This window comes from Balaenoptera musculus, chromosome 2 (assembly GCF_009873245.2).
Source record: "Balaenoptera musculus isolate JJ_BM4_2016_0621 chromosome 2, mBalMus1.pri.v3, whole genome shotgun sequence".
NCBI lineage: Eukaryota > Metazoa > Chordata > Mammalia > Artiodactyla > Balaenopteridae > Balaenoptera > Balaenoptera musculus.
The window spans coordinates 29,290,210-29,412,105 of record NC_045786.1 but is presented as its reverse complement, the minus strand read 5'-3'; the positions used below and the strand labels follow the sequence as shown (position 1 = coordinate 29,412,105).

Genomic DNA, 121,896 nt, shown 5'->3' with positions numbered 1-121,896 from the left:
TGCACTTGAGCCCTGCCTCCTCCCTGACAGCTCGGCCGCTGGAGAGGAAGCCGCTCCACAGCTTCTGGGAGGGCGACCCATGGCCCCAGCTCCAGGTGCCCTGGGCTCCATTCGGCCTGCAGGGCCAGGCCCAGGAGCTGCAGAGCAGAGAGCTTCCAGGAGATTCTAATGCGTCGTCAGTGAGAAGCCCTGGTCTGAAACCAGCTTTCTGCCTTCAACCTAATTCCAAGGCAGCTGCTGTAAATCTACACCCGGCCAAGGACTCCTTCCCTGAAGCTGGAAAGGCTTGCCCTGTTCTCTGAGGACAAAGCCCAGAGTCCGCAGAGCTCCGCCCTGGGCCAGGCTGCCGGCAGTCCTGCAGAGACGGCTCGCTCTCCTGGGTTATTGATGAGTCAGGTGCAGACCCCCGGCTAAGCCCTCAGCAGCTCCTCTCCAGGGCCTGGCAGGTGGCCAGGGAAACACTCAGGCCATGGCCACCGTTTCCAGGGAGGCTGGAAGCTGGGAGCACTTTGTCCTCGTGGAAGGCGGGTGCCCCATGGAGCCCGCCCCCCCAGCATCCTCGGGCAGACCTGCGGCCGGAGGGTTTCAGAGACGTGCTTCCCCCCCTTCACCGTCCCGCTGATGTTTGTCCTACTTATCCTACAGTGATGGGCCCTTGACATTTGCCAAGTGTGTTGAGAAGACTTGTCAGCTCACCCTCTCGTTGCCTCGATGGGAAAAGGAGGACCGTCTGACGTGAGGCTCTTGAGATGGCTGAAAGGCACAGACTGGATGCCTTGTGGCCGCCTGGGTCCCACCTGCTGGCCAGCATCCCCCTCTGATCACCCGAGACCCAGCCCGGTTTTCCTGGGCTGTAGGAGGGGTTCCTGTGTGGAGGTGGAGGTAATATCCCAGACTCCTCTTCCAGGGACCCCAGGCCTGCCCATGACTGTCCAGAGGCTGGACAAGGCTCCCGGGCTCTGCTGTCTCCCTCCCCGTCTCCCTGACTGGCTCTTCTGTGACCACCTCCCAAATAAACTACGGGCCCCCAAACACCGGCCTCAGCTCTTCTTCAGGGAAGCCCCAGCCCGAGTTACGTGCACACAGGCTCCCAACAGAAGTGGGTTATTTCAAATCCCCCTGGCTCCCCGCCCCGCCCCAGGCCTGGGCAGCAGGGAGGGCCAGCAGCGGGAGAACGGGGCTAATCAGGGATCCACACTTGGGCTGAGGCCTGGGGGAATGGGAGGGCCTTCACCTTAAGTAGACTTTTTCGGGAAGTTGTGAATCTGTTGTCCGAATGCCGTGGGGAGAAAAGACAAGAGAGAAAATGAGAGTCAAACTGGAAACCAGAACCTAAACATGTTTTGTTTTGGGCCCAGGATTTGCCCTCTCTCTGCATCCATCCCGACACATCACAGCCCCTGTGGCCAGGAGCACCTCCTGCAGATGCCGGCCCGCTGTCACCCTCTCTGGGGGAAGGTTGCCTTCTACCTGGGAGAAGTGAAGGGATCCCAACCCTCCTGGGGGCCGGGACACTCTGTTGCACACTCGGATCTGTGGTGGGGTTTCCTCTGCCCTCACCTGGTGGGAACCAGCCCAGACTTGGCATCGGACTCCTGAGTTGGGTCAAAAGACCCTCCCAATCCCCATGCAGGGAGGATGAGTCATTCCTTCCTCCATGGCAAATGCCTCCTAACCACTGAGTCAGTGCTCGGAAATGCCGTTTTTAGAGCCTCACTGAGGGCTCAGTGCCAGTGAATCAGAATTTCCACTATTGAAATAGAATTTGCAGAAGCGCTATTTCCCAGCAGGCAGAGCAGGAAGGGAAGGAGCCCACGCAATGAATGAAGACTCCCACACAGGCCCTGGGACCCAGCCTCTTCCAAGGGGGTCAGGCCCTGCGGCCCTGCAACTAGATCCGGTATATGGAAGGAGGGTCCACATGGGGACGGGACCCAGGTCTCCACGGAGGGTCCACATGGGGACGGGACTCAGGTCTCCACGGAGGGTCCACATGGGGATGAGACTCAGGTCTGCAGAGCCGGTTTGACCTGTGTCTGTGTGCACACTGGTGGGTGACTATTGACCCCAACAACCAAAGTCTGCTGGGTGAGGCCAGGTGAGAACTTGGAGCCAGGCCCTGCTGCCCTGGTCAGCGGGCTGGAGGGGACATGGCATGTCTGCAGCTCACACTGCACTCACACGGCTCAAAGTGACGCCTGGACTTAGAGGGGTGCTCTCCACAGCGTGAGGCTTGATTTCCCAAGAGAAGTGTTACTGAACTTTGACAGGGTCTCGGTGGGAGTCCCCTCCAGGACACACTCAGGACTGGCCGGGTGTCCGAGGCTGGTCGTGGTGGCCTGGTGACTCGGGGCAATCTCTGGACAAAGGCTGGGGCTCCCTCTGTCATCCTGAAGCACTTGGCCTCCTGGGGAAATGCCCCATCATGCAGGGGACGGTCAAGGCTGCCCCTGGGGTAGTTAATCATAGTGGGGCCCTGTGGGCACTGGAGACACACACGCCTTGAAGGGGCTCGTGCCCCTGGATGACCCCGTCTTTGGCCCAGGAGAGCTCAGAGAAGTGCAGAGCCCTCCCGTCCACACCGCCAGGACAAAGCACTGCCACGCACAGGTCACGGGCTTTTGTGAGCGCCTGAGGGAAGCCACGTGCCAGGCCTGCCAGACTGTGGCGGGTGGAGCGGGCTGGCCACAGGCAGCCACTGCCCTGTGTGCCGACCCTGACCACCCCAGTGGATGGACAGCACCCCCTGCCCCGGCTCCGCCCCTCCTGCTAAGGGCAGGTGCACCGCCTGCTCTGTTCTCTGACTGTTGCTTTGCGGGGCTGTGGCCGTGGCTGGGCAGGGAGAGTATTTATCACCATCCTGGGAGTAAGGCCAAGGGTCAAGCCCAGGGTCAGAGTCCAGCTGAACAGGCTGCTCTTGGAAGTTACACTCAGACAAGAACAAACACAGTAATGGTTGCAGTGGCTATCCACGGCTGTGTAACAAATGGGCCTTGCTCAGCAGCTCAAAGGCACTGATGGTTGTAATCTCAGCGTCTGGCTCTGGAGTCCTGGCATGGCTTAGCTGGGCATCAGCCAGGGCTGCGAGGTTGAGGGACACCATCCCTCTGTGACCTGATCTTGGAAGTGACATTCTAGCTCATTTCCCACATTGACTTTCTCCTCAGGATATGGAAGAGTTGTGCTGGGTCCAGCCCATGCCTGGAGCAGGGCCACAGCACAGAACACAGCATCAGAACTACATTCCCCGGCACCAGCACAGTCTCCTCACGATGCTGAGGGGCCTCACTTCCCCACTCAGATGCTTGGCCAGCATCCTGCTGGCAGGGAAGCCCCCAGATTGAGGAGGGCCAGCCGCAGCCTTCCCACCGCAGACAGACAGATGTGCTGAGCCTGGACGGGAGGATGGGCCAACCAGAGTCGGGTGGAGCAGGGCATGTGGGTGGTACCAACTGGGGTCCATGTGGGGCAGGCAGGAGGGCCCAGAGTGCTGGGTGGAGGTGGGAGGTGGGCTCCCCACCATACTAGGAGCAAGACTGCGGCCCCAGGGAGGGAGCCCCATGTCCCCCAGGCTGCAGGGACAGCTGTGGGTCCCCGGGCCAGGTCCTGGCACCATGGCCAGCACAGCATAGGGGCCCCCTTGGGCCCCCCTCCATGGTGGGACAGCACCTTGGGCTGTCACCCTGTCCTACCTGCGCTTGTGCAGTCTCAGGGCTTGCAGAGGACCATGGGCCATCTGCACCTGCTCAGGCAGGAGCATCTCATGAATGCAAGGTAAGAGGTGCCACCGGGCCTCACGCGGGGGCTGGACCCAGGCCAGACTCCCCGCTCAGCACGTTCCTGAGTCTCTCGTCTCTCTCTCTGTCTCTCTCAGAGAATTGGTCTGTGTGGGAGGTGGGTTGAGGCTGATGGGACATGGCGCAGGAAGGGTGGCTGGGCCTGGGGCTAGGTGATCCTGGGGGGGACAGGCGGTCCTCGTGGGTGCAGCTCCCTGTGCTGAGGTGAGGGAGGGGGCTTGCTGCCCCCCATGCAGGGAGGGGGTGAACTGGAGTTCTCCTCGGTCCTGGTCTCAGCATTTTCATGTGATATCCTTCAATCCTCTCCAAAGACCCTGAAGGTCGGTTCTATTTCCCCCATTCGTCAGGTGAGTAAACTGGGGCTCAGAGAGGTTAGGTGACATGCCCAAGGTCACACAGCTATTAAATGATGGAGAACTTGGACCCCGGATGCATCCCCTTGGCCTCCTCGGGCTGCTCGGGAGCTGGCAGGACACCCGTGCCCCAGCACCGGCACTGTCCAGGGCCTCTCCCTTGTAGGAGGGGGGCTGATGCATCCAAAGCTGCGCTGTTCCTGCCTCAGCAGAGAAACGCAGCTCAGGGGAGCGACTCAGCCTGTGGCTGCGAGCCCTCTGCACCTCGGGCTGTCTGGATGGAGAGAGCCCAGGTAGGGGTCTCGCAGAGGGCCCGCAGCACAATGGGGCATTTGGCCTGAACCCACAGAGACAAAGTGGTCTTGCTGCGCAGACGAGCCCCAGAGATCCTCCAGGGAGGGGGACAGGCTCCCCGGGGAGCTGTCATTCCAGTGCCCCCTCCCAAAGCATCTCCACCCAGCGCAGCACCTTCTCCCAAAGCAGCTCCTTGGAGAAATCATTAGACAGTGCAACAAACACGAGTCCCTCACACTTCACCTCCTGTTCTGTCTCACGCACCCAGGCACACATGCACACACACACATACACATACACACTCGTGCACACACACAGCTTTACTTACAAAGAAAACCATTTGTGCCCATAACTTGCCTGTCGCCTGCTCAGGCTTGCTTTTTACTTCCTCCTCGGTTCTTCGCGGGCTGGCCCTGCTCCATTGAAAGCCCAGGTGGCCGCACTGGCCTCTCCCCACCCCACTACCGCAGCCCCGCTCTGGGTGGAGCCACACCTGGCTGTGGCGGGAGGGGCACCTCTGTGAGCTGCCTGACCTGTGGTTTTAGACAATCTCAGGGCCAGCAAGACCAGCGCTGCCCAGGGGTGGCCACTGGCCCTGGGCTGCTGGCTCTTGAGAAAAGGCAGGGCCCGGCGGTTGTCAAACACAACTGCTCCCCAAGGTAAGTGTGAGCCCCCGTGGATAGTGTCTGATACTCACTACCTGTTGAAGTGGTGGTGTTTGGGGCGTACTGAGTAAATAAAATTCATTAAAATCAGCGTAGCCTGGCTCCGAGGCAGTTTATAGCCACACCAATGCCTCGCACTACATTTCTACTGGGGGGCGCGGGCCCAGGCTCCGGAAACAGCTCTCCGACGTGGGATTGGCGGGAGGACTTGCTGCAGCCACTTTGGGTGCGTCTGTGCAGGAAGCGGGGCTCCAGGATGGGGCGGCGTGACGCCCTCTGGCCTCCCTGCCCGCCCCCTGCCCAGATCCACAGTGGGCATCAGTCACGCTCGCTCAGCCTGTCCCTGCTTCTCAGACGAGAATCAGAGCCGATCGTTGAGGCTGAAAAGAACCTTAGCAGCGCCGAGATGCAGGGGCTGGGCGGTGGGCCGACCCTCTCTCGTGCAGAAAGGGGGAGGCGGCCGCTGCTGCCCTCACGGCCCCCGAAAGCGAGCCCACAGCCCTCCTCGGTCGCCAGGCGCCGAGCACAGATGCCTCCAGCGGGAAGCCGCCCTCAGCCAGAGGTGCGCGGAAGGTGCTGAGTCACGGAGTCACCCAGCAGCCCCCTACTCCCGCGACTCCCAAGGCGCCGGTGCTGCAGAGAGAAGGGCTGCGGCCCAAGCGCGCCGGGAGCAGCTCCCGCAGCGAGCGAGGGTCCAGCCCCTCCTGCCCGCCCCACGTGACCTCTACACCGCGGCTCGGCTCCCCTCCCCTCCGGAGCGCTTCGCCTCCGAGCAGCGTTCCTCTGCGCTTCCAGAGCCACTGCTCCTGCATTTTCATTTGTCAGCTTCTGCTGCAGAATCAGGGGCTGAAATCACCTGCCTTCGCATCCTCGCCGCTCTTGTAGCTCCACTCACCTTGCAACGCTGTGTACACAGCTGTGCTGCTTTCCATCTTTTGGAAGCCAATCCTGAATCATTTCAGGTTGGCAGCAAATCGTTTGACTTATGGAACCAGGCTGTTTTCTTCACCCAGAGCTAATGCGGGTGTTCAAAAAGCAGAGAACGCAATTATAACACTGCACCAAAGCAGTTATTTTTTAGTATTTCATTGCTGATCTCCTTTCTCCTTCTATATTATGTACTCAGCTGATTAGCTCTAATGAGCACCAGAGAATAACTGGCAAAACATCAGAGGAATTCATCACCCATAAATGGGGGGATGACGCTGTCTGTGCTTGGAAGCGGTTGCATTCAGGTGGCGCTCGTCCAGGAAATGCACCTGACGCTTCTGAGCGCACGACCCGGTTGAAACCGGATGGAATGTGCAGGCTCCTTATCCTAACAGCCGCTTGTTTCCCGTCAGCTCCTGCTTTCTCCCAATTATAGAAACCAGAACCCCTCCCAGCTCCGCGAGGACCTGCCGTTGCGGCACCTGCTCCAGGGCGTCCTTTCTGCTGTCAGCGTGTCAGCCGAGGCTCCCGAGAGCGGCATTCCCAAGTGCACGGGTAGCTCCGAGCCCAGCCCCACGCCTTCCCGTCGAGAGGAGGGCCGTGTCGTCACCGGTCCCCGCCCGCCCTCCCCCTACACAAGCATCATTTCTGAGTCTCTCCAGAAGGAGGCAGGAGGGTCCCGGTGTGACAGAGCCGCTGGGGGAGTGGGGAGAAGCGGGGAGCCAGCGTGTGCTGCCAGGACGGCCGGCTATGCTGCGTCACAAGCACCCCGGACTCGGCCGCTCTCCCGCTGGCTCACACGGGTCGCGCTCCAGGGCAGCTGAGCTCACCTGTCTTACCTCCGAGGCTGCACGTGCACACATGGGCCAAGGAGGAACGTGAGAATCAGGATACAGCTCTTAGACACCCCCCCTTGGGGAAACGTCGCCCAGCTCCCTCATGCTGGTCAAAGGGCGCCAGGGAGGGGGGGGTCTCCCGGGAGCCGGGTGGGGGCGGGGCTGACCTGGAAGGAGGGCGAGCGGCAGCCACGGGCCCACCACGCGCACTTTGCGGAGCAGGGATGCCGCGGGTCCAGGCCTGGGGACAGCGTGGGAGGAGTATAGAGAGGAGACAGAGGTCAGGGTTTTCCCCACAGAGGACATGCAGAACATCGGGATAGGCTTTGAGTAATCGGGGACACTGTGGGTGCCTTTACAGCAAACGGGCAGTGGATCCTGACCAGGGAAGAGAGCTAATGCCCAGTTCAGAGACACCCATGGAGCCAGAGATGGGGGGACAGAGCTCCCAGCTCCAACCAGGGCCTCGGGGCATCGTGTGGTGTGGTTGAGGTCAGAGGTCGGAGGAACACAGAGGGTGGCACTTAAGAGCTTTTAATTTAAAGCACAGATTAGAATGCTTCAATGTGAAAACTCAGTTCTCAGGCTCTTCCCTGTACAAACTGAGACAGAACATAATTACTTTTCATAGACAAAAAAAATGTGCAGGTGCCAAGGACCCCAGGTAGAGGGGGGGCTCCCTCCCTCCCTGCCCTCCAGCCCCCTCCCCAAAAGCCACCACAGGGCCAGTTTCTGCTGTCCTGCTCCATCTCCCGTGGTGTGGAAGGAAGGAGAGGCTCCCTTTTCTCCCAGCGAGCACAAGACCTTGCTGGGTGCAGAATGTTCTCGTCCACGCAGGCCCTCCGCCTGCACCTGCCTGGGCTGGTCTTTGGCCGGCTTCCATGTCCCTGAGCGACTGCACTGGGACCAGGACTGGGGTGACTCCCCACATGACCTGCTGGATGGTGACACCCCCCCGCCATGTGCACTCTGAGGTCCCACGGGCTGTGTGCTGTCTGCAGTGGGGGACACAGCACAAAGGCACCGTCTTCAGGCTGGGGAGACAGTGGAACAGGAAGCAGCCCAGCCAGCACCGAGGTCTCAGAGTCCAGCCTCCAGAACCGTGAAAAATAAACATCTGTTGTTTAGGCCAGTGTCTGTGGTTGTTGCAGCAGCTGAGCTGCCTGAGACACTTTGGAGCCGTGAAGTGGGTGCTGTGTAGCAAACACCTCAACACAAGGAAGTGACTCTGGCCTGGGTGAGTGTGGAGGCCGGAAGCTTGGGGAGCTCGTTAGGAGAAGCCCAGATGGCAAGAATGGACTGTTGGTGGAAATAATGGTGACTCAGGTGGGAGCTCAGGAGAGCAGAGGAGGGGGAGATGTAGTGTCCGTCACTTAGAGAGCACGTGTCACCACGTGGGGAACGGGACGAGGGAATGCTGGCGGGCGCAGTGGGGAGGCCGCACGGAGCCAGGGACAGTGGTCCTCGTAAGGAAGCGGCAGAGAGCTCCGCTGGGTCCCCCAGAGCTTCGTGGGAGGTGGACCCGCAGAGATGAGACTGGGCATTTCCCCGGGTAGGGGAGGGGCAGACTCTTCTCCTGGTGGTGGTAAAATGTGAGGAGGCTGAACTGAAGGGGCTGCTCAGTAAAAAAGGAATCAGAACTCGGAGATTTGGAAAATTCTCAACCTGTCTGCATTGTGAAAAATGAGAGTGTGTGTTGTGGAGGAAAGCCAGGGTGTGGCTGGACCGTCAGAGATTTTGAGTGTGAACCATGCCTCAGAAGGAGCCAGGATGGGAGCTGAGCGCCCCTCCGCGCAGCAGAGACCCTGACAGGTTTAGCTCCAGGGGACAAAGACAGGACAAGATCAAGGCAGGCTCTCAGATTCTCCAGGACCAGACAGCCACAAACACGCTCCATCCTTCCAGAAGAGAGTGACCCCTGGCGGTTCAGGGACGGGCACCACAGGCCCAGAGTGTTGCACAGGGAGAGGCTGCCTCATCCTTGGTTTCACAGGCCAAGATGCCACTGCCCAGGGCTGAGGGGGCTGGTGTACCCCAGCAGCCTGGAGGGCAGAGCATTCTCCATTTCTGAGATCTGATGGAATTTGCTTTACTTCGCGTGGGACTTGCTTGGCACCTGTCACCCTTCCTTCCTTCCTCTGATCTCTCCCTTCTTGATGAGGACGTCTATTCCATGCCTGGCCCATCGTCCTAATTCAAAAGCACACAGTTCACTGGGTTAAATATATTCACAGCTGGTGGGGAATCTTGTGTCTGGATGAATGGTACCTGGAGTCTCACTCAGACCCGACATGGATGGTGTTTCTGTGAGACTGTGGACTTTAGAGTTGGTGCTGGAACCAGCTAAGATTTAGGAGCTGTTGGGATGGGGTGAACGTATTTTGTATGTGAAAAGGACCTGAGTTTGGGGCGGGGGCAGGATGGAAGAGGAAGGAACATTTCCAAGCTTATTTTACAAGGCCGGCATTACCCTGATACCAAAACCAAACAACAACATAACAAGAAAAGAAAATTACAGGGCAATATCCCAGATGAACATAGATGCAAAAATCCTCAATAAACTATTAGCAAACCAGACTTCCCTGGTGGCGCAGTGGTTAAGAATCCACCTGCCAATGCAGGGGACCCGGGTTCAAGCCCTCATCCGGGAAGATCCCACATGCTGTGGAGCAACTAAGCCCGTGCACCACAACTACTGAGCCCGTGTGCCACAACTACTGAAGCTGTGCGCCTAGAGCCCGTGCTCTGCAACAAGACAAGCCACCACAATGAGAAGCCCACGCAATGCAACAAAGAGTAGCCCCCAATCGCTGCAACTAGAGAAAGCCCGCACACAGTAACAAAGACCCAAAGCAGCCAAAAAAAAAAATATATATATATACACTAGCAAACCAAATTCAACAATACTTTAAAAGGATCATATACCATGATCAAGTGGGATTTATTCCTGGGATGCAAGGATGGCTCAACATCGACAAATCAATCAGTGATACACAATGAATGTGAAAATGAAGGATAAAAATCAATCATCAATCATTTCAATAGATGCAGAAAGCATTTGACAAAGTTCAATATCCATTTATGATAAAAACTTCCAACAGAGTGGGTACAGAGGAAACATACCTCAACATAATAAAGACCATATATGACAAGCCCACAGCTAACATACTCAGTGGTGAAAAGATGAAAGCTCTTCCTCTAAGATCAGGAACAGACAAGGGTGCCCACTCTTATCACTCCTATTCAAGATAGTATTGGAAGTCCCAGGCAGAATGATTAGACAGGAAAAAGACATAAAAGGCATCTAAATCAGAAAAGAAGAAGTAAGACTGTCTCTATTTGCAGATGACATGATTTTATATATAGAAAACCTTAAAGACTCCACCAGAAAAACTGTTAGAACTAATAACCAAATTCAGTAAAGTTTATACAAAATCAATATACAACATCAGGAGTATACTGTATATACTAATAACAAACTATCAGAATGAGAAATTAAGAAAACAATTCACTTACAATTGAGTCAAAAAGACTAAATTACCTAGGAATAAATTTAATCAAGGTGAAAGACCCGTACATTGAAAACTATAAAACATTGATGAAAAAAATTGAAGATGACAGAAATAAATGCAAAGATATTCCGTGTTCATGGATGGAAGAATTAATATTGTTAAAATGTCCATACTATCCAAAGCAATCTACAGATTCAGTGCAATCCCTATTAAAACACCAATAGCATTTTTTACCAAAGTAGAACAAACAATCCTAAAATTTGTACGGAACCACCAAAGACCCCAAATATCCAAAGCAATCTTGAGAAAGAAGAACAAAGTTGGAGACATCATGCTCCCTGATATTACAAAGCTATAGTAATCAAAACAGTATAGTACTGGCATAAAAACAGACATACAGATCAATGACACAGAACAGCCCAGAAATAAACCATGCATACATGGCCAATTAATCTATGACAAAGGAGCCAAGAAAATACAATGGGGAAAGGACAGTCTCTTCAATAAATGGTGTTGGGAAAACTGGACAGCTACATGCAAAAGAATGAAACTTGACCACTTTCTTTTACCATACACAATAATCAACTCAAAATGGATTAAAGACTTGAACATAGGATTTGAAACAATAAAACTCCTAGAAGAAAACATAAGTAGTAAGCTCCTTCACATCAGTCTTGATGATGATTTTATGGATCTGACATCGAAAGTAAGACAAAATCAAACTAAAAAGCTTCTGCACAGAAAAGTAAGCCATCAATAAAATGAAACAGCAACCTACAGAATGGGGGAAAATATTTGCAAATCATATATCTGATAAGAGGTTAATATCCAAAATATAAAGTAACTCATCCAACTCAATAGCAAAAAACCCCAAATAATCCAATTTAAAATTGAGCAAAGAATCTGAATAGACATTTTTCCAAAGAAGACACATAGATGGCCAACAGGTCTAAGAAAAGATGCTCAACATCACTAAGCATTGGGTAAATGCAAATCAAAACCACAGTGAGATATCACCCCACGCCTGCTGGGATGGCCATCATCAAAAAGATAACAAATAACAAGTGCTAGTGAGGATGTGGAGGAAAGGGAAGCCTCATACACTGTTGGTGGGAATGTAAATTGGTGCAATTACTATGGGAAACAAAAAGTTAAAACAGAACTACCATATGATCCAGCAATCCCACTTCTGGGTATTTATCTGAGGAAAATGAAAACACTAACTCGAAAAGATATCTGCACCCCCATGTTCACTGCAGCATTAATTACAGTAGCCAAGATATGGAAGCAACGTAAGTGGCCATTGATGGATAAATAGATAAAGAAATTGGGTGAATGGATAAAGATAATATTATTCAGACATAAAAAAGAATGAAATCTTGCCAATTGAGACAACATGGATGGACCTTGAGGGCATTGTACTAAGTGAAATAAGTCAGTCAGAGAAAGACAAATACCATATGATCTCACTTATATGTGGAATCTAAAAACAAAACAAAACAAAAAAACCAAGTTCATAGATACAATGAACAGATCGGTGGTTGTAAGAGGCGGGGGTGAGGGGTGGGTGAAATGGGTGAAGGAGGTTAAAATAAAATAATTAAGTCCTGGGGATGTAACGTACAGCATGGTGACAATAGTTAACAATACTGTATTGTGTATTTGAAAGCTACTAAGAGAGTAAGTATTACATGTTCTAATCACAAAGGTATACAAGTTGAACCAATATGAGGTGATGGATGTTGACGAGACTTACTGTGATCATTTCACAATACACGCATGTATCTAATCACTATGCTGTAAGCCTGACACTAATATAATGTTAACTGTCAATTACATCTCAATAATTTAAAAATCATTTAGTTCTACCTCTTAGGAAATGTAAACCTCCGGGGAAACACCCGACGTTGGCCGTGGCATCGACATGAGTCAGCAAAGAGGCTGGAGACCAGAGGCCTCGTGCTTCTCCCCGAGAGGCACACAACCTGTCCCCTTCTCACGCGGCAGTCACAAACACGACGCCAGCCCTCTTTACTCCCCATCTTTGGTGTTCTCTTTTCTGACTCTTGGGACCCTCCACCCACTTCTGGGGAGGTGTGATTTCGGGAACCTGGGCTGGGTCTCCTCCAGCTGCCCACGACCTAGGGCATCCTGTCCCCGAGGCCTGCCCACCGTGGGGGCAGAGTGCACAGCTGCCCTGGGGGCCATCTGAGAAGTCCCCACAAGAACCATTTGCCCAAAAATGGCTCCTCACCTGCCAGCATCGTCACTCGGTGGGTGCTGGGAGCTGTGTTCCCGGATGCCCTTCGCTCCTAGGCTCAGGTGTTATGCCCTGAGCAGTCGCCATTTGGCCCGTGGGTCTGGCAGTGGGGGGCTGGCCCTGCAGGTCGCTGGGCCTGCCCACAGGTCCTACCCAGCAGGTCGGGGAACTTGCATTTCTACAGGTTCCAGGGGAGCCAGCCTGGGGTCCCCACTTTGAGAAGGACGTGAGCATTTCACGGTAGGAAGAGAAAGATGAAGGGCTAGGGACAGGCGCGTGCATCCCGACCAGAGCCCTGAGCTCACCTGGTCAGCAGACAGGCACAGACCAAAGAGAAGGTGCGGAGGCAGCCTCACCCATCTGGCCCCACTGAACCAATTAAATCAGGCTCCGCAGGGTGGGGGCGGTGCTTCAAAGTAGTCCCAGGTGCGTCTGAGAATGTTGAGCTGCTTGAAATCAGGCGAAGCTGCTGAGGAGGGCGTTGGAATTCGCGGGTGTGCGTTTGTGTTCATCCCATGTGCACACGTGTGTGTGTGCAGGCTCCACAGCCGTCTCAGGCAAATTCGGTGGGGACACACCCACCGTGGACAATACCTACCACGCTAAACAACAACAAACCTGGATTCCCACGTTTGGTGGAGCCACGGTCTCGGCGCCAGACCTCGGGGGTGAGGCCCAGGAGCCTGTGCTCCAGCAGGTGCTGGCTGACTCCACAAGGCTGGCTGGCTGTGGGCCGGGCTGAGCCTGGCCTCTGCAGCCCTACCCAGGAGGAGGAGACATGCGTGGTCTGGTCCTCAAGCTGGCTGGGCAGGAGCCTGGGGGCGGCCCTTGGAAGGCAGGTGTGGCCCATCCACACCCGGAATATGTATGAAAAAGTAGAAGTATGTTTTACATATTTGAAACTTAATTTTTTTTTTTTTTTTTTTTTTTTTTTTTTTAATAAATTTATTTATTTATTTATTTTTGGTTGTGTTGGGTCTTCGTTTCTGTGCGAGGGCTTTCTCTAGTTGCGGCGAGCGGGGGCCACTCTTCATCGCGGTGCGCGGGCCTCTCACCATCGCGGCCTCTCCTGTTGCGGAGCACAGGCTCCAGACACGCAGGCTCAGTAGTTGTGGCTCACGGGCCCAGTTGCTCCGCGGCATGTGGGATCTTCCCAGACCAGGGCTTGAACCCGTGTCCCCTGCATTGGCAGGCGGATTCTCAACCACTGCACCACCAGGGAAGCCCGAAACTTAATTTTAAAAGTCTAAAAACCTCTCTGTTTCTTTTCATGGTTATTGTTGAGGGAACTGCACCAAAGCCCAGACTCCAGGCCGCTCTGTTGAGCGGGGTCTCTGCACAGTGGTAGCCTGTGTTTTCACGGATTTCTGGTGCGTCAGCGCACTCCAGGGGAACACACAAATGGGATGCGATGGGGCTGGGATGAGGGGGAGATGGTGGGACCCAGGAGTTCAGAAACTGAGCTAAAACTGTGGTTTCTCTTTGGTGTTTCTGCTTGGCCTCACTGGCTCTCATTTGGCTCCACTTTCATTCCCTCAAAGTGGATGAGTCTGAGGGAAAACTGGCGAAAGCCACATTATTCAGACTTCAAACAGTGTTGCTGAATATTTTTAATATTCAAATCCCTGAGCTGGGCTGAGGGGGAGGCTCCTGAGGGATACGGGAGAGGACTGCGGGCAGGCTGCTCACGGCAGGGCGGCGTCCGCAGCTGTGTGTGTGCACAATTTAATCCATCAGTCTCTGGGGACATGGCCATTTTTCAGGGGGCTTATTTGATTCTGTAAAATGGGCAGGGGTGGCCACTTATGTTCAGTTCAAAGACAGATTCATAAGGGCTCAGCGAGATTACATTTGTCCCAAGTGTCAAAATGGGCGACAGGAAGTAGTGGGGCTGGGCTTTGAATCAGCTCTGACAGTTGAAGGAACGTATGTTCAATATATAGAAGCCAGTTGTAGTTTTGTGTGCTATCAACGAACAATAAGAAACTGGAAAAATACCATTTACAATAGCATCAAAATATGAAATATATAGAGAGAAACTTAACAAGAGACGTGTAGGACCTGTGCATCATAGCTACAAAGCATCGCTGAGGAAAGTCAAGAAGAATTCAGTAAAGGGTCAGGAGACCTGACATGGTTGAGATTGACAGCTCCAACAGAATCCCAATCAAAATCCCAGCAGGGCTTTCTGTAGAAAGTGATAAGCTGGTCCTAAAATTTACATGGAGACACAAAGGGCCTCAAATAGCCGAAATAACCTTGGAAATGAAGGATGCCGTTGGAGGACGAACACTACCTGATTCCAAGATGTGTTTCAAAGCTACGGTAAACAAGAGGGCGTGAAGATGGAAATATGGACCCACGGGACGCAAACGGTCCATAACAGATCCACACAGACCCCAACAGCAGACTTTCAACAAAGGTGCCACAGAAACCACGAAAAAGATGTTTTTAAGAACTGATGCTGGTTCCACAGGAGTACCCACTGCACACTCACACCATATGCAAAAAGTAAAAACAGTGGGTCACAGACCTAAAACTGTAGAACTTCCAGGAAAAACATGGAGGAAATCTTTGTCATCTTGGGTTTGGCAAAGTTCTACTCTTAGAGACACAGGATTGAAAAGGCAAATGACAGCCGGAGAAGTATTTGCAGTGGATCCATCCAGCAGAGGGTCGGAACCCAGAACACAGACAGACTCAGGGTCCACAGGATCGAAGGCTGCAGCTCAGGCCTGGGGCTTGCGGTTGTCAACGCCCCCCCCCCATCTGGTGGGGGCCTCTGTCTGGTGTCTAGGCTTACAGGGGCTGCTCCCAGCCCTTCCTCCAGGTGAGGACACAGCAGGAAGACCCCATCTGTGAACCAGGAAGAGGGTCCTCCTCACCAGACACCGAATCCGCCGGCACCTTGATCTTGGACGTCCAGCCTCCAGAACTGGGAGAAATAAATGTTCACATCCACTCCACACACAAACACACAAAAAAACAACACGGGGGCACTCACGTGGCACTTCCACTGGGGCTCTGAGCTGGGCCTATGGAGCTGGTGAAAAGCCTGGGCAGGGTCTGTAGGAAAAAGGCTGAGAGAAGCCGCCTCCCCCTGCCTCTTTCACACACACTCTCACCGACACACACCCACACACACTCCCGGGGCGCAGCCGCGGAGGCGCGAGCACTGCTCCGAGGTGTCCATCCTGGGGGGCGCGGACAGAGGTGCCCAGATCCTGCTCAGGTGCCCCGTCTGCACAAGTGCCCCCACCCCGACCCTGACTCCGGTCTAGGGGCTCTGACCCGAAAGGGGCTTCAAAGGTGCCCTTTGTGTCGAACCTCGAGCGCCCAGCCAGCCGGGCGGAGCCCATTTTGTTTCAGGACCTCGGGTGCCGCCGCAGACAAGGGGCCCAGGAGAAGGAAGGAGGCGACCCGTGCGCGACACTCACGGCACCGGGACCCCCGCTCTTCTCGGGGAGGACTCGCCCCCGCCCCCTCCCCCCGCACACCGCCTGACTCCTCCAGACGCCGACACCGCCTCCGGGAGGGGAGGGCACCTGCCGGCCCCGCCCCAGTCTCTCCCCCACGCCTCCGCACCTGCGCCGCAGCCCGATCCGGACCCGCCGAGAAGCCCCCGCCGACACGCGCGGCGCGGGCTGGGTCCGCAGAGGCCAGCGCCCGGGCTGGTCCACCTTCCGGGGGCGACCCCACAGGCTGGTGTCCGGCCCGAGGAGGTCCCAGGAGGTCAGATCTCCGGGTCCCAGGACTGTGACCTCGGCTCCTGTGCGCAGAGGCCAAGAGCGCCCCCAAAGCTCGTGGCCGCGGGGGGGGCTCCCCCTCCTCCCTCTGCTCAGGATGCTCTGGATGTGCGACTGAAGCGCCCACAAGATTCCTTCCGGGAGACTTGGCGGGAGGGGGTGTCTGGGGGTCCCCGCGGGGCGCGTTCCCACCGCGGTCACCCCTGCGCTCTCCGAAACTCCGACCCCGTCCCAGGTCTGCGGGCTCCGCAGTACAGGACCAAAAAGCAAAAAAGGAGTAAAAATCTGAAATGTAAGCATTGAGGTTTTCACAGAAATGCGAACCGCAGCTGTGCCGCAGAGCTGGCAGTTAGAGGGAGAGGCCTGGGGGGCCCCGTGGGTGACAGTGATTGGGACAAAGCAGGTCTTCTTACGTGGCTGCTGAGTCAACACGTGAGTGGGTTTGTGATCCATCCCTCCAGGACCCGGTGGTGCTCCGGGCCCTGGGGAGACAGAGGTGTAGACGCAGACAAGGTCTGAGGAATTGGGGCCAAAGGCAGGAATAGGAATAAAATAAGAGGGACCAGATAAGAGGGGGCCCCGGGTGGGGCTATCGGAGAGGGTGCTCAGCACAGGCCCTGCAAGGGGTCAAGATCTGAACTGAAACTCGAGTAACGGGAAAAACGAGGAAGAAGAGATTCCCAGCTCAGGAGATGCTGAGTGCGAGCTGGGTGTGCGGAGTGGCCGGTGTGCTCAGATGGGGGGTGGACAGCTCCTGGTGAGGGGCCTGGAGGCCGCACTGGTGCTCGGGCTTTATTCAGTCTCCCGAGAAACAATCACGGGGTTTTGAGCCAGGGAACCACGAAAGGCTCTAGAGCTGGGCATCGGGGGACTAGAGGAGGCCCCCTACGAGGCACTGGTAAGAGAGAACCGTGGCTGGACAGGGCGAGAGAGGGCTGGGGAGCATGTGGAGGCAGGGTCGGCAGCATCGTTGATGGGTTAGATCTGGGAGAGAGAAAAAGGGGGACGGAGGGTGGCTCAGCTTTCTGACTGGAATAAACTGGGTGGATGGTAGTACCAGTTGAGATGGTGTTTTGTGGAGGAAACAAGGGCCCTATTTTGGATCTACTTTGGGCATGTTAAGTCTGAGATACCGACTGAATTCAGATATTGACTCCACGCCACAAGCCTGGAGTCTGAGGGGCAGTGGGGTTGGGGTACATTCCCGTGTCAACAGTGGGTGCAGCTGGCTGCCACCTCGTCTTTCCTAACAGAGTTTGGGTGTGTCCAGGGCCCCACCCCAGAGCCCCAAGGGTGACCTAACTGGTCTGGAAGCCCATTTCCCTTGATACTCACTGGGTCAAGAATAGAAATGGGTCCCAACTCTGGCCAAGATGTGAAATTTACTGGCAGCTCTGACATTATTCCTAAAGGCCACACATCTCCCCGGATGCTAATGGGTCTGCCCACAGCATTCTTGCTCTCTGTCCAAGGAAGACACTGACCCCGATGTGGCAGAACAGGGTGAAGTCAAGGATACGGGTCCTCCAGGCTCCACTCCCCCTTGTGCATCGTCCTCCCGCCAGCTCCCTCATCACTTCCTCAGCCCAGAGCACCCAGAGGAGGAATTTCAGGTTATCACAGGAGTTCCTAGGGTCTCACTCACCTGCACTTGGTCACACGTCCACCCTAGGCCAATCTCCATGGCCAGGGGCGTGGTGTGCCCTCTCTCGTTTAGCCAACAGAGGGACATGCCAGTACTCAGACTTGGGAATCATACCACCCAAGCCTCTGAGAACGGAGGGACAGTTTCTCAAACTCCTGGGCCCTGGCTGCTCAGGGCATGCGTTCAGGTGCAGGGGATGGCACTTTCAATGTTTGCTGTGTCTTCATAACAACCAGAGGAGGTAGGCACTGTGAGAGTCCCACTAAAAAATAAAGATCCAGGCTTAGCAACACTACATAACTCGCCCAAGTTATCTGTAAGGAGAGGATTCCCTGGAGGAGAGACTGACCTCCTGCAGAGCCCACTCTGGCAAACACATCTTCAGGCATAGAATTGTCTTTTTTTAAATAATTCCTGATCTGGGAGTTAAGAATCAGCAAATTATAACTCCCAGGAAGGCAAGAAAAAAAGAAACAGAGGAACAAGAAACACGAGGGAGCAAGTGGAAAATAAACAAACTGGCCGGCGTAGGCGCCAACCCGTCAATAGTTACTTTACGTGTAAATGGTCTGCACACACTAGTAAGCAGACAGAGATTGGCAGAGTGGATTGAAAAACAAGACCCAACTATATGCTGCTTACAAGGGACTCACTCTAAATATGTCGGCAGAGGCAGGTTGAAAGTAAAGATGTGAAAAGGTGCATCTCCAAACATAAAGGAAAAGAATAGCAGGAATGGGTATATTAACGTCAGATACAGGAGAACTTGAGAGCAAAGACAGTTACTGGGGACCAAGAGGGAGACTACTGAGATTAAAGGATACACCCCCAAGAAGACACAGCCATCCTAAGAGTGCAGGCACCCAACACAGCTTCAAAATACAGGAAGCAAAAACTGAGGGGAATGAGAAAGAGTGAAACACAGGAAGACAAATCTGTTACTTTGGTGAGGGACGTGACTGAGAGAACCAGGCAGAATGTCAGCCAGGGTGTGGACTTGACGGCACCTTGCCCCCCAGGATTGGACCCACATTACACACACTCAAGCAAGCTCTGCACCCGGTGCATGTTCTTTTCAAGCACCCGTGGAACAGTCACCAGGGTGACCACATCCAGGGTCACAGACAAGCCCTAACACGTAAGTGGACAGATCACACAGAGCGTGTTGTCTGACCACAGTGGACCCTGGCCTCGCAGGGGATCCAGCCCATGGCTGCGTCCCTGCCCCGTGGCTCCCCTGCCATGACAGCCCTTCCCCTGGTCGGTACCAGACGGCCTCCTCTGTAACACCATCCTGAACCTGGTGGGTCCTGCTGACCATCCTTTCCTTCAGCTTCAGTGGGACCCACAGATGGCAGAGCCCCGACATGGAAGACACGGACCAGGCCCACTGAGCTGGGCACCCACGCTGGCCATGCTCCATGGCGCTCGGGCTCTGAGAACTGTGGGAAGTCTTGTTAAAACCCCCAAACCCTCCTGCAGTGCCATCTTCCTCATATCTCCCCCACCCACCACCCATGGTGGACTGGGAACACAGTATGTAAAGGGGAAGAGCCCCCCACACCCCAATCTAAGTGGCCCAGCACTTCACCCGGATCAGGAAGTGCTAGTGGCCCGTCAGGCCCAGCTGCCTCAGTGCTGGGGGTGCTCCTCCGTCTGCTGGTTTTACCCGGTGATTTAGATAAACAGAGGGCTTTAACGTTAGTAAAAAAAACATGCACGTGCCAAGGAACGGAACACAACGACTGCAACTTCTTGGTGGATGGGGAGGTGCAAACATCTGGGGTCCTTCGGGGCTCAGCTCTGTGCCACTCCACGGCCACAAGAGAACACGCCTCGGCTGGCCCACGGACGACACACATGGCCATGAGCTGTGTGTCCCCGGCCAGGCCCAGAGCGGCTGACGCGCACCTGGGAGCAAGAGGGGTCGAGGGCTGGCAGAGCTGCCAAGCTGGGCCTACATCTGCCAGTCCCGATGTATGACTTGTCATTTCAAGCCACTGAGTTTGCGAAGAGTTATCTGGAAAAGGCAAATCAACACATCACCCCATTTCTCCCCCAATTTCCTAGGCCAGGGCTGTGCATGGAGAACACACAGTCAATAGATACTTCATCAACTTTACAGATATTTATTGAGCATCTACTATGTTGCAGACAGTGTACTGAGACCAGGGGATACAAGGGTGATAGAGATAGGCTTGATTCCCACCTTCAGGGAGCACATCGAATTATTTTTGTGATGAGTCCTACGAAGGAAATTCCTAGGAAGGCAGAATGGTGGGTGAGTGGAATTCCATGGTGTCCGCAGAGAAATGGGCCCAGAGGCACAGACTAGAGGGGCTAGAAAAAGCTGCCTGCGCAGGTGGGAGGGAACACCAAGTAACAAGAGTGGCACACGGATCAGTGGAGGAATAATGAGCTACTCAATAGGCAAGTTTCCACATGGCAAAAAGTAAAACTGGGTTCTCACCTTAGACTACACACACAACACACACACACATAATCAATTCCACATGGGCTGAAGACACATGTATTCATCAAGGGAGATTGTCTTCATGGCTCTGGAGGAGGGAGACTTCATAAACAAGACCAAGACACTCAACCATAAAGGAGAAGATGGGTCAATTTTACTACATAATTAAAAACTGTAAGATAAAAGCTACTCTAAATAGAGTTAAGACAACTGGTAGGGATTGAGGAAATATCTGCAACATGTAACAAAGAATGAACAGCCAGAGACAAAGAAGCCCACATCAACAAGGGAAGGATAACATCAACAAGGGAAGGATAACCCAGTAGAAACACGGGGGAGGGGGTGCGTGGGTCAGTCACCAGCTGGCGGACCAGCCATCACACGTAACACATGCTGGAGGCCCAACCACCGCTGCTGGCGTCACCCCGATTTAGCGTGAAGTCCATCACCGTTCCTGAGGCTCACTTAGGATCTGAACAGGATGGCCGCACCTCCACCCCCGGTGATTTTATGGGGACGTCTCCTGAGACGTGGCCCTTTAACACAAGAAACAAGAGCCTGACACAGGGATACTTATTTCTGTGGTAAACCTCAAATTTAACAAACTGTGCCCTCACGAACACTGGCTTGAGGGCCGACCCTGGAGGCCCACAACTGAGCCGCTGGGCACGGTGCCCCTGCTGTGAGGACTCGGGCTACGATCCAAACACGGGTGGACGGAACCCGCATTTCATTCTCATGACACAGATGGGTTCAAACAAAATACTATTTTTTAAAAAGGTGCATCTTGAAGAAAATTTTAATTAAAAAAAAAAATGAAAAGAAAACCCAAACAGTGCCTAAATCTTTATTTTTCATAACCTACATTTTTTCAAATTAGACAGTTTTACACTGAATGACACAAAGGAAACTTAAATTACCAATAGTTTACACATAAGCTTGATTCCAGTCTTAATGAAAAGAAATAGAACAGAAACAGAAGCCCTGGCGAGGCGTCCGCGTCACTGCCCTCCTGCGAGCTGGTGCCGTGGCCGCTCCTTCAGGCCGATTGTCCGCCGCTCCCCGCGGACGCAGATGCAGACACGGGCCATACCTGTCCCCGAGGGCCGTGAGGCCCCAAACTGGCCTCCACACGGCACCGTGGTGGCCCTGACCACGTGGCAACTTGACAGGTTTCTTGCCACCACTAGTAACAACCAGTGATGCAGTTACAAGAGGGCCTGATCAGAAACATCATGACACGGACTCTTAAAAAGCAACGACTCTTCTTGAATTCATGTCTGGTGAAACGGGGCTGGGTTCTCATTCTTATCTCTCCAAATGACAAGTATCATCACACAATTGTCCAAGTTAAAATGCCATTTGTGATGCTGTGTCTCTGACTCTGTACCTTGAGGTACTGCCAGGGGAAAGGAAAGAGTTACATTTTACACGGACGAAGCCAGACACCGGCTGTGCATGGCGGGGCTGCCCGTGGGCTGGCGCCACAGCTTCCCGCTGTGCACCCCCTGTGCTTTTCTGTGAGTGGAAAACCTCACGAATATCAGAAAGGTGGAGATTGGGGGACATTATATAGCTCTTTGGCGTATCGCCCTTGCTTAATTAAAAAGAATGCTATAAAAATCACATCAGAGTGAAGTCTTAACTCGGCTGCGGGAGCGTAGGCCTCATGTGCCCGGCCGGCCATGTCACCTGGCTGGTCCCGGCTGCTGTCATGGTCACCTTCATCCCAGCTGCACGCACAGCTCCACCCTGGTCACACAAATGGCGGACAGCACGGCTGGCCCCACACACCTGCCTCCAGGGAAAGGATCTGCCACTATTAAAAACCAGTGTCTGGGCTGCACAGGGTTTGGGATTCGGGGATGGTGCTGACAGCATCGCTCCTTCCTCCGGCAGAGACCGCCATTTCATGGGATCCCGGGGGCTCAGAGCTGGCCTTTCCAGCTCTTTCTACAGTACTCATTGGTTTGGGTGTAAGAGGTCAATTATTTCTGATTTTTTCAGTCAGCAATTTCAAAACTACAAAGAAATAAATTCCCCTGTTCCTTTTACAGGCATTTGCAAATATGAGCGCTGTGTGGGTGTCTAGGTATTTGAATAAAGACGCTGCTCTGAAGGAGATGGGCTTGTTTTCCTCTGGCAGGCAGATCATGCCTATTAGCTATTTATAATTTTAAGAAGATTATTTTTTACTTTCACTTGAAGACCCTGCCAGTTTCCACTTTCCAGATTATACCTCAAAAACCCTTTCAACGTTAGCTGTGATTAGTACATACTTACATATGTTTAAGAAGAGCATGAAAATATTCGAACGTTTTAGTAAGACTTTCCATCTCCCTTTCACAGCAGCAAAGAGGCAGAATCAGTTCAGCACACCAGTATAAGAGAAAAAGAAAAAACCTCAACAAATTAAAATAATATTCAAACCACAACATTGAGTTTATCTACATCCAGGTCAATAGCAACATTTATAATATATCAATTTTTATCAGCTTTTTCTCTTTAGGGTACCTTTTTAATATGTTCTGATTATTTACAACTGTACAAGCGAAGCACACACGCCCAAGTGCACATATTTAATACAGTATCGACTATTTGCATTTACAGGATTTTTCAACAGTCTGAAAAAAGATCAACTGTGTAAGATCTTCCAGGTAAATTACAAACATGACTGCTTGCTCTTCCTACAGTGCTTACCCAGTAACACCGTGACAGCAGACCCCACTCACGCCAACACAGGCCGGTCTCAGGAACTCTAAGCTGTCATATACAAAAGTTAAGGCAAAGTCATTTTCAAGTTTAAATAAAATTCAAGTCTTTAAATATTGGATGGAAATAATCTCTTTTTTAAAAAGAAAAAACCTTAGTCTTGTTAAATAACATTTTGTGGAATAAACTGTATGGTTACATTTAGCAGGAAATAGTCTTATTTTAATGTCTGCTGCTTAGAATACTTAAAGAAAAAATTTAGGCATTTTAAAACAAAATAATTTATGTTTATTATCAACTGCTAGCTTTAGTGCATGCGTGTTCTTGGAGAGCAGCACTTAGAGAAGGGATCACAGACCCTGTCTTGGAGGTAAAGAGAGAGGGAACTTGGATCCTCCAACACCAGAGGGCACCACAAACACCTTCTCCCACGATCTGTGTGCTGTGCGCAGAGGTTCGGAAAGGCACCCCGGGAGGGGTAAGGTGGGGCCGACTGGGGCAGACGAGGGAGCCGGGCTCCATGCCCTCCCCACCTGCTCTCGGGAGCAAAACATCAGGGTATAATTTCGTGGTAACATGTCAGTGGGCAACAAAGTTTATATTTCATTTAAGTTCTATTCACAATGTGCTTTGAGTTTATCTTACATAACAGCCACTTGAGACTGGAGTGAGGAGCTGGTTACTTGCTGGCAGGACATCAGGACTCTCGGTGCTCTGCAGGGTTACTCTGCCCAGTGGACCAAAAATGGGCTCTACTTTAAAAATGCTAGAACCACTTCTTAGGCTTCTGAATGAAAGGACAACTCCCAGGCCAGCGTGTGGCGCCATTGGACCCCGTCCCTTCCCCAGGCTACACTCATAGCATCGCCTTGTGCCCTCAATCCCACGGTCCTCAGCCTCACCCGGCGGTCTGGACATCTCAGAGATACACACTTGCTAACCAGTTATTTTAAAAAATGAAGTAGCATAGTTCCGCTTAATTTAGAAAAACTCACTATATATATATATAGCTTGCATTCATAGCCACATGGAGGCTTAATAAAAAATATCAATTTGTTAGGATAAATGCATTTTCTATCCTGAAAAAAATCAGACTTATGCATCACCTCCAGTTAAGCACCAACCTAAAATAAGGTTTATATTAATTAAATCCTGAAAAATAGATTTTTTTCAAGAGGGGGGAAATCCGACTCAGAAGAAAAATAACTTGCAGGCACCTTGTGGGCCTCATCTACACTGCAAGCTCCTAACCAGCGGCTCACTCACACCCCGAGCAGGACAGTGCTTAGTTGTGGCGACCTCAGCTCCTTGAAGCCCTCCCAGACCTCAGCGCTCACTGAGGGGACCTGGGCGGGGGGCTCTGTTCTCTGTGCAGACGCCGCCCCGAGGCTGGGGGAGAGGGCCGGCGGCCTGGCGGTCTCCTCTGGTCTTTGGGTGGTCCTGGGCTGGACTTGGGGGCAGGGGGCTCTCTCTCGGCGAGCTTCTTTTCTTCCTTCCCACAACCAACAGTGTTTGGCTTTTGTTCTTTCTGGGGCTGCAACGGGGAAGATGGCGGCTCTCTATTCGTCCTCTGACAAATCTCTGCGTAGCTGGGTTTTCGCAATTCCTGGGAAACAGACACAGCTCTGGGATTATATGACAACATGCGAAAATAAGGTTCACTCAAGGTAGAGGTAAAAAAAGGTTTCAACTGTAACCATGTTCAAAATTATTTTAAATAAAGAATTCCTACATTTCAACAACTGAGGTTCCCCTGCAGCACAACTTTCCCTCCAAGATACTCTAGAAATATCTTGTAAAAATGGTTAAAACTAGAAAAGGCATGGAGATGAAAAGTGCCGACTGAACTCTTTCCAGCCTCTGGCCCGTAGTCACTTCTGAGCCACATACGAGCCTGAAAGGTGGCAGACAGCAGACACCCTAGAAAAACACAGAAGCAGCATCTGCTCTCCCTGCCAGACAATCTGCCTCGGCACAGAGCAGGCCTCCTGGACCCAGGAAGAGGTTCGACTGTCACTTATGGGTGACCTTCAACAGCTATCTCTGCAAAGCATTTGTACACACTGCGAACTACAGAGAGCTGGAGGTGTGGTTGCAGGAAAGTCAGAGGTAACAACAACAAAAAAGTAGGGTTTTCAGGTAAGTGGAAGCATGAAGGCTAAATGACAGATGAGGACATTTAGAAGTGTGTCACCTCCATCAACCATTTGTAACTTAAAAATAATTTTAACCTATAAAAAAGTTTTCTTTAAAGATTCAACCTAGCAGACAATAAGGGTTTAACTCCCAAATCTAAACTATAAAGGCCCACCCAAGATCAAACTGGGGACAACGCAAATCAGAATTTAAAAAGCTGGACTGAGCGCCCAGGGGAGGAGAGAGGAAGAGGAGCTGTCGGTAGGCCTGCGTGGACCCGGGCGGGGCGCGGGCGGGGTGGGAGGTGGGCGTCCCTCTGACCCGCACTTGGACCACCCTAAGTCCTAGGGGGACAGGAACTGGAAGCTGTGGCTCCTTGGGCGACAGCCTCACTCTACTGACCCTGAACAAGATGACCCATGGCTGCAGGGACGACGAACAGCCAGATCGGTTAGTTACAATCATTAGCAAATGCCCAGGGTACCCTGCACAGAAAGCGTGGTGTGCACACAGGCGGCCACTGCTCCACGGAGCCCCTCCGCATCCTCGCCCCCGACATACCGAGATGGCGCCGTCCACCTGCACCGATTTACTCGCAGTCGTGCTCAGGGTGGGAGGAGGTCTGTCCACACTCGGGGTCTCCTTCTGCTTCTCCACCACCTTGGGATCCCTGGAAAGACGCCAGCAGGCAGACACATGAACATCTGGGCCCCGGGGGCAGCCCCGCAGTGAGCACAGCACGGGGCGCGGGCATCAGGTGCAGGCGGACTTACTCGGGCGGGTGGGCAGGGGAGGGGGCACGCTCGCAGGCTGCGGACACGGCACAGGGCACTGAGGGCTCTCGGGGGGGCACCGCGGGTAGAGTGTTCGTGCTTGCGTCTGCATTCAGGCTCTGAAACCATCAAAAACAGTTTATCACCGCGTAGAGGCACGTCCGTCAGATCTTTCTCAATGATCTTAAACACACAACGATGGTACCGGCTTCGCTGTCCTCCCGGGAGCACGGGTGGGCCAGCCCAGAGCACAGCTGGACACACTGTGGCCGGGAAGCAGCCCCCGGTCTCCCCTTCCTCTTGGCAGACGTCTCACCAATCTGAGGCCTCCCTCTGTGCATGAGCACGATTGCCTGCAAGCCTGCTTTCCCACCTGAACAGGTACTGAAACCTCCACCCATCTGACACCCCAGGGCCCAGCACTGCCTGGCACGTGATCTGTGAATGTAAGTTCCCAGCACAATCCAGTATGGCTCACCCTTTTTTACAGGGAAAACCAATAAGGTTACAGCTCCATCCCAATAAACCTGAGTGCCCTGAGGAGTGCAGGTGCTGACATCAGTTTCCACCTGAATTCACCAGCAGCCCCTGAAAGCAGTGTGTTAACTCTCCTGATTTAACAGGGAAGGAAACTGAGGCTTAGTCTGTTTAGGGCAAACACCTGGAGAATGCCAGCCCCACGGGCAGTAACCACTCACACATGTAGCCTTCTGTTAATTAACAAAAAAAAGGCAGCAAATAAAGAACTGTAAGGGAGACTAACTGCAAACAAGCGTTTTCTCAAAATCTCACTTTTCAAAGCAGATAAAAAGTTTAGAAGTGAGAGGTTCTGGAGGGAGTGAGATGGAAGGAATAGCACTGCCCCCCACCATGGGGCGGGGGTGGTGGTGATGGAGACACGGGGCCCCTGAGAACCATCACCTCTCACGATTTTGTGCTCAAGGCTGGTGGAAACATAGGCATGGAAAACGCCTCCTTCTTGTAAAAGCTCCCTCACGTCCAGAGCACGCCCGAGACCGCCCCCCCTTCCATCCGAGGCCTCCCAGGGCCCCGCAGAGCTGCCAAGCACTCCACCAAGAAGCAGGGACACAGTCTCTTCCACCTGGAATTGGGCTCAGACTTCTTAAAAGTAGCAATTCTCTCTTCAAAATAAATTTTACACAAACTCGCAATGTAAAAATAGTAAAAATTAAAAAAAAAACAGAAACAAAATACTGATTTTGAAATGGGGTGGAGGCCTGCTTGTTCTGCTCCCCTGCCCACCCCCAAGGGGACTAAGGTCAGGGTGAAGCCAGGACTCAGGGTCTCTGAGCTGCAAGGATTCTCTAACATCATTCCATGGGGCACTGATAACTCAGAATTTAAGACTTACAATAACGCACAAGACACGTCACATTTAATAAGTGCTTCTCTGTCCAAAATACAGGGTCTTGGAATCCTCTCAACCTTGAAGGCTAAAAATGGGAGCAGTAACCACACACTAGTATGAAGACAACTAAAGACCTGGCTTCATAAATCCCACCGTGACCCCGCCTGGTACTGAGGGGCTCTGTGGGGGCTCCGCAGGTGAAGACGGTCTGGACACGGTCTGCAGGGCAGTGCCTTCCCCAACCCAGAGGCCAGGGGTTCTGACTCCTTAGGTCTTCGGGCAGTAGGCGGGGTGCTGGTGGGTGGGTTCCCACTGGAGAAAGACACAGGGGTGGCCGTGATGGAGCGCCAGGCTGAGAACTCAGCAGGCGCTGGACGAGGCATTCCGGCCACCTCTGCCCTGGTCTGCTTGTCGACTGCAGCAGGGCCACGGGGAGCCCCTGGGCTCTTGCAGCACTCGCTGATTCCCGGGATGTAATCACTGCAGAGGCGTGAACACCACAGAGCTAGCCGACAGCCACCCGTATTATAGTAAAGTTGCTCTGGGCTTCTGGTTATTCAGGTAGATTATTAAAAACATGTTACTTCTGGTATAATTCAGATTTTTCTTTTTTATTCTGCTGACTTGTAAAATAAAAGCAGGTCGTGAATAGCAAGAATAAAAACGCAACCTGAGTTTCTGGGTGAGGGTCTGTGCAGTACACCAGCACAGGGCTCCACCTCTGACCCTACCGCTCGAAACCTGTATGGCCTCTGCAATCGCTTATCCGCATACTCTTCCGCATGTGAAAAAAGCACACATGAAAAGAGCAGAACGCCAGCGCTGAGTGAGCATCAGGCTTGGGATAGCTTACCCTTTCTTTGGACGATCCTGTGAGCAAGCCAGACAGCCTGTTCTCAAACAAGTCCTCCGTCTTCAAATGCCCCGCCGCCCCAGGCAGTGGGGGGAAGCTGGAGAGGCCTAATTCAAAGCTCGGGGAGGGCGGCCTGGGCGGTGTTGGAGACTGAGTCTGACTCCTCTGAAAGAGAAGAACACCGTGGAGTCGCCCTGGGGTGGCTGGGCAGGAGGGGCTCAGAAATACCGCAGGTGAGTGACGCAAACACTCGCTCCCTAGTCTTCGGAGGTCCACACCTGTCTGGAGAAACGGATGGCCAATCCAACCCCGCCGACTTGGTCACCTATCAAAGGTCATCTGTCAGGCAACTTCAACCATGAGAGCAGAGCTGAAAAGACGAAACCTCAGGGCTGCTCCCGGCCACGGTCAAACACGCCGGTAAGAGCTGCGTGTGTACGACACCCAGACCCCCGGAAGCCGACAGAGACCAGTGGGACACAGCAAAGTGACAGATGCACAAGAGCCCGAGTCTCGACATTAAACTTATTCACCTCCAGACAAGTTTTGTGTTATCGCAGCAGAGTCTGTGATCTAAGTCATAAAGGAGAAAGTAAAAGAAAACAAAAGCCACTCTCTCAACTCTGTACAACTTACGTAAAAAATTTCACAAAGATTTCCATTAAAAAAACAGTTTAACAAAAAAGGGAGGGGGCTTCAGTTATCTGAAAATTAACTTAACTGAAACTCCTTATATTTTTAAAAGGGAGGGGGCTTCAGTTATCTGAAAATTAACTTACTAAAACACCTTATATTTTTAGATCAGTATGTAAAAGCATGGTATTTAATATGAGATTCTTATCACATTCCCTGACTTCAAGAAAGTAAGTAAACTCAGCAAAATAATACCCAAGTAAAACTTATAAGCCAAAGAGAAAGGCAGGAGTCTTAGGAGAAAGGCAGTGATATACTTTTATTGAAACACTCTTAGTCAACCTGCTAGGAGCCATTCTGTAACATCCAGTTCCTTGGCTGAAACAGACAAGGAACAGAAAGGGGAAATGAGTTTGTATTAGGTAGAACACAGGCATTTTTAGTTGAATGGTGGGCTACTTGGACTGGAAGCAATGCTCTCGTGGGGCTCACTTAACTTGAAAGGCCAAGATTTCCCAGAAACTTATACCAACTGGAAGATTATCTCTACAGAAGTAAAATGTAGAGAAGATCTGTTACAGCTCAAGTGAGAGCAGGTTAAGGATGAAATCGGATCCACGCTGAGCACAGCCCACCTCTCCTTTGGGCCTCCTGCTGCATGTCTTCTCCTTGGCGTAGGTGCCTGAGGGCTGCCTACCTCGCTCGCGTGTGTGCCCTCTGAACCTGGCTGCACAGGTAACCGTGTGGCTACAGTGTGCCCTGTAGTTCAGCATGCTCTAGGTTATGCTCATCTCAAAGCAATTTTTAGAGGCTTTATTCTAAACATCTGCATGTTTCTGAGGTGAACCCAGCTTTTCAGAAGAAGAGCATTTCTAGGAAGAAAGACCTGACAAAAAATTGACTAAGTGTCAACTTTCAGGAAGAAAAGAGGCAATGTTTAACGTTTTTAGGGTCTGAATGGCTTTAGGCAAGGCATGAATGCCAACCCCTGGTCCCGTGGGCGTGGCCAGGCCACCTGCTCACACATCTGCGACCTGCCCCCAAGCTTCTCAGGTGTTCAGAACACCCAGTGCAGCAAAGGGCTCACTGTCGAGTACACACACCTGTGCCACGTGCGTGGGCATCTGAGTGGTTCCAGGTATGAACACGCAGATGAGGAACACAAAACAGAATGAAACGGAAATGGCAATAGGAAAACATTTCACCTTTGCAGGTAATGCAGTGACCAGGGGCAATGATTCCTGCAGGGTAACTAGTACCTGAAGAGATAGTCAGATGCCTGTCTTGTTAGTCCAAATGTAACAGGAATTCATGCATTCCAACTGGAACCAACCGATATAAACTGCTTTACCAAAGGGTCACCAAAAACTAGACTGAACTGACCAACATGGTAAAATTAGGGTGTTCATTTACTAACAATTTTCACTTTCTAAGTTCTAGGCAAATACAGTAATGAGAATGTATACACTCAATGGCTTGGGATCCAGACCAAGAACTGTCTCAAGGTCTTTTCCAGGCCCCGAATGTCTACATGCACACCGCCTGCGCTCGCCCCGCATCAGGGCCCTGCAGAGCACCACCCAGAGGGGGCGCTGGTCAATCACCCTAAGCAGACACAACCAGGCCTCCTGTACTTACCACTCACATAAACCCATCACTTATTTTGGGTTTGTCCTGACCGTAAGTTACATGGAGCAAAAAGCAACAATGCTTTCTATACAGTGGGTACAGAGTAAAAATATTTTGAATGAAAAATACTGATGAGCTAATTCCTACGTGAGAGAAGTTTATTCTGCTTGTCCAAACTCGTGATTCCGGTGATTTCAAAGTACACTACCTGGTCACCCACACAGAAAGCACTCATCTGGACAAGTGTAAACAGACCACGTATGTGCATGATGCGCTCCTGGGTGCATCTATGTGCCGCACAGGACACACAGGTGCCAGCAGTTCCTCAGGTAACCAGCCACCACCTTCTCCTCTTTAGAGCATCAAAAAAAGGTCTATTATAACCTAGCGGACACCACATTACGAGAAAATCTTTTGAAAAGTTCCTTCTCACATCTTAATTAAATCTCAGGTTTGTTTAGTGTAAGCTAGGTTTAAACATCTTGTGAAAGTGGCACAGGCCTGATGTACTCACTGTGAACTTCTCCTCCCGTTTCTTCCGGTAACCAAAGGAGTTTTTTCTAGAGGAGAGGAAAGCAGAAGACTGTTATCTTTTCCCACTTGAAACATAATTTCACTGAGCACAGTATGTGCAGACACATTCAGTCTTCATGACTTTGTAATCTTTTATAGATGACTTTTGATTTTAAAATCCCAACCTTAAGAAGTGTAAGCAAAACAAAAAAAAAATTTATAGTAAAGAAGTAAAATTGAGGTCTAGATAGGTAAATAAAAGAAAATATTTATTGAAGGAATTTTCCCATTTAGAATTTTTGTTATGATACGAACATTTGAATATCCATTCAGTTGGAGTGGCAAGATATGTAAAGTGTGACACTGAGCTATAAAGGTGAATTGTTAAAAAATAGTAATGACAATTTATCCAATTTATCATCAAAAGGAAAAGCTCCCAAGTAGCCTGGTCCGCTCCTGCACCCCCGGCCCTCACTCCAGTGAACCACACGGGGTTTCTGAGCCCCAACCACTTCCTCTCCCCATCTGCCAGCCTTCCACTCCACAGTTCCTGAGGCACATTTCCAACGTCTAGAGTCTGATCCGGCAGCACTGGCGCCGTTCCCTGCACGGCAGCTTAAACTGCAGCAACAACCCCACCTACTGAGTGGATGTCACGGCAGGCCCAAGGGCACCAAGACACTTCACTACCCGGATGGGCTTCCGTGGCCTAACAGTTCACACATTAATTCCCATTTATAATTTCATTTTTATTTACTTATTACCCTTTGTCATTTCAGCTGAACGCAAAGACTCCCTAAGGGCCCGTATTATGTAAGTTGAAAAGGAATTTAGAAATAATCTTGACCAATTCCACCCCCGATGGGCCCAGCAAGGCCTGACTGCGAAGACGGAGCCGCATGGGGTCCGTCCCTCCCGCTCCCACCACACCAGGAGCACACGCCCCTGGCCAGAAGGAGCTCCTGGGGTCAGACCCTGTCCCATGTCCTCCGTACACAATACTCAGAAAAGTAGTCTTCACTGACAGGTTTCAAAGTGGGTTTACGACAGGAAAAGCTTACGGAGGCTGAGCCCACGCTACATGTGTGCTGGAGCGCACGTCCTTCCTGACAGGCCGGGGGGGTGGGGCTGTCTGGTCAGCTCTCCACACATAACAACTGGGACCCAAGGCAGCCTGGCCCACCCTCAGTTCCCACTGAACAGTGTCCTGTCACCACAAAGACGGAACCAGTCAAGTCTCTGCTCTAAAAGTAACACCCCTGAGTAATTATATAAAACCTTGGATGGTTACAGCCTTCCATTTGATTTTCTGTGATGGACTTGAAAATAATGATTATAAAACACATCTGAATTAATGGAATCTGACACTACGAATAGTTTCTAAGTACACAGTACCTGTCCAAATGAAATTGTGAACACTCACCTTCCTCTACCTAAGCCCGGAGAGGACTCGAGGCTGCTCTGTTCCACCCGCCCGGGCCCCGCGTCTCTCTTGGCGTAGACTGGAGGGTTCTGTAGCCGAGCTCGAGGCTGACCTGTCTGCCTTGTTTGTGGGCTCCGCACACCGTTCATCAACCGGTCCGCAGTGAAGTTAAATATTGAAGGACTTTCTAACAGCCCGGGCCCTCTCTCTGCACTGGGAATGGCATGGCGCAGATGAGATTTACTAGGATTCCTGTAAATAAAATGTTTGTATACACTCAGTTCTAAAATGATCATGGCATTATGAAAAGAGCGTGCTAATGCAGAAATGGCTAAGCTAAAACTTGCTTTTTAGGAAAAATATTAAAAATGTTACTTAGAATACTTAGCTCATAATATGTCTGATAATGTAAATCTAAATGCAGTATGGACGTTCTGCTTGGCTGTAGCCCAGGCCCAAATTAAAAGCAGGCGCATGCAGATGCAAGCTGTCCCAGAAGACTTTGTCTCACGAGTCTACCCTCTATGTAGGCGCTGCAGCGCGCATTTCAGGGTTTAATGCTCACAGAATGGAATTCCATGCTTCGAGTCGTTTTACTCCTGGTGGACATTGCTGGTGGTCAAATCTACCATTAGCCAGCACAGGACAGCCTCTTCACTTAGTGTGACTCACCCAAATGGTGAGAATGACAGGTTTAACACATTTGCTTTTGATTTGCTTTGAAAGTATACAATGTGGCAGCGACCTCTTGTTACAAACCCTGAGAAAACAGCAGCCTTTCAACCCCTCACGGGACTTGCCTGCTCCTTGGAGGGTACTGTCTGAGTGAAGTCAGAGGAGATGCTGCAGGTTTGAAGGCTGGAGACGTGAACCCATTTATAAATCCAGTATTTGGAAATGGTGTTACCTAGATTCATTAAAAACAAACAGACTTCAGGTTGGTTAACACTGGTCGCTGATGTTCCATGTCATACTTGGAGAGCTCGCCGTGGAGAAGAGCACTGGGTAGACTACTGCTAATGGCCAAGACTTCTTGATCCAGGCTGGGGCCGAGACCGCACAACAGCACCACGAGGAAGCCGCTTCACACATGTGGAGGGAAGCGTCTGCCGCCGCCCCGCCCCGCCCGGTGCTGAGCACAGGCTGAGCACGCGATCCCACACTCTCGTCCCGGTGCCCAGACTGACACCCCCGGTGTGCCAACATCAAGTCAGCCAACTCTTCATTCCTGATGACTTTAATAAAATCCATCAAAGCTCTCAATCTTGGGGGCATTTAGGGACCTATTTCACAATCACAGCCTTTGAGAGTGCCCTTTTAGCCTCACCTGCATGCAAGTCTTGCTGAGTATCACGATATTTTCAGGTCATTAACAATTATGTCCCAAGTCACAATTTATGGTGATATACTTCATAAACATATACTGACATATATGTCAGAAGAAAATTAAACAGGGTCACAGTGCCCTTAAAAGATACAATCCTAAATATAATCTTAAAACATTAAAAAAATTAAGTACAGAATTTTAAATATCAGCCAACTACTAAAAAATCTAGTTACAACAAAAATAAGATAGAACTTAGTGTTGAAATAGTTTTTTAAAAAATCATGAAAAGAGTGATCACTCCTGTTTTCTGGATTCTGAACATGTGGTTTCAAACAATTTCTGTATAAACAACATTCCCTGATGGATTCAAAGGCATTTAACTCCTTGGTGCCATCCAGTTCCCACCTTACATTTTCACTAAACTGAGAGATACAAATAGGCTGCTCCTTGTTTGGGGAAAAGGAAAAGGAAAAGACAAAAAGCCAGCAATTCCTCTTAACTAGAGCTAACCAAAAGCTGTAATAGGATGATTAAAAACAGCTTAGGACCAAAACAAATCATTCCAAATTTTGAAAAAGAAAATGAAAGCAATAAAAGGGAAATGCTGAGGGAGAAAGATGCAGTTAAAACTGTGTTAGGGGACTTCCCTGGTGGTGCAGTGGTTAAGAATCCACCTGCCAATGCAGGGGACACAGGTTTGAGCCCTGGTCCAGGAAGATCTCACATGCCACGGAGCAACTAAGCCCGTGCGCCACAACTACTGAGTCTGTGCTCTAGAGCCCACAAGCCACGACCACTGAGCCCGCGTGCCGCAATTACTGAAGCTCGCATGCCTAGAGCCTGTGCTCCGCAACAAGAGAAGCCACCACAATGAGAAGCCTGAGCACCGCAATGAAGAGTAGCTCCCGCTTGCCGCAACTAGAGAAAGCCCGAGCACAGCAACGAAGACCCAATGCAGCCAAAAATTAATAAGTAAGTAAATAAATAAATAAATTTATTTAAACAAAAACTGTGTTAGGGACTTCCCTGGTGGCACAGTGGTTAAGAATCTGCCTGCCAATGCAGGGGACACGGGTTTGATCCCTGGTCCGGGAAGATCCCACATGCCGCGGAACAACTAAGCCTGTGAGCCGCAATTACTGAAGCCCATGCACCTAGAGCCTGTGCTCAGTAACAAGAGAAGCCACCACAATGAGAAGCCTGCACATGGCAATGAAGAGTAGCCCCTGCTCGCCACAACTAGAGAAAGCCTGCATGCAGCAATGAAGACCCAACGCAGCCAAAAATAAATTAAAAAGCAACAAGAAAAAACCTCCAAAAAACTGTGTTAAGATCTCCAAAGCTCTTCTGAGGAACTACCATATATTCAGAAATAGATCCATCACACCAGAACTAGAGTTTGAAGATTGTAAATCATGATAAGAACAATTGAGACGAATCATTTCGTACCTGTAATTTTACATATAAAACCCTGGTATTTAAGTAATTTTGCTCAAGAGTTTAAAAATAAATTGGTTGCTAATGCAGTAATTTAACACAACTTGCTGAGAATTAATAGGCCTCATCTTGTCACTTCTCAAAATGACGCAGGCTGTTTTACAACAGGCCTCACGCGGCCCAGCCAGATCAAAGGAACCAGCCGCATGGCCAGACTACCGCCCGGGAAGCGAGGGCCCCCACTCGGGATAGGGACAAATACGATTAAGAGAGATCAGAAAAACAAGCACAGCAGTGAGACTCCTTTGGAGGAATCATTCAACCAAGAATTGACGAATGCTATTCCCCTTGAAGATTTCCTTGCTCACAATACATTAACTACATGGCTCTTGGTACACTTCCACGGAACACGGTGAGGATTTCAAAACAGCAGTGTGTTTTCTTACCATAAGGTTTCACTCAACAGAGACAGAGCACTACCTTGTGTGCTCACTGCTCTCGTCCCACGCTGGCCCTGGGCTCCTGAGGGCTGTCCCTTCTCCCCATCCATCCTCCCGGCCCTCATGCCTCAGGACACACTCAAGGCCTGGATGGTCTGGCCCTGACAGATCTTACCAACCTCCCCTCCCAGTCCCTGCTTCAGCTTCTGCTTTAGCTCAGAAATACTCACGAGATTCACACAATTGTCGCCTGTCCGACATGTGTCTTTCCTGGACACGCATCTTGACATTCTGTGCAAAACAGGCACCAGGTACCCAGGTGCACCAACGCTCCCTCCCCCATGCCTGCCCTCTCACCATCAGTGGTCCTGACTCCCCCTGACTTGGCCACAGCCGTACCTTCAGGGTTACTCAGTTCCTGCTCTTTGACCACAACCTTCCCCATGGCCCGCCCTCTGCAGAGCAGCCCTGATTCTCACATCCCGCTCCATCAGACTCTTGCAATTGCCAGACATGGCCCACCAATCACGCTAACATCTACGGCAGCACAGCTGGAGAAAAGTGATGGATCCATTACACATCTATCGATTCTAACCACAGGGCTTAAACAGGCCAAAATCTGTAAAAATCAATCACTCCAGCCAGCTGTAGGGCTGGTGTGAGAAATAAAGCTTATAAGACAGTACAGGCAGACCTCAGAGATACCGTGGGTTCAGTTCCAGCAATAAAGCAAATGTCACAATAAAGCAAGTCACACAAATTTTTTGGTTTCCCAGTGAGCATGAAAATTATGTTTACACTATCCTATTGTCTAAGTGTACAATACCTTAAAAAAACAATGTACACACCTCAATAAAAAAATACTTTATTGCTAAAAACTGCTAATCATCCTCTGAGCCTTCAGTGAGTCTAAGATCACTGATGACAGATCACCATGACAAATATAATAATAATGAAAAAGTTTGAAATACTGTGAGAATTACCAAATGTGACACAGAGACACAAAGTGAGCAAACGCTGTTGGAAAAATGGCACCAAAAGACTTGCTCAATGCAGGGTTGCCACAACCTGCAATTTGTAAAAAAAGAAAACCAAAAAAACGGAGTATCTGCAAAGCGCAATAAAACGAGGCCTGTCTGTATGTCTTCCACTTGTCCTGGATTGTTAGAAGCCTATTAAACACCCTTTTCTCCTTCAAACCATGTCCCGTTGGATTCCCCTCTGTGCTCAGAAGGACTCCGGCTAGCCTACAGCTCGTAATCACATTTTGTGTTTTTCTAGGGATTACACAGCTTAGGAAAGGCAATGCTAGACAGGAGGGGAGGCAAACCAGGCAAAGGATGGGGATCTCATTATTGGAAAGGTCTTTTAAAATTTACACAGTTCCATATTTATCTCCCAATTAAACTGAAAATCCACCAGAGAACTTGAAGGCCTGTTTTACTATGGCAAACGGCATCCGTATTGGTTTCCCCTGTTAGAGGAAGATCTTATTCTCCAAAGCACCCAGTGTCTGTGACAGGGTTGTCTGCCATAGAAGCTCCAGGGAAGCCAGGACTCACCAAGGGCGGATCAAGATAGCTATGTGTCGCTGACCATGTCTGGGGGGCGATCAGGCTGTACAGAGGAAACTGCTGCTGGGGGCTGTAGACCGGAGGTAAGTAAAACGATGCGGTGTAGCGCTGCTGCGTGTACAGGCTCATGTCCAGAGGTCTAAAGCCATTCTTTGGCAAAAATGTGTTTATAGCAATTGCCTTCGCTTTTATCCGTGCCTGTTTGAAAACATGTAAGTTTCTGTTAGAACACTTAGGGACACTGGTTTGCAGATAAAGTATAACCAATGGTCTTGCTTACCTTAATTGGTTTTCCTTGAAAAGTTTTGACTTCTTCTCGCAGATATTTGTAAGCCTGAAGACAAAATCATTCATAACACCATTGTGTTAATCTTATAAATAAGATGAACCTACAATTAATTCAGCACCTCAAATAAGCAATTATATAGTTAAAATATAGTGGACAGGACCTAGCACAGTGATTCTTAACCTTTTTGGGTCACAGATTTCTTAAAAGATCCTGATAAGAGCTATGGAGCCCCTATCCAAAATTCTCATTAATGTAATATTGTAAATTGATTGTATGTCAATAAAAAAGAAAAAAAGGAAAAAAATTCTCATGAACAGTGTTTGTATACAATTTTGTAAGTGTTAACAGAAACCATAAAAGCAACCCACAGATCATAGGCTAAGAATCCTTACCCGGGAAAACAATGGATAACAAGGTCCTAGTAATAACCCCAATATGAACTTGGAATGACAGTTTAGGAAATGAAAGGATTAGGATCGCAATATTCAAAAGTCATTATTTGTGAAGCTCCTGATTCTGCTCCAAATTCTCCTACATAACTCCAAAGGCTCTGACCCATCTGACTCAGCCTCAGGCCATATTCCCCACGCAGGCAAGGGGGGGTTGCACCTGTTCCACAAACATGCCTTTTCTCACCTCCCATCACCTTGCTCCTCCTAGTCCTTCTTTCCCTTCCATCCAATTAAGACCCATCTTTCAGATTCTTGTTTCTCTCTTCTGAACCCACAGCAGCCTCACCATGTTAACGCCTCGTACTCTACTACCATTCCTTTACGCAGGCTAGAGTTTCCCCTGAATATGATACTTCCTTCAAGGGCAGGGAGCCGTCTGAACTCCATGTCTCTCACAGAGCTTCTCAATGCCTTTTCAAGCACCTTGTAATACAAGGTTGCCCAGGGAAAGTTAGAGTTAGGTTCAAATTTCCCAAATACTTTTCCAAATATTAAAACCTTTCTCCGTACAGAGATAAGAAAAGAACCAGTTTTCCTAGGCTGCCTGTCTTACATGTCCTTAGAAAATAACGTCTATGCTTTTCACATCGCTACAAAACTGTCTACACACACACTTATTTAGGTTTCTTCAACCTGATTTCCCTGCACCTTATGTTCACACTCAACACCACATGTGATCGTAATCTCCGTGCCCACGTTTAGTCCCACTATGTACTGACTGCTAAGTACTGGTAAACTCTGTCCTTTGTGGCAGAACAGGGTAGGGGGTAGGGGGAGGAAGAGCTTACCTGTTGTGCATCTGCTTCTGTTTCAAATGTAATAAACCAATTATCATTATAGGCAAATTCACAGTTTATAAATCTCGGTAAGTTATCTCCTTTAAATAGTGCTTCTACTTCCTACAGGAAACAGAGAGGTTAGAAATTAATTCTCAACTATGCCACTGTTTGTCCTCACCAAAGAAACACGACGCCCACTCTTAAGGACAGATGCCTAGAAGACAACCCCAGCACAGCCAGTCAAATTAAACCCAGAAATGCACCAATACTGGCACGTCAGCTCAAATCAAGCCACAGGCCACACTGGTGTTCACTGCATCCTTCTCATAGTGAAAATTTGTTTTGGAAAGTGATTTAACATAAAAATATGTTCTCTGCCTCAACCTGTTGGTTTACTATTCTTATTTTAAAATGAATAAATATTTAAACCTTTTCTCTTTCTAACTTCTAAATACTGAAGTTACCATAAACTCTCACTACTTTTTTCAGCGTGAAATGTGTAATGGAGCCCTGAGACCAAAAAGTTTGAGAACCACTCTTACAAATGAATCACACTGTAACTATCAGAGTGCGTAAATCTTGGGAAAAAAGTGTTACTGTACGTATTTTTGCTTTAAAATACATCTTCCAAAAACCACAGAAACAAACAAAAAACCCACCCAAAAAAGTCCAAGTTTCCTTCAGAGGAGAAATGACTTACTTCTATAGGGGTGGATTCAGGTATTTCACGTAATATTACTATGCAACGATTCTGATTTGGCCTTACTTTTTCTCCCTTCTCATCCACTTGGACTAAAGGTAAAGCTGTATAGAGAAGAGAAATGGATGATACACAAATATTAAAACAAATCAACCATTTGCACTACATCGTGACCTAACATAGATACTCTAGCGGGACGTGTTAGACTACATCGCCAGACGCATTAAAGAAAGCCGTATACGATGGGAAAACTATCAAAAGTCTTGATAGCTTAACACAAGCTATCAAAAGGTTTTAGACCAATCTTGCACATTACAATTAGGGACTCTGGGGAGCCCTGTGGGAGCTTTAACGGAGGTAACACTATGACACAGGTTCTCCACAGCTCAAACAACTCCAAGTAGGTCACAATGCAGGGCTAGAGACTTTTGCTTTCTACAAGTCCTCAAAACAAGACACTTTCCTGTCTCCTTATGACTTAATTTTGAACTCACAGAAGTTGTCAAGCACCCTTCACTCAGCCTTCCCTAACGATGGATCTTACACGACCACAATCCACCATCTAAACAAGGGTCAACACTGCCAGCACGGGGACAGGCCCAACTCAGGTTTCACCAGCTTTTGACTTATCTCCTTTTGTTAGGTTTTGTTTTTTGGTGTCACTCTATGAAATTCTATCACATGCAGACTCAGGTCATAGCACACCAGGATCAAAATCAGGGCTCAGAGCTGTGTACCACCATGAAGACATATATTACCAACATCAGAAATGGAAACATCCCTTAGTACCAAAGCTAACTTTTGGGAAGTAGGATCCATGACAGAAAAGAAAACTCAAGGCCCATGTGGTTTCTGGAGAATCCTACCAAATGTCAAGAAAAAAATAACAATTCTATAGTACAAACTCTTCTGAACTTAAGAAAGTACTTTCCACTTCAACCTATGAAGCCAGCAGTTCTTTGATACCCAAACTAAACAAAGGCATTACAAAACAAGAAAACTATAGACCAATATCTCCCATGAACAATAAAAATTCTTACCAAATTTTGCCAAATTGAATCTAAAAATATATAAAGATGGGAATACATAATGAATGACAAGTGGATTTTTCTCAGTAATGCGAGGTTGGTTTACCAAAAGAGATAAGCAATGTAATTCACCATATTAATGGACTAAAAAACAAAAAAAACCCCACACAACTATCTCATAGATGCAGAAGCATTTGACAAAATCCAACGTTCATTTCTGATAAAAATTCTCAGCTAACTAGGAATAGAAGGGAAACCTCCTCACTTACAAAAATACCAACGTCTAGCATCTTTCTTACTAGAAGATGGGCCAAGGCAAGGATGCTGACTCTCCCCACTTCCATTCAACACAGCACTGGAGGCTTAAGCCAGGGCAATAAGGCAAGAAATAGAAATTACATGCACCCAGACTGGGTGTAAGAAGGTAACCTTTTCATTTACTTTCATTCAAGCTGAGCTCTATGTAGAAAATCTGATACAATTTCCATAAAAAACTAGAATTGTGAGGTTCAAAAGCTTTAAGTATACAAGATTAATATTCAAAAATAAATTGTATTTCTACATACTAGCACCGAACAACTAGAAATTAAAATAAAAATATTTATGCCCAAATACGAAATACTTAGTTATAAATCTGGTAAGATATGAAACACCTGCACCATGAAAACTGCAAAACATTGCCAAGATAAAAATGTTTAAGATTTTTCTAAATGAATGGAGAGATATCCTATGTTCATGAATTGGAAAACCCAATATTGTTAAAATGTCAATACTCCCCAAATTGATTTATAGATTTCATGTAATCCCAGTAAAAATACCAATAGGACCTTTTGAAAAACCAAAATGTCGATTCTAAAATTCACATGGAAATGCCAAGCATTTGGAAGAGCCAAAACAAAGCTGGAGATTTTGCAACTACTCTAAGATGTACTATAAAAGCCAGTACCATCCAGACACTGCAGCAATGGCATCAAAACAGACAAAATAGATCGAGGACAGACATACGACCCAGAGAGAAACCCACACATACAGGGATAAATGATTCTCACAATGGCACAAAGGCAGTGCAGTGGAGAAGCAGAGTGTTTCCAACAAATGCGCTGGAAGAGCAGCACATTCACATGCAAGGGGGTAGAGAGCTCATACCACATACAAAAATCAGCTGACAATAGATCACAGGCCTAAAAATGTAAACCCTAAAACTAAAACTTCTAGGAGAAAATCCTTTTGATCCTGAATTAAGCAAAGATTTCTTAAGCACAATACCAAAAGCAAGATCCATAAAAGAAAAAAATTAATAAACTGGACTATATAAAAAAATTGAAAACTCTGCTTTTCAAAAGACATTATTAGAACAAAAAGAGAAGCCACAGACTGGGAGAATGTATTTGCAAATCACATCTCCAATAAGGACAAATACAGATACATGCATCTCAAATTGCACACAAATATACGCCCCTCAAATCTCACCTGTAATAAAACTAATTAAAAAAAAAAGTGGTGGGGGTGGGGCATCTGAACAGACAGCTCAGAAAGGCAGCACATGAAAAGACTGCCCAGTGTCATCAGGCACTAAAGAAATAGAAATTAAAACTACAATGAGATACCACCACACACCTGCTAGAAAACCTACAATGGCCCATCTGTGACGCCAGGCCGGGTACCTTAGCACGAATGGCTGTGAATCTAAGCATCACACTGGCAAGAAAAATGCTGTCAAGACCACGTACGATGCAGCCTGGGCTGCAGTCTACTTACACCTCAGCACCTCGACAATCAGGTCCATGTCGGTGCTGAGCTTCTTGATGTGGTCCAGGTTAGCTACCGTGGTGATTGGCACGTACTGATCACTGTCCATCTGCGATATAAGGTACATGTCACTAGCAAGGTTCTCCCTGGAGAAAGAAGACAATCTCTCTTAATTCACAACTTCTTTAAAAGGAAGCTTCACAAGAGGCACGAGTGTGGCACGGTACTGCCCTGGAGTGAGAGCTGAGTTCAAACCCCGCCCCTGCGATTTGCCATCTCTCTGACCTTAGGTCGATTTTGTCAAAGACATCTGGGGAGGCAGAGAGAGCAAAAGTAAAAGTGTACTGTACTTTATATGATCAAAATTAATGAACAGGTAAATCTTTTAAAAAATGTATTTATAGCTTATCTTTGTTCTAAAAAGTGTTTGAGTAGCTTTTTAAAAATAGAAACACAACTTCTTAAAGTAAGGAAACCCAGCTAAGAGAATGAAAAAGTAAGAAAAATGTAATAAGGCCAAGAAGGGCTGGTGCCCAGAGTGCCTGCAGTTCAGTTCAGGCTGGAACACTTGTCAGAGGGGCTGTGACTCCAACTCTGGCCTCAACAGCCCTCTGCAGCAGAGGACGGAAAAGCAGTAAAGTGACCAACAGCATGACCCACGACTACAACCTGTGAGGCTGACCACCTATGGCCCCACCATCAGAGTCCAAGTCCATGGGGAGGGGATGGGGGTAGGGGGGATCTCGACTTCCTACAGATGGACGTACAGACACAGATGTTAACAGATACTCCTTCCGTGTAAAGCATGACATCTGTACATAGTAGCAGTGCACAACACCTTAGATATCAGATACTAGAAAAACACTACCATCCTCACCTAGACAAGCAGAATTCCAATGTTTTTTTAAGTACTTCCCGGGGGTCTTCCTGGCTTTCTGGTTGAGATTCATTTCCTCCTACAGAGAAGCAATGGAAAAATGGCTTAAATTTACCAAGCACATGATTCAGTATAGCAATTCTAATGTTTTCAATATACATAGTAATTTATCTACATAATGTATACAGAATATAACAAAAATGATATTTTACAAGGCAATCATAGGCAAAAAAACAAACCAAAAAAACCCCTCTCCCCCAAACAAAAACACAGTTTCAAAAAATAACCTGAGGGCTTCCCTGGTTGCACAGTGGTTAGGAATCCACCTGCCAATGCAGGGGACACGGGTTCGATCCCTGGTAAGGGAAGATCCCACATGCCACGGAGCAACTAAGCCCACGCACCACAACTCTAGAGCCCGTGAGCCACAACTACCGAGCCTGCGAGCCACAAGTACTGAAGTCCAAGCACCTAGAGCCCATGCTCCGCAACAAGAGAAGCCACTGCGATGAGAAGCCCGTGCACTGCAAGGAAGAGTAGCCCCTGCGCGCCGCAACTAGAGAAAGCCCGCATGCAACAACGAAGACCCAACGCAGCCAAAAAAAAAAACAAAAAAACCCCCTGAGGAGTAGGATTTATTAGCAAAGTTTAGCAGGTGCTTTTTATTACAAAATAAGTATAAGCTTATTTAATGCTTTGTCTCAATTCAAAAAGGATTTTCAGGTAACCTAGAAGCACACGAGATACTAAAAATATAATAAAATATACAGGAAATAATCAAAATAACTTAAAAGTTTTTTTGCGCACTACTATATAGATTTGCATGGCATAATGATACATGAAGAACTTTCTAACAAGAGACACTTGTATTTTAAAAGTCAAAGTTAAAGACCATCAAAAAAGCAAAGACAAAGTGGGAACACTGATGACAAATAAGGACAGAGAGCTCATGTGTGTTTTATATAAAGAGCTTTAACAAAATCCATCCCCCACCAGCAAAAAACAAAACAAAACAAACAAAACCAATGGAGCAAATGAGACAAAATCAGCAATGGCCGTTGAAACCACAATCTCATTTCATTCCTTCATCCAGAAAGGCCTCTCCTGAGCACCATTTAAATTCACACTGAACAGATATGTCCTGTCTCTCCTTTAGCTATCTCCTGCATGCCGGGCACTGCTGTAGAACTGCTTATTCATCCTCAGTGAGGCAGTGTCTGCTCTCATTGGGAGGCAATCAATAGTCAAACAAGTCAACAGTAAACAGGTAGAATATGACACAAAGGAGAAAACCACAGGGCACGGGCAGACCTAATTGTGCAGAAGGAAGAATCAGCAAGCTCGAAGACAGGTCACGTGAAATTAGCCAGTTACAGGAACAAAGAGAAAAAAGAATGCAGAACGAGGAAGAAAGCCTACGTGACTTGTGACATACCACCAACTGTATTTCTATACACTAACAACAAACTACCCGAAAAAGAAATTAAGAAAACAATCCCTTTCATAACTGCATCCAAAAGAATTAAATACCTAGGAATAAATCCAACCAAGGAGGAGAAAGATCTGTAAGCTGAAAACTTTAAGATATTGATGAAAGAAATTAAAGACAAATAAATGAAAAGATACCCCATGTTCCTGGATTGGAATAATTAATATTGTGAAAATCTCCATGTAAAAATTTCCAAAGCAATCTACAGATTCAATACAATCAATTCCTATCAAAATTCCAATGGCATTTTTCACATAAATACATCAAACAATCCTAAAATTTGTATGGAACCACAAAGACACTGAATAGCAAAAGCAATCTTGAGAATGAAGAACAAAGGTGGAAGCATCATACTTCCTGATTTCAAACTACTTTAAAAAGCTATAGTAATCAAAAAAGTATGGTACTGGCATAAAAACAGACATATAGACCAATGGAACAGAATTGAGAGCCCAGAAATAAACCCACATATTTATCATCAACTGATTTTCAACAAGGCTGCCAAGAATACTTAAGGGGGAAAGGACAGTCTCTTCAATAAACAGTGTGGGGAAAGCTGATGGCCACATGCAAAAGAATTAAATGGAACCCTTATCTTACATCATATACAAAAACCAACTCAAAATGAATTAAAGACTTAAATGTAAGACCTGAAACCATAAAACTACAGAAAAACATGTAGGAAAAAATGTCGTATACATCGGTCTTGGCAACAATTTTTTTGGATATGACACCAAAAGCACAGGCAAGAAAAGCAAAAATAAACAAGTGGGACACTACATTCCATTCGAAAGCTTTTGTACAGCCAAGGAAAGCATCAACAAAATGAAAAAGCAACCTACTGAACAGGAGAAAATATTTACAAATCATGTACCTGATAAAGGGTTAATATCCGAAACATATAAGGAACTCACACAACTCAGTAGCAAAAAAAACTCTGATTAAAAAATGGGTAAAAGACCTAAATAGACATTTTTCCAAAGAAGACATACAGATGGCCAAGTGGCACATGAGAAGATGTTCAATATCTCTCATCACTAGGGATGTGCAAGTCAAAAACCACAATGAGGATCACCTCACAGCTGTTAGAATTGTTATTATCAAAAAAAGGTAACAAATAACAAGTGTTGGCAAGGATGTGAAGAAAAGGGACCCCCTGTGTATTATTGGTGGGAATGTAAATTGGTGCAGCCAATGGAACACTATGGAAAAGTGTGGAGGTTCCTCATGAACTTAAAAATAGCACTCACTACCACATGATCCAGCAATCCCACCAGTGGGCATATATACAAAGGAAAGGAAATCAGGATCTCAAAGATATGTCTGCACCTCCATGTTCACTCGAGTATTATCTACAATAGCCAAGACGTGGAAACAACCTAGTCTACTGATGGATGAATGGATAAAAAAAAATGTGGTATATATACACACACACACACACAAAATGGAATATTATTCCACAAGAAAGAAGGAAATCCTGCCATTTGCAAAAACATGAATGAATCTGGAGAATATTATGCTAAGTGAAATAAGTCAGACAGAACCCCAAAAAACTACACAATGTCACGTATATGTGGAATCTAAAAAAACTGAACACATGGAACCAGAGGGTAGAACCATGGCTGCCAGGGGCTGGAGGTGGGAAAATGGAAAGATGTTGATCCAAGGGTACAAACTTTCAGTTATAAGATGAATAAGTTCTGGGGATCTAATGTACAGCGTGGTGATTATAATTAATAATACTGTATTGTGTACTTGAAATTTGCTGAGAGTAGATCTTGTGTTCTCAGCATACCAAAAAAAAAAAAAGGTAAGTATGTGAAGTGATGGGTATCAAACCATCATGTTGCTCTATACCTTAAGTATAATTAATTTTTACGTGTCAATTATACCTAAATAAAGCTAGAAAAAACTGTAACCTCCCCTACCATGATTTGTCTTTTTCACTGTGTTTATCACCCTTACATTATATAACACGAACATATTTATTATGTGTATTATGAACAGTCTGTCTCTGCCCGATAAGATGTAAGCACCAGTAGGGCAAAGGCTTTCATCGATCATATTCACTGATGTGTCCTAAGTAAATCTGGCACGTGGTGGGTTTTGAATAAGTATTTTTTTTATTTAAAAAAAATAAAAAAGAATAAGTGAAGCAAGTGTTCCAGATGTAGAGCATCGGCTCCTGAGAGACAGACACACGATGGTTGTGGGCCCGGGCTCAGGAAGCGGGAAGCAGATGGAAGCCAGCGGGCTCAACGAGTTCAGGGTGTGGGACAGAGTGCACTGGGAGGGCGCCCAGAGGCGCGGGGGAACCCCCGGAGGCAGGCGCGTGTTCTATGCACAGCACAGGTATGATGGACTCCCTGAGGCCAGGAAAGAACCACTTGAAAGGAAGAAGGGAGCTCACATATCCTGCTCCACAGTGCCTGCTCCACCAGCTGGCCTGGAAGACCTCATGCTCACAGAGCCCCAAACACACTGGCAAGAGGAGAGAAGGGTCTGGCCTCAGAAGTGGGAAATAATGAGCCCCAGACTGAGCACTGCTCCACTCATGCCTAACAAATCATAAAACAAGATATGAAAGGATCAATTTGTTTCCAAGTAACTTTGTGGCATCCTGGAACAAGAACCAAAATATTTATAGAAATATAAAAATATTAAGTACCTAACAAAGTCAAATCCAGTCCAACCAAAAATTACAGTGAGTGTAAAGAAACCTATCCCGCACAGACGTTAACATTAACTGACAAAGACATTGTAATGGTTATCCTACCTGTACCCCACATGCTCCAAAGGTTAGGTAGAAACATGAAAAATATAAAAAAAGACCCAAATAGAATTTGTACAGATGAAAACTACAATGTCTGATATCAAAAATATAGTTTGTGAAATTAACAACTGATCAGATAGAAGACTAGTGAACTTGAAGATATAAGAGAAACTTTCCAAAATGAAACAGAGAAATAAGATTTTTTTTAAAAAGGACAGAGGATCACTTCGAGGGACTTAATATAGGTATAACCAGAGATCATGTAGGAGAAGAAATGGCAAGGTGGGGGAGGAGCATTTGAAGAAATTACAGCCAAGATATTCCAAGTTTGATGAAAACATTTACAAATCACAGATCAAGAAGCTCAACAAACCCCAACCACAAGAAACAAGAAGATTACCTTTAAGATACATCATAATCAAAATACTCAAAACCACTATAATGAGGAAAATCTTAAAAGCAGCAAGATTTTAAACAGTGGAACAAAGTTAAGGATGATAGCGTTATCAGAAATAATGCAGGTAAAAAGAGAGCACCACAGCATCTTTAAGGCCAAGAGAGGGAGATCAGGATTTACACACAGGAATAAAGAATACCAGAAATGCTAACTGCATGGATAAGTATGGAAGCTTGCTTTCTTATAAAATACCATTTTCCAGTACAAGGAACCAAGGTTCCTTGAAGAAATGGCTGATTCTAGGACCAGAGCAGGGAGAATGAGAAAACAACAACAACAACAACAAACCCTTCACTGATGGGGTAGGTCAGATGGAGGAGCCAACTAGAAGAGCTTCCAATGGCCAAAGGTAGAGCATCTGAGCAATCAAATAAAGCAGTGATGATTTTTACACATGGATACAATAAACACCCATGAGTCCACACTGATACAAGTCAATGGCTGAACAAATAAATAAATGAGGGAGAAGAGACAAATCCCTATGCATAAGAGTTCCAAGTTATTTACGTAGATTCTCTGCCCTTATGAAGGGGTCATTCCTTAAGTGTAGGCTGGGTACAGTCAGTGACTTCCTTCCAAAGAGCACCACATGGAAAGAGGGAGGAAAAAAAGAGTAACTTCACAGTTGAGAAAGCTAATAATAAACCTACTTCAGCCAACTGGTCAAGGTCAACATCAACCGTAATAAATCATGCTGATAGTATGTACCCTTAAAATGATGGGATGAAAACTGCTTTTGACCTCTGTGGTATTCCTTCCCTCAAACCCATCACGATGAGAAAAACATCAAATGAATTCCAGTACCATACAAAATAACTGACCAGTACTGCTCAAAACTATCAAGGTTATCAAAAACAAGTAAAGTCTGAGAAACTGTTACACCCAAGAGGAGCCTAAGAACACATATCAACTAAATGTAACATGGTGTCCTGGGACAGAAAAAGGACATTAGGTAAAACGTACCAACACTGGTTCAGTAATTGTGGCAAATATATCATATAAATGTAAAATGTTAACAGGAGAAAATGAATGCTGCGTCTATGGGAACTCTCTGTACTCAATCTTCTCAATTTTTCTGTAAGTCTAAAGCTATTCTAAAACAAATAGCAAGGTGAGAGACTCAAACCTAACCATGTCAATTACCGCAGTAAACGTTAATGTTCTAAACATTTAAATTAAAGGCAGAGACCATAGGCTCTGACTTATGATCCAAATGAGATGAATAAAATTGACAAATCTCTACCCAGATTGACTAGGGGGTGGAGGGGAGAAAAGACAAATTACCAATAACAGGAATGAGTGATGTGACATGATTACAGATTCTACAGATATTAAAAGTATAAACAGAATATTATGAGCAATTCTATGCAATAACTGAAAATTTAGATGAAATGGACAAAGTACATAAGTAAAGACATAAGTAACCAAAGCTTTCTCAAGAAGAAATATACCTGAGTAGCCCTATATAAAAAAACAAACTGTAGCTGACAACTTTCCCACAATCAATACTCTAGGCTCAGATGGCTTCATTCTTCATTTAAGGAAGAAATAAACTCTTCCCAAAAATTTAATAGGAGGGAAAACATCAAAAATAAAACTATAGAGCAATATTCCTCATGAACACAAGTGTACAAATTCTAAGCAAAATTATAGCCAGTCTAATCCAACAATGTATCAGCAGTGTATTACATCCTGACCCAGTGAGGCTTACCCCAGGAATTTAAGGTTGGTTAAACATTAAAAAAAAAAATCAATGTAATTCATCTTAACACACTAAAAAAGAAAAAAATATTTGATCATTGCCATAGATGAAGAAAAAGTATCACAAATTCCTCTTTAACCATTCCTCTTTAAAACTCTAAGCAAATCATAACAGAAGGGTACCTGTCAACCGATAAAGGTCATATATGCAGAACTACAACTAACATTATACTTAATGGTGAAAGACAATGTTTTCCTCCCTAAGATCAGTCAGGTGTTTGCTCTCACCACATCTGTTCACCTTTGTAAGGAAAGATCTAATTAGTGCAACCAGGCAAGATAAAGGAATAAAAGGCACCAAATTGGATAGGAAATAAAACTGAATTTATTCACAGATAACATGATAGCCTATATAGAACATCCAACAGAATCTACAAAATAGTTTCTAAAACTAATAAGTGAGCTTAACAAGTTTTCAGGGTAGGATATCAATTTATAAAAATTAATTATATTTCTATCTACTGGTAACAAATAGTTGCAGATTGAATTTTTAAAAACCACTTACAATAGCACCAAAAAATATGAGATACTTAAGGATAAATTGGACAAAAGATGTGAAAAGCCAGTAGGTTGAAAACTGAAAAATACAGTCAAGAGAGATTAAAGAAGATCTGAACAAGTGGAGACATACACCATGTCATGAACAGCTAGCCAAGATGTCAATCTTCTCCAGCTGATCTACAGTCAATGAAATCCCAATAAAAATCTCAGCATTCTATAGAAATTGACCGGCTCATTCTAATTTGCATGGAAATGGAAAGGACCTAGAATAGCCAAAATAACTCTGAAAAAGAACAAAACTGGAAGGCTAATACTACCTGTTTTTAAGAATTATTTACAGTAAGCAAAACAGCGTGGTTTTGTTGTCCCAAGAGATGGATGGAGAAGAGACAGTCCAGAGACAAACCGACATACTCAGGGACAAATGATTCTGACAGAGGCACAAAGGCAGTGCAGTGGGGAAAGGAGAGTCTTTCTGACGAATGGTACTGGAACAGTTTCTGACGAATGGTACTGGAACAGTTGCATATCTACATGTGAGAAAAAAACAAAAAAGAACTTTGCTTCACACCTCACACCACATACAAAAATTAACTTAAAATGGGCCACAGACCTAAAAAATGTAAAATTTATGGGCTTCCCTGGTGGCGCAGTGGTTGGGAGTCTGCCTGCCAATGCAGGGAACACGGGTTCGAGCCCTGGTCTGGGAGGATCCCACATGCCGCGGAGCAAATGGGCCCGTGAGCCACAATTGCTGAGCCTGCGCGTCTGGAGCCTGTGCTCCGCAACAAGAGAGGCCGCGATGGTGGGAGGCCCGCGCACCGTGATGAAGCGTGGCCCCCGCTTGCCGCGACTGGAGAGGGCCCTCGCGCAGAGACGAGGATCCAGCACAGCCATAAATAAATAAATAAATAAAGCACACCTAGTATAGTGTAATTTAAAAAAAAAAATGTAAAATTTAAAATCATACAACTTATAGTAGAAAAGCTTTGCAACCTTGAATTAAATAAGGATTTCGCAGGAAAAACACCAAAAGCAAGATCCGTAATTGGACGATATAGAAGATTTTAAACTTTTGCTTTTCAAAAGATACTGTTAGGAGAACAAAAAGACAAGCCACAGACTGGAAGGATGTATTTGCAAGTTACATATCTGGTAAAGACTTGTGTCCAAAGAACTCTCAACTCTATAATAAATCAACCCAGTAAGAAAATGGGCAAAAGACTTGAACAGACTCTTCACCAAAGAAAACATACACACATGAAAAGATGTTTTGCACCGTTAGTCATTAGGAAAATACAAAGTAAAACCACAATAAGATTCCACTGCCTACCTTTTAGAATGGCTAACATTAAAAAGACTGACCGTATCAAGTGCTGGTGAGGACGTGGAGCTGCTGGAGCTCTGATCCACTGCAGGCGGGAGTGCAAAGGGTACAGCTACGGAACACAGCTCTACCATTTCTTAAGAAGATAAACCTATGCCTAACAGATGATGCATCTACTCCATTCCTATGTATTTACCCAAGAGAAATGAAAACATATGTACATACAAACCCCTGTTTATAAATGTCCACAGCAGCCTTATTTGTAAGAGCCTCAAACTGGAAACAATCCAAATATTCATCAGCAGGTGAATAGAAAAACAAACTGTGGTATATGATGGAATGGAATACTATTTGGCAATAAAAAGGAAAGGCCCATAAATGTTATTACATGAATGAATCTCAAAATTAGTAAGTAAAAAAAGCCTGAGGAAAAGAGCACATACTATAAAACTCCGTTTACATAAAATTCTAGAAAACCCCAAACTAATCTACAGTGACAGGAAGCAGATGAGCGGTTGGCAGGGGCAGGGAGCGGGCAGGAGGAAGGGCACAGGTAGCTTCGTTATCTTGACTGGGTCATGGTTTTTCATGTGTACACACACCTCATCAAATTAGGTAGAGAAATCAGTGAGGAAGGGAAGAATCAGCAAGTCAATTCTAGAATGCACTGAATACTGTGCTTTAAACTAAGGAAAATAAAACTTATAGAAAGGCTAGGATATTCCAAACATGTGATGTTTATGGTACATCAATTACGCTTCATTAATGCTCTATACACCAAGGTTGGTAGGTGTGAAACAGCCGTCCAGAAGCTGGGCTGCACAGGGCCACGCAGCCCCACTAGTCCGAGACCGTGAACGGAAAATGAGACCATTCCACACTGCTATAATTTTTTCTTCAGCCACATCTGTCTATCTGCTCAGGAACAGACACAGAGTAGGTAGAGAATTATCTTTAAACAAGTTGGAGGCATTTGCTAAGCAACTGTGAAGAAGTTAGATGCAAGGAAGTAACTGAAATGATGGTCTGTGTAATTCAGGCAGAGTGAGGAGGGAAGCAAGGGTCCAGGCGGGCATGTGACCACAAAGGTCAGTGAGTGCCAACCGAAGCAGCAACCGTGCGGATGAGGCCTTCGTGAGGCCCCTTCAAGGGGAAAACAAACAAATATTTAATGCCAAACACTTACACGGTGCTTATTATGTACCTCTCGTACATAACACCACAGCTGGCGGTGAGAAAGGGAGGGCAGGCTTTCTCAGTCATGTAACCTTCTCTAACCCAAGCGTGTCTCCAGACAGTCACACAGGGGCCTGAACACGCTCCACAGGCAGCTGCTCTGCTCAACTGCTGGCAGCCAATTTGGGGGAGCTATTTCTTTCCACTCAAGCTTTCCCATCCAACTGGCAATAATGAGAGTGTAGCCTACCCCTTAGGTCTGTTGGGGTTTTAAAAATTGTTTGGTCTTTTAGATCAAGGCAGAAACAAAATCAGAGGCGAGCAATTGGTGTCCCATTACCTACAGCCATTTCTATGCTGGCCCACACCCTGGACCCCAAAAGAGAACTGCTCTCTTCCTCTTTTCCTTCTTCTGAAAAGCTTTAAATATCCCTTTTACAGAAAGCCAACTGCTTTCGGGTTTGACTCTCAATTTCGACATTAACGTTCCCTCTCTGTACTTTTATCGACGTTTTGCCCTACAGTCAGTTTTCCGCTTCTCCTATTTAAATCTGATTTGCCTTTCAGGAACTATTCAGGTCTTACATTCCCTGTGAGGCCTCTGGACCAGAACCTCTCACCTCTGCATCAACAGAAGAGTCAGTTTAAAGGAGAATCAAAGGAAGCAGTGAACGGTACACTGTTTAGGGAAAGATTTAACAAGCTGAATTTTTAAAAGCACACAAACCTCTGAACAGGGCGAGGGTGGCCACTGTCAGTACATGTGTGCACAGAGGTATCGGACTGGAAATGGCCTGGGGCTCCGATGGCATGTTGGGACCACCTAGTGTGCACCCCAGCTCGCTCCAGCCCCTCTGGCTCTGGCCTGCTCTCCACTAGGGTGGAGGAACCACTGTGGGGTCAGGGGGTCTGCACACATTTAGAGGGAATGGAACCAGCTCAAACTCAACCCTCAAGGCTTCTGTTCCAGCACCATGGGCCCCCCAAACCACCCTCCCCAGCCATCACAGTTACCTGTTTCACCTAATTTCGTAGAGACAGAGAAAGTTAAACAAAATGAGAAGACAGAGGAATATGTTTCAAATGAAAGAAAAGGAAAAAACCCTGTAAAAACCCCTAATGAAACAGATAAATAATTTACCAGATAAAAAATTCAAAGCATTAGTAATAAGAATGCTAACTGAACTAGGGGAAGGATAGATGAACACAGTGAGAATTTTAACGAGAAACTAGGAAACATAAAAAAGAACCAGTTGGAACTGAAGAATACAATAACTGAAATGCGAAAGACAGTACAGGAAATGAAAGCAGACTAGGCGACACAGAAGAACACATAAGTGATCTAGAAGATAGAATAATGGAAATCATCCAATAAGAACAGCAAAGAGAAAAATAAATTTTTTAAAATGAGGATAGTTTGGGACTTCCTTGGTGGCACAGTGGTTAAGAATCCACCTGCCAATGCAAGGGACATGGGTTCAAGCCCTGGTCCAGGAAGATCCCACATGCTGTGGAGCAACTAAGCCTGTGCATCACAACTACTGAGGCCCACGTGCCTAGAGCCTGTGCTCTGCAACAAGAGAAGCCACCACAATGAGAAGCCCGAGCACCACCACAACGAGTAGCCCCTGCTCGCCGCAGCTAGAGAAAGCCCGCGTGCACCAACAAAGACCCAATACAGCCAAAAAAATAAATAAATGAAATGAAATGAAATGAAATGAGGATAGTTTAAGGGACCTCTGGGATAACATCAAGCATACTAACAATCACATTATAGGGGTTCCAGAAGGAGGAAAGAGAGAGAAGGGGGTAGAAAATGTATCTGATGAAATTATGGCTGGAAACTTCCCAAGGCTGAAGAAGTAAACAGATATCCAGGTACAGGAAGCACACAGGGTCCCAAACAAGATGAACCCAGGGACCCACACCACAACATATCATAATTAAAATGGTAAAGGTTACAGAGAGAATTCTAAAGACAACAAGAGAAAAACAAACAGTCACATACAAGAGAACCCCCATAAGGCTATCAGCTGATTTTCCTGCTGAAATTCTGCAGGCCAGAAGGGAGTGACATGATATAATTAAAGTGCTGAAAGGGAAAAACCTGCAACCTAGGATACTCTATCCAGCAAGATTATCCTTCGGAATTGAAGAAGAGATTAAAGAACGTCTCAGACAAGCAAAAAACTAAAAGAATTCAATACTTAAACCTACACTAAAAGAAACGTTGAAGGGTCTTCTCGAAGTGGAAAAGAACTAAGAATCTATTGGAAAGGGAAAATCCCACTAGGAAAGGCAGACATATAGCAAGGAATGAAGATTACTTAAATAAGTCAGTATGTAGATAAGGATACAAACTGTAAAAGCAACTATAACTACAATGCACAGTTAAGGGAGAAACAAGAATATACAAACAAAATGACATCAAAAACAAAATGTGGGGGAGAGGAGTAAAAAAAGAAGGATCTTTCAGAATGTGTTTGAACTTAAATGACTATCAGTTTAAAACAAGTAGATATAGTTATAGGTTAACATATATGAGGAACCCCATGGTAACCACAAATCAAAAACCTACAATAGATACACAAAAGCTAGAGAGAAAAGAACACAAGCATGACACTAAAGAAATAATCAAACCACAAGGGAAGAAACAAAAAAGAAGAAATGAACAACGAATTAAAAATGCAACATAAAGAAGCCCATACTCTATATGAAAATGAATTTATAAAACAGCTTTACCCGTCTCGCTATTTTCAGGCGGTGATTCATACTCTGAGTGGTCCAGACCCAAAGTGCTCATGGCTGTCTGGTCTGACTCCGGTAAATCTGACAGTGCAGCATTCTCATGACTTTTGTCACCATCACCATTGGTGTCCAATCCTGTAATTAAGAATTTCACCCCAAAAGGCAGGGTTAGAAGAATAGCCTTCTCTTAAAACAAAACAAAAGACTTACACCTGCAGTTACTTGACCTTTTTAACTTGACTGTGAGAAACCTCGTTGCTCTTAAATACTGTCACTAACCATGACACAGATCTTAAACACTTTCCCAAAGATGAACTACAAGGAAACAAAGCCGAGGCCAAGAGGAAAGATGCCCCTCGCCCCCACCCACTCACCCTCCTGGCCACGGTCGGGCGTCGCCTCCCAGGCTGCGCTCACACTGCCATCCGCTGCACTACTTGCTTCCAAGTGTAACACAGGAGTCCCCCATACTTTTGCATTAGGGTTTAGCTCTGAAACCTTGGCCGTTGGTACCTAAGAAAAAATGTGATATATTCATTTGTATCCAAATTTCAATCAAATGCAATTTTACTTACTAATTCAGAGTTAAAACACATCCACCTTAGAGAATTTATGCGAAAAAGGCTGAACCTATTTACACGTACGTTTAGGATGAAATCAAGTGCAAAAGTAATAAAAGTTGATGTACTCAGAACTCAACTCACCAGCAGATTTTAAGTTCTTACTAAGTAGAAGGCTCTCTAGAAACAGGAATGAAAGAGCCCCTGCCTTCATGGAGATATCTGATCAACTGTGTAACTGATAAATAACTGGTGATCCAATTATCATCTCTGTTCCAGATTCCCAACACAATTCACAGATTTAGAAATCTGAATATCGATGGATAAAATGTTAAAATAAAGCTTGAACACTCACAGAAGTAAAGGCTGCAGAAAATGAAAGTCTGTCGGAGAGGTGCCTGGTGCGGCCACTCTCTGTGCTCATTTCCAGTTACTCGGCCTCCTCGCTGTTCTGGACACACCGGGCCCTTCTGCTTGCCCGGCTCCATTTGACCAGAACACTCCCAGACATCCGCACGGCTGGCTCACGCCTTCACACCCCTTGCGGATTGCTGAGGTCTTCCCTGGCACACTCTACTAAACCCACAACCACCCCTGGATTTTTCCTCTCCTGCTTACAAACCTTGAGTGGCTCCCAAAATCTAAAAGAAAGTTGACGTCCCGGGGACAGCTGCCCCCCCAAACTAACTCCAGTTCTACTGCCATGATTCTTGAGCAAAGCCTAGCCAAACGATCTGCCTTTTCCCAGGCACCATAAGCCTTAACACCACTGTGCAGGGGCCAGAGCTTCCAAAGGGAGAGACAAGGTTCCAGGTCCCAGAAGCCCCCAGGTAGTGCCAGGCAGGAGCTCCAAACTGGGAGCAGCCTCACTGCATGACCCCAGAGATGCCGTCTCCAAGGTCAGGGGCACCATGATGAGCCAAGAAGGAAACATGTGGGTTAACATTCCTAAAAAAGAACAAATTCACCCTAGTTGGGGCGATTAAAGTTTGTAGTGAAAAACGAAATGATTTCTGAAATTTGAGTGTAGAGACTGATGTGGATTAAAACTACAAAATATACTCTGTTCATACCTAGGAGGCGCGGGCAATAAACTTCATGCCCACAAAACCAGGCACCTAAGTGAGGGCCTATCTGGAGTCCTTTTAAGTAAAGTACTGGATAGGGCAAAGAATAGGGTCCCCCTTCTCCTTCAAGAATATCATTCTCAAGAAGCACTTACTCTTCAGGCTACTTCCAGCTCATTTCTGGTCTCTGCTTCTGCACATCCACCCATCTCTCCAACAAATACTTCTGAAATTCTCACTAAGTGCCCGGTACAGCACGAGGTGATCAGAGTATCATGGGGAACAGGCAGAAACGACGGCTGCCTTGAGCACAGCAACGCAGAAGACGCTCCGCACCTCACAGACACCACTGCCCTTCTCAGCAGTTACACCTTTTCAATCTGTTCTCTCTTTTTTTAACTCACATCTTTATTTTCTTTCCTATTCTAATACTCGCGTAAATCACCTTTTCTGGTTAGACCCAGTCTTGTTCTACCACATAACACACATCAAGTTTCCCACCCACGGAACATACTCCCCTGACCTCGTGGACATGCTATACATTCTCTAAATTCCTAACACCAACCCACACTGGCCTTTTCCATTTTTAGCACCATCTGCAGTTGGCTACACTGCATCACTGACACACATTTTTTAGCTCACTAACACACACACACACAGAGACACACACACACATGGTCCTGGGAGCGCCCTGCCTGCAAGCAGCATCCCAGGGCCGTGTGCTCCTCCCCCTCTGCTTGCACCGCAAGGACATGTCCTGTCCTCTCTGCGGCCCAAGGGTTCCTGGACGTCCACCCTGGGCACACTTCATGGCTGACACCTGGCAGTCCTGAGCTCAGCATGGAGCTGCCTGAGAAACATGCAGAAGGAATGAATGTTTAATAACGTAATAACAGAAAATTCTACTTTCCACTATTTGACAACTTGTGCAAGGTTTTATGCCACAGCTGAATGGAACCCTATCTGTACACAATTTACTACTTCTAAAGCAGTAAATCAAGTATCAGGGACTTACCAGTTTTGAGCAGTTAACCAGTATTCAAGAGGTACTCTGAGGTGTGACACGGGATGCAAGAACAGAGACATGATTAAGGGGGAACGACATGACAGCTAGCACGAGGGCCTGCTGGGTGACAGGCGCACACCACGCACGTACCTGCGTTTAATCCTAACACCCTAGGAGGCAGTGGTCATCACACCCCATTTCACAAGGAAGAAAACCAAGGCAGAGAAAGGTTAAGTAACTTACCAACAAAAATTATGGTAATTAGAAAACTGTGTTCTAATATCAGGAAAAACAAAACATTTATCAAGAGTTCATTAACTTCATGTAACTCACATGAGAAACAACTTGTACTAAAAATATTTCTTTAAAAATGTAGCTACTCTCTTGCAGTCTTAGGGACCTCCAACTGATTATCAACAACTCAAGTTTCATTTGCACAGCTTTCTAAGCCTTATTTTTCCACTGAAAAAATCACGGCTAAGCAATGGTTATTAGAACCAGCAGTGAGCTGACCTTAATGGCCACATGCTGAAGCCATTCTATACAAATGACCAATGTTACTCTTTGAAGAGTACAGTATCCCCAAATTCTTGACACTCCAAAGAAACTTTCTAACCCTCTAAATGCTACGCTCCATTAACAAAAATAAATAACCTACCAACTCATAAACTTACATTTTCTGGCCAGGAAACAGAATGGTCCCACTGACAAGTTACTGAGTAGGAACTAGAGTAACTAACACCAGAGGAAGGGAAAGGCACATGGAGAACATAAAATAGGTGAGATAATGGAGGAAAAGAAGCACTCGTTTTCTATTTTAAGTTAGCATGGACTATTCCTGGATTTGCCACTAAGTTTAGTAAGGCTTTACAGTCATGAGATCTGTAACTCTGGCTTTTTATTTGTAAAATGGAATAACAGTGGCTACTTAATTTAAGACTAGTTTAAAAAGATGTCTGTACAAGCACTTTGAGAACTGCAGTTCTGAAAAAAGAGCACTCTCATTAAATGTAGTCTGTCAAATCAGAATACTGTTGGGCACATCTCACAATTGAAAAGCTAATTCAGAACAGTGCACACGTACCTCACCCACGTGTGTAAGAGCAGGACCCATGTGCACTCTACTTGAGGTACAGGCGCGGACTCTCACAGCCAGGTGTCAACCACATCCACTGATGGAAATGATTAGGTAGTGTTTTGCCTCCATAACTACTTAAGGAACAAAACTGATTAACTTGAATGTAACTGTTTCTGGTAAAACTCCCAAATGTGGGCACACAAAAGGAAAGAAAGGAGGTTAATGGATAAATTACGGGATTTAATTTCTACTTGTTTATTTCCATATAATAGGCATAACACTGGAGCCACATCTATCTCCTTACTATTACCATTTTTCTTGCCTAATGCAACAAAAATCACTAAAAATAAACTACTGATTGAATGAATGAGATTTTGCTATTACAAGTATGCAGGTCCAAAGGACAGCTTTAAGAGCAAGACTAACTTCCTGTTTGTTGAATGTTTCATTTATTACAGAAATTCTAGGAAGATGCTCAAACTAGCTGCCCGTTGCAGGATCATTTGCGAAGGTTCTTCCAAACCATTGGGACCTGAGCACTGAGGTCCAAAAAGCTCTGCGGTGCTTCTGACTAAAAGAAGACAGAACCAAGATTTTGGAGCCAGTTAAAAGCATCAAGTTCTACCTCCCTTAGATGGTTACCATACAAAAACAGTGGAAAGCACAGATTTTAATGCCGCTATATTCTGCAACTGTAAACTTCTTAGAAGTGACTTGAAACACCCAATGGGCCAAAAGTTTGTTCCGCTCCCACAAGGGGCCGGTGGTGAGGACAGGATGGATGAAGACTGAGGGGAGCAGCCTCTGGGGACACATGCATCTGATGACCAGCATGCAGGGGTTAGTGCTAACGAGAGTTGACACGTAGATTCTGGCTTAAATATACTAACCAGTGAACCAAATTCATGTTCTTCAGTTTGGAAATGGTTAAATTGATGTTATACTAACTTATAGCTTTACAATAACATTCAAACGACTGCCAATTGTTTAGAATAAATCTTTGTTAATCTGAGTTAAAAGCAATCAAAATGAAAGATTAGCACATCACTGCACAATAATAAGAACTGGTACAGCATACTTACTAACTGTCCACCTCTCTCTTGCCATCCCCAAATAACACCATCTTCTGCCACTGGTAGCTGATAAGGGGGCTTTTCCATCCAAAACAAAGAGATCTCTAGGTCCTGTGGCTTACTGTGCAGGTCCTCACTAAATATCTGCTCTTCTAATGTGTCTTTCGCAGCTGTATTAGTCCACGGGCAGCCCACTTGATATCCACAACCATCTGCCAGCCCTTCAGAAAACATCTGTCTTGCCAACTCTGCCACTGGGTAACAGGAAAGTTCATTCAAAAACTGGGAGTACAGTTCCTCTGGGAAGCTCTGCAAATTCCCCTTTGAGGGCTTTTCAGATATGAGTGGTAGAACAGTGTCCTTGCAACCTGGTACTGCTACTTCCTTGCTGTCACCTGGGATGACGGGAATCACCTGCAGACCATCGAGAGGAGCAGCTGAGTATCCGTCCACTTCGGCAGGGTCAACACCAGCCAAGCAGGAGCACCCCGCACGAGCGCCCCCTAACTCCATTCTTCCAAAGATCACCTTTGAACTTCCCACCAAACCCACTTCCCCATGTAACCCAGGTCCCTGAACAGTGGGCCTGGCACCCCTTTGTCTGAAACGGCGTGCATGTCTACTTGTCCCGCGCAGACCCACACAGCTGATGATGCCGGGACCACTGCCGCCTTCCTTCAGACAAAACGTCTCCTCCTCTTCTCCACCAAGCAGCTCTGGTTTTCCCACCCCCAATGCACGTCCACCGGAGGCATCAGAAACTTCTTCAGTTGATTCGGAGAAAACCTGCTTCAGTCGTGGGCTCCCACCATTGTCCACAGAGTTCATCTGCACTACTTCTGACTCCCACGCACCTGGACTCGAACTCTGGTTTAAAGCTGGCACAAGGCTAAGATCTTCATACCTGTCGTCATTCACTCTACAAGTTTCATCATTTTTTTCTACTTGATTTGTAACAAAGTCAGGGTTTTTTGCTACACTAGAACTAACACAAGCCAGCACATCCTGACTGCGCACCGCCTTGCATTTTTGTGCATTTGTTTCCCAGTCAAAGGCTGTTTTAGGGTCTGACTGGACACTTCCTATGTCAATTTTACTGGTTTCTCTGTGACTGGCTCTTAGTGATTCTCGTTCAGCACTTTCTAGTCTGTGAGGGTGACTCTCTGAGCTCTTCACACACGTTTCATCCTCTGTTTCACTTTCCTCTTCAGCGCAGGTTAAAATACACGCAGAGGAAATGAAGTCACTTTTGAGCCACCTGTAGCCATAGAGAGACGCGCCGTTTCGGGGCACTTCCTGTGAGTTTCGGAACACTCCCTCCACGTCTGCTGCCTGCACTGCACACGTTACATCACCGATCTGGGCCTTGCTGGCCCTAATGTCTGCACTCAGATGTACCTGACAGGCAGCTCTCCATTCAAAAGCCCTCGAACCACAACCCTCATCTTCAAAAATGCTAATTTCATCCTCATGTTGATAAGATGAACTATTTTGAGACTGCAAAGACAATTCTGCTTTGTCTGCAAGCTGGCTGCTTCCCACTTCCAAGCTGCAGTCACCCTGGTGCTGCTCCTCAAGCATCACTGGCCCCAGGAGGAGCTCAGTGCCCAGATCACCACAACTGTTAGGGGCTGATTCTTGGAAATTTGCATGAATAGGAAGACACTCATTTCCAAAGCTCAGTGAAGTGATATATCTTTCTGAACTTAAATTGATTCTATCTAGACTTATGGAAAGGAGACTGTCTGATCTGCTAACATCTAAACTGGAACAATCATTGTCTTTTAGTGGTTTTATAGAGTTATTTTCTCCTTCCTTTTCAGAGTTTAAACTCTGATCTACAGTAGCTGTTATAGCACCAGAATCACCGTTTCTTTCAACTTTTGAAGTGCCATTAATTAAATTAACATGCGAATCAGCCACCTGACCTCCCGGTCCTGAACTGCAGCGCTCTCTCCCTTCTGGGACAGTGCACACACACAGTAGCGAGTCAATGTCTGTGCTGATATTTAATGTGGGAAGTGTGACAACATTATGTAATGCACTCCTTTCTGTGTAATCTTCAGGAAACCTGGTGGAAGTCTTTGCCTGCAGGTCACCAATGTTTACTTTACAGGGTGGGTCACCATCACTCAAAAGTTCAGAAATAGGTTCAGTTTTCTTGTTAAAAGCTTCCTTCCTTTCCCCGGGGAGTGGCCTGCCCTGTGGGGATGGCTCTGCCCGCGGTGCCTCTGACTCCCCTGGCCCTTGGGCAGCATTGTCTGGTGGCCAGGCCCCTCCGCAGAACCCCTTGGAGGTGACAGCTGGACGACTCTCTGGAGCCTCAGCTGTTCCACGCACATGAGCACACAGCTCATCTCCAAAGTCCGGGCCGTTAGGGTCAATAACACAAATACTGTAAAACCCGCTCTCTCGTGAATTCCTACATCGTTTGTGGTCACCACAAATAGGATCTCCACCCTCCCTCTCCCCACGATTCAGACCTGCAGATTTAGCAGCGCTGCCAACCTGAACAGTTACCGCTACCTCATTCTCTACTGCAGAGCTTTCCCAGGTGGCTGGGCAACAGCAGGGAGGGTGACTGCCAAGGCCCCGGTCGGAGGGCGCCGGGGCACGTGAGCGGGGTCCCTCGCCCTCAGGGAGGCCCCCGCTCAGAGGGGCGCAGGCACCTTCACCACCCCACCCGACAGCAGTGACGTCGGGGTTCTCGTCAGCCTCACCCACGCTTTCAGACCCAGTTAAGAACCCAGACATGGGAGAGAAGACCAAGTTAAGTGGCCGTCCTGGCGTTGTACCCTGTCTGTGCACCGGCCTCACAAAAACCCCGGCCCATACACCGGCCCTGCGTCCCACGCTGTGAAGTTCCTCACCTCCAAAAGTACCGAATAATGAAGATAAAGTTTTACTTATCTTGTTCTCCGGTTCCTTCTCCTCCACAGATTTTTCTAACAGGCCAGTTTTTTCACTGTCATTGTCACTACTTAATTCTTTACTGAAGCAACAACCCATGTTCGAAAGTTCAAAAGCTCACATAACAATGCTTGTCGCTTTCTGAGCCTCCGCAAGTGCATCTCCCACTAACTTTCTATAGTTTCTGATGAGACGCCGACACCCAGATCCCAAAAATAACCCTCGCACAGCAGTCACATGTCCCCGCCACTCAAGTCCAAAATCCTAATCACAACAGACCCTGTCCAACAGCCATTCTATTCCACATTAAAACCCAAACAGCACACGGAATCCAAAGACTGAGAACACAACAAAAAGATTTTTGTATTATTTTTCTTATTCTCATAAACTCAATAAAAAAATAACTAAAATTATTATCCCAGACAGAAGAAGGAATTTCAGACTTTCGCTTTTTCTACAGTGTTTCAGCATTCTCTGAATTATATTTCATGGAATGGTGGCAACCAAAGGAGTTAACGTGTATATTCCCCAAAGGGAAACAAGTGTAAAAATTTGTTTTTTAAAATTCTTAGGTACTTATAGTTGAATCTAATTTTCTGCCTTTGAGAAATAAAGTCTGTGAGTGTTTGGGAATGATTGTGCTAGGCATGAAACTGGAATGGTGTCTGTTAGAGATGCATGTTGAAATGTTTATGGCAAATGGCACGCTGTTAAATCACACCTGGCCTGAAAATAAAGAAGTAAATACATACAGACGTAACACTTTTTAAAACTGTGTGTGCAGAGGGGAGGAAAAAACAAAATAAAAGCAAAATGTGAGGGTGGGAACTGTTCAAGTCAGAATGGGCACACTGAGGTTCATTTTATTACTCTACTTCTGCAAATGTCTGAAAGTTCTAGTTAAGAAAACAGAAAGAGCAAGAGAAAAAGAGAAAGAAAGAAAATCTACACCTGCCAGTCCAATACAGGAATCCCCTTGAAAGCTCCCAAACGAAGCCCTTCTTCGAGCAGTAGGAGCACCGCCACCCCGCACCCTGTGGTCCAGGACCACTGACACATACAATGGGTCCGAACCTTCTTCAACATCTGTAAGCTTTGTTCTCAGTATAAGAGATTCTTTTTCTTATTATGATTCAGATATGTTATTCTGAAAACAAAATAGTTCTGTTAACTCCTCTGCGAGGAGATTTTTCTACTTTAATCTACAAGTTATGGCTGGTGTACTACTAACATTTTATAAAATGCTGATATCTTTGATGAAAAAAGTTTAGGAGTTCTACTTAAACATGAAGATAACAGGGACACTTCTAAATGTACATAAACTCAAGTACTGAAACCACAGCAGATGATGGTGATGATGATGATGATGATAATGGTAGCACTTATGTGCTACAAGAATCTAAGTACACAAATATTTTCATTTTGTCACACATTTATTTGAATTCACACTCCCAACAACCTGGGGTAGATGTATTAATCCCATTCTACCGATAAGGAGGGCTGTCTCTATCACTATAGAGTTAAGTATCCCTACAAAAAAGGATTCTTCACCCAGGATGACACAAACCCTTCACATCTGTGACATGGAGTTAAATGGAGCAGGAGTTACAGGGGCAAATTCATAAGCTTATCTGCCTAGGTGTGTGTCGGTTAGCTTTTACCATGTGTGTAAGCTTTGGCAAATTATTAGGTCTCTTTTTCTCCGTCTTCTCACTTGTAAAATGAAGCCAATACCAATACCTACTTTAAAGAGTCACTGTGATGCTATTAAGTAAAATACTTAGAATCAAACCCCAACATCACTTCAAACTCCTCATAATCTGACCCCAGTCCACCTCTATAATTGCCTCTCATTCTAAGATGCCATCCTCCTCAGCTCCTCTATTTCATCTAAAAAAAACCCAACTGGGAACTCCCTGGTGGTCCAGTGGTTAGGACTCGGTGCTTTCACTGCTGAGGGCCTGGGTTCAATCCCTGGTTGGGGAACTAAGATATGTTAGTTTGGCAAGCCTCGCAGCACAGCCAAAAAATAAAATAAAAAATAAATAAATAAATAAATAAATAACCCCCAACTGAATAACCCTGGCATATCCTATCTTTGCTCAAACCGTTTATCAGGTCTCCTCCCCCCAATTTCCAAATCTCACCATCCTTTATAAGGCCACCCCTCTCAATTTTGCAAAACGACTCTCTCCTATCCCCACACGCTGCCCACTCTTCATGCCTCTGGGAAAGCATCCTAATAGCAAGTCAGTGTCTGCACCATCAACTCAAAGTGGGGGAATCTACAGGCACTCTAAAAGAATTAAAAGATGCAAACACAAAATTTTAAAGATATGTCCATGTTTGCATGTAACTTTAAGAGTGCAGTGGTGCTATGTGACAACACTTAAATTAACCTAATTTACTGAGAAAAGAACTGGATCTAAAACATCATAAATTCATTCAAGCCCAGTGAAGGCCAGGTGACACCAAGGTGCACCACAGAAACAGATCAACAAAAGCAGTAAGAAGTTATTCACTCGAAATTCTGCAGTTTAGGTTGTGGTAAACTCAAAGAAATTCTGGGTAACTAGTACCACAAGTACTTGGTGAAGGAGCTTTTAGTTTCAGCAAAACATCACCTGCCAGACTAAATGAAAGTCATTAATCTGCATTTTATAGGTTTGAGCAATCAAGTTTTATATTTGTATAAGAATTCTTATTACATGCAATAAGAATTTATCAGTAGTTCAATGTTATTAAAAAGACAATTTAAATCAAAGACAACCTGGAAAAAGTTCTCACGTAAAAAAAGGTTATGAGAAAATGTGGGGAAGGGGAGTAAGAAAATGCAGATCTTTTAGAATGTGTTTGAGCTTATATGACTACCAGTCTAAAGCAAGTAGATATAGCTATGGGTTAACATACTTGAAAACCAGGGTAACCACAAATCAGAAACATACAACAGATTCACAAAAACCAAAAAGAAAGGAACTCGAGCATAATACAAAAGAAAACCAACAAACCACAAAAGGAAAAAGAAGAAATACAAAATTAACTGGAAAACAAGATTTAAAATGGCAATAAATAAATACTAATCAATAATTACTTTAAATGTCAATGGACTAAATGTTTCAATCAAAAGAAAGAGTGGCAGATCGAATAATAAAATAAGGACCTACAATATGCTGCCTACAGGAGACCACTTTAGGGCAAAAGTCACATATGCACTGGAAGTGAGGAGACAGAAAAAGACATTTCATGCAAATGGAAATGACAAGAAAGTGGGGGTAGCAATACTCATATCAGACAAAATAGACTTTAAAACAAAAGCCATACAGAAAGACAAAGCGGGACACTATATAATGATAAAACCATCAACAGAAGGAGTGGATATCATACTTGTTAACATATATGCACCCAATATAGGAGCACATAAATACATTAAAATACAACAGACATAAAGGGAAAATTCAATGGGAATATAATAATAGTAGACTTTAACAATCCACTGACATCAATGGATAGATCTTCCAGATAGAAAATAAATAAGGCAATGAAGATTCTGAGTGACACATCAGAATAGTTAGATTTAGTTGATATTTCCAGGACATAGCATCCAAAAAAACCCCAGAATACACATTCTTTTTAAGTGTGCATAGAACATTCTCTAGGGTACAAAACAAACCTCAACAAATTTAACAGTATAGAAATTACTTCAAGCATCTTTGCTGATCACAACGGCATGAAACTAGAAATTAACCACAGAAAGAGAAACAAGAAAAAACCGATTACAGGGAGACTAAACAACATGCTACTAAGAAACCAATGGGTCAACAATGAAATCAAAGAGAAAATTAAAAAAATACCTCGAGACAAATGACAATGAAAACACAACCATACAAAATCTATGGGATGCAGAAAAAGCAGTTCTAAGAGGGAAGTTCATAGCGATACAGGACTTCCTCAAAAAAAAAAAAAAACAAGAAAAATCTCAAATAAACAACCTAACCTACCACCTAAAGAATTAGAAAAAGAACAAACAGAACCTAATGCTGGCAGGAGGGAGGAAATAAAGAGAGTAAGAAAAAAAAAAAAAACAGAAAAAAATCAATAAAACCAAGAGCTGGTTTTTTGAAAGGATAAACAAAAGCAACAAACCTCTGGCCAAGCTCACCAAGAAGAAAAGAGAAGGGATCCAAATAAACAAAATAAGAAATGAAAGAGGAGAAACAACAAGCAACACCACAGATTTTTATGGTATTTTAACAAAATACCATAAGAAAATATTATGAACAGTTATACGCCAACAAAATGGACAACTCAGAAGAAATGGACAAGTTTCTAGAAACATACAGCCCACCAAAACTGAATCAAGAAGAAACATAATTTGAACAGACCAATCACTAGATGTGAAATAGAATCTGTAAAAAAAAAAAATTCCCTGCAAACAAAAGTCCAGGACTGGATGGCTTCTCTGGGGAATTCTACCAAACGTACAAAGAAGAACTTATACCTATACTTCTCAAACTCTTCCAAAAGACTGAAAAGAAACACTCCCAAAGTCATTTTATGAAGCCACCATCACCCTGATAATAAAACCAAACAACAACCATACCAAAAAAGAAAATTACAGGCCAACATCTTTGATAAATAAAGATGCAAAAATCCTCAACAAGATATTAGCAAACCAAATCCAACAGCACATAAAAAGGATTACACACCATGATCAAGTTGAATTCATTCCAAGGTCACATGGATGGTTCAACATATACAAATCAATCAATGTGATACACCACATCAACAAAAGACAAAAACCACATGATCATCTCAATAGATGCAGGAAAAGCATTTGATAAAATTCAACATCCACTTGTGATAAAAACTCTTCCCAAAGTGGGTACAGAAGGAACATATCTCAACATAATAAAAGCCACTTATGACAAACCCATAGCCAACATAACACTAAACGATGAAAAGCTGAAAGTGGGACTTCCCTTGTGGCACAGTGGTTAGGAATCCACCTGCCAATGCAGGGGACATGGGTTTGAGCCCTGGGCTGGGAAGATCCCACATGCTGCAGAGCAACTAAGCCTGTGCGCCACAACTACTGAGCCTGCGCTCTACAGAGCCCAGGAGCCACAACTACTGAGCCCACGTGCCTAGAGCCCATGCTCCACAACAAGAGAAGCCATGGCAATGAGAAGCCCGTGAACCGCAACGAAGAGTAGCCCCAGCTCACAACTAGAGAAAGCCCGCGTAGCAATGAAGACCCAACGCAGCCAAAAATAAATAAATAAATTAAAAAAAAGAAAGAAAAGCTGAAAGCCTTCCCATTAAATTCTCAAACAAGCCAAGGATGCCCACTATCACCACTTCTATTCTAGTATTGGAAATCCTCACCATAGCAATTAGGCAAAAAAAAATAAAAAGTTTCCAAATCAGAAGGGAAGAGGTAAAATTGTCATTATATGCAGATGACATGATACTCTATATAGAAAACCCTAAAGACTCCACACAAAAACTATTAGAAGTGATCAATGAATTTAGCAAGGTAGCAGGATACAAGATTAATATACAGATATCTGTTGCATTACTTTACACTAACAATGAAATATCAGAAACAGAAAGTAAAAAAGCAATCCCGTTTAAAACTGCATCCAAAAAAAAAAAGAAAAAGAAAAAAACCTAGGAATAAACCTAAACAAGGAGGTGAAAGATTTATACACTGAGAACTATAAAACATTGATAAAGGAAATAAAAAATGATTCGAGGAAAAGGAAAGATATGCCATGCTCTTGGATTGGAAGAATTAATATAGTTAAAATGGCCATACTAACCAAAGCAATCTACAGATTTAATGTGATCCCTATTGAATTACCCATGACATTTTTCACAGAACTAGAACAAATAATCCTAAAATCTATGGGGAACCATGAATAACCCAGAATTGCCAAAGCAATCTGAGGAAAAAGTACAAAGCTGTAGGCATAACCCTTCCAGACTTCACACAATACTACAAAGCTACAGTAATCAAAACAGCATACTATTGGCACAAAAACAGATGTACAGATCAATGTAACAGAACAGAGAGCCCAGAAATAAACCCACACCTATGGACAATTAATCTTCAACAAAGGAGGCAAGAATATACAATGGAGAAAAGACAGTCTCTTCAACAAGTAGTGTTGGGAAAGCTGGACAGCCACACCTAAATTAATGAAGGTAGAACACTCCCTCACACCATACACACAAAAATCTCAAAACGGCTTAAAGACTTAAATGTAAAACATGACAACATAAAACTCCCAGAAGAGAACATAAACAAAATATTCTCTGACATCAATCATAACAGTTTTCTTAGGTTGGTCTTCCAAGGCAAAAGAAATAAAAGCAGGGGGCTTCCCTGGTGGCACAGTGGTTAAGAATCCGCCTGCCAATGCAGGGCACACGAGTTCGAGCCCTGGTCCGGGAAGATCCCACATGCCACGGAGCAACTAAGCCTGTGCGCCCCAACTACTGAGCCTGCGCTCTAGAGCCCGCAAGCTACAACTACTGAGCCTGCGTGCTACAACTACTGAAGCCTGCGCGCCTAGAGCCCGTGCTCTGCAACAAGAGCAGCCCCCGCAATGAGAAGCCCGCGCACTGCAACAAAGAGTATCCCCCGCTCGCCGCAACTAGAGAAAGCCCGCATGCAGCAACGAAGACCCAACGCAGCCAAAAATAAAATAAATAAATAAATTTAAAAAATTAAAAAAAAAAAAAGAAATAAAAGCAAAAACAAACAAATGGGACCTAATCAAACTTAAAAGTTTTTGCACAGCAAAGGAAACCATAAACAAAACAAAAACACAACCTACAGACTGGGAGAAAATATTTGCAAATGATGCAACTGACAAGGGCTTAATTTCCAAAATACAGAAACAGCTCCTACACCTCAGTAACAAAAAAGCAAACAGCCCAATCAAAAAAATGGGCAGAAGATCTAAATAGACATTTCTCCAAAGAAGACATACAGATGGCCAACAGGTACATGCAAAACTACAATGAGGTATCACCTCACACCAGTCAAAATGGCCATCATCAAAAAGCCTACAAATAATAAATGCTGGAGAGGGTGTGGAGAAAAGGGAATGCTCCTACATTGTTGGTGGGAATGTAAATTGGTGCAACCACTGTGGAAAACAGTATGGAGGTTTCTCAAAAAACTAAAAATAGAGTTACCATATGATCCAGTAATCTCACTCCTGGGCATATAACTGGAAAAGATAAAAGCTCTAATTCGAAAAGACACACACACCCCAAGTGCCACTATTTACAATAGCCAAGATATGGAATCAACCTAAATATCTACCGACAGATGAATAGATAAGAAGATGTGGTACATATATATATATATATATATATAATGGACTACTACTCAGCCATAAAAAAGAATGGAATAATGCCATTTGCAGCAACATGGATGGACCTAGAGATTACCATACTAAGTGAAGAAGTCGGAGAGAGACAAATATATCATTTATATGTGGGATCCAAAATATGATACAAATGAACTTATTTTACAAAACAGAAATAGACTCACAGACATAGAAAACAAACTTATGGTTACCAAAGGGGAAAGGTGGGGAGGGATAAATTGGGAGTATGGGATTAACAGATGCATACAGATGGATTACTAGTATTCTAGTAATATCTCGTAATAAACTATAATGGAAAAGGATAGAAAAAAGAATATAGATATATACATACATATGTATAACTGAATCACTTTGCTATACATCTGAAACTAACACAATATTGTAAATCAACTGTACTTCAATAAAATAAGTAAACATAAAAAATGAATTATGCAAGTGTAGGATTGAGAAAAGCAAAACAAAAAGGTTATGAGAGGTCAAGCAAACTGGTGAACTAGGAAGCTCCAGGCTCTCATTCCTTCACAGAAATATCATGAAAAAACTAGAAGTTTCTGAACACACTTTGTAGGAGCTCTGAAAAACAATCACAGTTTACAGCAACTAAGTAAAGAAACAATCAAGAAAAGGCTGTGCTCGACATGGCAGGAACATATTGTGGTGTGGTGTGACCTTGGTCTGGGGTGGCAGCAGCCCAGGTCCCAGATTCCCTCCAGGAGCCAGAGGGAGCAGGGTAAACCTTACTTGCAAATTAGTGTGTCCATCTGTTCTGTCTTAGCTGGAGGCTACCTAAAGGACTGACTTGCCTCTCCTATCTCACATAACTCAGAACACACATGGGAAAAGTGGGGAATTCTCTGGCAGACCAGTGGTTAGGACTCGACGCTTTCACTGCTGGGGCCCAGTTTCGATCCCTGGTCAGGGAACTATGATCCTGCAAACTGCACAGTGCAGCCAAAAAAAAAAAAAAGGCGGGGGGAAAGTGGCAGGCACTGCTCATAAAAGGTATAAGGTGGCTACAAACCCACACATGCCAGGGCAGAAGATGACACGCGGAGACATGCAAGAACCACCTGAAGCCCCTAGAAGAGGCTGGAGTGTAACTCTGGGAAATTAGGACATTCAAAAGCAGCCATGTATATGGGGAATTCAGAAAGCTACACCCAGGCAAGATGTGTGCTCAAAAACATCCTGAGAAGACCTTCAGCTTTCACTTCAGGCTGATCCCTAGTCTCCAAGGAAGTTGAGCTACTCAGTGAGGGACTGTCCCAGCACAAAGCCAGTCTACAAAGACTGGGAGAGGCAGCTCTACTCCCTCTCACTGGGGGGAGGGTTGGAGGGGTGGGGCAGGAGGGGGCCACCAGGCAGGGCAGTGCTGGACTGACTGACTGCTTCAACTCACGACATTCAAGGAAATCTCTGTCAAAATTCAGTTGAACACAAGCAAAAGGAACAGAGACATCACTGAATACACATGACAAGGAATAGTCTTTACAAAAATAGTTTGGAAAAGTCTCAAAACCATGAGACTACTATAGCCTTCAACAACAGTGACAACAAACAGCAAACCCTGGGTAAGAAGCGAATCTGATGTCCAAAGTTACCACATTACAAATGTAATCAAATGCCCAGTTTTCAACAACAACAAAATCACAAGGCATACAAAGAAACAGGAAAACACAGCTCATTCAAAGGAACAAAATCAACTGTCCCTGAGAAAGCTCAGGCATGGGACTTACTAGATGAAGACTTTAAACAATCATCTTAATATGCTCAAAGAGCTAGGGAAAAGACATGAACAAGGAACTAAAGTTAATCAGGAAAACAATACGTGAACAAAATGAGAATATCAACAAAGAGACAGGAACTGTAAAAAAGAACCAAACAAATATTCCGGAGCTGAGAAGTACAATAACTGAATTGAAAATTTCACTAGAGGGGCTCAACAGCAGACTTGGACAGGCAGAAGAAAGAATCAGCAAATCTGAAGACACAACAATTAACGTACGCATTGTGGGAGTCCCAGGATGAGAAGAGAAGAAGGGTAAGAGAGAATATTTGAAGAAATAATGGCCAAAAATTTCCCAAATTTGATGAAATCCATGAATTTACAAATCTCCACAAACTTCAAGTAGGATAAACCCAAAGAGACCTATACCAAGACACATTACGATTAAACTGTCAAAAGACAAAGAAAGAATCTTAAAAACAGCAAGAGAAAAATGACTCATCAAGTACAAGAGATCCTCAATAAGATTATCAACCAATTTATCATTAGAAACCTTGCAGGCTAGAAGGCAGAGAGATGAAGGAAAAGTGCTGAAAGAAAAAAATTGAGAATTCTTTATCCACCAAAACTGTCCTTCAAAAATGAAGGACATTCACTTCATTTTTGACATTCCCTGGAATGTTAAAGGAGGGACATTCCCTGGGAAAGGACATTAGCAGATAAACAAAAGCCAAAGAATTTAAAAGGCAAATGAATAAAAATAAGCATAAATCTATGGTATTGGGCACATAATAATAAGATATAATTTATGACACCAGAAATGGGGGTGGGGGGTTAGAACTTTATAAGAGAAGAGTTTCTGCATGCTACTGAGGTTACTAAGTAGGCAATTTAAATTAGATAATTATAACTTCTGGATGTTATATGTAATCCCCATGGTACCAGAAAGATATACATATGATATACACAAAGATAAGTTTTTAGGATGAATGACTAAATTATCAATTATGCCATGTTGATGTTAACAAAATTTCTTTTCAATTTAAATAAAGTATGACTTGCAGAGAACTATCAATGAGCTACATTACATAGTTCCTGCCCGAATGGGTCTTAAAACTCCCATGACAAAGCATACACATTTGAAACATTTAAAAAATAACACAACATAATTTATTAAATAAATTTTAATCAAATATACATATATGGAAGTAATACAGGTGACTATGAAAAAGATGAATCAGTGAAGCTAACAGTTATAACTGAGAATGCCCTTGAAGGACATAAAACTTCTAAGATGGGCAAAAAAATTACAGAAGGAAAAAAAAGTATTAGAGCTGATTTTATTCTAAATGGCAGCTCAGTTACTTTTTAATTGTAATTTTTAATTTTAGGTAACTCAGTTACCTAATCCACATAAACAATAGTAGCTTTAATATTCTTTTCTGTATAATAAAAACAATAAAAAATCTATTTGTTTATTCCAGATTTACATCTCAGGCCCTAACCTCTCTAATCAGGTCCAACTGGCACTGATGACCCACTTCACTGCTCACTTAAATTTATACCAGGTGGATTTTCCCTCCACAAACCTTTCCTTCTCCAGTTTCTTTCATCTCAAAATAAATGAAACCACCATCCATTAAGTTGCTCAACTATCCTTGATTTACTTTTCCCTCACCCTAACCCCTAAATCCAATCCATAAATGGTGCCATTGAATCCACCTCCAGAGTAAATCTGAAATCCATTCATTCTTCGTCTAAGCCACCATCATTTCTCACCTGGTGCCATTGAATCCACCTCCAGAGTAAATCTGAAATCCATTCATTCTTAGTCTAAGCCACCATCATTTCTCACCTTACTTAACAGCTTTTTAATTTGGTTTCTTTGCTTCTATACTTGGCTCACTACAATACATTCTATTAATACAATGAGGTCAAAATAATCTTCTTAAAATATAAGTCATGCTATTCCCCACCTAAAATCCTCTAGCTCTATCCCAAATTAATTTCAACCACTTAGAGCCAATGCAAATAGTTCCCAAATGGCTGACAAGAGCTAGGTTTTGTCTCTGGTATTACTTTCTACTTGTTGTTTCTCTTTCTAAAGGAAATAACAGATGCCAAAGGGGAAGTTCTCTTCTCGAGCTGGCTCTGAAGCCAGGTTGCCTAGGTTCAAATCCTGGACAGCTGAGCAATCTTGGGGAAATTACTTAAGCCTCTCTGGGTCTCAGTTTCCCTTAGCTAAGGTCACTTTTTGGCACTCACTGATTGGCTAAACTTGTAAATAGTTACTACTCAATAAGGGTAGTATTTTATGGGGGGAGGGAGCAGGGAGCTGTATAACAAACAATTGATATTACCAATGGAAAAATGCAAACCTGCTCCTGAATTATCCAGACATTTATTTTGGGATCACTATGGCCATTTTCCTCCTACTTACACTGCATCCAACTTTGGGGGGAACACTAAACCTTAAAGAGAATGGTTCCTAAATTAGACCACTAAGCACATTCACCTTCCAATCATACAACTGCAGACCACTGAGCATCAGCACTCAGAGCCACCAAACCAACTACGGCATCCACACACTTAGGTGCACCATGATAACGCTGGTTAGAAAAATGTTCAAAGCAATGCCATTTATAATAGCAGGAAAGAGAGAAACAAGTTAAATAAATGTACCCAAAAACCCAACAGCTAAAGAAGTGACAGCAAATCAACATAAAGAAAATACTACAGGGCAAGTACAAGGGGATATATAGATGAAATCTGCTATGGGGGAAAACATGAGGTGAAATATATTTATATTGATTACAACTTCATAAAAATGTATGTACTCTTTAACAAGACTTTTATTTTCTATAAAATGCAAGTTTGTTTTAAAGTTTTAAAAACACACATGTTGTGAGCCCAGACAGTCTCTTATGGTCCCTTCCAGCTCTAGTATTTAATGATCCTATGAAAACCTAAAGTGTGCAATACCTTGAAAAACTGATAAATAGTATATGCACAATTTACAATACCAGGTGTCAGAGATGTGTTCTGCCCAAGAGACTCCAGGGGTACTGGGTTGCAGGACTGGACCAAAAACTAGTCATATAATATTCTATTGTAGTATCTTGACCCTTTAAAATGACAAAGCATGTGTAGGCAGTACTAGTTGCAAATTATTTCGCCACAGAAATGAAATATTGAATTCTGGCTAAAGTGTTACACTTCTTTTCCACATAGGTCTTTCTCAGTAGTTTTCCACAAAGTAATTTTAAAAAGCAAGCAAAGAAACACCAAACCAAAACCCACCCATAGAATCCAAATATCTAGTTTTATGCCCTGAAATATGTTTTAAAGATGTTTGAACATTATAATGGACCGCAAATCAACCAAGAGGGAGATTTGATCTGAAAACAATTATTTTAATCTATCAATGATTTCTGTATAAGTCTTATATTCGGATTTTGAAGTACTTAAAATATTATAAAATTCACTTAAAAAAAAATAAAATTCACTTAAAAAAAAATCAATGTAAAGTACAATATGCAAAAAAATCCTACATACGTAATAGAATAACAACAATGAAACAAAGTAGTTTGGAGGGGGTCCCTCATTTTTTAAAATTCTCCCTTATTAAAAATAGATCAACAGGGACTTCCCTGGTGGCACAGCGGTTAAGAATCTGCCTGCCAATGCAGGGGACACGGGTTTGAGCCCTGGTCCGGGAAGATCTCACATGCCGCGGAGCAACTAAGCCCGTGCACCACAACTACTGAGCCTGTGCTCTAGAACCCGTGAGCCACAACTACTGAGTCCACGTGCCACAACTACTGAAGCCCACGTGCCTGGAGCCCGTGCTCCGCAACAAGAGAAGCCACCGCAGTGAGAAGCCCACTCACCGCAACGAAGAGTAGCCCCTGCTCGCCACAACTAGAGAAAGCCCACGTGCAGCAATGAAGACCCAATGCAGCCAAAAATAAATAAATAAATTAATTAATTATTTTTTTTTAAAAAAAAAGATCAGGGCTTCTCTGGTGGCGCAGTGGTTGAGAATCTGCCTGCTAATGCAGGGGACACGGGTTTGAGCCCTGGTCTGGGAGGATCCCACATGCCGCGGAGCAACTAGGCCCGTGAGCCACAACTGCTGAGCCTGCGCGTCTGGAGCCTGTGCTCCGCAACAAGAGAGGCCACGTTAGTGAAAGGCCCGCACACCGCGATGAAGAGTGGCCCCCTCTTGCCGCAACTAGAGAAAGCCCTAGCACAGAAACGAAGACCCAACATAGCAATCAATCAATCAATAAATCTTCAAAAAAAAAAAAAAAAAAAAGATCAACAATCCAATCCCCACTTTTAATTTCTACATGAGCTGCTTACATTTTCGGGGTGTAGATGAGATTGACTATAAATTTATTAAGATTACTTTTAAAAATTTACTTTTACTTTTAAAAAAAGACTTACTTTTAAAATTTTGTAGGATTTATGAGATCACTTAGAGGACTGCCAAGCTAAATGCACCTGACTCCAAATGCACCTGACATACGCAAATGCAAACGATGTAAAGCAGGATTTAAAAACCAGTGGATCTCCATTTCCTTATTCTTTCATTAATCACAGCTAAAATGTGAAATCAATTTTCTTAGTAAAAGCTTACTATCACTTTTGTGCTTTACGGAACACAGGCTATTAAAATGTAAAGTTAATCATATACATACAATAGATGATCAGTGAACCATTAAAAACACTGTGAGGAATACATGAAATTAAATTAATACACATGGCACACTGTTGTCTGTAGAACTATACACATACACACACACACAAGCCAGAAAAGGATATACAGTACTGACATATAGTGTACCCAGGTGGTGGTTTCCCCCACTCTCTTTTTGGGGAACAGTGACATTTTCTGATTTTTTTACAACTAATATTTGTTGTAAGGCAATATCTGTGAGCCTCAGCTATGATTAATCTCTGAACTGAATTACCTGACTCAAAGCTGGGATGGAGCTTGTCTGAGAAGTGGTTTGAGATATGGGACCATTCATCTGTAAAATCGAAAACACCAAACACACCATCACAACAGTGTAAAGAAACATATTTTCAAACCACAGTAATTTAGCAAAACAAAACCCACTGAGAAAAGCAAATTTTTACATGACAAAGAAATTCAACGAGATATTCAAAATGATGTAGGAGCCTTGAAATTTAAAATATTTTGAAATTTTGACTGAACACCATAAGTAAAATTCCTTGTAGCTTCCACAGGGAAAATTAAGAAAACCTACTTTTCCCAATGTCATTTAGAAACTTTAAATATTATTGCTTGACATGATAAAATCTTACAATAAACAAATGCACTCAAAATTTAAAACTTACGTAATTCTAATTAACTCTTTAAATAAATACCACTACAATCACTATAATGGTATTAAACTATTTACAAATCACTGCATTTTTCTTGGTGATTTTAAATCCAAAGCTTTAAGTATTCAGAGCTATAAATGACATTTGTTTTCTCTATCACTTTGAAACTTCTAATTTCCTCTACTAAGCAACCCCTAAGTTTACTCAGAATATAACACCTATATTTCAGCATAAGATATGCTAGTGTTCCGAGCGTACTGTAGGATCTGTTATCAGAAGAGAAGAGAGGTACACCAGGCCAATGCTGGCCTTGGACGCCCACTCACCAGATGAGCGCTGTCTTTGCCTTCCTGGACTCGCTGGCCCTGAGGTTCAGCCACGACCTTAGCGTCCTGATCAGAAGTCATGAGCTGTTTACTTTGTGGCTCCACTGGGAGAAGTTTAATGCTAGCCGTAGGATGCTGTAAAACAACAGACAGTAAATTGGTAACTTGAGGTGCAGAGTGTAATTAATTCTAAAATGATATTACTAAGCAGTTTTAAAATCTTCAAGTTTTCCAGGACATATGTCTATCCCTCTGGAGTCTAAGTAGTTTAAAGAAATTTGCCCATAATTTCCACCTTACGCACCCAAGAAATAATACTTATTTTTTAATAGGTTTCTTCTTCACACTGATTTGGTAACCATGATAATACCCTAAGACTTAGAAACTAAATGCTAACATATCCAAACCCACTCATGTTCAGAAAGTTATTTTTTAAAAACAGAAAATTACAAAATTAATAGAACTCCAATTTGGGATTGATGAATCCCAAATTTATATATATATATATGATTTTTGACCAGCCCCATTAATTTCATTCTGTTCCAGGAAAACAGCTGTTAGGAGAAATAAACAATAATTCATTTAAAAGGAATCCCTTCACAATTCTGAACCAAAGAAACCAAAAACAATCTAACCAGGGCACAAGTATGCAAAGCAGCCTCTGCAAAGCATTCACTCAGCTCAGAAGCTGGACACTGAACTTCACATACAGTATCTCACTTGATTTTCCCAAATGGCTTATGAAGTAACTCTGGCTCAGAAGGGATAATAGTTTTCATGATTTCATATTATGAGTATCAGAACCAGGATTCTCAGACATCCAGGTGTGGCTTCAGGCGTTCCCTCTTTTCACTGTAAACTACATTGTTTCACAAGATAAAGAAGTTGATTTAACCCAGATTTTTCAGGCTGCTTCTGAAAACACATAGTATCCAAGTGCCAGATAAAGAAATTTAAAAGCTAACTGTTCTTGTCTCACCAGGTAACCATGTAGGTTTTTAGTTTCCATAACGGCACTCCTTATTCTTAATAACCTGCTTATGATAAGTTCTCAAAACCCTTGATAATGAAATAGTCTGATGGTCAAAGGTGATCTCGTCCTATTGTCAAATGTATAATATCATCAACCACAAAAGCACAAAATCACTGAAATGCTATAAGACACGTTTGGAAATGTAAACTACTAACAGGGAAATGCTTGAAACAAATTAAATCAGTTTCACAGAGATCAATGTTTTCCACAATGTAGGATGAATGACAAATATGTTAAACTGTAATCATTTGCAAAGTGTTAAATTGTAAAGTCCAGAAAATATAGATTGGTACCCAGACTGACAGTCACAGAATGGGGTGTAGATGCATTTTACCACTGTTAACTTGATTTTTAATATTACCAAAGGAAAGAAAGTTTGGTTGAAAACAAGATATGATACCCAAAAGATAAAAAAAATCAACTACGAGTCCTTTATTATATATACTACCTATATTTTTTCAGACAGTCAGAAATTATGTCCCTTATAATAGAAACAGCACCATTACCAGATAGGAAGAAGTCTTGAAAAACAAACAACAAACCCAGGACGTGATCTTATTACAAACTTGCAGCAAACACAAGCACAGAGGCATGCCAAGGGGTTCAGCGAAGCTCGCAATTCCTGGACAAGTAGCCTTGGCTTCTTCAACACAAAAGGAGACAAGATACACATACTGGCCAAACTATGGCTTTATTTTGTTTATATGGCTTTATCTGATTCAAATAAACTGAAACCAAAGACAATCAGGGAAGCAACAGTGACGGGATATTTGACAGCATTAAAGAATTCCTGTATTTTCTTAGATGTGATGATATTGTGGTTATGTTTAATAATAATAATAATAAAAGTGAGCCTACCTTTCAGAGCTGCATATTGAAATACTTACAGGGGAAACACCATGATGTGGGGCAGAGACATGGGGGTTCACAACTGTTCTTCCCGGAAGAGGAGAATGAGGGTTCATGATTCGACCCTGTCTACTTTTGTATGTTTGAAATGTTATATAATAAAAGGTTAAAAAGGTAGCCATGGCAGTAGCTTATACAACAGAACAGTGGTCCTGATCTGACCCATGCATCCTATCTATAAACAAGTAATCTTTACATCACACAACTATATCTCTTTATTACTGACCTGACACACGTTTTTTTAAAAAAAAAAAAGTCCAACAACTGGAAAAGTTGCCAACAGAAAAAACCCGTAATTCAAAAAGACACATGCACCCTAATGCTAACTGCAGCACTATTTACAATAGCCAGGTCATGGAAGCAACCTAAATGCCCATCGATAGACGAATGGATAAAGAAGATGTGGTACATATACACAATGGAATATTACTCAGCCATAAAAAGGAACAAAACTGGGTCATTTGTAGAGATGTGGATGGACCTAGAGACGGTCATACAGAGTGAACGAAGAAAGAGAAAAACAAATATCGTATATTAACATATATATGTGGAATCTAGAAAAATGGTACAGATGAACCAGTGTGCAAGGCAGAAGTACAGACACTGATGTAGAGAACAAACATATGGACACCAAGGGGGGGAAAGTGGGGAGTGGTGGTGGGGTGGAGGTGGGATGAATTGGGAGATTAGGATTGACATATATACACTAATATGTATAAAATAGATAACTAATAAGAAAAAAAAAAAGTCCAACAACTGTAAAAGTTGCCAACAGAAGGGGTTACTGATATGCACCTCATTAAGCAAGCTGTACAGAGATACAAAGCATTAAAATTTGCATTAAAATTAACTTTATTATCAAATATCTGAATCTGAAATAAGACTTAAGAGTATGATGAGTATGATTGACAACAGTTCCAATAAATAACAAAATAACTTTTTCATTACTTGTTCAAGAAACCAAAACTATTTTAAGACTTACAACCATACAAACTGTTGTTTCTTGGCATTAAGGTAGGTCTCTAGGTTGTGAAGACAAATAGGCAAGGGGGGAATAGATCTACTGTCAAAGCAAAATATTTCCTGGCATAAGACCTAGTAATGTGACAACCTGATAGTGGTCAGAGGCAGCTTTCACAAAGCTTTAATGAGCTGAACAAAAGGAGTCATTTTCCTGATTTGATTTCATTTTCTCTTTACATGAAAAAACAAAGAGATGAAATCAGAGGGCCCACCTGCCTACTTAGTGGTCTCTCTGCTAGCAGACCTGGTTAATTCCATCTGTCAAAGCACCACCTCAAAAAGTTTTATTAACCTTATTAACTACTTGGGAGAGTATAGTTCTCTTAGTTCTGTTTCTAAACAATTCTTTTCACATATACCCGAAATGTTTGTTTCATAATTAAATATTTATTTAGGTCTTTTGGGACACTCAAAGAAATCCTTAAAAAAATATAAATCAATTTCAAATAAACATAACTGTATATCAAGTTGGTGGCATAAATATCCAGAGAAGAATTATTCTAAGTGATATTAAAAGACAGTATTTGCATACAAAATCCTAAAAATTCACCAAGAAATCTTAAAATGCACTCAGTAGGTTTGTTCTTTCGGGTAAATGTTGGTATTATTTTGAAACTATTTTACATATTATATACACACATATACACACTGTAATACGATAAGGTAAAAAAGAATTACATTAATATTAAGTATTCATTTTAGCATAAAAGGAAATACAAACATAAAATCAAATAAGCTAGGTAAGATCTACATAATCTTTTTTTATTTATTGTAAATGTAACTTTTTAAACTACAGTTGGCCCTTGAACCACGGGGGTTGAGGTGTGTGGGTCCACTTATACGCAGACTTTTTTCAATAAAACGTTACTAGAGGACTACACGATCTGGATCTGTGGTTGGCTGAATCCAAAATGCAGAACCAAGGATACCAGGGTACAAAACTGTGGATATGGAGGGCTGCATGCCAAGTTACATGCTGATTTTCGACTGCATGGGAGTCAGCGCCCCTAACTCCTGCGTTGTTCAAGGGTCAACTGTATAGATTTTCTTTGGCTTTCACTAGTTTTTCTACTAGTATCCTCCTTCTACACCAGAACCCACTCTAGGATCCCACACGGCACTGAGCTGTCACTTCTCTCTGGTCTCCTCCAACCTGTGACAGCCCCTCAGTCTTGCCTCCTCATTCAGCCACACTTTTGCAGAATGTTGCTCAATTTGAGATGAACCTGGGACACCTTATCATGACAGCAAGGAAGTGCTCCAAGACTCCTGTGGTCACATCACAGGAGCAATAGGAAAGGAAGGGAGGGGCTCCAGATGGCCAAAGACAGAGAATGTGAGGGGCACAAAGAAAGAATGGAAACAAACATACAAAAATCCACAACAGTTCAAACCCCACCACTATACTAGTCACTTCTGGAGGCTGTTATGATACCAACTTCTTTTTCTGAAGATTACTCTAGGAAACAAGCATCAGCCTGCCTTTCCTGGATGACTATTTCAGCAAAACCAAAGATCAGGGCACACTGTTCACTATACAGGAACCACAATTAAAAACTAATAGTGAATAACAGAATTAGAAAATCAAAATGTTGCAACATCTAATGAAATGATGGTTGATGTCTGCTAAAACTAGGGGAAGAGCTGATGGGGAACTTATAATGATTGGCTCAGAGGGACTGAAGCTACTTTTCAATCTTATCACTAACGTGCCAACAACTAGGTATCACACTCTTAATGCCAACAACTAGGTATCACACTCTTAATGGGACGAAGAGTATCAGATCTATGAAGTATTCTGCCAAAAAAAAAAGAACCTGTATTCAATCAAACCTCTACATCCAACTCCCAATTTCAAGGAAATTCTGGGAACAGTATGTGTTAAATAACACCAACACAATGCCACTAGCTAAACCCAAAATGTGGGGCATACTACAGACAGATGTCCTCTTTTCTACAGCAAATCTACGACATAAAAAAAAAAAAGGGAGACTTTTATTGCTATAAAATACAAAAGCTTTAACCAAAATAACCTTATGTAATGTGAGAACTGTATCTGGATCCAGATTTGAATAAATTAAGTTAAAATGACATTTTTCACAGGAATAACTGAACATTGCCTAGCTGATAAAAGGTGATTATTAATTTTGTTGAGTGCAATGAAGGTGCTGTGGCTGTTTACTCTTAAATGTCTTATTTTTAAAAGACATAAACTAAAAGACTACAGATGAAATTACACATCTGGAATTTGCTTTGAAATATGCTAATAACTTTTTTGTAAGTTTAAGGAAGAAACAGAAATACAAGAATGCAGCAAGTTGATGGTAGCTGAAACTAGATGATGGGTACAGTACGTGGAGGACTGCTATAATGTCCTCCCTACTTGTGTGGTTAAAATTTCCATAATAAAAAACCAAAAAGAAAACTCTAACTAGGATGTAGTATAAATATATATCCAAAACTTCCCATACTTACTTCTATTTAAAATCTGTACTAATGAAACAATTCAAAAATATGTAAACCATTTTATAAACAATGTTCATGGAAGCTTCAGCCAAAAAAGGGGAAATAAAAACTAACTACAGAAAAGCAAAAAATAAAGTAATATATTACAAGTATTAAAAAATACTCACAAAGATTACATAAAGTAAAAAAAGCAGGATATAAAACTGTGGACAGTATAATTACAACTATGTTTTTAAAATTCACAGAGCTTTGTGAATATTTAAAAATGAAACAAATGAAACTAGAAGGAAGGACACGAGATGACTAACAATGTGTGATTAAGATTAAAACTCAAGGATCATGTTCCACTTTGTTTCATTCCTGTAGGCTCAATTTTTTGGAATAACTTACTATTTATATATCACACATACTTAATAAAACTCACCGGCTGGCTGATTCCACGTTTACCAACCACCCACCTAATACTTAAGGGTTGAGAAAAGTCTCTCCTACAGAAAGAGCAGGTACTGACCCAGCTGTCTGTCAATATGGGTAATAAAACTGTCATTCAGTTATCACGACATTTTCTCATGAAATTATACTATCAGTCTTGTTCTCCAAGACAGGGGGTCTCAAAGTGCGGTCTGGGCTCCATCAGGGGTCCCAAAGGCCCTTTCTGGGGCCACGAGGTTGAAATGAATGCTGACATATTATGTCTTTTTCACTCTCATTCTCTCCTCGCAGAAGCTCAGTGGAGTTCTGGTGTAAGATCAAAGTTCAAGGTTACATGAAAAGACTATTAAAAACTCACCTTCCCAACCACATATTTGTGTGAGGCCAGGTTTTCCCTCTTACAGTTCAACCAAAATAACACATCACTAACAGAGCAAATGCAGAAGCAGATGAGATTACAGCTAAGATTCTATTAAATCAGACATTAAAGAGATTCACAAAAATATAAAATGATGCCACTTTCCTCATTAAATTACTTTTTGTTTTTGGAAAAGACTGCTGTTTTTTCACAGGCAATGTTATTTATATTACATGCAAGGGGTTTGTTATTTTTAAAGAAAAATACATTTTTAAAATTTCAAAGTCTTAATTTTTAATATAAATATAGATAGAAATAAGCCATGTAAACAAAAGCTCTTAGGGACCTTCAATGTTTAAAAGTGTAATGAGGTCCTGAGCCCACAGGTTTGAGAACCACTGATAAAAGACATAACTAGTTCTCATGGACAAGTGCCTGGTGTTCACGGATGGGATGACATGCTACTCTTATGGCCAACACTCCCCAAATCAATCCAGAGTCAATGCAATCCCTATCAAAATCCCACCTGCCTTTTTTGCAGGAACTGATGAACTGATCTTAAAATTCCTATGGAAATGCAAGGGATGCACAATAGCCAAAACAATCTGGTAAACAACAAAGTTGGAGGGACTTCCCTGGTAGCAGGGTGGTTGAGACTCTGTGCTCCCAATGCAGGGGCCCAGGTTCGATCCCTGGTCAGGGAACTAGATCCCACATGCATACCGAAACTGAGAGTTCGCATGCTGCAACTAAGGAGCCAGCGACCTGCAGCTAAGAAACCCACAAGCCGCAACTGAGGAGCCTGACCTGCTGCAACTAAGACCCGGTGCAACCACAAAATTTAAAAAAAAAAAGAACAAAGTTGGAAGACTGATACTTCCTGATTTCAAAAGTTACTACAAAGCTATAAAAATCAAAACAGTGTGGTGCTGGCCAAAAGACAGACATACAGATCAATGGAACAGAATTAAGAATCCAGAAATAAACCCTTATATTTACGGTCAACTAAGTTTCGAAAGAGTGCCAAGACCATTCAATGGGGAAAAAATACTCCTTTCAACAAATGATTCTGGGACAACTGATTGTCCACATGCAAAAGAATGGAGCTGGACCCCTAAACTTACTCTCTATATAAAAATTAACTGAAAATGAAGCAAACACCTGCCTATAAGAGTTAAAACTATAAAACTCAGAAGAAAATAGAATGAAGCTTCATGAGCATGGACTAGGCAATGGCTTCTTAGCTGGGACACCAAAAGCAGAAACAACAAAAGAAAAAATAAACTGGTCTTCATCAAAATTTAAAACTTTTGTGCTTCAAAGCACACCATCAAGAAAGTGAAAAGATAATATGGAGAATGGGAGAAAATATTTGCAAATTATATATCTCATAAGGGACACATATCTAGAATAAAGAATTCCCAAAACTAAGACAAAAATAAGTTAAAAATGGGCAAAGAGTCTGAATTGACATGTCCCCAAAGAAGATATACAAATGGCCAATAAGCAGGTGAAAAGATGCTTAACATCATTAGTCATTAGGGAAGTGCAAACTGAAACATGAGATACCACTCTACACTCACTGGGATGGCTATAATCAAAATGACAAATAATAATAAGCGCTGACAAGGATGTGCAGAAATGAAAATCTTCATACATTGCTGGTGGGAATTTAAAAGGGTACAGCCACTTTGGTAAGCAGCTTCAAAATGTTAAACAAAGAGCTACCATTATGACTCAGCAATTGCATCCCTAGGTATACACCCAAGAGAACTGAAAACATATTTCCCCACCACAACTTGTACATAAATATTCATAGCAACATTATTTATAATAGCCAAAAAGTGGAAACAACCCAAATAGTAAACAATTAGAGGTTAAGAGCCTTATTTTCAAACACATGCTTGGCGCACTTCAATGGGTTTTCAAATAATAAGGACAGAGAATTTGATAATTTCTAAAACAGTCAAAATAAAGATATCATTCTCGGGACTTCCCTGGTGGTGCAGTGGTTAAGAATCCGCCTGCCAATGCAGGGGACACGGGTTCAAGCCCTGGTCTGGGAAGATTCCACATGTCCCAGAGCAACTAAGCCCATGCACCACAACTACTGACCCTGCGCTCTAGAGCCCACGAGCCACAACTACTGAGCCTGCGTGCTGAAACTGCTGAAGCCCGTGCGCCTAGAGCCTGTGCTCAGCAACAAGAGAAGCCACTGTAATCAGAAGCCCGTGCGTCACAACAAAGAGTAGCCCCGGCTCGCCGCAACTAAAGAAAGCCCGTGCAGAGCAACAAAGACCCAACGCAGCCAAAAAAAAAAAAAAAAAAGATATCATTCTCCTAAAACAGCATGAAATTATTTTTCTTAGTACAAAAAGGTAATGTGGAAACATGGATGATTTGTCTCTAGATTAGAATGAGCATCTGGATCTCTGTTGTGCAACGATTATTCCAAGTGCTTTACATGGTACTAAATTAACCTTAATTCTGTTAGTCAGGTCTCACGCCCACCTAGCAGACCGGGAAACTGAGCTCAGAGGACACGCAGTCAAGGCCACAAGGCTAGTAGGTCCAGTGAGCTGGGTCACAGGCACCTGTGCAGGCAGCTCACCCTGTCAGTCCACGCTAACGGGCACACGCCCCACTGTGGCGGGGCCTCAGACGTACCTATAGTTTCCTTAGCTGCTCTTCGTTCCTTCTTCCCTTTTATGGTAATATTCATTTTCTACCAATGTGCAGATTATGATTGTGGCACTTAAAATAAGCGGTTTAAAAAAAAGAAAAAAACATGGTGCCTAAATATAAGCCAAATACTTCATCTTTCTTTACAACAAAAAGTGATCTGATTCAATGTCAGAAAAGGTAGAGTGTGGAGAGACGATACACTGCACCTTCCTGGGGAATTTTCAAGGGTATAGACAATTTTTGCTTTATGAGTTGACCTTAAAAGGTACACATTTCACATAAGACAACTCTCCACTATATGGGTGCCAAATACGAAGCCTCTTTTCTGAATCTAAAAACATTATTCTGAAGTCAGGAAGTCTGGACAGACTGCCCCCCACACTCTGTATTCACTGAACCCTTGAACACTTCCAGACCTTTCTTTGCATTCTGTTCTCCTGGCCTGGAACGCTCCTCCCTCCTTCCTGAAGGCAACCTTAGATTCCCTTTCTCATTCCCTTCCTCACGCACCACAGCCTCTCTGCTCTTTTCAGCAGTGACCATACGTGTGCCTCTCCCCTACCATCCTTAGTTTCTCAAAAGGTATCCACGTGCTTCTTCTTAGTATGTATAGGACACAACAGGAAAATATATCCCACCAGTGATATGCTACAATTTACCCCAAAGAGCTTCATTTTGTCAGTAACACTCAAATACATATGGTTTTACTATCCTGTTGTCTAAATACTCTTTCTGCATTTGCAGCCACATATGCTAAGGTCTCTTCTAACGCCTAATAACTGTGTGTGATCAAGAGCAATGAGTTAAGGAACACAGCACAAGGAGAGGAGATGGACGATACACGACGCTATCACACAGATAAATGTTCTAAGAACTCCAGCCTAACAACTGGAATCATTTTACAAAAAAACAGTAAATAACTATTCAACTAGATAAGTAAACACAGTTTTACCTATATATGAAAAATGGATTATTAATAACTTCAGAGGTTGTCTTAAGTAGTGTGTGACCCCTTTGAGAATCAATTAGAAAAGTTAAAATCTGTTACTTTCAACGTCTAAACATACTTTTTAGAAAGACAGTTTGCCTCCCAGACATCTGAAACTAAATAAGCTCATCAGAAAAGACAAAAATGGTCAAAGAAGCTAAATCAAATCATTAAAGCACAATCCTAGCATTTGGGGACTGTAAGGATGGATGTGTGTTAAGAATTGTAACTTTAAATATTTTATGAACTCAATATGCCCAACTCTAGATAAAGAGGTGTAAGAAAATCAAACACCACAATGGGAATGACAGTTATCATATACTTGTCTCCTACTGCCAGCTGGGCTGTACTGTTTACCTCACAGCTGTCTGCATCACCCTACAGTATCTAAAATGCATATTCCTGTCTCACAGCAGAATAATTCGTATCGGGGCAGATCAGCTTATGCACCTTCCACAGCACCTTCCACAGATTATATCCACAACTGAATCTGTAGGCCTGAACAGTGGGAACATTTACAGAGCAACAGACGGCTGTCTCCAAGAAAGCTGTTACTCTAGCTCTTTTGTTTTTTAAGATTCAATATCTCTATGACAGTCCATTCTTTCCACTGAGTCTTCCTACAGTGATGATGAATGAAAAGAGAGCAATCCAATCTCAGTGGAGTAGTTGTTTAATTACACTTTCAAACTGGCACCCAGTATGGAAATACATATTCCTAAGCAGAGGCTGCCAATAAACTGATATTAATTTTTAGAATTTCCTTTTATACATGCATACCTGTGCTTCTATTGAAAAAGACAGTAGGAGGAAAAGGTAACTCTTTTTCATAGTTTGATCTGGCTCTGCTCCTAGGGAGGGCATAAAATCAAACACAACATGCAAAAACTTATTTCTTAGCCAAACAGGAATGGGAAAGTATCTGCATGAGACATATACCATAAAAATTACATTAAAATTTTTTTCTACTAATTGCTTTCAATTTAGATCTTTACTAGATAATTCCACACAAAAAAATGAAAAAGGTCCCTTGCAGCTTTAAGACTTATAATTGGTTTATGACATATTATCTTGCCCTGGAGAAGACAAATATTTGAGAAGATTATTTTACTAGGTTATAAGGAATCCTAAATAAACTATTATTTGAAACAAGTAAAGCAATATGAAGATTTAAAAATCCTTCTCTTACTTTGCACGTGGTTGTAATGGCTGTTTTGTAAAATTTTGGTAAATGTGAGTGCAAAGGTGAAGCAGAGAATCACATCCTTAGAGATACAGCCTTTCTGCACTCAAAGTATAACTTCTTGCTCTTATCATGAGTTGCTCCTTTTCCAACACAAGAGCATCTCCTGAAACAGTCACATACTTTTTCACCAGTGCAAGCTTTGCTAATTGACACATCTTTCTGGACACGACCAGGAAGTGCCAGGGCCAAACTGGCAGCCTGCACAGGACACAAGGCAGCACGTCCACACCACTCAGCCTAATGTGGAAGGAGTACATATGCCAAGAAATACTTTTATTTTAACAAAGATATTCAATTTCATAGTTCAAAAGCTAATGGTCCTGAGTCCAGCCTGTTTAGAATGTATTCTGACCTCCATTCGTCTGTTTATCAACATTTTTTCAGTAAGAACTACTTCCCAGGTTGAAAGTGAGGGCCCCCCCACGTGCCAGATGCGCAGGGTCTGGCCAGCAGTCTGCCAGGCTGAGAGCCCCCCTATACCTCTCCTGCCTCACTCAGGCCCCCTCACTTCCACCCCCAAGTCCTTCTCACATCAGTCTGCTCACCTGCTGCAAAGGCCCTTCCAGTGTGAGCGCCTGCGCCTCTTATTCACATGTCTCTGTTCTCAGACACACACTAACCTTGCTGATGGAAAGCTGAACGTGTCTACAGTCCGGAGCAGGAAAAAACAATCACTGCTGACCTTTCATGCATAATATCACCCTTTGGACAAAGAGCAGAACTGCTTCATTCAGTGTCTTTCATAATTTATTTTTACCTTAGGGGACTGAGCATATGTAGGTTTTTTTTTTTTTTTTCTAAACTATACAGCTTTGTTACTTTCATTTTGAACATGTGATCACTTTGAGATTATTGAAACTCTCCACAAAAATCACTTTCTCTCATTTACATTTGAAAACAAAAAATGCTGATAGCCAAATATACCATTAGTATACACCTGTACCAAAAGTCAGAATCAATACCACAAAAGTGTCTTTCAAGAGACCCAGAAGCCCTCTTCAAAAATAAACTCTAGACAGTACATTTCTTCAACTCTTTTTACGGGAAAAAGTCTCTATTCACCTCACCCTTTTAATGAAGCTTGCATTTTTTCAAGGACTGCCTATCACGTTCTATTGTGCTTTCCAATTTATAATCACATAACTACAGTTTTTCAGTTGAAAGAGCATAATACTCTTTCACCTGAAGAGGAAGACGGGTGGGGGGTGCTGAGCAAACTTAGAACTCAACATTTTAAAGAATGACAGAACGTCAGAGCTGGAAACATCTTGCAGCTGCTTTAACCCTGTGCTGCTCAAACTGGGACATGCTTGTTATTCCTAGGTGGGCGCCACAAAACCAGAACTAGAGGTGGCACGATTGTTCGAAGTTCTGGAACCATATACAAATTCAGCAATTTAAAAAAACTGTACACCTGATACTGATAGAATATTTTAACTTCTTCATCCTGTAACAGACCAATTTCTTAAAGTACTACCAACATGTAGTTTTCAAGTATGTTAAATTAAAAGAAAAGCTTTGCTGTGGGGAAAAGGTACTTCTGATCTACATTAATCAACTAAGCAATAAATCAAAACAAAGCAAGAACATCTTGAATATGTAATGTTTCTCCAAATGAAGGACAATGAAATTCCCACAGGGTCTGCAGAGCTCCAAAGTGGTAAATAGCTGTATTTGATGCAACAGACGGCCGTAATAAATAGGGCAACCTATCTTCCTCAAGTGCCATCTACAGCCCTATAGGTCTTCCCTAAACTCTTGTTACCCGAACATGTAAATCATCTTCCTTAAAAATTAAAAGCCACTTAACAGCTTTATAAGTAGTGATAAAATATGACTTATTTCAAGATCTACGTTAATGTCCATCTCTCCTTTCCTGAATTTAGTATTCCTAATAGACCTATATTTCTTAGCACTTTGGTGAAAGGGAAATATTCCATAACAACTATAATCTTATATAGCTCTTGAAAACTAGACCTTGAAAGTCAGGGCAAGGAACCCAAATACATACAACCTGCACCTAAGACAACTTTAAAAAACTTCATGAAAATGAATGAGTTTTTCTCTGCAGTTTCTATATCAGAGAAGGTTTAGAGAAAAAACTACCTGTTAATTGTAAGAGTGCTGGTCATTTATCTGTGGTCTGGATCCCATTCCCTCCTCTTTTCCTGTATCTTCAACCTCTTCCTCCTGTCCCTGTCTAAACATGCCCAGCCCGTGCTGTCTCCAAAGACAGAGCGCAAGGGAGGGAGAGTGGAGACAAGAGAAGCAGGACAAAACCAAGTGACTGGGGGGGGTCCTGGACCAGAAGCAGCCTCTCCAAGGACACTGTTCCTTCCAAAACGGCCACTCACCTGCCTGACGATAGATGGACCAGAAGGCGGCCTCTGCAAGCGCTCTCTTCCTCATGTGCCTCCTTTTCTGCTCCTCTCCTCTCTGACCCTCCCTGGATGCTCTCTCATCCTATGTGACAGGAAGTAACTATATATAGTAAGGGAGGTGATTCTGAAACCTGATACATGAATCCTGAGCCACCTGAACCTGTATATACTCATCACTTGGGCCTTTTTCTTAGACTGAGTTAGTCTATTGGACATTCTTTTACTTCTTTCTCACCTAAACCACATCCTAATGAATCACCTAAGACTTTCACTTGTTTCCTTAAAGTACAACTTGGATACTTAAAAAATAATCTGAATGGCGCAATGCTTCTAGAATAATTATTCCCCAATTTTTTATAGTTGTCATATCCATCTACCTAATTTAACAGCAGTTTTGGTGATTTGTTTTTATTGAGACACTCCAAAGTTTTCAAATTAGTTTTCCTATGATAACTGTTTTGTACTATTTTTATCAGTTTATATTAGTTAAATCATGTACTTAATGAGTACAACTGCCCTGAACACACTCGGGGACAAACTGAACTGGCTTTTGTAAGCAAACAACTCAACTGGTAGGAAGAGGAACAGAGAGAAAACAAAGAGCAGCCCACCAGCCCCAGCACTTTGCTGCCCACAGGTAGCTGGTTTCACCAGGAGATCGTCACCTGCAGCTTCTACCTCACTGGGCCTTCTGCTCTCAGCTTTTCCTGATTTCAGTTAACACCATGTGTTAAATTTCAGTGCATCTAAGCAAATATCTGGCGAACATTTTTTGACCTACAGATTCCTCAAATTCAACCGTTTAAAAAAATCCATTCTCACATAAAACAAATAAAAACTGACAATCCCTCAATCTCAAGGAAAGACAGGACATCATCTACCCAGCTGCTCTAACCAGAAACCTGCAAATAAATTTCTAACCCCTTCTCTCACATAAGCTTATACCTCCTCACCTCTACTGTCACTAAACTGTTCCAATAACCATGATCTTTGCACAGAATGACTACCCCAACCTCCTAGGTCTCCCCCGTCCCACCAATCCTTCCGCAGAATGACGCTCTTGAAACAGGAGACCTGCATCCCACCCTCAGCGTACACCCACCACGCAGGCACTCAGACCACTGGGACACCAACCAGCCAGCCCAGCTGGAAATGTCACTCCTCGTGCTTTCCACAAAGCCTGAGTTGCAAACCCTTTACATGCAGCGAGGCAGCCGTCTCTCCAGTACTGGGAGGGCGGGAAAGTATCTACTTTCTTGACCGCTGTATCCTGATACAGTACCCAACAGAGCATAATCTCAGGAAAAGTGTTTAATCATTTCATCTTTCATGCACTAAACATGTGGGAGAAAATTCGTAGTATTTAAAATATAAAGCTCAGAAAATGAGATGACTCAAAGTGAAAGTTTCTGTTGCTGCCTATTCCAAATGATGTGTTAATGTGGGAAAAGACAACATTCTTAGGTCACGGTAAAATTACTTTGAGTTCACTTTCATTTTATTTTAGATACTCCCTAGGTTTTGTATATGTGTGTACATGTGTGTACATACATGTAAGTGTGCACTTGGGATCTGAACATACAGAAGAGTTAAATACAAAATGATGTTGACAGTAAAAAATTATTTAATTATCAAAATGACAACTCATAGAAGAAATTCCTAAGCGGCAAACACACAAAACCTATTATTTGTATTGAAAGTAGAGGTCAGGGCTTCCCTGGCGGCACAGTGGTTAAGAATCCACCTGTCAATGCAGGGGACACAGGTTCGGTCCCTGGCCCAGGAAGATCCCACATGCCGCAGGGCAACTAAGCCCATGCGCCACAACTACTGAGCCTGTGCTCTAGAGTCCGTGAGCCACAACTACTGAGCCCACACACCACAACTACTGAAGCCCGCGCGCCTAGAGCCTGTGCTCCGCAACAAGAGAAGCCACCGCAATGAGAAGCCTGTGCACCTCAAAGAAGAGTAGCCCCCACTCGCTGCAACTAGAGAAAGCCTGCGCGCAGCAAAAAATAAATAAATTAAAAAAAAAAAAAAAAAGAAAGTAGAAGTCAAAGATCCTTCTGAAAATATGCTGAAAGTTATGACTCCTTTCACTGGAAAAATGGACATATACTAGAAATGTTAAACACCAACCCAGGAGCTCAAGGATTCCCTCCCCATCCCAAGTCCACCTATGACATCAGGCTGGGCGTGGGACGAGGACAATAAGAGCAGGGACCCCCACCTAGCAGGTGGTGAGCATTTTTAGGGCCTGTCAGCACAGAGCATGTGCTCAAACAAGTGCCAGCGAACAACCAGGAACCGGCCCCAGGGAGCTATGAAACACAGAGATCTCTCACTTTGCCAAAGTTTGCTTGTACGAAAGGCCTATGCTAACCAAGAGACCTGAAGAGAACTTTTGCTTTTGCGAAAATCAAAAATGGCGGCTTGGCGGCTTTCTGCGTTCGTTTTGCAGCAGTTACAGAGGCGGCGCTCACTGGAGCAGTGAGAGCAGCCCCGCCGAGCTCCTTCCCCCGCCATGCTCAGCATCTCAGCACCCAGCCACCTGGCTGTGAGCTGCGTCTGTGAGCATCTGGGCTTTACCTCCATCTGTTCTGTGCCTCCCTTAACAAGATGTGTCCTAAGGTAACTGCTTCTTTGCTTTACACCATTTTGGCTTATGGAAGGTTCCAGAGGAGTGCTCCACTTCCGAATAGGACAGCAGGGGCACCCGTACCACGTTGTACTCAGAAAGTAACAGCCACTGAGTCCAAGCACAGAACCTAATCACGATCCTCAAAGATTAGGTGTGACAATTGAACACGCTTTCACGTTTTCCAAAATGACTGTGCAAATCAGTTAATATTAAAATATATCAAATACCCCCTAACATGAAGCATTCCTTACAAAAGTGATACCACGTTTGAAGAAAGAATTTATGTTCCACAGTTATAATTCAAAAACATGTACTACTTTGGATAATCTTTCAATTTGATATTCCAACATAATACCATCTCCATTTTGTAAGTAACTGGATCACAAGTCCTAGCCCACTTAGGATTACAGTTCAATAGATGATGAAACTAATAACATCACCATAAAAGTTCCAAGCCAATTATGAGGATCAGAATCAGCTCCAATAATTTTGAATTACTCCTCAGCAAGGTAAATGACCTTCTCTCAGACTTCTGTTGTGGGCTACCCCTGACCTCAACAATCATCACTATAAAACAACTATTAAAACTTTCTAATTAAAGCCAGCATTTCTGATGCTTAGCTATGCTGTGTTTATAGCTCTCAAATCTATCAGGTTACTGGACCTAAGACACCTTTATGCAAGACACCTATGCTTTCTGAGAACTGGGCACTATTTGCAGTGGACTTGGAAACAAGAAGTTAGGCAAATCCCGTTTTCTGCTCTTCTCTCTTGTGTGACATAAGGCACCTGTCTCCAGGCCTCAGTTTCCTAAACAGTAAAACAGATGTTCCTAAACAGTAAAACAGATGTTCCAAAGAACAAATGGGGAAAAAAGCAGCAAGGGCTTTGGGTCACCTGAAATACAAGTCCAATACACTGCGGAGGATGGCAACTGCTGCCACCTGCGCTCAGGTCTCTGTTTAGGAAAGCTGCAGGCTGTGGAGGTCTGAAATCACTGGGCACATGGCAGCAACGAACACAAACAGACAAGGCAGAACTGAAGGCCGGGAGAGGTGCTCAGAGCTCTGGAGCCTGCCCTCCTCTTCACAGAAAGGTGGTGGGTGTGAACACAGGGGCTGCTGCTTCCAAAGCCTGAAGGCAGAGCCCTGCACCGGGGTGCGGATGTTAAGGTCTGAATGCTTTAGGAAGGAAACCACTGAATTTAAATGAATTTTCCTTAGACTATTTCTCAAAGACGAGTCTGAATATATGATACAGACTAGAAGACCTGTTAGCGCCTTCCTAACAGGAAGGATTGTAAATGGATTAAAGCTAATAGGTTAAACTATCTAAAATGACAAACAAAACCCTTAATTTTCCTGGAATAAAAACATTAATTCAATGTTTTAAAAAGCACAGTTTAATGGCTGCTTTACAAATCTGCTTTAAAAACATAACAATAAAATGCTGACTTAAAATTCTATAGCATACATAAAACTAACACTTTCACCAATTTCAATTTTTCTTTTGAAATTCCACTGTTAAGGGTGTAACTTGAAAAGTATCCTACTGAGTTCTATTAATAGTGGACCGAAGTTATAGTCCTCACTCTGCCACCAGCCAACTAGCTGTACTTCTAATTAATTTTACTTCTGTGCGTTTCAGTCTCTGAATCTTTAGAGCTCTAAAACCCTCACACTACAACTGTAATACTACGCAATTTTTCTGGCAGTTATTTTCAGAAACTATTATCAAATCTCAGTTAATAAAATAATGTAGACCAAAACTCAAAGTCTCAGAAAATGACTTACTTCAAAGTGTTATTTCATTCACACCAAACATTACATGAATAGTCAAAAAGGATAAAAGGTTTCCCTCTCAGTCTTATAATTCCAGGCAGGTAACAATGGCACTGATAAAAACAAACTACTCCATGCAACTGGATTAAGGCTGATTACGTGTACTGTTAATTATTATTAAACACTTGGTACACTTATTCTTCACCAATTATCAATAAACCTACCTAACCACAACCCCACGCACCAAACTGTAAATTGGAAGGTATTGATCTAGCTTTCATTTGCCCCACTCAGAATATTACCTAGCACAGGAGTCCCTCCCTATCCGTGGTTTGCTTTCCATGCTTTTGGTTACCCAGGGTCAACTATGGTCCAAAAATATCAAGTGGAAAATCCCAGAAATAAACAATTCATAGGTTTTCAATTGCGCGCCATCTGAGTAGCACGGCCCAATCTTGTGCTGTCCCACCCAGGACGTGACTCAACCCTTTGTGCAGCGTATCCCGCCCATTAGTCACTCAGCAGCCAGCTGGTTATCAGATCAGCTATCACAGTCTGGCAGTGCTGGAGTTCAAGGGACCCTTATTTTATTTAATAATTGCCCCAAAGAGCAAGAGTAGTGATGCTGGCAATTCAGATATGCCAAAGAGAAGCTGTAAAGTGCTTCCTTTAAGTGAAAAGGTAAAAATTCCTGACTTAATGAGGAAAAAAATTGTGCTGAGGTTAAGATCTACAGTACAAACACTGTGAAAATTGTGAAGGAAAAAGAAATTCGTGCTAGTTTTTCTGTCGCACCTCAAAGTGCAAAAGTTATAGCCAAAGTGTTTGATAAAGGATTAGTTAAGATGGAAAAGGCATTAAATTTGTACAATAAGGTACTTTGAGACCACATTCACATAACTCCTATTATGGTATATTGTTATAATTGTCATATTTTATTATTATTGTTAATGTCTTACTGTGCCTAATGTATAAATTAAACTTTATCCTAGGTATGTATGTATAGGAAAAAATTAGTATATATAGGAGTTACAGCACTGTCTGCAGCTTCAGGCATCCACTGTGGGAATGTACCCCCAGACAAGAGAGGACCGCTGTAATATGACTTGTGGCCGTACAGTGAATTTGGGAAAACACCTGATCTATGTTTTTTTATCTTGAGCTGTAATCTCGCGATTTCACGAAAAACTGAAAACTACGTTAACAGATTAAAAACCTCCACAATGACAATCAAACACACTCTCAACATTCTAAACTTAAAAGAACAGTATGCTAAGAGTGTCCATGACTGAAAATACTAAAACTTATGGTCATTTTAGGATCCCAAGCCACTCTTTCGTAGGAAAACATTTCACTCTTAACTGGAAGTTTCGCCAGGTCACAGAGACTTTCAAATTCTATCTGTGTGCTTGAATGCTTCTGCAATTTTATTTGGTGATCCTATTTTCTACTTCCAGTCCTTTCATGTTTAGGATTAACTCTCCTGCACTGAGCCCTGAAAGATAATGATTTCAGCAGAATAAAGGAACATTTGTCAATGTATACAAAGAAATAGGAAGAAATGTGAAAAACTAAGGGCCACGCGCAGAGACAGCAAGTACTACGTACGAGCTGCTTTAATCACTGCATCCTTCTGTCTTCACCAACTGCCCTTCCCCTGCCTAGATATTTAAGGTGTGAAGAAGCAAACACTGCTGACTCATAGTTACTCACTTGTACAATGGTCTGTACTCCAAGGGAAATGGTCTGTATGAAGGGAAACTAGAAATAGCATTCTAGTCTGACACCAAGCATCACTGGAGATACAGATATGAATCCAAAAGGAACATGGACCTTACAATAATGCCAGAGAAAGGTTTATCCCAAAAGGTTTCCACACTGAGCTTCTGCACTAAATGACAACCAGCATACCATAATAGTAGCAAAGATCAAATGCTTTTGCCTTCTAAATACCCAGATTTTTAAAAGGCAACTCTCTCCACGGGGACTTCAAGTCTGCTTTTAAAGGCTCCTGGCATTCCCTGACCATGGGAGTTTTGAGAAGCCAGGCAGCAATGGATTACAGTACATACTATATGCAGTGTGCTTATGACACACACACACACACACACACACACAGCTGACTCTTAACAACACAGGTTTGAACTGCGTGGGTCCACTTATACACGGATTTTTTTCAATAAATATGTACTACAGTACTACACGACCCAAGGTTGGTTGAGTCCACGGGTGTGGGACCACAGATACAGAGAGCCAACTGGAAAGTTCTACTCTGATTTTCAACTGCGCAGAGGACTGGCTCCCCAACCCCTCCGCTGTTCAAGGGTCAACTGTACATGGCAAGGCAAAAATTATACAGATGGTAAAATCTCAACAATGAAATACAGAGACATATGTAATCAACAAACAGAAATAAAAATGTTCAGAAAGTATAAAGTATTTAAAGAAGAGGTTTTAAAGGACTTGATTATTTCCAGAAAAAAATATTTGAAAAGGGAATGTTTAATATATTCAGAAAGAGATAATAATAGAGGCAACTTGTAAATCTATATCCAATTGGTCACTATGTTTTTAATCCCTATATTTTCAAGCTTTGACAATAAAACAAAGCTTTTTAAAAGCTGAAAACAAAATGTTCTCATTTTTCAGAGATGTTTCTAAAAAAGGAATCTGTTAATTAGTCTGCCTTAATAAAAGCTGAAATAACAAATATACTTTAACTTTTTTTTTTTTTTTTAAATTTTTATTTATTTATTTATTTTTAATTTATGGCTATGTTGGGTCTTCGTTTATGTGCGAGGGCTTTCACTAGTTGTGGCAAGGGGGGGCCACTCTTCATCGCTGTGCGCAGGCCTCTCACTATCGCGGCCTCTCTTGTTGCGGAGCACAGGCTCCAGACACGCAGGCTCAGTAATTGTGGCTCACGGGCCCAGCCACTCCACGGCATGTGGGATCCTCCCAGACCAGGGCTCGAACCCGTGTTCCCTGCATTAGCAGGCAGATTCTCAACCACTGCGCCACCAGGGAAGCCCCAAATATACTTTAAACAAGTGACAAATGCTAGCAGGTTTGAGGCCTATTTTTAAAGTATTTTTTAAACACACATGATTATGTCTAATACAAATGAAAGGGGTTCTAAGCAACCTATTCTTCATTTAGACCAGGGCTTGGACTGTTCCACTGTGACAAACACAAGTGTAAGCAAGAGAGCTTGCCACCCTGGGGCCAAGTAAAACCAGTCTGTATGCATCCATTCCTCCCCTTCAACACAAGTCTCTGTAAAGCAGAAGGATTGCTTAAAAAGGCAATTCTGGTCTTGCAATTTTCCTGTTTCAAACCCTCTGACTGCTTCTCACTGTTCTTAGGATAGAGAGCACAATTCTCACCCATGCCAGAAGCTCCAGACCCTGCAGGACCCCACTGCTGCCTCGCCCACCCCTCCCTGTCGCCAGCCTCTCCAAATGAGTTCCTAGCTCAGAGTTTTTGCACCATTATCCTCTGCCTAGAAGGCTCCCTCCCCCTGCCCAATCCCTCAAGGTCTACATGACAACCTCCCAGCACAACATTATCTGATTGTCTCCCTGCCTCAGTGGACAGAAAGTTCCAGAGAGGAGGGCAATTTTCTCTTTTGTTCACCATTACAACCCTGGGATTTACTCATCAATTATTTAGTGCATACTGTTTTCTAAGGTCTGGGTTCATAGTAATGAACAGAAGAGACAGAAACCCTCAACTTCATAGGGTTTACATTCAAGTACAAGAAGACACAAGGTACGTAAAATACAGAAATTACATGGCATGTTATAATGTAGTAATAAGTGCTACAAACAAAAATAAAGCAGGGAAGGGAGATGAGGGATGTCCACCACACTCCACACTACAATAAACTCGACTGTCCTAACGGGACTGCTCAAGGAAGCGTGGAGTGGAGAGTCCTAAAGAAGTTTCAAGTACAGAGGGTTCAAGAGTCCAAAAATGCTGGTCTACTTTACTTTGAATAAAACAGTTCACTGTCTTAATTCCTTCTAGACCACAAGCCTTAGAGAAAAGTTCTGGTATCATTCATCTTTGTACTGCTAATGTGTGGTTGATCAAAAATACCTGCTCAAAGAAGGAATGAATGAACCCTCCTCTTTCCTCTCAGTGGCCCTGCTTTGCACCAGATCATGGAGCAATGATTCTCAAAAGGGAATAAAAAAAGGAAAAACCGGGGCTTCCCTGGTGGCGCAGTGGTTGAGAGTCTGCCTGCCGATGCGGGGGATACGGGTTCGGGCCCTGGTCTGGGAGGATCCCGCGTGCGCCGCGGAGCGGCTGGGCCCGTGAGCCACAATTGCTGAGCCTGCGCGTCTGGAGCCTGTGCTCGGCAACAAGAGAGGCCGCGATAGTGAGAGGCCCGCGCAGCGCGATGAGGAGTGGCCCCCACTTGCAACAACTAGGGAAAGCCCTAGCACAGAAACAAAGACCCAACACAGCCATAAATAAATAAATTAATTTTAAAAAATAAAAAATAAAAAAAATAAAAAATAAAATAAAATAAAAAAAAGGAAAAATCCACTGAAGTTTAAAAATACATTTTCACTACTGTAATTGCTTTGTTTTTGGCTAATATAATTTGTTTTCATTTCAAAGCAAAATAAAGAAGGTAAGAAATATTGTTATCAAAAGGGGCACATTTTTAAAGACTGAGAAAGAATATCATCTAGAGGTCCCGTAGTTAAATCACTCCACCTAAAATAGTGTATGTGCTAGATGTAGCTATCAAGTCAGTTAACATTTTTTAAGTAGAATTTTTATGCATTTTCTATTGCATTCTTTTCAAGTAAAAATTTTCATGTTTGTTTATGAAAGCATGCAAATAATTCCTCTAAAACTGAGGTGGGGGCTTCCCTGGTGGCGCAGTGGTTGAGAGTCTGCCTGCCGATGCAGGGGACGCGGGTTTGAGCCCGGGTCTGGGAGGATCCCACATGCCGCGGAGCAACTGGGGCTGTGAGCCACAACTACTGAGCCTGCGCGTCTGGAGCCTGTGCTCTGCAACAAGAGAGGCCGCGATAGTGAGAGGCCTGCGCACCTCGATGAAGAGTGGACCCCGCTCGCCGCAACTGGAGAAAGCCCTCGCGCAGAAACGAAGACCCAACACAGCCAAACATAAATAAATAAATAAAAATAAATTTATTAAAAAAAAAAAAAAAACTGAGGTGGGAGGTGCCTTATCCCTCTAGTGAAACAAAGTTTCCTCAACATCTGTAGTGCAACACTTGGCCCTGGGCTGGGCAAAGAGGTTAGGGACATAAAAGGATCTTGCCCACAAGGAGCTTACATTAATTAATTAGTGCAATGCCTTGGGGTGCTATGGAAACAGAGAAGCACTCAGCATGACATTAAAAATTAAGGCAAGGATTCCTGAAATACCTTTTTAAGGATGGGTTAAGGAGCTAAGTCAAAAAAAAAAAAAGAAGAGAAGACCTTCAATTCCAGGCAAAGGAAATAGAGAGAGCAAAGACAACGTCATGGTTTTGGGGAGAGGACTGTGGCCAGCGCAAGCCAACCAAAGGTGGCCCAGCCAGCAAGGAGAAGGCAGAAGTGGCAAGGCCCCTGGGCCCTTCTTAGGCAGGGGACAGTCACTGAGGAGTTTTTACAAAGGGCCTAACAATCAGGATATGCCTTTAAAGCAACCTCTCACTACAGTGTGACAAAAATGGTGTGTGTAAATAAGAGAGCATTTTATTTTTATCACACAAATATCACCCTAATTTATCAGTTTTTAAGCCAAAACTTCTGCATATCAGATTTCATAAAGAACATTTTCAGTGAAGACTAAGTCTCACCTCAAGGATTATCAAATTTAAGTAGGAAATGTCCACCATGTTACAGAATGCACTCTGTGGTCCAGCTCTCACTATAGTAGGGAAGTAGGGCTGACACTAAAGAGGAAACCAGACCATGACAGAAGGCACAAAAGGGGTGGCATCACTCACCTGCAACCCTTCATGATTACACAGGAACCATGACAGCTTCTCCAGAAAAAATGGTGAAAAAGTTTATAAAGCACTGAAGGGACAAAAGGTTTGGGGGTGGGGGAGGTGAGAAGGAAGGAAACATAAGCTGACTTAATCATTTTGCCTGATCATAAGGAAGACATTTACATGTTGGAAAAATAAAGCCCTAGAACATTAGGGAAAAAACATTTCCAAGTTGGAAATATCCTTCTCCTTTCAGTAAGAGAACCTAATGGTTATCTACCTTACAATTCCACATTCTAATAAATTCATTTTCTAATCAAGATAACTCCAGAAGTAGAGTAGCTCCAAAGATACCAACAAGTGCAACAATTAGGAGCAAAAAGTTCAAACTGAACTAAATTAACATCAGGTCTGGTGAGTTTAACCCTCTCAGAAGGCAGTGCCTCCTTTACTAGGTACTCTAAAATTAGCTCTTACAGAAAAAGGAGAACTCTTTACAGGAATAAAGTTTTACAAAGGAGCATAAGCAACCAAACCCTGCAGCAGTGTCTGTTTCTTTTAACAATGTACTTTCCATAAACACAACTTCACTGCTTGTTTTCTTCTCTCCATTAGAAAAAGGTTGAGTCAATGGTCTTATAGGAGGAATTACAAGAATATACATGATTTTCTTGCATTTACCAATCAGGAAAAAAAAATCCTTAAATATGAGAGAACTCTGCAAGAGTACAGCATGTGTTATGAAAGCCTATTTGAAACTTGTGCCTTAAACAATAGGATGAAAACAAATGGAATTTAAAGTAATATAGCTACAGAGCTTTTTGCAATCTCAAGGGACAATCAAAAAGAAAACACAAGTTACTAAAATTAGAAGACCTAGGTTATAATCCTAGTTATCACTACAGAAAGTATGAATTCCAGCAGCAGGGCACTGAAATAACAGTGAAAGGAGTTTGTCAGCCACTTGGTTGGTAACATCAACCACAGCTCTATCATTGCAAAAACTTGTAATATTGTTGCTAATCTATGTTAAGTAGTGGGGCTACTTTAAAGCACTGTTTACTGTTACTAACATTAAAAACATGATGTTCCCACCTTGCACTTAAGTATTTTGGAACTGTTTTATGATACATGAAGACTGCTTCATTAAAAACAAATGATTAAGTAAAATATTTGTTCCCACAGATTTTAAATACGTATTTGCCTAAACATATGCTTATCTGTGAAAACCATATTAATATCAATGAATTCTCCAAATCTCAATTTTTTTTAAAGTGCAATTCCTAGGAACCTTAAATAAAATCAAAATCTTCCCTGAACATGCTGCCATTTAATTTTGGCTACTCTTCAACAAAACACGTTAAAATAAATGCCAAGAAACTTCTGTTCTCACATTATCATCCATTTTCTCTCTGGCTCCTACTCAAATATAGTATAAATCCTTTCTCCAAATACACATTCTGTCCTCAGACCTTCTTTCTCTGCCCAGATACATGTGATAAAGAAAAAAAAAATTGTTAATAAATTAAAACTGACAGTCACTAAAAGAATATTGAAAACAGTAATAAGGTAAACATCATTTTCAAAATTCTGAATAAGAATCTGAGTAATAAAAAAAAAAGAGCAAAAACAGCCAACATCAACATGTTACAAACAGTCCTATGAGACTGATGTTATTATAATCCTCCTCTTAGAGATGAAGAAAGTGAAGCCCCAGAGGGTAACTTCTAATCAATAAGAAGCCATCTCTATCTCCCTTCACACACCCACTTTTTCACCTTACAAAGGCAACACACATCAACTTTTCAAAATACAGGATGAAATTTATTTCTAACTAAACACAAGTTTCAAAGCGAAGTACACAAATCAAATTTATGGTTGAATAATAAACTTGCTAACCTGATGCCTTTCATAAAGTATTCCACCTTAGCAACTCAAGCAAACTTACATCAAGCGATTTCGTAGAGCCTGATTATAAAACTGCCCTTCAGAATATTAAATACAGAGAAAAGTTGACAAGCCACAACCATTTCAACTTCTGTAAATTACCCTGACTGTAAATTAGAGGGAGCCAGGCAGGTGGGGAAGTATGGAAATTGCACACTGCACATATTATCTAACCTCCAAAGAAATGAACGTCACCCTTCCCCACTGTGGTCTTTGCAAACTACAACGCAGAACCTATTTCAAAAGCATTTTAGATACTTAACACAAAATAAGAGACCAGCTAAGTGTCATGAGAAAAACTTTAAAAACAAGAAAATAATTTGTATGCTTACAATATTCAAATTGATATTATCTTTTTTAAAAAAACCCTCACACAAACTGATTTCCCTTAACAGTCCAGGGAACTCTTCCCGTTCCTTCAGTTATCCAAAACTTCAAACTTCCACTTAACATTTAGGGCAAGTTACTGTGCAGCCAAGGAGAGGGTCTCAAACGCACAGGATAGCTACCCTACAGATAATCTTCTCAAGTTTCACCTCAGCCTAAATTAAAGACCGTTTTATGTAGAAATGAGGGGGAAGACAAGATGACCTGCACGGAAAGTTGCAATACAAAATTACAGAGAAGTCTGAACAAGTTTTAAGTTTTACGTTCTGATTGGACACGACTGAGAAGCAGGTGGTAAGAGATTCCTGACCTGCCCCTTTCTCGAACACAGGGCGTCTTTAGAATTTTTTCCTAATTCTTCCAGAATCTGCCTCTGCTCAAACCTCCCTGAGGAGAGCGGGAGCGTCCCAAACACACCCGGAGCAACAGGATCCCACTTCCTGGTCCGAGTGACCCGGGCCCTCCCCGCCCGGCCGGCCGCGGTCCCGGGCCCGGGCGGAGGGCAGGGCGAGGCCGCCGCAGTGCGGGCCGGACGGCGGTGCTGCCCGTACCTACCACTCCCCCGGCCCCCGAGACCTCGGCCCGGCCCTGGCCGGCCCCAGCCCTGCCGGCCCCCCGGCCCGCACCCAGACCCCTCTGCCCGCGCCCCGGCCCGGCTACACTCGCTGGGCCCTGCCCGGCCGCGTCCTCCGGGAAGATGGCGGCCCATGACAGGCGGGCGCGGCGCGGGTCCGAGGCGGAGGCCGGGCGCGATGCGGCAGGAGCGGAGCAGAGCAGCCCGCCCGCCACCGCGCTCACCTGTCAGCACCGCCGCCGCCCGGCCGCCGACCGCCGCAGCCCCGGTGCCCGGCAACCGCGCCACACGCGGACGGGCCGTGAGGGAGGGGCGGAAGCAGGGGCGCGGCCGGCCCGGACGAGCGGCGGGGGTCGGCGCGGCGCGGACTGGCGGCGGGGCGGCGGCAACTCTTTCCCGTTTCGGGCCGAAAAATATCTCAACCTCGCGACTCCAGCGCCCCAACGCTCCTTCCCGTTCGCATGAGAACACACAGCTCCCGCTTCCGGGCCCCGCCGGAAGTCCCGCCCCGCGCGCGCCCGCGCCCGCGCGCCCGCGCGCCCGCGTACTCACCGCCTGGTCCGCCGACTGGTGCTCGGCTCCCTTACGTCATGGCGGTACGGCGCCCTGATTGGCCTCGCGCAGCGCCGGGCCCGCCCCCTCTTCCTGGCCTCTCGGTGCTCGTGCCCCTCCCGGCGACGCCTGTGATTGGTGGGAGCGCGCACGCAGCCCCACCCCGCGCACGCTCTCCGCACCGCCCCCGCCGCGACCTGAGGAGGCGGTGCTGTCGGCTGGGACCGCGACCCCCGCCCTCTTCAGCCGGGGACCGAGACTCCCGCCCCACCGCCTCATCCCGGGACCCCGCCCCCGTCACCCCGGGACCGCGACCCCCGTCCCCCTTGGCCCAAGACCCGACCCCTCCCTCCCCTCACCCCGGGACCGGACACCGCCCCGGGGCCGTCTGGCCATCCGGGTGGTCGGGTCAGGAGAGCCCCCTGAGCGCGCCCGGGAAAAGGGAGAAGGCGGCGTCGCCTGTCCGTGGAGCGGGTGCTCTGGGCCGCTCGTCGGCCAGCTCCGTTCTCCGCGGTTTCAGGGGAAATGCTGAAGACTCGGGATGTCTTCCCAAACCCGAGCATGTGCCACCCACCCGACCCATTCTATGGGGAGGAAAAACAAAAGTAAAGTATGTTCACCGGCTTTAAGCTTGCTGCCTGATTTCCTGTGTGCCTGCTCCGCTTGGCTGTTGATTATGTAGACATACACGTGACCTGGAAAGGCTTCTCTGGGTCACTCTGTTCAGCCGTAACCGTGCACCGGTGCTTCTTACCTGTTCCTTCTGCGGGTCCGAACGCCGACAGGATGCACTCTGGACTTCCGTGTATTGACTGGGAAGATCACATCGGTGCTGGGCGCCTTCTGCTTTGGCATACGTTGTCACATCCTCGCTCTAAAATACTTGCAAGTTCAATAATGCTATTCATAGCAATGTCTTTAAAGATAATCACGTAAGACTGAGATTTCCTGTAATATTCAAAGCAAGTACATATTTCTGGAAAAAAAGTCGCGTTTAGAGTTCACTTTCCAAGAGAACCTGTTGGATATGTTGCAGAGCCCTTCTCAGGTACCTCCGCTTGGAACGTTTTAGACTGAGGCCCAGGAAGTCATCCCTAGGCCGGGCCCAGTGATGTGGTCCACCTATGAAAGGTCAGGAATTCTCCAAAGTTGTTAGGTTAGATTTCCATCTTTTTTGCTTGTGTCTACATTCTGGCAGACTTTTTGATATACAGATAAGTTCCCATATTACAAAAGACACTAAATGATATGAGAATAGTTTATATTGAAATGACATCTCTTACTTTCTGTTTGTGTTGGGTGATCCTTCCTAAACAATCAAAACTGGCTTTTTATTCCTGTGTGATTTTTTTTTAACTTGTGCTTCAAAAGAAGCACCCATTTTCACCTTGGGATGTGAGATTATAACAAAATGAATTTTTATGGCATTTCTACTTAGAAAAATAAGATCAGTTTTTAAAAACCACTTCCCATCTCAAGCAGTTACAAGTCCTACCTATTCTATCTAAAAACTTTCCTTCTTCTGCTTACGATGGATTTGCCTGCTGTTACGTCTCTCCCAGTTTGTTTCAATAGCATCACAGCTGGTCTCTGCTTCCCCACCTTTCACCATGCCAGCTTACATTTCCTTTAAAAGCCTCCTCACCATCCCCCTCTGAGTCAAGACTTGTTGAAGTCCAAGTTGTTTTTCATGGACTAGCAGGCCCTTCACAAACTGGCTCACTGGCCCCTCACATCTCCTTTCCTGCCCCAGGGTTAGACAACCTAACTTTCCAATCACATTCTCTGAACATGCATTTTTGAAGACCTTGGGGTTGTCTCTGGGTGTGGATGTGAATGACACACAGGCTTTACACTCTATGACCCTACCGTTTACTGAAAGGCCAATCAACTGGCAGTCACCACAGTGTGATAATTCCTGTTAGAGAACAAAACAAAGAGAGAAGCGTTGGTTCCCAAATGTTTGCTGTGCATGAAGTTGTGTGTGGAGTCTTTTCGCTTCTGAACACTTTGGTCCTCTAGTGTCCTTCATCTGTGCTCTTCCTTCTGCCAGAAGGGTCGTCCTCTGCTTCCACTTCTGGCAAAATCTGGCTTATTTTTCCAGTTACAGCTCAAGTGTCAGCCATTTATATCTTTTCCTTTCAGACAATCGGTTTCCCTTCTGGGTACTCGTAGCACTCACCAAGTCCCTACTCCGCCTTAGGGGCGGTGCTAAGTGCTGGGGAGATGGCACAGAGCAGTACCAACCAAAAGACAGGTGAACAGGTAGTAGGGGATAAAGAGGAGTAAGGTTTACTATGGAGTGTGTGCAGATTGCCCAGGTAGCAAGCACATGGGAGGGTCTGAAGCCAGCTTGGGAAGGAATCAAAGAAAGAGATGACCAAGACAAGGCCAAAGACACCAGAGTGGAGGGACTGCCAACACACCTTCCAGCAGGGAGGGAGAGGCCAGTCCTGGTCAGAGAAGGAAGTATTTGAACATGACAGAGCATAAAACCAATCTGGTAAGGTGGGTGGAGGGCACGAGAGCCTGGAGGGGTAAGCAAGGCAAGAATCCCAAAGATCTTCCGAGCACTTATGATGTTTGAATTTGATAGTGAGTCAAGATTTTTATTAGAAGGTAAGAGAGGGCTCATAAAAGGTATTAAGCTCATAGAGAATCTCTGGCCCCCAAAAGCCATCCAAATAGAAATGCAATAAGGAACTAACTTAGTCAACTTATGTGGAAGTATCAAAATGAAAATGACAGTAATACATGAGAATACATTGGAAAATAAAAGAATCCATGAGTTCTTACTAAATATAAACAAATGTGTAAGTAAAAAAAAGTAATAGAAATGAGGAAGGAAAAGGGAAAGCTATTCTTTACAGTAGAAGGCTAATGAACGAGAAAGAATTTTTTAAATTACCATGTTGCAACTATCGTAACATTTATTCTGGCAAAAATCATCAGTGTAAAATAGATAGCTAGTGGGAAGCAGCCGCATAGCACAGGGAGATCAGCTCGGTGCTTTGTGACCACCTAGAGGGGTGGGATAGGGAGGGTGGGAGGGAGGGAGACGCAAGAGGGAAGAGCTATGGGAACATATGTATATGTATAACTGATTCACTTTGTTATAAAGAGGAAACTAACACACCATTGTAAAGCAATTATACTCCAATAAAGTGTTAAAAAAAGAAATCATCAATGTATGCTGAAAATCATTGGGTAAATGTTGTTGAGTAAAAAGTAATGAATGCCGTTTCACAGCTTATTAATTGCTTATTGCTTATTAATTTCAAAGGGGGGAAAGGTATTTTTACAGTGGATAAATATGGTGGACCCCATCTTAACTGAGGGGTGAAAGTTGGCATCCCCAATAATGGTGGCCTGCTGACATCACGTGATGTCAGTTATGTCGTGTTCCTGTCAAGCCACAAACTAACCATGAGGAATAATCACAAACTGAGGACATTCTACAAAAACTCTTACTCTTCAAAAACCCGTACTCTTCAAAAATATCAAGGCTTGGGAATTCCCTGGTAGTCCAGTGGTTAGGACTCGGCGTTTTCACTGCTGAGGGCCTGGGTTCAATCCCTGGTTGAGGAATTAAGATCTCACAAGCCGCACGGCATGGCCATAAAAGACAGTGAAAGGTTAAGGAACTTTTCCAGATTTAAGGAGACTAAGGAGACATGACAACTAAACGCAATATGTAATCCTAGACTAGATTCTTGATTGGAGTAAAATTTGCTATATGGGTCATAATTAGAATTTCAATATGGACTCTATTCCAGTCTTATAATCAAGGTTAAATTTCCCAAATTGGATTTATTTATAAATTGTTTTATGGCTCTGTAAGAAAATGTCTTTGATCTTAGAAGATATAAACTGAAGTATTTAGAGGTGAGGGATCAAGATATCTGCAAGTTTCTTTCAAATAGTTTAGTGAAATACACACACACATACTTATACAGAAAGAGAATATAACAGAACCTTAATCGGTAAATCTAGGTGTGGGATATGTAAGTGTTTGCAACTTGCCTGTAAATATGAAGCTCCTCAAATGGAGAATTATCTTTTAGAGATACATACTTAAGTGTTTATGAATGACATGATATTATGTATGTTTTACATTTGATTCAAAACAATCTAAAGGAAGGTGGTCGGTAGGAATACAGAAGAAATAATGGGACAAGCTGGTGTGTTGAAAATTGTTGAAGCTGGATGATGGATACATGGGGGTTCATGAAACTCTTCTCCCTGCTTTTGTATATGTCTTAAATTCCTCATGATAATAAAAATACAGTGATGGGGCTTCCCTGGTGGCGCAGTGGTTGAGAATCTGCCTGCCAATGCAGGGGACACGGGTTCGAGCCCTGGTCTGGGAAGATCCCACATGCCGCGGAGCAACTAGGCCCGTGAGCCACAACTACTGAGCCTGCGCGTCTGGAGCCTGTGCTATGTAACAAGAGAGGCCGCGATAGTGAGAGGCCCGCGCACCGTGATGAAGAGGGGCCCCCACTTGCCGCAACTAGAGAAAGCCCTCGCACAGAAACGAAGACCCAACACAGCCATAAATAAATAAATAAATAAATAAATAAAATTTAAAATAACCGAAAAAAAAAATACAGTGATGAAGTGGAGGGTTTTAATTCATTACAGATATTCCATGAACATGTATTGCTCAAGAGGAGGACTACATTTCCCAGGATACTCCTTCCTGGTGGAGGAACAAAGGAGCCAAACCTCTGGGTCTCAAAGCTGAATGACCAGGACAGCCGGGCAAAGTTGTGTTGGCAGGTGCCAGCCCAGGGGGAGGAGGCCTGAGGGCCTGTAGGGGAGATGCAGGGTTCGCATGAATTTTGGAAATAGGAACCATATCTAGAGAGAGTTTCTGAGAAACTTTTTTTGTGTAGTGTGCTTTGTAATACCCCAGGGCTAGTTCCTAGTAAAGACCCTGGCCAGTCCTTCAAGGCTTCTGTAGTTGGATCGTGTTTCCTTTGAAAGTAACTCCTTTCTTGGCCGAGGGTGCTGCCTGGGACGGCAGCTTAAATTTATACTATTGCTGGCAGATATCTTCTGGGGTAGTTGACCTACATAGTACCTCTGCATTGAGGTAAATGTATCACTCTAAGCCTCAAAAAAGACTGCATTTGGGCTTCCCAAATGAGAGTCTGCCTGCCGATGCAGGGGACGCAGGTTCGAGCCCTGGTCTGGGAGGATCCCACGTGCCGCGGAGCGACTGGGCCCGTGACGCACGGCTACTGAGCCTGCGCATCTGGAGCCCGTGCTCCGCAACAAGAGAGGCCACGGCGGTGAGGGGCCCGCGCACCGCGATGGGTGGTGGCCCCCGCTCGCCGCAGCTGGAGGGGGCCCTCGCACAGAAGCGAAGACCCAGCACAGCCAAAAATAAATAAATAAATAAATAAAATTATATATATAAAAAAAAAAGATTGCATTTTCACCATGATTGCTGCCTGCCTGTAGCTCTCATAGAAAGAAGGATGAGTTGATGAGTCCTAAGAGACATTTTGGAGAGACTTCCCAGTTTGGATGTTTCAGGCAGAGAACCAGACTTAATAAGCATGTTGTTTTTATTAGATTGAGAAAAAATTAACTTCCTGGAGATCTGGCAAAGTGGACATTCTTTTTAGTCCAACATCCATGTACATTCCTCTAATGGGAGGGAAGGTCGATGGCTAGACATCATTGCCTTTCTTCAGAGTTCTAGACTGTGCATGGCAACTGCCAAACACTCTCCTGTTTTCTTCCATGCAGTCACTCCTTGCTTTCCTGGCCCCTCTTCTCCAAGCTGGAGTTGGTCCCAGACGCTCTAGGATGGAGCGCTAGTGCCAGGTGCCCTGTGGTAGGCTCACAGGCGTCTCCTGAGAAGTGTGCTTCTCTCCCGCAGGCTCCTCTGATGAGGACTCTCCACCTCATTACTTTAAGAAATGGACACGCCCACCCAGTAATCCAAGACGGGCAGCTCCTGTTGCTCCCTACTGGTTATGAGCTGTCAAGGTCGAGGAAAGGAGCCCCTGAACAACAACATGCTCTGTTTTTGAACCCTAACTACAACCGCCTGAAGGGGCTTGAAGTTTCCCTCCCTGAGCCTGGAACTGACTGGAGTTTCCTAAGCACACTAAGCCACTCCACCTCTGTGTTTCTCACCTCTCTGTCTCTCCCCTCTTCTATCTGGCCAGTTGTCTTCCACAATTTCCACAGCTTAACTCAGACACTTTGACCTCCTCCAGGAAGTCTTCTCTGAATACTTGCCCCCTAACCCATCCCCGGCGGGATCAGGGCCCATCCAGGGTGTACCTTTATCACAGTTCTTACTGAGTTGAGTAGGAGTGCCAGTTTGTGGTGTTGTTTATCTCCTGCTCATTATGAACTTTGCAAAGGCAGAAACTTTATTTATCCTCATCATTTTTCACAGTGACTGGTCATTGGTAGATGTTTGCTGAACTGAAATCATCCCAACTTTGCTAGCTCACCCACCAACCTCTGAGAGGTTTCTGTCAATTCTTAGTGAGCTGCTTTCATTTTTGACACCATTCACTATAGTGAATCTAGTAGACTTGGAAGTCTTATCATTTGCACTTGGAGTTTGTTTTTTTTCCCTAGATTCCATGGTGATAGCTATTTTTGTTTCCTTGTTTATTTATTTTGACATTATAACCTTAGATACCATATACTGAAGTTGAGTGAGTGATAATTTTCCATACATCAGCATTTTAAAAAAATTTATTATTTACTTACTTATTTTTATTTTTGGCTGTGTTGGGTCTTCGTTTCTGTGCGAGGGCTTTCTCTAGTTGCTGCAAGCGGGGGCCACTCTTCATCGCGGTGCGCGAACCTCTAACTATCGCGGCCTCTCTAGTTGCGGAGCACAGGCTCCAGACGCGCAGGCTCAGTCATACATCAGCATTTTTACAATCATGTTTCCTCTGGATATATTTTAGTCACTTTGATTAGACTTAGGAGACACTGTTTCCTTCATCCAGTTAGTGCAACACTTAAGTCTCATCAGAAACACAGCAGTCACCACGGGTGGAGTCACCACCGAGAAAGTGAATCTAAACCAGTGCATGTCCATTCTTTTTACCTTCAAAGGGTAACATCTTCTGACTTTATCCCCTAACTCTGGGGGTGTTACCCTGTTTGAACATACCATCTCCACACATTTGTCATGTGAGCAAATATGTAACACACACATAAAAAAATACGCATTTCAAATTTTTCATTTTGTCAAATGTTTGAATTTCTTTTTCTTTGGAAGTATCGCCTCACATTTAGGGTTAGAGTATTTCTCTCACACCCAAGTTCCATCAAAGTCACAGTTAGTGAAATATCCATTGTCTTACATATGGGAAAAGTGAGCTAATGCAGGGTTTTCATGCTTTTTAAAAAAAACCAAGACCCATAGTAAGAAATACATTTTATATTACAGCTCAGTACACACAAACACACACCCACACACACACACACACACACAAAACAAAAGTTTCATGAAATATTGTTGATGGTGGCACAACTTTGTGAATGTGCTTAATGTCACAGATTGTGTGCTTAAAAATGATTAAAATGGTAAATTTTGTTATGTATATTTTACCACAGTTTTTCAGAGTTTCATGAGATAATATTTACCCTAACTTTGTGAGATTGTCTCTGATCTCTTCTGTTTTATTTTTGTTAATTCTAGTTGTAACCTTTAAATTGATTTATGCCTCATGGTGGTCACAACCTGCCTGCTGAAATGCTGACCTGAGGGCGAGGAAGCTGAAACTTATTCACTCCATTTTCACAGTTTACCGGGTGCTTTGCTCTTCCAAAGCAGTTGAAACAGCATAATTAAAAAGAACGAGTAAAAGCAAGCTAATAATTCCCTATATATGTCTGTATAAGTCACTATTTTTGAAGGCTGAGTTTGGGGCCATATTTAGAAAATATGACTTAATTGTATAACTGTAAATTATATCTTAATTTGCAAATCTTCCCTTCCTTAGTTTGACATTTGTAGGTATGTGATTCTGTTGATTACTATTTTTATCTTTAGTGCTAGAGGTTATAAATGCAAATGCCTTTAGGGACCAGACAGTTCACATAAATGTGTGAACTGGCTGGAGTGATAAAAGGGAGTTTGCCCAGCCTGGAGGCACTCACATTCTGTTAAAAACAAACACGCAAACTGCCGAGTCCACAAAGGGGTTCACATGATCCGGAGCCTGTGTTTGAGATCTTGGTTACAGACAGTTGTTTCAGGAAGTTTGACCATAAAGGCCACAAAGGAAAAAGAAATAGTAGGTTCAAGGAGTGACCATGGAGTGACAGGAGAGATTTTTAAGATGGGAAAGACTTGAATGTACAGAATGAGAGCATGGAAAACATCACAGCAGTATACAGAACGGTTGCGATTCTGCTTTTGGATCTATAATATTAATATTGATGAAGATGTTATTTGTAGTTCTATTATAGAATTTTATCCAGTACTCCAAAGTGCTTTTATATAATATTAATAATTATGACTACCATTTCTTTACCACTTTGAATTTATAAGATGTTTTGCACATGCACAATCACATATCCCTAAAATGACACTGGAATGTAAATTATCACCATTTCCATTTTATAGATAAGGAAAGTGAACTCAGAGATGTAAAATAATCTGCTAGTGAGTAGAAAGCCAGACTAGAACTCCAGATTCTGTGCAATTTCCACTATCCCATAACGTGTTCCGTGTTCTCTGTCAGCAGAATGGAGGTCCCGCCATGGAAATCTCACATTTCACTATGTGGAATTTTTTTTTGTTACACCTTGCTTAACATGGCAAAGTGGAAGACAAATAACTTTCTATATAAAGAATTAACCAGACTTGTGCTTGCTTTGGCAGCACATATACTAAAATTGGAACGATACAGAAAAGATTTGCACAAGGATGACACACAAATTCATGAAGCATTCCATATTTTTAGGTCCTACTGTATAGCACAGGGAACTCTACCCAAAACTCTGTAATGACCTATATGGAAAAAGAATCTAAAAAAGAGTTGATACAGTAAGTCCCCTACGCATGAACCCTCAAGTTGCAAACTTTCAAAGATGCAAACGTGTGTTCGCACATACAGTCACGTAAGTTAGTTCACGTGTCTGGTGTACATTGTCATGTGCATGCATCCTCTACAAGTGGTTGTGCTTTTGTGTACTTTACTGTACAGTACTGTATAGAGTATAGTAGTACAGTACCTTTATTTCAAGCCCAGCATGTCCAGAAGCAAGTGTAAAAGCAGCGGTGATACAGCTGATTCTGCTAGGAAGTGCCAAGTGATAATGATGGAAACAAAAGTGAAAATAATTGAGAGAGTGGAGTGACAAGAGGAAGAAGAAGTAACCGAAGGACCGAAGAGATTCACGATGCAGGAAATGGCAAGAGGATTTTCTTTATTTGAAGAGGCACTGTTAGTTTTTGAGGCACAGGACCCAAACGTAGAACAGTACATGAAGGTTGCAGCAGCCCTTCAGAATGCAAACCAGTGCTACCATGTCATCTATGACGAGAAAAAAAAGCTACTACCCAGACATCACTGGATCATTTTTTTCAAGAGGGTGGATAGAATTGAATCCAGCAAGGAACCAGAACCTGTGCCATCAACATCAGGCGTGAGTGAAATTGCAGTTTGCTCTCCGTCTCCTATTGCTGCTGATCCTTCAGCTCTACCGTCTCCCACCTCCTCTCCCTCCTCCAGTCAGTAACTCTTCTTGCCTGTTCACTCGATGCCAGTCCCTGTATGCCAGCAGTTGTACTGTACTACTGTACTTTTCAAGGTATTGTACTATAAGATTAAAAATGTTTTCTTTTTGTGTTTGTTTTTTTATGTATTGTTCGTGTGAAAAGTATTATAAACCTATTACACTACAGTACTATATAGACGATTGTGTTAGTTAGGTACCTAGGGCAACTTTGGTGGACTTATGAACATTGGACTTACGAATGCACTCTTGGATCGGAACTTGTTCGTATGTAGGGGACTTACTGTATATGCATATGTATAACTGATTCACTTTGCTGTACATCTGAAACTAACACAATACTGTAAATCAACTATACTCCAATAAAAATTAAACAAACAAAAAAACTACTACAAATTGTTATCAAAAAAAAAAAGAATTAACCAGACCTACTATATTGCTCTCTGATAAAATTCAGTCAGACTGTGACATCTTTGCTCAAAGAAGAATAGCTTCATTCCTCCTGGAAGACATTAATGTGTCCTACAGGTCCAGCTCTGGTTATAGAACCTTTGCTGAATGAAGATACGAGTTATTTTAAATCTACTTGAAATTAGAATTCTTTCAGTCTTGAGATCTTGATTCAATCACCATGTCCTAGTGTGCTTGCAGGTGAGCATGGCTCTTCTTGATATGCTTCCTCAGCCACACCCCCAAAAAACAGAACTATTCAATGAACACTTATAAAGTTCCTGTTTTGATCTTGAGTATGATGTTATTTATTAAGCAGTATACAACAAAATGCCTCCTTTTTGTAAATATGCAAAAAAAAATAGTAGGTATGTTAGGGGCTGTGTTCTCAAAGGTATTACAGTGTTTGGAGAGAGATGAGACATTTATGAACAAAAGAATATATAACAAATGCTGAAAATATATATATATATATATAAATATATCTGAATATTTAAATATAAAACAATATATAACAAATATATAATAAATAAGCAGAAGACAAAACATGTTATACTGAAAGTAAGTGCTGTGGGTACCAGGGGGAGGTGAAACAATTAAGCTAGCAGTGTTGGGACTTCAAGGATTGACAGGTTTCCTTCAGTGGGAAGAAAGGAGAAAGCCAGACTAGATGGATCAGAGAGTGGATGGTGGGGAAGTAGCGATAGGTAACATGAGAAATGTAAGCTGGGGCTTCCCTGGTGGCGCAGTGGTTGAGAATCTGCCTGCTAATGCAGGGGACACGGGTTCGAGCCCTGGTCTGGGAAGATCCCACATGCCGCGGAGCAACTAGGCCCGTGAGCCACAACTACTGAGCCTGCGCATCTGGAGCCTGTGCTCCGCAACAAGAGAGGCAGTGATGGTGAGAGGCCCGCACACCGCGATGAAGAGTGGCCCCCACTTGCAGCAACTAGAGAAAGCCCTCGCACAGAAACGAAGACCCAACACAGCCAAAAATAAATAAATAAATTAATTAATTAAAAAAAAGAAAAAAAGAAAAAAGAAAGAAATGTAAGCTGGTCCCAGGCTGTGACTCTTAGCACCAAACCGAGGCGTTTTGACTGGATCCTGAAGCCTCTGGAAGACTTTGGAAAGATTAAGTTTTAGAATTTCACTTAGAAATTGTTCAATTTAGGTGACAATTAGAGGTCAATCTAAATACTACAGAGAAAGTATTGAATATTGGGTGGAAAGGTGGGCCTTAAGATCTTGACAAAATTATTGGCTTAATGAATAAGTGGAGAGGTTAGTGTTGGCAAAGAAGCAGAACCCTGTTGCTCTAAGGCTGGGGGGGCTCAGACCCCAGAACTTCAGGTCAGGTTGTTTGGGAAAATGAGGTTGACTAGCCGGATGGAGAAGTGAGACGGTCTGTAAAAGAGGTTGTGAGGAATGTGCTTGGAAGAAAATGAGTGTTGGCAATGCCCTCTTTATTGCTAAGTCTGCTGTGTGGGTTGTGGACACTCAGCCTGCTTTTCTCTCCTGTCTACTGTTGTCACCTATCCTGCTTATGGAGGTCCTCCTCCTGCCCTAACCTTCTCCTTCTCCTGTTAAGAATGGATGAGCAGGGAGAGTCCCAATTCCCCGTAACCTTGCTATTCCTTTTATGAGATTGCAGTTCCAGTCGGTGTCATCCAGTATTCCATGGTATGCTTAAATACTGAAACAGCAGTGCTTTTGTTGTGTTACATCATTATTTCACGATGTAGTTTTTTGAAATCTGAATTATATATGTCTTGAACTATATCTAGGGAATTATATATTGATTAAAATCTTGAGGTGAAAATCATGCCCATGTTTAGAAGACATTCTGACCATGTCTCTCCACTGTTACAAATTCTCCAAGGTATCTGTTTTTGCTGTTATTTATATTTCTTATGTTAACTAGTGCACTTCATATGTTAACTAATGAGCACATTTTTGTATGTTTGTTAGTCATTTCTATTTTCCCTTGGTCAGTTTACGTTCAGATTTATTATGAGACATCTCTGATGGAGGCAGCTTAGAAATGGGGGGTGGGATAATTATGTAAAGAAACACAAGAGGGTACAATTGGGGAAATAGGGAGATAAAGGTAGAGAAGGGGAGGGAGCTTCTCCTAGACCCCCTAGAAGCCCAACCCTCTCATCTCCTCCAAGACCAGATTCCATATGCTCTCCCCATCCCTCCTCTTCTCTCTGGGCCAGAGCCATTTGTCCAGGTCCCCATTCTTCCCAAATAATTTATTTTAACAAGGATCTTCTTTCCCAAACATCCTGTTTGCACATACTTAAGCCAGGAGGTGAAAAGAGCCTTTGTCCTGGAAGTTGGTTCTCTTTCAGATGGAACAGCCTCTGCAAAGCATAGAAAACAGTGGATTATCATATCTCACTTGTAAAAAGAAAATACTGACATAGCATCCTAATAGTAGGAGTATTATTAATATTCAGCTTTGAATGAATGGGGAACCCCTACAGGAAGAGCATCATAAATATGGGAAGTTCTGATAATTTCATGACCCTGTGATATTTTTAGAACCATGGTCCCCTTTCTTGGGTCACTCACTTTGAGGGAAGCCAGTTGACATGTCATAAGGACATGCCAGAAGCCCTCTGGAGGGTCTTCTGTGGGGAAGAACTAAGGCCTTCTGCCCACAGCCATAGAGGCCCTCTGGATAGTGGGTCCTCCAGCCCCAGCCAAGCCTCATGGGATGCCCTGCATGAGAACTACCCACCTAAGCCTATCCCACATTCCTGACTCCTTTTTGAAATGGTAAACTGGAACTTTGCTGGTTCTGTGTTATTCTGAGGGTTAGACTCAATCAGCTTCCTCCTTCTTTAACTTCTTTCTAACTGTGAGATGCATGTTGGTGCCTTTTCCCATGAGAACATTTGAACATATGCAAGAATACAGATCAGAAGCCAGTTTTCAGCCTTAATTCTGAATGGAAATGATTTCTATCAGATTTTTTAAGATGCAGGTTAACTGGTTGAGTTAAAATTGACACTTTAAAGTCTTTTTTTTCCTTTTACTGACAAAGTTGTGTAGGAGAAATTGGGCAGTGCGGGTAATGGAATGTTGAGGACTGATGCGTGAAATGCTGCAGGAGACCAGGAGACCTATGGGAAAGCAATACCACTTGAATAGTAATGAGTTGTTTCCTATCTTCTCTTTGGCCTACGTGTAAGCTCCATGATATCAGGGACATGGTTTTATCCCTAGCCGCTGGCATTCCCTGGCTCCTAGTACCCCGAGGGCAGTGGGTGGGTGGGGTACTAGTAAAAGTTGGTCACTTGACGTTCCTGGTAGAGGAGGAGAGCATCCTGAGTTGGGAAGTAGGTCACACAGAGGAGAGAGGAAGGGAGGGCTGGTGGTGAGGACGGTACATGACCCCAAAATCAGTCCTGCTGGTATAGGACAGATGTGAATTAGGAGAAGATGAGCCAGAAGGGCATTAAATTCTGAAGTCCGCCTTTTCCACCAACATGGTTGCATGGTTGCATCTCCTTAGAATTCTCAATAAAGTTCTGAACATTGGAAGAACTCACTGTTTACACACTTATCATTATGTCACTAAAGACTAAACTTCAAAATTCATTTGTTACCAATTTGTGAAGAGTGGCATGAGTAGTGATTGGACAGGTTGCCTCATCGTAAGAAGGGAAATCGAAATGTTCATATTAATACAATTATATCAGAGCTTGGCCAATTTCTTTTCACTACAGGGTGAACGTGGAAATCTTGTTTGGCATCATTGGCCTGAGGTTACAGCCCTTAGAAAACTGGGGAGGGGGCACGGGTCTTGGAATGAATGGATTTGGATTTGAATCTCAACTTCCACGCTGGCCCCTGCCCCAAAAGCCTTAATCCCATAACAGTTCAATGGACAAGTGCCTGTCATTCAGTCAGTTTTAGGGAAAAACTGAATTTCCCTTCCTGCCAACACTTGTGTTTGGACGTTTATTTTTGGCCCTTCCTGTGTGTGTTGACCCTGCCCTGCCCCTGCACTGCCTTCCACTCAGTTTGCCCTGCTGGCCACAGCTGCATACGTTCTGACTCTGAGTCCTGTGTCTGATTTTGAAGTGTTTTGTTCTGTTCCAGATTGTTTCTGGTGCTCTTCCTTGATGTTTAACTGAAATCAGCCCATAAACAGTTTCCTAAAAGTTAGTATCTGAAGGTTGCTTTTCTGATGCTTTAAGCCGCAGGGGGTACATCATAGTCCAAGTTGTATGCATAGTTAATGGATAGTAAATTGTTGATAATATGTGACAGAATTTGAAATTCAATAAATATTGTTGATTCTTATGTATCTAGATGCTTAAATGTTTCCAATTTTTGTGTATTATAAAAATAAAAGTAAGTGTATATTAACTATAGTTATAATTCATATTTTATATGATTATATTCTTGAATGTGAAGACATTTTAGCATTGTTATCTGTTATGGATTGAATATGTTTACCCAAAATTTATATGTTGAAGCCCTAACCCCCAGTATGGCTGTATTTGGAAATGATGTGTCCAAGGAAATGATTAAGGTTCAAAGCAGCCATAAGGGTGGGGCCCTGATCCAGTAGGATTAGTGTCCTTGTAAGAAGAGACACCGGAGAGCTCTGGGGCGCCCTCTCTCCTCAGGTATGACTGAGGAAAGGCCAAGTGAGGACAGGGCAAGAAGGTGGCCAGGAAGTGGCCTTCACTGGAAACTGAATTGGCTAGAACCTTGATCTTGGACTGCTAGCCTCCAGAACTTTGAGAAAATAAATTTGGTACTTTTCCAAATTTATCTGTTCTCAGTTAACACCACATTACAGAATACTGAAAATCAACTACTAAAAATAAAAATAAACTTTTAATTTCTACATTCTGTATGAAAGTTTCTCGAAAGGTCTTTACATCCTTTACCCTCCTCACTGATTGTGTGTTTTATATCAGCTCTTAATTACATAAGCTGGTTTTTAAATGAAACTATAAAGATTTTTAAGTAGTTAAATTAGGGAATATTTGTTATTTTTATAAATAAATACACATTCACATTTGTCCCAATTGCTTTTCTGATAACTTTTAGGGTAATTAGCATACGTTCCTCCAGTTATTAAAAGAATCTTAAAAAGCCAGGGAAATAAACATTTCCTGTAAGGTTTGTCTTCTAATGCCATGTGGTGGCATAAGGGAAGGCAGTGTGAGTGCAGGGAGTGCAGGACTGCGGACCCCAGTTCTAAGTAACGTCCAACAAGTTATTTCAGCCCTTTGGGGCTCATTTCCCCCATTTGCTGAATCAAAGGATCGAACGAAAAACTATACTATGACTAAACAAAGCAGCTACATTAGATTAAAAAAAAGACACTCAAAACATACTCTTCATAAAAAAAAATTTAGGGGTAATGACTTCAGTCAAAGCTAACTGGAAATGAAAACTGCCATAATTTTGACTCTGAAATACTTTTATCTGCTGAGCTCCAGAAGTAAACATACTTTGGGGTGAAAAGGAAGCAAGAGCCAGCATTTCATCACCAAAACCAGTGTATCTTGCCAATTCTTGCCAACAAGCCAACAAAAAAATGTTTTGTTCTGCTTCTTTCAGGCACGGAAAAAATATGACTCGGTTCTATCCACAGTACAAGTGGCAGAGGCGCTGTGGTTCTCTGCATAGCAGATGGTCTGTGGGTGACCCACACGTTCCAATCAGAGGGTGTTAGACCTCGGCCATGGTTAGTGGTGGTGCACACTGAGATACCAGGAGCCAGAGAGGAAGTCTGTGACCTGGTAGAACCAAGAAGGAAGTAGGCTGTGGGCCTGGAAGGGGGAGGTTAAGAAGTCTCAGATTTTCTTGATTGACTGAGGAATAGTGGTTTCTTCTTTAAATGTGAAAAGCTCCCAAATCATGAACTTAATTATACAATTTTTAAAAGCTAATGAATCAAACAAAAGTGTCTTCAATCTTGGTGTGGTCAGACGGCTGGCGGTGTGATGGTGACTGGAGAAGGACAGAAAGACATCTTGAGGGCAGGGTCTGCAACAGTACATTTACTGTTTCAACTGGCAGGCCTCCACTCTGGACATGCTGTGTGCAGCAATACAGTGGGAAAAACGCCTCCAAATACTGAAGGCACACTGACTTACTGTTTCTTAATTAAACTTTTAATTTTGAGGTAATTGTAGCTTCCCGTGCACTCGTGAAGAGTAATGTGGAGAGGTCACATGTCCCTCTCCCCAATTCCCCCATTGGTGGCATCACGCACAACTGGAGTGCAGCATCCCAACGAGATACCGACATTGATGCAGTCAAGATGCAGAGCACTCCATCAGCACGGGGCCCTCTTGCTGACCTTTTAGAGGCACACCCACCTCCTCCTTAATCCTGGCAGCCACTGACCTGTTCTTCATTTCTATAATTTTT

General features: G+C 43.9%; 1 protein-coding gene and 1 pseudogene across 8 annotated transcripts; one reads left to right on the top strand and one right to left on the bottom strand.

The window, feature by feature from the left end:
* Nucleotides 1-21,342: 21,342 nt before the first annotated feature.
* On the bottom strand, nt 21,343-105,108 carry LARP4B (La ribonucleoprotein 4B). Of its 8 annotated transcripts, XR_005018583.1 has the most exons (21): nt 104,976-105,108; nt 77,941-78,075; nt 77,236-77,295; nt 60,230-60,634; nt 55,811-55,949; nt 55,431-55,571; nt 43,205-43,283; nt 42,337-42,473; nt 39,551-39,654; nt 38,860-38,970; nt 37,611-37,664; nt 37,319-37,528; nt 33,353-33,459; nt 32,553-32,804; nt 31,131-31,176; nt 28,355-28,519; nt 26,133-26,251; nt 25,921-26,029; nt 23,212-24,829; nt 22,795-22,851; nt 21,343-21,910 (listed from the first exon to the last, which is right to left on the bottom strand). XR_005018583.1 is itself a non-coding variant. In XM_036841456.1 (20 exons), exons 2-19 carry the CDS (start codon nt 78,019-78,021, stop codon nt 24,557-24,559), a joined length of 2,592 nt encoding a protein of 863 aa, XP_036697351.1. In that variant the 5' UTR covers nt 78,022-78,075; nt 104,976-105,108; the 3' UTR covers nt 21,343-23,274; nt 24,523-24,556. The 8 variants fall into 8 exon arrangements, 5 of the variants coding, with proteins under 5 accessions (XP_036697351.1, XP_036697350.1, XP_036697352.1 ...); XR_005018582.1 differs by having other exon boundaries at nt 22,795-24,829; XR_005018581.1 differs by having other exon boundaries at nt 21,343-22,851.
* A 9,054-nt stretch (nt 105,109-114,162) lies between these two features.
* On the top strand, nt 114,163-114,258 carry LOC118891401 (annotated as a pseudogene).
* Nucleotides 114,259-121,896: the final 7,638 nt, after the last annotated feature.

Coding starts and splice junctions, on each gene's coding strand:
- LARP4B (XM_036841455.1), bottom strand. CDS start 78,021: ATGACTTCTGATCAGGACGCTAAGGTCGTGGCTGAACCTCAGGGCCAG. Junction 31,177..32,552: donor CCGGGCTTAGGTAGAGGAAG/GTGAGTGTTCAC, acceptor CCTCTCCTCTAG/AAAAAACTCCTTTGGTTACC. Junction 28,520..31,130: donor AACGGGAGGAGAAGTTCACA/GTGAGTACATCA, acceptor CTTCTCTTTCAG/AGGAGTCAGACTCAGTCTCC.